Here is a 143,257-nt window from a genome sequence, read left to right on the forward strand (position 1 = left end):
TTATTGGAGCTCCAGAGTTTCACTTTATCAAGAGCACTCTTTTCTTTTCTTTCTTTGTTTCTGTTATTATGAGAAACATACTGCACTGGCAACTAACACTGTGACCCACGTGCAGTAGTGCAAAGGCTAAATGAATACTGAGGACAAAAAAGCAGCGAAGCCTGGAGCTATGAACATGAGAGCGCTTGTCTCCCAGGGAATCTTTCCCAGTAAAGGCAGAGGTGGTTACCCCTCACTGGGGTGGCTGACCTGATTTCAGTCTAATAGTAATGTATCTGTGCCTCGCTCAGCCATGCAGCAGGTTAGAACACTGCTGTGCTCACAGGGACCAATCATTACAGTGTTGTGTTTAGCACTCAATACGACAGTCTGTATTGATCATGTGACAGTGCATACGTGCCTCAGTACTACTGTTGCTACTAGGCCCTTGACCATTAAAAATATATATATATATATATATATATATGTGTGTCTGTATGTATATATTTTTCAGGGTCAAACATATCCAGCCAATATGAGGAGATCCTCACAAGCTTCCCACTGTTTCCAGACCTGTTTGTATCAATTCAGCTCCAGAAGTTTGCAGTGAAAGGATCCGTCGAAGCAGCCCACAATCAGAAGCACCCAAGCCAAAAGGAACCTGCTTTACTCGACCGGTCTCCTGCTTCTGAATCGGATGCACAGGAGAGTAAATAAGGAAAAATGGTTGACTCAAAGCTGCTTTGTACACACCTGGTGACTCCTGACGCATCCAAACAAAGTGTGTTCAGTTCAGTACAGTTACCAGGGAGACACACAGCAGAGCACTATCTGAAAAAGAGGGTAATCTGAGAAGCAAGCTGGTTCAGAATGAGGGTGCAAAAAAAAAACAGGGTGAACATTTCTTCTGTTTTTCAGGCTCCATGCACCATCAAAAGGGAAGACACCAGGCCAGTACTGAGTAACTTTCAGTAACGTGTGCATTGCGGTGATGTACAGAAGAAGATGAGAAGGGAGAGGAGTGCTTCCGAACAGGCTGGACTCCCTCCAGGTGTCTCCCGTGGCAGTTACTTCTGGAGCCAGCTGATTCAGCCGCGTTACCCGGCAGCCCTGGCTTTGATGTGGGAACAACACTCCCAGGTGTGTCGGTTCCCGCATTTTCCACAGGAAATTCTCGCTCAGAATGGGATACCAGAGGGATTTTCACATTTACGAGCTTGTAAGTCAATGGTTTCTTATTCGTTTTAAAATTAAAATAGTTTCTCCTTTCAGTAAATAGCTTTGCAAGTTTCCCATAGTCTATTGAGATTGGATTGACTCTGCAGACAGGCGCTGAAGTGTACAATAAAGAAGTTCCCTTGTTAGTAGCTGATCCTTCACATTAACCATGCCTCACTCCCAGGTCAAGCTGTACCTCTATAAACTAATCCTGAACTCATAAACTTAGTTTTCTGTTTTTGTGTGCTCATTTCCTTCTGTTTGCTGTCACCAACTTGTCGCTAATGAAATTGAATCACGGATCGCTGGCTATTGCTTTTATTTGTATTTTATTTTTTGTTTCCTGGCTCTGCACTTTGTTAAATCCAGATTAAAAAAAATACATAAAACAGACTGTTGATTGTCCAGCACTCAAGGGCAAGCTATAACCAACACAGAGGGCCGAGAGAGGACTGCTTTTTATTCACTTGCACCCAGGCCAGTTGTTAATGAGGCTGGTGGCAGGCTGCTCAGCAAGAGGCCAGGGTTAGCAGGATTGAGAGGAAGGCTACGTGGCTTGTAGAAGAATATATATATATATATATATATATATATACACACCAATCATTTTATCGGGGGCGTCAGGGTCCAGTATATAAACCCTCTACGCAGCCTGCTTTTTCAAAATTTTTTGTATAAAAAGCAGCACACCGTTGTAATTCGTACAGCGGAGGGTAATTGCTTCTCACCAGCTTCAGTCTCCAATTAATTTCATGAGCCTTCCTCTCCTTTCTCAAATGCACAAGCCTTGTGGCTTTTGCTGGTGCATCGCTGCTGCTGCACATGAACACCTCATTGGCTAAAATAAAAATCGCTTCAGCAAGTATATTTAATGTTTAATTTGCTTTGTGTTATTATGCAATGCGTGTGTACATGATAACAGTACGATATTAATGCTTTGTTTTTGATTGTTTTGTATATTGTTGTTTGTGATGTGCAGTATGAAATAAAACGAACAGTAAGTCTAAGTGCCTATGTATATTGCAGCCAAGGCATATGCAGTTAGACAGTAAAAATGGAGAGCCAACTCCAGGACCGTGATATATCCAAATCCGCAGTGTAGCGAAGGGCGCTATAACAAGGGGTGGGTGTATTCTAGTTTAGCTGTTATACAAAGCAGCTTCTCACATTGTAAAGGATTCATTTTCCAAGTTTTAGCCTCCATGCTGCTCCCCCCCCGGGCCCCTTGTATATTCAAGGTAAAAGGTTCTCCAGGTCAAAGTGTTTCTGCCTCAGCACCAGTTTCTCACTCCAATCCTTTCATGAGCTAAAGCACTCAGAGCCATCATTTGTCTTAGAGTTCCTTAAAAACAAAAGAATGAAAAGCTCCTAAAAAGACTAACTACTGCTCTTTTTCCCAGAGCTTCTTATTCCAGCAATCCCTTTATCTGGTTTTCATTACAGGCGTGCTTGGAGAAGGCTTTTGGGAGCCAATCCCTTTCTCAGCCCCTGTGATGTTGCTGCAGTGAGATTAGAAAAGCCCTTTGAAGCTGCTGCTGTTCTCTGTCAGCCCGGTCGCTGCAGGACCTCAGAAAGACCCGCGCCATCTGGCAAACTGACATCAAGACCGAATGAAGTGATTGAAAGAGCCTCTTTCAAAGCAACAATGGCTGCCTGGCAGATTTGTTGATCTGGGCTTTTGTCTTTCATGTGTCACATGCAGCAGTCGCGCTGAACACCGAGGCAATGACTGGAGGGAACACATTGAGAGAATCTGCTTCCGGGAGCTTTGCAGGAGGGCCGCAGACAGGGCTGTAATAGGGAGCAAGAATCAATTCAACCTGTGGGCATCTGTCGAGCAATTAGACAATCATTCCAGCCCTCCTCCAGCGTTCTCAGAGACAGAAACCGCGCGTTTAATGTGTGCGTCTTCGTTTCTCATCTGAAATGAATTTCCTCTTCAATAAAAACACACTGGACAGGAGGCTTGCTTGCATGTTGACAGCTGACACGTTTGAGCTGACAGCGAGCCGTCACGCTCTGATTGACACAAGAGGCTGGTTTCATTCTTTCCAAGAACCCTCCTTCCTCTTCAGACACCTTGCATTGCTTGCGCAAAGTCTAACCATGCATATTTTAATTTAATATATTTGTTTCGCATTTTTTCAAAATGCATGAAACATGGCATTGCTGTTATTGCTGCCTGCGGTTGCTGTGCCCGGTCTTGACTTTCCTTCCCTTTCCTCCTCTGCATGGCATTGTTCATAACAAGTAGCCATGCAGGCATGTGTCTGTAATATCACAGACATGAGCCAGTGACCTCATAGACATGAGCCAGTGATCTCACAGACATGAGCCAGAGGCCTCACAGCAAGGGATGCTGGGATTGCCGGGACCTCCAGCAGCCATCTCCCTTTCTCTCAGGCCCCTCCCAGACTCACCTACACAATGATAGGGGGAGCAGTGAAACTGTTGTTGCATTTTGGTTACCCAAGAAAGCAAATGTAGGCGAGAACAAAGTTTACAACAGAAACTGAGAAATAGTCATACATAGTACAAAGTGATGTAGTTCTAGCCAGGCTCACCTGCATGTGCGGTTATAGAGCTGGTATCCGTAATGGCAGTGGATCACGTTTATAGGACAGAATCTGGAGTGAGGGAGCAGTGGAGTCTCCAGACCCATCCAAGCCTTACCACTGTGCCGAACAGTGGGGTGGTTTACTGATGCTGATTCCACTACAGTCCACTGAGGGATTCATGAAGACCACGCCCATGCTCATTATGCTATCATACTGCATACGAAAGTTTATAAAGGCTCACCATGGTTTGCTTTTTTACAGTTTTTGCATGCTTACTTACTATGCATTTACCATAGTTCACCATGGTTTGCCATGTGTTTTTTAATATGAGTTACCATATCTCTCTGGGCTTGACAACTCTTAGCTATGTGTATCCATGCTTTTGCTATGCTTTATCACACTTTGCTTTTGCTATGGGACGCTTTTATAAAGGTTAAATGATTGTATTGAGGATGAAAGGCTGTTGCATTAACACACTCCAGTGCTTCCTCTGCAGAAGCAACTCAGCTCTCTACAGCTCTGTGCACATGTTGAAGACCCTGAGAATGGGGGGCTGAGCGCAGAGGGAAAGGTCAAGCTGGATCCTGAGAATAGTCTTGCTCCCTCTTTTTTTTATTGTACTGCTCAGTTTGTATATAGTGCAGAAATTAAATGGCTGTAATTGCAGCGGTAATCAATTTGCACGAGCACCAGATGTTTGTTTTATCTGGGGATATCACATTTCCAGAGAATAAATATTAGCAAGTCTGTTCTTTATTAAATGACACTGTGCATGCTTCTCTCTTTCCTCTTCAGAGAGGCTCCCATGATCTGTGACATCTGCATGGCTTCCAAACCCTTTCAGAGAAAATGGACATTCAGAAGAACTTACAGCAGGAGCGGCACGTGCATCGCAATTCCAGGAATTTACAGCAGGAGCGCAGCACGTGCATCGCAATGCCAGGAATTTACAGCAGGAGGGCGGCACGTGCATCGCAATGCCAGGAATTTACAGCTGGAGCGCGGCACGTGCATCGCAATGCCAGGAATTTACAGCTGGAGCGCGACACGTGCATCGCAATGCCAGGAATTTACAACAGGAGCGCGGCACGTGCATCGCAATGCCAGGAATTTACAGCAGGAGCGGGGCACGTGCATCGCAATGCCAGGAATTTACAACAGGAGCGCGGCACGTGCATCGCAATGCCAGGAATTTACAGCAGGAGCGCGGCACGTGCATCGCAATGCCAGGAATTTACGGCAGGAGCGCAGCACGTGCATCCCAATGCCAGGAATTTACAACAGGAGCGCGGCACGTGCATCGCAATGCCAGGAATTTACAGCAGGAGCGCGGCACGTGCATCGCAATGCCAGGAATTTACGGCAGGAGCGCAGCACGTGCATCCCAATGCCAGGAATTTACAGCAGGAGCGCGGCACGTGCATCGCAATGCCAGGAATTTACAGCTGGAGCGCTGCACGTGCATCGCAATGCCAGTTATGGGATGCTAGCCCTGCCAAGGATTTTACGATGGGCAGCTGGGCATGAAAATAGACTTTCAAGGTTATTTACACTGTGGAAAGACAGAGCAAAAACGGACACTTAATTATTACCATGACATGTTTCCCTTTGCTTCACTTCAAGGTGAGGGACAAATCAGTGTTGTTTTAAATTACTTCTATTGACATTTGCCAGTAAATATGATTCCATGCAATTCCTCCACCCCACCCTCTCCCATCAGTAATACCTTGTATAATACAAATACAAATAGAGTATTGCTTAAGGTCCATTTACAAAACCTTTATAAACATGTTACTGAAGCTGTGGTCGATTCTTTACACGGGATAAACAGTGTACCACAATGTTAATGAGGTATAAAGTCATTATAAGCTTTTCAACATTTCAACAATCCGGGTTTATTACTCAAAATTGCTGCAGCCTGGTACTATTATTATGAATTATTATTTGTAGCTCCCATTTATCGCTGTTTATAAATCTGTTATTAGAGGTGCATAGATGTTTATAACAGAGACATTAATTCTTTCATGCTGAGATTAGAATTTCTTATATTTGGAGACCATCCTTATGGTTAGCTGAAGAAGACTGGCTGTAGTGGGGATGGAGCATACATTGCATTTATGTATATTTAAAACATTGTCCTTTGGAATCCACAAGGACATTATCCCCCAGTCAGCAAAAGTAGGGGCTCACAAGAGCACTTCTAAGATGTAATATTACATTCAAATATGCAGTAAAGCTGCCTGGCAAAACATGAACTACTGTACATGAAGAGGTAGGCTTTGGAGACTGGATTTTACACACAATATGCTGCAGAGGGTACTAACGCATTATATGGTATTGCATGTGAGTGAGGGGTGAGGGGTGAGTGACAGGTGAGTGAGTATGGAGGGGGAGGGGGAGGGTCCCCCTCCCACCTCCCCTCTCCCGCCACTCACTCCTACCTTCCTTCCCACTCACTCCCACCTCCCTCTCCCTTTGGACCAATCTCACTCCTACCTCCTCCTGAGTGAGGACTCCCCCCTCCCACCACTCACTGAGTGATGGGGGAGGGTCCAACCCAGGACTCACCCCATCCCTCCCACCGAGGACTCCTACCTTCCCCCTCCCCCAGGGGACTCCCAGCACTCATGGACCCCCCTGAGTAGGGTGGGGGGAGGGTGGTGAGTGAGGGGGGAACTCCCATTCCCACCACTGACTCCCCACTACCCAGGTGAGTCACTCCCACCTCCCCCTCCCCCACTGAGGGTGGCCCTCCAGGGGGTCCTACATACAGTACTTCCCCCCTAGGGGTAAGGGTGGTGAGTGAGGATGGAGGAGGAGGGGTGACTGACTAGGTGGAGGGGGAAAGGGGGTGACTGAGGGGTAACCAAATCACGTTCCCTGAGGAACTCACTCCCCACTGAGGGAACTCACCCTCCTACCTCCCCCTCCCCCACTCCGTCCCACTCCCCCCTCCCCAACACCCACTCCCATTCCCATACTACCCCTCCCCACACTGACTCCAGGGGCCACTCACATAACTCACTCCTACCTCCCCCTCCCCCTACTCACGTCCCACTACCCACCTCCCCCACTGAGTGCTCCCACCAGAGGGAAGGGGTGGTGAGTGAGGGGTGAGTGTATTGAGTGAGGATGGAGGGGGAGGGGGTGAGTGCAGGGTGAGGGTGGAGGGGGTGAGTGAGGGGTAAGGGTATGAGGGAAGGGGTGGTGAGTGAGGGGTGAGTGTATTGAGTGAGGATGGAGGGGGAGGGGGTGAGTGCAGGGTGAGGGTGGAGGGGGTGAGTGAGGGGTAAGGGTATGAGGGAAGGGGTGGTGAGTGAGGGGTGAGTGTATTGAGTGAGGATGGAGGGGGAGGGGGTGAGTGCAGGGTGAGGGTGGAGGGGGTGAGTGAGGGGTAAGGGTATGAGGGAAGGGGTGGTGAGTGAGGGGTGAGTGTATTGAGTGAGGATGGAGGGGGAGGGGGTGAGTGCAGGGTGAGGGTGGAGGGGGTGAGTGAGGGGTAAGGGTATGAGGGAAGGGGTGGTGAGTGAGGGGTGAGTGTATTGAGTGAGGATGGAGGGGGAGGGGGTGAGTGCAGGGTGAGGGTGGCGAGTGAGGATGGAGTGTCGATTCTGTGTAGAACCAGCTTTTATGTTGCCATTCGTTCTCTCAGTCTTTTTGTTGTGGTCAAAGATAATGAATTTCAGCACATCTGCCATTTGTTAGCCCTGTTTGGTGTAACCAATCCAAGTTTAATTTTATATCATACATGAACTTCCAGAGCATACAATGTACCACAGCTGAAATAAAACAGATGGCTTGCCAGGATGCTGTGAGTCCCAAAGAAACCTCATCTGGAAGGAACATGTGTGTATCTTATTTGAGATGGGGGGGCCTGCCTCATAAAACACTGGTGCTTGGATCCACGAAGGCTTTCTCAACTCCCTTTGAAGTTTCCCTTTGGAAAGTTGACACTTTGCTATGCTTTTACTAAAGCAAAGTCAAACCATGGTAAAGCACAGGTTACCTATGATATCTATGGTAAATGCACTGAACTTTATAAACTGTCATTGGAGTTATAATCTGGTATTTTAAAACTCTCTCTAACCTTAAAGAATGTTTACAAATAAAAACAAGATTCATTTTCCAAATCAGCTAATCAGGAACAGCAACCTTTATTATACATTGTTAATGTATTTATTGAGCGTGTTAACCAGGACCAACTTGGAGAGATGAAACATCTCATTGACAAGATTGTCCCAGATAAATAAAGAATCATTATACATGCATATGAAAGGGATTACTTTCATACAAGTTCATACGTGGCAAAGTAAAGGACATCCATGTATTTTACAATAGGCAGTAGATATTGGTTAAGGACTACAAATCAAAGCTGTGTGTACATTTTATCCAATACACCATTATATTCCTTTACCTGTACTAGCATCTCAAAATATTATTGTTAGTATTACTGAAACACTGAGTCTAGTTCAAGGAAGGCCTACTATGCTATGAAGAACACATCTGTCAGTGACTGGTTCATATGTGTTGATTGACAAAGGAAGATCGCCCCTGAAAGGATAGACACAGAAATCCCAACAATGTCATAGTCAGCCGAAGCCAGGCTTGCTTTCACCCTGCTGACAGCCAGGGCAGGCGTATCAATGAGGACTATCAGGAACAGGCTGCCAGACAGCCAGCACAATACAGCTCTGTATGGGCCACATCCCTGACCCTCACCAGCAGCGCCCTCTAGGGGTACCTCAGGGTGCTTCAATCCTTATTGAAACCCACCAGCTAGACTGGAGCCATCCCAGTTAGTTAATCAGGTAAGAACACAGACTGCCATCAGTTGATTAGGTTCAATGTACAAACTTTGTGAATAGGAATGCACAAAATTCAAAAATGTGTCATTTCTTATAATCTAACATTTAGCAAATATATGTAAAATCCTCTGAATTTCATTGAAATCAATGGTTGCTGATCTGCAAAAGAGGAGTGTCAGGTATACTGTATATTACACGCTACATTAAATAGCATCACTTTGAATGAGACAGTTGAGAGGAAGCTTCCCAGTACCAGCCTGATTGATCTGGCTCTTTTAGATCCCTTGCAATCCACTGTCTCCAACGCCCCTGTGCATGCTGGTTCCGATTCTAGGTGCAGAGTGCAGTGAGCACTCGGCTCCTCAGATCTTGGTTGGCATGTGCATGGTGGTTTCTGGTGGCTCCCGAACACTAAAATGAAAGTTCATTTAAAGCACACAGAGGTTGCATAGCAGGAATCACAAAAGAGGCCACGGATTGAAAAGGAAAACTAGAAAAGAAAGAATTTGAATAACCCGTCGTACTAAATCAGAAAGCATGTAGTGTAACATTTTCCACATCTTTCCACTCATTCAGGTTGAAGGGAGCCTTTGCCATTCCTCCTGTGGGGTTTATTGAGCCCCGCTCATGCGCCAGTGCATTGGCAACACAGTGAAGCGCCAGTGACATTAGGCATGTACTTGTATTCACACACAGGGTGGTAAACAAGGGGAGGCAGTGCAGCCGTGCCGCCTGGCTGGGTGATGCATGAGCGCTGCTGCAGACGGATCAGCTGGGAGAGTAGGGGCTCATTCAATATTGCCAGATATTACCCGGACTTTTCAATTAGTTTCCTTTTATCCATCACTGGCCCTGATGAATACAACTCTGTAATCTAATTTCTTTAGCCCAAAGTGCAACAGCGTAGAAACAGCAGCAAAGATACTGCTGACAGCACTGGCCTGCATATCAGTGAAGAGATAGAACAAGTGCAAATCCAGTAAATCTGGTGGGCAAACCAGTTGGGCCGTTTCTTATAGAAGCAGATGGGGGCCAAAGTCCCAAGTCCCATGTGATGTTTTCTACAATCAGGAAACAAAGACAGTGACCAAAGATACATTCATAGAGAAACCATGAAATCCCAGATAAAGAAAAAGAGGTACAAAAACAACTAAGAAATATTATAATGACATGTGATGCTTCATTGCCATTTAGAGTGAAAATAACAGAAGCAGTATAAAATACATAGGCCAGCAGAAGGGCTAAGACTACCATCACAAGAATAAGCTCCCGAGCCCACAGCCTGCGCGCTGTGCCAGTGACAAGCTGCCCTGCACAGAACCCTTCGTCACTGCCAGCTGCAGAGTGAGCTCACCGCACTGGCAGCACCACCTCTCTTCACACATGAGGAGCAGCATTGTCTGGCTCTGCCATGTTCAGGGTATGTCAGATATGAAAAGGTTAGAGCCCCTATTGTCCTTTGTGTGTGTGCGGTGACCCACTCCGGAGAGTTTTCACAGTGAAGATTGTGTTACGGTTCCTCACGGACTGTCAGCCCCTCAATGAGCGACACGTTGGCGCACATGGTCTTAAAACAAATCCTCTTTGAATAAGCCGACACTGTGACACTCACATTTATGTCTGTCAGGACTGAGTGGTTGCTAAACTGCATTTCAATAGGACAACAATACTGTACATCTCAACAGCTACTTGTCTCCTAAAGCCTGTCAAAATAAAGAAGTCAGATTGTTTTAGTGTCGTGTTACAGATAGCGATTTGACAGCAGAAATGACTGCAGACACAGTGAAGTGTAGAATGTGTAGTCTAGACAGGTAGGGTTACCGTATCTCCAGAGTGAAATCCATTGAAGCTGTAGAAACTCTGAAGTGTGTATAATACCAAGTGATTGGGTGTGTTTATTGCAGAGCATAACAAATATATCATATATTAAATCAGCTATAAAAATGGCTGTGTAATTCGAAACACAATTGGGACTAACTTAAAAAAGGATAACTTGGCTGGTTGCACGGGCAGGATAAAAATTTCAAATCGCAACATGGCCCAGGAAGTTCAAAGGAATATTATTTTTATTATTATTACAACATAAAAAATAATCATTAAAAAAAAAAAAAAAAAAAAAACTGAATACAATCGAAAAACCAGGACAAAGAATGAGGCTAAAAATTGTAACAATCCCAGTTTCCTCAGGACATCTAGTAACCCTCCCATACACCCCATAGACATAAAGCATCAGAGTCATAAAGCTTGGGGACTCACGCCTGTCTGTCTGCAGACAATTAAACAGGCGTGACCACTTTATCTCACTACTTCCTGGCAGGCAGGATGGTACTCTTACATTACAGGCAGGGAGATCTGTGTTGGGAATGCTGTGACTGTCTCAATCCACAGTTTCATAGGGACTGTTCAAACCCACAGGGCAACATTTATTTTAACAGCATATAATAAAATCACCCAAAGGGACAGAAGCTTTTTATTCAAGGCAGGTCACTCACTTGCACAGACAACAGACTCTCAATATTAACTGGTTGTCAACGCTATAGCAGTAAACTATTCGTTTCCCTCCTTCGGAGGTCCAGGCTTTCTGTGCCTCAGAGGTGCCAATGCTATACTTGTAGTAACTAATGCAATCTTGATTTAAAACAGGCATAATGAGAACAGAAATAAGTGCATTGCAGTACAGTGCAAACATATGTCTGTGCTGTAATCGGCTGGGAAATTTACCAGCACAGTAACCGTGAATCCAGATGGGTGGTTTGCAGCGTTCACATACTGCCTCTTGCAGGATTGGAACTCTCCAGCAAATACTGTGCAACTTCTGTAGCGTCAAACAGCGCCACCTTGTGGTAAACCATCCAATTCTGTAAGACATTATATCTATATATATATATATAATATATATATATATATATATATATATATATATATATATATATATAATATAAGGCGTATATAGATTGTTCTAGTACGAACAGAGATATATGTGTGACATATACACACTGTATAGTTTAATAAAATAAAAAATAAAAAATAAAAACCCTAATTTAATTGCTACCTAGTAAAAGTGTAACATGTTTCTCCATCAGATTGAACATGTACACACAATTCACACAAAGACAGACATACCCTGCTATTGTAATGGTAAAGTGCAGTAACCCCTGGTAAACGAGAGAATACGTTATTTAGTTGTGCTTAGCTAGAACTGCCGGCTCAAGCGAGCAAACTATACAAAACAATATTTTAAGACAGGGCGGTTTAGTTTTACCAGTCTAAATGATTTAGAATGCACACTGTACATGTTTTCTTCTCGTTCAGTTACATCATTGTCTTCAAGAGAACTGAACTCGAGTCAGGGGACAAAGTGGTTCGTGAAACAGGCCCCCACAGACCTCCAATCTAACAGGGGGCGCTGTGATGAACCGCTCTGCGATAAACTGTAGATCCTGTGCGGATACATAACAAAGAAAAACAGCAGAGACTCGCACGTTTCGGAAATGAAATACAGTTAATTCTCAAACATTTACTGTACACTAAAATTAATAAACATGGGGAAAAAGCATAAAAAGCACAAGTCCGAGAAACACGCGTATGAAGGTAAGAAAGGCAAAATTATTACTGTAGGAGAAAGAAACTTTGAAAAGTCTGAGAGCAGATGAATCGCCGGTATGCTGGATTGACATACACTACTGTACTCTGCTGTCAATAAACAGTAATGTACAGCGTATAATACAGTGCAAGCCTCACGTCGGTGCTCAGATAACTACACAATACAGTATGTTTTGCCCAATTTATTTTAGTAAAACTTGTGTAAGCTATTTTTAGCCTTAAGTCTTGTTTTGCTTACTTGCTCTCCGTTTGTTTGAATGCTTTTAATCGCTAACAATATAAAGCCACCGCGTACACACATCGCTGCTGTATTTTATTAAAAAATGTTTTTTAAAAAAAACCTGATCGCAGTTTCTGTTCCATTTCTGTGCAGAGTACGCGGAGAAGCCTCTGAAGCTGGTCATTAAGGTGGGAGGCGGTGAAGTGACCGAACTGTCCACGATGAGCTCCGGACACGATTCCAGCATGTTCGAGGACAAGTCGGACCACGACAACGACAAGAAGAAGAAGAAGAAGAAAAAGATGTGCGAGAAAGCGAAGCCCCCTCCCGTGCCAGTGGTGCAGGAGAAGAAGAAGAAAAAGGCAATAGAAAATAGCGTTTCATGCAGCACCGCATTGGTTTAACAGCCTGGTCAGATGCAAACGTGTACGACTTGTACCGCATGGGCAGCAAAAGTTGGCCTGTTCAACCCTGTTCTAAATTGTTTAATTGAACCAATTAAACCCCCATCCAGACTCTGAAGTAATACATTTTATATACTTTTACCAGTTAAACCTGGAGTGGAATACCCCCCACCCCCCCCCCCCCCCCCAGCTGTACTAGTTCACAATCATAACACAAGCAGAACATCCTTTTAAGTAATGAAGATGATTAGAGACATGTCTCAAACTCACAAAGAGTATTTGTGGTTTATTTAATGCACTATAGGATCTAAAAGAGATGCAAAGAATGATTCCCCTGTAGTGTGAGTGTGGGCAGATGCAGATTGTATAAAGCTGTTCTGCTGTGAGGCCAGCATGGTGACATATCGGAAACCAGGAGCCCCCTGATACACGGATTAATCCAGAAACGGGTTCCGTTGCAGGGAGTGTTATGCTCTTGGCTTGATTGTCAGTGATCTCTTTGCAGCAGCAGCTCTGTGATCCTAAACAGTTCTTTTTTTATTTTTTTATTAAAGACTGAAAAGAAGAAGAAGGGTCAAGACTCCATGGACACAGACGTGGATGAGAGAAGCCAAACTCCCGTGAGAGCAGAGATGCTGCATGAAAAGCACATGAGCGCATCCCTGGCCAAAGTAGAAGGTGAGCTTTGGGATTTAAGTGTGCTTAGAAGGGGTAACATTTACCTGCACTGATGCACTAAACTAGGGCATCAGGATTGACTAGAATCTTTTCACTTTTAACAGAAAAAGAACAGTCCCCTCTGCAAGAAGCTTTAACACAACTGACCCAGCAGCTTCTGAGGCGAGTGTGAGATTGTACTGCATTGTTGTTTAAGTTCATTGCAAACACCCTATGTTAGTCATTTGAATAAATAAGCAGTGTTTTTAACCGGTCTGGCTGTGTTGTCCTTTTCCTACAGGAAGGACCCGCGTGCCTTTTTCTCATTCCCCGTGACAGATTTTATTGCGCCTGGGTACTCTCAGATCATCAAGCACCCAATGGACTTCAGCACTATAAAGGAGAAAATCAAGGCTGATGAGTACCACTCTCTGGAGGAACTCAGGGTAGAATTGCTGCTTCTTTTACTGTATAGACTATTCAGGCAATCCTCTGGTACACTAGAGAGCACTGAGACACATGCTTTGTGTCTGTAGATATCATATATAATACTGCGAGTAAATTATTATCCAAAGTGTTGATAAAGTTGATACTAATCAACCAAACAAACAAAGGATCTAGATGCAGAGTTCAAGTCAATTCAGGGATTGAAATAAGACTCCTATTGCAAAGCAGTTTTACCCATTCTCAGTTTTAATTCTGGGGTTCATTAGCCACAGTCTGTAGGTAGCAAAGTCAGGTGTGTCTTATTAAACTCATAGTAAAAGCAGAAATGGATCAAACGGCTATGCAGTGGGAGCTTTATTTCCACCCCTGTAATTCCTCTGGAAGTTGAGTGTGCTTCTGTCAGTAAAAATCAGGTTTAAACCAGTACTGGGCACAGGCTTGTTGCATGTGTTCGATTACTTGTCTTTGTGAATGTGCTTCAGTAGTCCGAATTAAATACCGGGGAACAATGGATTAACTGATTTAACTATTTCTGTTTGGTAGGCTGATTTCAAAACCATGTGTGAAAACGCAATGATGTACAACAAGCCACAGACCATTTATTTTAAAGCTGCCAAGAAGCTGCTCCACTTCGGCATGACAATCCTCAGCCAGGTAAAGTTTGGTCTTTGTTAACAGTGCTGCACGTTGAAGTCATTTTAAACCTAGTACACGGTAAGACATGATGAAATACATTGTAAAGGAGTTGATGAGGTCATGTGCTTTTCAGGTGGCATCTCGGCTGTCACGGCCAGGTAGTGGTTTTCTGAACTGTAGTACTGTGCATTATTGTCCCAGCCTCTTCTCTTGAGCTTTGATAGTAAAGTAGCCTGGTTTAGACTGATTGCAGGTTTGCTCTTTCAATGTTATTACTTTGCAATCCCAATGTGGCGGGAGCCTGCTGTCTGCATGTTCCAGCTTGATCAGCAGGCTAGGTGTACAGTCAGGTCTATGAGATGTGCTTTATAATAGCACACTGAGTGGTCTAGGCTTGGCAGATTTCCAGCACACTGCTCTGTACCCTCTTTTGTTAGTATTCATTTATTTAAACCGGTATGTCCAGTCTGCTGTCTGAGATACTGTCCTTTAGTACACCAGTTAACAATTAGATACAACAAAGGCTCTGTAATAATAAGGGTTCATTAATAAACTCAATCATAATTACTTCTTCTATTGTTGTAGTAAACTTGCTGCCCCTATCACTAGAGCGCTCATTCTGTGCCTGTGGGTTAGAGAATCAGATATATAGTACAGTAACAGTTCTTAAATACGTATAAATAAATGCTAGGCTAGTTACACAAATAGATCCACAAAGACATGTAACACAATTCATAATAATAAGTGTGCCTATTTAAATTTAACACTGGTTTGTTTTTAGACAGCTGTATTGTACCGATTTATTTGAAAACCCAAATTGTATTTGTTTATGTATTTAATTGGCTTGAATCGTGAAAGCTTGGGCATATGTTTTGTGATTTTTAGATCTTTTATATTTCAAAATGCTCTCATCCTCTCTGGTTTTATTAATAGGACCGGCTGCAAAGCTTAAAACAGAGCATTCAATTCATGGCAGACCTGGAAAATGCCAACAAGCAGAAAGAGGAGCAGCAGGAGGAGGAGACGGACCGGAAGGAGGACTCTGCGCTCGACCAGTCCAGAGAGCCAGCTGAGCCCATGGACACGGACGAGGTGAAGAAAGCCTCCGCTACAGCAAACAAGGAGATCGGAAGGTAATGCTTCACACGGGAGAGACACAGGGGAGTGTCAGGCAGACTGTTCCACCCGACGATTTCTGTAAACACTAAGGTTATATAAGTAATTAATATCGCATGTGATTGTGTGACACCTTTATATTGCATTTCATTAATCTTTCTCCTTTGACCAGGCAAGACTCCAAAGACTCTGTATCAAAGATCATCAGTGCGGCAGAAAAGGAGCTGGAACGGATCGAGAAAATCATAGAGGAATCAGGAGGAAAATTAACCCGGAGAAACGTTGAGAGTCAGGTATGTGTATTGGACTGCTTACATGTATAACGGACCGTATGACTGCTTATTGAAATAAGCTGTCTGGATCTCCCCTGGCCTGGACACAAACATAAAAAACTCCTGTAAGATCAGGAAGGGATTTCTTGCACTAAGCACGACTTGCCAGGTTTGATAATACTGTTAGTGAACAGAAGCTGCTCTATAGAACTGACTTATTTTTCCCCGTGTTTAGTTGGAATTTGAGAGATGGAAATCTGATGGGACCACAACTCTGGGATTCCTGAACCCAGCAGACCTGTCAATGGGAGGTAAGAGTCAATGAAATTATCTATTCAACCCATCACACATGTGTATCCTAGTGAGAGAAATGAAACAGAAGTAACTCTGACTAATGCAACCGATTGACTGCTCGCAGCATACTGTGAATACTAAACCAAACTGTCAACCTCTCCCTATATTTGTACTTTGACTTCTCTAACCTGTAATTAAACAGTGTGTGTGTGTGTGTGTGTGTGTGTGTGTGTGTGTGTGTGTGTGTGCTGCAGAACCCGGGTACTGTCCGGTGAAGCTGGGAATGATGATGGACAGGTTACAAACAGGTATTAACACTCTGCAAGGATTCAAAGAAGACAAACGCAACAGAGTAACTCCAGGTGAGTCCTGACAAACCAATGGGGTGCCCAATCTCTGCTTAAAAGTGCTTTAATCTAGATGGTGGAGTGGGATGCAGCTCATATTTTACATTGACCTGTAATTTTTTTAAATTGTATTTATTTATTTACTCTTGTCGTTACGAGGGTACTGTGTTGGTTACGGTGGCAGGGTTAATTACAGGCTGTTGAGAGAGTATACGCTGACGATATATATTGAAGTTGTTTTTGTAGGGAGGAGAGGGGGAATTTTCCATCCTGTCTATTAGAGTGGTAGGTGCCTGGAATTAATTGTATATAATTTGGGGCTTCTTCACAGTGTCATACACGAATTATGGGCCTTACAGTTCTTACGCCCCCGTCTACGACTCCAGTGTTGCAAACGTCAGCAAAGCAGACTCAGACCTCATATATTCCTTCTATGGAGACGAATCAAGCTTGGAGGTCCCAGCCAGGTATGTCGCTTAACCGCTGAATACATTCTGGTACGGCAGACCGGAGGAAAGGCTGCTGTCTTAGCAGCAATCAGTGATTGTAGACAGATCATCAGCCAGTTCTGCTTCAAGGATCATCCAGCACCCCCACTGTTCACTGCCCACAGGTTAGAATCATGAAACATTCCAGTCAAGCACCAAAAAGTTTAATTTCATGCAGAGCATGTTAGGGATTTGGTCTCAGCCCTTATGAGCTCCATATTTTATATTTGCTGGGTTATATAAAGGAACTTTATCAATTGGCTGTGCAGTTGCTGGTAAAATCATGTAGTAAGACATGCACGTCGTTATCTGTACAGGTGTCAAATGGATTTTAAAAAGAAGCACATGTTATAGCACACATTTTAAAAACATTTGGCACTACATTAGGTTGAAGGAAATTCTGTTTGCTTTCCTTACCTTCCAGGGAGTCTGTTACTGCTTTGCATCTTGGGTCATTTCACCTCAGCAGTGTCTCTGTAGTCAAAGCATTTTGGGGGAAGCTGGTTGGCTTGATCTTGACCTACCGTAGCATGGGTACCAATATAATACACTATTACAAAGTGGTGCTTGAGTAGCAGCTGGTTATTACAAACGTTCATTTTTTTTTTTGGATCGTTTTATTTCATGTCTCTTTCCTGTTCGTCTGCAGTGTCCATCAGTTTTTGGAAAATTTGGATGAATATACTTACAAGATGGCAGACAACATGCTGGATGCACTGACCAATGGAGAACATTCCAAGAGCCTGAGAGAAATGGGAATGGTAAGAAGTAGAGTAAAAAAAAAAAAAAGCTTTGTCTTTCGTTCAGTGGCACTGGAACAATTTTTAAAGTGGGGATGCTGAAAGCCATTTAACAAAACTGTAACCCCTGTATATGAGGGAAGCCATGCAAACCAGGGGTGCTGCTACACCACCAGCATCCCTAGTTCCAGCACCCTTCTTTCGTTTGGAAATAACAATACCATAGTGCTGGTCAGATTTAAACACACGTTTATTTAAAGCCCTATGACTGGTACGACTCAGTCGGAGAGTAAAACATGTTTGTTTTTATATAAAGTAGGCATGGTATTGAATATTGAGGACAATTCTTTTTTTCTAGTTATTTTCCTTTTAGCAACTAAGGAGTTTTGTTCTTTATGGAATTTAATTGGACTAGATAAATGTTGGATTAAGAAGAGTCAGTGTCCTTTCAGACAGTGCAAGGAAGCGAGGAGCGCACAGACGAGTCTGCTGCGTCTAATGATATTGAGGTAAATCTTCTTTCTTGGTCTGTGTACTGAGCACGAGCTTCGGAAAACATTAGTGAACCAGAGCCTTTATGAACTTCATGGCTGCAGCTGTACAAACAAGTGCGTGTCCTGTCTGTTTGACTTTGCTACATTTATCTTGCAGGGGGGAAAAAAAAAACAGATCCCATCTACCCACCAGCATATATTATTGAACATATGTGTGATGCATGGAGCAAAGCCACGTGCTATGCAGCGCAGCAGTGTTTTGGTGCTGGATAGGGAGAACCCCTGATTTGACACTATACTGTGCCTAAACGTGTGCCATCATGGTCTCATTAGATTGTTGAAGCACATGCCAGCAGCAACGATGGATTTACCTCCCCGAGTGTTACTGCAGGTCTGGAAATGGAGACGCCGTCCTTCGACTCCAAAGGTAAGCAACCCGTTACAATACACTTACAATAATGTAGGTCATTGCAGTAAAATGTATTAAGTGAACTTGTAGCTGTAAGTTAATCAAGTGCAAGTATAGCATACTGGTATGATTTCCACTTAGTTTCATGGTTTGCATCAAGCTGTTTCTCACACTTTGAAAAGCCGTGCTTTAAAGTTCAAACTTGTCTTGCATTGTTCAACTTGGTTGACACCCTCTGGCCTTCAGTTCTGCTGAGCTGCTGTGGAGGTTGCTGTAGTGAGGTAACCCAACTGGGGAGAAGGAAAATGAGGGTCAGATAAATAGCGACACGATTTAATAATAAAAATTAAGTTGCTGTATAAAACTGCCGTTGTGTTGTGAAACCGATCCAAAGAGCTTCCAGCGACAGGTTCTCTTGTCAATGTATTCCAGAGTCGGAGCAGTTCCAGAAGAAGCTGGATGAAACCACCCAGTTACTCCAGGAGCTGCAGGAGGCGCAGAACGAGCGGCTCAGTGCAAAACCGCCGCCCAACATCGTCTGCCTGCTTGCTCCCACCGTCAAAGAGATCCAGCTGGGTGAGTGAGCACTGCAGCAGCACGCTTACTGTTCTTCCAGGTCCTTTTTGGAAACAGATTTGCTTATATGAAAGCTTGTGACTTGTGAACAACTTGTCAGATTGATTTGGAAATGTGTAGCCACCTTAATGGACAGGGGAAGAAAACACAACCACAGATAGTTATAACATAGCATCCCTCATCAATAAACCTACCCACTGGCTATAATAAATCCAGTGTGAGGACGCATTTGCCGTGATTTTAGCCATGTTTGTCAAGTTTGGTCTGAGGTCATAAATAAAACTCTTAAACAATTAGGTGATTTTAAAGAATTATGTATTTAAAAAAAAAAAAAAAAAAAGCACACATTCCAACAAAAGCAGTGGGAGCCAATCTTTATATCTGTTTGCAGCTGAGAAGGTGACTGGAAATCTAAAGCACATGGCCAGCCAAGTGACCCCTGGTGACATCACCAGCGTGTACGGGATCAGGAAGGTCATGGGCGTTGCTGTGCCTGCACGCCTGCTGGAGCAGAGCCTGGTAGACCTGACTGCAGGCGAGTCTGCATCACATGAAAGTGTCAATGATTTTTAAAAGCAAGGTACCAGTTAGAAGCAAGTTCTTGGCATGTTGCAAATCAACAGCGACAAACGTAACGTGTCCTTAATTATTCCAGCTATTGGGGTTCTTTTCTAGGCATTGGAAAATATTCACGCTAGATAGAATTGTTAACAGTTAAATTGCTTTTACTGTCTCGGTTTTTAGTAAAGTGGCAAATCAGTACGTTTATTGGTTCGGCTGTTCAAGCTGTTACTGTTCCAATGGGACTGGTCTTGTAGTATACAGTGTATGTCTTACCTGTTGTATCATTGTTTCAGATGCTTCAGAGTCCGAGAGGAGCCTGACTGCCAACCAAGAAAACGTCCCACCTATAGCAGTGTGAGCCAGCTCCTTGTTTTACTGAAAAGCTTTTTTCAAATTCTAAAACAAAAGCATGTTTTTGTACAGAATGTATTTGCTCAGTATGTGTACATGGTTTTAAACAATAAACCTTTTTTTTTTTTTATAATACCAATTGTGAATCACTGACATGGACTGATTAACTAACATTGCACCCTCTGGAATTAATTAGGGGTGTAATGATTTGTTATGTAATCGATGAAATAGAGCTACTTTCTTTACCTGTATGTAGCATTTATATCGTGATACAAAAATAAACGCACAGCTCAGTGTGGATCGTAAAGCGGTTCTTCAATGAACGTGTGCCTAACCCATTTTTATTTTTACCTAAAATATGAAATGATCATCTGATGTTATTATGTGTCATACTTGTAGCCAATTGAGACCATGTAGCGCATCCTGATACATTAGGGTAACATTCCAACCCAAGGAGGCTGCTGCTGCGGAAGGATGATGCATCACTCTAGCTTAAGATGCTTGGTAAATCCTTTATTTTATACCTTACAAAATGCAAAACCTCTGCAGGATTTCACTGAATTTTAAATGCGCCGCTCTGGGAAACTGAATGTCGACACGGAAACTGTCATGAGAGTGTAAGTAACATTTTAACTACATTCCCTATAGGCAAACCTGTGTTTTTTTATTTCGTTTTTTATAAATAATTCATTGGCATTACACAAATAAAATGGCAGCATGGATTAAATGGCACACAGACTTTGATCTAAAAATGTCACTGTATTTATGTACCAATGTGAACCTAAAATAAATGCCATTGCTTTAAGATTTCCAGTTTCGGGAGCATTATCGGTACTGTTTCATAAGAAAAAGAAGAATTTGTAAAGAACAGCTGCCATTTAAAAAAAAAAACATTTTGTTTAAGGGAATTTTTCCATACACCATTCCCGGATTTTGTATACTTGTATTTTTTCTGTTTCGAGTTTATCGTAAATTATTGGTATGTTGCTTGGTGGCAGCTTTCTGATATAATACTGTATTGTTAACAAATACTTTAAAATTACCAGGTGAATAAAGAGAAGATACTTTGTTTCAGATCAGAAACTATTTTTATATGGATGCATCTAAAATCAGAACATTCCACAGTAATAAGACAAGTGCACATCATTATCAAAGCCTGTTAATGTGGATTTTGAACACAGTGCTTGTTTTCAAAATGGTTTTAAATGGGCCAAAAAAAATATGCTTTACAGTCACAAATAAAAAAAACATACTATTTTTATTTTTATACATAAACTGACCTTTTTTTTTTTATTTTAAATAAAAGTCCAAAAATGTATTTTTTGTTCTTCAAGTAAGTGCAAAACAAGTGTCTGGAAATACATCCAAGCAATGGTATCTACAGAATATTTCAGCATTTAAAAAACTTTGAAGCAGTATCAACTTGAGCTTAAAACCTCAATTTAATGTCATTCAGGCAATGCAATGAATTTGGTCTTGGTGCATGCTGCCATTTCCCAAACATGGCATCATAGTAAACCTTCCCTGTCGTTGAACTGACATCAGAATTCCCAGTGTAATCAAATGCAGTATGACAGCCATTCTTTTAAAACCCATGTGTAACGAACCCCCAGACTTACCATGACCTGACTGTAAATCTGTCGGTCCTCATTACCTCATTCAACACGTCTTGTCTCGCTTGCCAAGAATATAACACTCCCTCCCCCTCCCCCGCTGGATTTTACGACTTGCTATAAAACGTGCCTTGTTGAGTCCGGTTCACAAAATTCCAATGACTTCTCCAACTGCACCATAACACTAGCATAAGGTAATATTAAATATTATTAAGAAAATATTTGTTATATAAAAGAGCCTTTGCCACAAAAAAAAAAAAAGTGGCAGAAAATGTCTCTTATTTTTTTCAAGTTTGGTAGCTACGAGTCTCCCTTGCTCTCCCAGTTCAGTGCAGCCCCTGTGACGTGCTCATGTCTGCACACAACCCAAGTACTGGTCCCTCTTGCAGTCTCAGTTCAGTGCCAGCCCCTGTGACTTGCTCATGTCTGTGCACACAAAGAAAGTCCTCAGCTCTCCTTTGCCTTTCACCTTGATCAGTCCTCTGCACTCACAAGAATAGCCAAGTTTGTGTAACACATTCGACGTTTCCTCTGTGACCTACAAAAACAGAAACAAGGCTGTCTGGACAGGAGCGGGAATGTTTCTTTGGTTCTATTAACCTCTTACTTGAATATTACATAATTATTATGTTGTGACAAAATGTTATGTGGCTAAATGTCACCGGGATAGGGGGGCAAATTTAAGGTCAACAATGATTTAAAGAAAAGTGTCTCCATGGCAAGTGACCAGGAACCCGCAGGACTAGGGATGTGCAGAAGCTGTGAAATAAGAGTCCCATCTTGTCCTCGGACAGTGTTGTGCCACTTAGTTTGCAGGTCACTTAGTGCATTTCTTGTTTGTGCCTGTTCACATGTGCACCAGGGATGGAAATAAGACTCTCATTGCAAAGCAGTTCGATCCGTTCTTGGTTTCCCTAAGAGTTTAGTGAGACACATCTAAAAGCTTGTTACCTGTAGACTGGCTCTAGTCAAGCTTGTATTAAAACCTGGAATGGTTGAAACTTCTATGCATTATGAGTCGTTTCCATCTGTGACACAGAACACCTAGAAGCAAATCTTTAACAGTAAGAGCCTCCCGAGCTCCCAGCTCACCTGGATTTTGCCAAGCTGTCCTGTGCTCTCCATCCTGCTGGACACATTAACTGTGTTCCCCCAGATATCATACTGAGGCTTGCGGGCTCCAATGACTCCAGCGATAACAGGACCGTAATTAATTCCTGATGTAAGGAGAGAAGAGAACTTACTGCTGTATTACTGTACTATACCCTACATCCACTAGACCAGGACTGTTCTGTTTAATGTCTTTATTCATTTATTTTAATTATCAATTTAATTAAATAATGCCTCAAAATGCACAAAAGGTTGATTCTATTGAAATATTTGATAATAAATACATGCAAATCTATTTGAAGTCCATCCCTAACACTTGCTGGATAATGGACTTGTTTGTTCTATGGAGTTGTGGAACAGATTCATATCCATTATGTGTATCAGCAGTGCTTTGATATGCGTGCTTGTGTTTGTTCAATCAGTTCTGAAATCCATTACAGTGAGTGTCAAGGACAGGCACCTATACTTGGATAAGGCCCTCCTATGTGGGAGAAGTAAACACTGTATATTCAATACGACCTCAATGATCTGAACCCCTAATGAACACAATCCTTGTCTCCAGAGGTGCTTGGATAATTGAGTGTCACAGCGTATGAGGATTTGCTATCACAGGGAGAGACGGCTGATGATTTGCAGCAAAGCAGAGTCTCTGCTCACCGACACGCAGTCTGAAGCTGTTGAATGAATGCCTGTTTATTCCGTCCAGTTTCCCCATCAAGGCGATGGCAAACTCCACCATGTTCCCTATCTGTGCGTGCTGCCTCTCGTAATCCTGTAAAACCAATGTGGAAGATGAATACATGGATAAAACACACAGCCAAGTACAGTAGAAGCTAGCTGTAATACCACCTCTCTTTATTTATCTACTTTTGTCCTGTTTTGCTCGGACTGACATCAAAAGACCACTACTGATACACAGATTAAAGAAAACAAAATAATAACAAAAAAAAGCAGAACACATTAAATTAGAGCATCTAGAATTGGTTAAACTGTTGAATGAAGTGATCTCTATTTCATAAATTGAACATATTGTATACAGTCAAAATCCTTTGGTATAACACTAAATTTGTTACAATTCCTGCAGTCGTAAGTCCAGGCCACCCCCTAGACCCTATTTTGCGGGCTCCTTTATGGATTGGCCTTACTAGCGAGGTTCTACTGTACATTATTACATACGACACCACATGAACTGTACACTTGAATTCCGACGTGGTTCTCCAGTGTTATTAATGAGCAGCTGCTCTACCTGGTTGTTCTCGTGTCTTGGGGCCCCGGTGAGTCCTGTCGCTGCCATGTAGGTGCTGCCGATCGTTTTGATTTTCTCAACACCACTGAACTTGGGTTTAGACAAAAGCTGCAGAGCAAAAAAAATAAAAAATCACCACATTTCACCAGCAGTCTTGCAATACCACCGTGTATCAATACGTTTATTGGAAACGTATAAAACACAGCGAATTATATTATTACAAAACATAAAAACAAATATATCCGACGGTGAAACAACTATTTTGCTTAACATTACTTTTAAAAGTGTTGCGTTTAGTACAACGTAGATATTTAAATAATAAAAACCACCATCCGGACTTCATTGAGGTACCTGTGCCAACACCACTTACGCAAACCACCAGCTATCAGAGGATTCCACGAGTAGAGTTTGCATGGCTGATTCTTGTATCACATTGCAGGGCAGCAGTGGAATTACCTCGTCGAAGTCTGCGATGATTTCATTCAGCAGCCTGAGACACTCCAGCCCTTCTTTGTTGATGTCACACTCTGTGTAAAACTCCTTAAAATCTGGCACGGAGGCGAAGAGGACACACACGCAGTCGTAGGACTTGTAATACAAATCCTGGAGGAGCAGAGCACACACACACACACACACACCAGTATCAGCACGGTTACAGAAACACAGGAGATCCAACTGCACACATTAAACAAAGGCCTTCGAGAGGGAAATTCATGAGAAGGACATGGCAATGGCACTACAATAGGCACCCCTTCCAAAGACCCTCCGCTCAAACAACAAGACATGGAAACGACCAGCACAGGTGGAGCATCTGTTTACCTAGCTGCCTCAATAAACAAATAATGCAAATCATAGTTATTTTTATCCATGCTTCAGTAAGTCATTTACACCACCCTTATCTGACTGGGAGTGGGAGACACAAAGCCCTGGTGAGACTCTTGTACAATACAGCTGGCTTTCTGTGGGGTGGAAATGGCAATTCTAACATGCAGATTTTAAATCCCACTGTGATCTCCTCACTCTCATGCCCCAGTATCTACTCCCACGGGTGCCTGCTGTCGTTTACAGGCCAGGAGGTTTATTCATTTATCACTCAATTGGTATTAGCTGATCTAACCCAATGAATCTTCTTTCAAATTCTGCACACTGATCACTTTTGTAACTGTACCCAATTTATACCATTATTCATTTGCAATAACAATAATAATAATAATAATGGAAGGTAGGTAGATGCAAGTGGCTTTGTAAATATATGCTGTACATGGCATTATTGTTATTGCAGATGGCCATGTAATAACATGCTTGGAAGGGTTATGGTTTCAGGCATGGCTGGGTTCTGATATGGAATCTCAATTGAATTCCAGCAGGATTGCAATGCATTGCTGCTGCAGTTCACACAGTGATGATGATCATGCTGTTTTTGCAGGAGCCCTACCTTATACTTTTCAGTAAGTAAACTGTTTTTGAGGGCTCCCACCTCATTCTTTTTATTGTCTCCGATGAAGAGGTTGGCCACGTGGGCCGGCAGCACGTTCTCCAGCAGGAGGCGGTTCAGGTTCTCCATCGTCTCGATCTCCTCCTGCTTCTCACGGTTTTTGTTCTTCCAGAGGAAATCCAGGCGGCAGTAATACTCGTTCTGAGCAACAGAGCAGAGCACAGTTCAATCAATCCATGAATGCAGACTGTGGGAATGCCAATACATGCTTTATATATATATATATATATATATATAAATTACACACACACACACACACACCTTTTATATATATATATATTTTTATTTGAATGAAGACTTGCTTACCTGTCGCATCAGAACCACCATTGTTAAAAAAAACAACATGAGGTAAATGCAGCTCATCATTGCGGGATCCTTCATGAGTCCAGACACATGGAGAGTTTGGTTGGTGGACGGCAGCTGGCTGTAGCTCTGGAACAGCATCACTGCGGGATCCTTCATGAGTCCGGACACATGGAGAGTTTTGTTGGTGTACAGCAGCTGGCTGTAGCTCTGGAACAGCTGCCAGTGTGTGTTCAGGATGATGGTGTAATAGGCAGAGAAGGCGAGCGCCAGGAGGAGGAACTTGAGCTCGAAGCTGACCCGCAGAAACACGCAGCAGGTGATGAGCCCCAGGATGCAGCAGTAGGTGAAATACTGGAGGACAAAGAAGAACCAGACTCTCATTTTCTATACATCGCTGTATTCACCCATCCTCCTAAACCTCTGCCCTGTCCCAGGATCGGCTGCCATCTCTGGGCTCAATGGTAACTATCACTGGCTCTTTAGGGCCCTTACTGGGAGCCCAGTGACCACAGTGTTTGCCAGGTGTGCAGATGGCCATCGAGCCCCTAATGAGCCCCAGCATTCTGGAAAAAAATTATCTTTCTCGACACTAAAGTGTTGCCAACTTAAGCCTACTTAAAAGATTCTAATTGGCCACATTACAATTAGTTCATACATTGCAGCCGTCTCTTCTGTTTACAAGTGCGGTAGGGTGGCCTCTCCAGATTATCAGTGTCATCCTGTGCACTTTGCTGTAACTCCCATGCACACCTGACAGTGAGCTGGAGACAAACAGAGAGAAGCTGATAACAGCATGTGAGTAGAATGATACGTCTCAACATCTAGACAAACTCTTATTAGAAGTGCAGTGTGACTGAATGCCTCTGTCATTGAGATCTCACTTTATTCTACAGAAAGCTTCTCTCAGCAGCTGTACCCAGCCCATGGAGGAGCGTGTGCAGAGCACTGTTCTACCACTAATGCAGCAATATAGCCAACAGCCCATCTATAACTATTAAGGTTAATCACAGATCACAAACAAGTCTAGCTGCTGTACTCACCGGCAGGCAGTACAGGTCCTTTTCTTTGCAAGATCCCAGTGAGTCACTGCTATTTGTGGCATTGAAACTGGTTTTGTCACCAGGTGTTTTAATGAAACACTGCAAAGACAGGAGTGCTATTAGTAAAAATCCTAGGGAATGGGCACTCCCAGGCTGTAGTAAAAGCACAGGCCTGGGAATGACAGGATATTAAAGGATTTATATACCATCAGTCACACTCAATAACCAGCTGTATGGCATATGAACAGCTTTCTTCTCATAAAATCAAAGTGTGTTATTGATAGAAACAGACTCTAATCAACCAGGAAGTCTGGTTAAAAGCACCCACCACCAAGTGGAACTGTTGAAGTGAAAGAAATGGAATAAAAAGCTCTATGAGAATAATTAACAACAAAGACAATCTAATCAATCACTTTACAACTGGACTGAGGTGCTCTGGTCCAGCCTGAGCCTGGACTCCAACAGAAGTGGATTTGCAATGCCAATGTGATATAGCAGCACTCACCAAGTTCAGCACGGCTGTGACCAGTGTAATACCGATAGCAATGACGGTCAGTGGCAGCCGCACGTAGGGCTTCTTACCCACCGCTTTCGAGAGGACGGAGAGCCAGCGAAATGACATGGACCTCTTTGGACAGCAGTGCTGCTGATTAACCAGGACAGAGACAGAGAGAGAGAGAGAGAGAGAGAGAGATCTTGAGCAAACAGACAAGCACTGGTACGTATTGGTTATCAAGCCAGGTGCTAGGAAACAGAAGCATGCTCTCGTTCTGAGCACACAATGTGCAGTACAATAACAATCTGGGGGTAATGTCTGGAACTGATTGAAAACAGAACTGATTGAAAACATTTATTTTTTATAAAGTGTGTCCTAGACACCACATAATCCGTTCAGAACCTGCGCTTTCACTGAATTGGACAGAACTGCATGGTCAAAGTTACTGTATCACAGTGAGAGATATACGCCCAGCTTCTCACCACCAGGTAGCCAGCGAAGCACACAGCCAGAATGAGCAGCAGGATGCAGGCAGACACTCCCAACGAGATGCCCAGTTTAGGGGTCCTGAGCAGGGGAAGACAAAAGGAATCAATCAGAACACACACTCACTAGGATCAATCACCTTTGATCAGAACATCACCTAAATCTGATCAGCTTGTCTGCATAAGTAATGGTCATCACACAATACAACTTAAAAGAAATTCATTGAGGCATTTTGGAGCAATCTGGTTAAAAATCGAGAGAAATAAAAAAAGCACTCCAAGATGGTTTTCTGACAGGCATGTTGCATAGCAGATCTAGATCTCCACTGGTGGTTGTTATACTTCAAGTTTCACATCAGTACAGCAACTTGCTACTGTGCTGCAGTGTCCTTTCAGAAAGTGGCTGCAGGTTGTACCCCACTGTACAGAGAAGAGGAAATGTGATCCGAGAGGGGAGTGTCTCATGAATCGCTCCTGTACCCCACTGTACAGAGGAGTGTCTCATGAATCGAAGAGGAAATGTGATCCGAGAGGGGAGTGTCTCATGAATCGCTCTTGTACCCCACTGTACAGAGAAGAGGAAATGTGATCCGAGAGGGGAGTGTCTCATGAATCGCTCTTGTACCCCACTGTACAGTGAAGAGGAAATGTGATCCGACAGGGGAGTGCCACATGAATCCCTCCTGCCCCAACTAGTGACACTTCAAACTACTGTACCACACTTACACCTCTGCAACAAACATCTGGATCACAAAGATACACAGGAAGATGAACGAGGCACAAGCGATGTAGTATTTGAAGCTGGGAAGATCTGTGGCATGATACTGAAAAGAAAGAGAAAAAAATATGAAGTACAATCATTTCAAAAGGGTGAATTATGCAGTTACAGTTACAGACTCAGAATTGTCATTTATTAGTGTTGATTTCAACACAAGAACAGAACCCCTTTGTGAACTATCAGCAAGACCCGAAGCAGAGCTCAGAACCAGCATTGCGACTGAAGGCTGAACTCGCAGCAGCCATGGGCTCCACAATGCAGGGACACTCAGCCACTCAAGGATGAAGCTTTGACAAGAAACACAAAACAAATCCCACTAATACTCTTGGCAACCCCAACTCCAACCGCCTACCATTAACCCCTCTTAAAAGAATGGCATTCGGAATATTAAGAAGAGGACAGAAAGGGATTAAATACAAACCCAGTGCAATGCAATGTTCCCGTGGGTAGATTAGCAAGCAAGGGGGATTTACTGCAGCAGTTACCGTCTAGTCATCAACACAACACAACTCACACAAACGTGAGGAGTCCAGTGTAACCCCTTTCATTTTCCTTTATTCAAAATGTATTTTGATAGTGCAGTTGTTTTGTTATGTTTAGAAGTAAATGTAAAAGTGTTTTTGATGTACAAATTATTTCAGGCAAACTGGGGAGCTCTGCTCCCTTCGGGGGACCTTTTTTGTTTAGTAGACCTGTTGGGGTTCTTCTGTGCTACTCTCTGATCTTGCTGCACAGTGTGAGCAGTGTCTTAGATTCAATAAATGATCAGTTATAAAATGAGCAAATCAACATGCAAACCAAGCCTGAAGTCATTTTTTTTTTTTTTTTTTTTTTTTACCTTAAAGGTAAGGGTAACCTGGCCACCAGTGACATGGGAAATTCTCTCTTACACTCGCAAACACACCTACAGGCGCACAAGTTAGGACTGGGTCCTTAAAGTTTGAAAATCCCTCCATCGTGTAGAACGGACAGGGCTTCCTAAACAAAGGGGACATACCTGCTTTTCTGTTCCCTTTTCAGTGAAATACAGACATCGGGACAACCCCTCATTCTTCATCCAATGCCTGTGAAAGACAACGGGGTTCAGTGAGGAAACACAGTGGAAATGAAGAGCTAGGAATAGTCTCACACAGAAAAGGGCTACATACTTGTTAGACTGCAGCCCGTCGATCGTAGTCATCATTTTATTGTGCAGGTCCTCGTCAAACTTCTTCTTCTGGGACTTGTTTCTGAGTACAGAGAGAGACGCTTTTATCAGTCTGCCTCGCCTGTCCTCGAGTCAGGGCTGCATTGCTCTCCATGCTGGTTAAATGTAGCGCATGCTGCAGGTCTGTGAGCAAGCTGGTTACAGGGACTTGTGCAGAACGAGAAAACAGGATGAGGAGAGAGCCAGTCACGCACACCCGATTAGGAAGATCCTTCGAGAATTATTCCAGTTGCCAGATCTGGTGCTGGTTTCCCAATATTTGTTCAATCCACACCAGAAAAGGGTGATTTCATTAACTTATTTTTTCTAAAAGCTGCCCAATTCCCATTCGTAGGATATTCCAGTTTTATTTCAGGGTATTTGCATATGTAGGAAGCAGGATGTTGAGCATTAAGCTATTGAGCCATGTTCAAGGTCAGGTGAATTTGTGTCTTGAGGTCATATAAGCCTTTCTATTGAGATGAACATAAGAAAGTTTACAAACGAGAGGAGGCCATTCGGCCCATCTTGCTCGTTTGGTTGTTAGTAGCTTATTGATCCCAAAATCTCATCAAGCAGCTTCTTGAAGGATCCCAGGGTGTCAGCTTCAACAACATTACTGGGGAGTTGATTCCAGACCCTCACAATTCTCTGTGTAAAAAAGTGTCTCCTATTTTCTGTTCTGAATGCCCCTTTTTCTAAACTCCATTTGTGACCCCTGGTCCTTGTTTCTTTTTTCAGGCTGAAAAAGTCCCTTGGGTCGACACTGTCAATACCTTTTAGAATTTTGAATGCTTGAATTAGGTCGCCACGTAGTCTTCTTTGTTCAAGACTGAATAGATTCAATTCTTTTAGCCTGTCTGCATATGACATGCCTTTTAAGCCCGGAATAATTCTGGTCGCTCTTCTTTGCACTCTTTCTAGAGCAGCAATATCTTTTTTATAGCGAGGTGACCAGAACTGAACACAATATTCAAGATGAGGTCTTACTAGTGCATTGTACAGTTTTAACATTACTTCCCTTGATTTAAATTCAACACTTTTCACAATGTATTCGAGCATCTTGTTGGCCTTTTTTTATAGCTTCCCCACATTGTCTAGATGAAGACATTTCTGAGTCAACAAAAACTCCTACGTCTTTTTCATAGATTCCTTCTCCAATTTCAATATCTCCCATATGATATTTATAATGTACATTTTTATTTCCTGCGTGCAGTACCTTACACTTTTCTCTATTAAATGTCATTTGCCATGTATCTGCCCAGTTCTGAATCTTGTCTAGATCATTTTGAATGACCTTTGCTGCTGCAACAGTGTTTGCCACTCCTCCTACTTTTGTGTCGTCTGCAAATTTAACAAGTTTGCTTACTATACCAGAATCTAAATCATTAATGTAGATTAGGAATAGCAGAGGACCTAATACTGATCCCTGTGGTACACCGCTGGTTACCACACTCCATTCTGAGGTTTTTCCTCTAATCAGTACTTTCTGTTTTCTACATGTTAACCACTCCCTAATCCATGTACATGTGTTTCCTTGAATCCCAACTGCGTTCAGTTTGAGAATTAATCTTTTGTGCGGGACTTTGTCAAAAGCTTTCTGGAAATCTAAATAAACCATGTCATATGCTTTGCAATTATCCATTATCGATGTTGCATCCTCAAAAAAATCAAGCAAGTTAGTTAGACACGATCTCCCTTTCCTAAAACCATGTTGACTGTCTCCCAGGACCCTGTTACCATATAGGTAATTTTCCATTTTGGATCTTATTATAGTTTCCATAAGTTTGCATATAATAGAAGTCAGGCTTACTGGTCTGTAGTTACCTGGTTCAGTTTTGTTTCCCTTTTTGTGGATCGGTATTACGTTTGCAATTTTCCAGTCTGTCGGTACCACCCCTGTGTCAAGAGACTGCTGCATGATCTTGGTTAGCGGTTTGTAAATTACTTCTTTCATTTCTTTGAGTACTACTGGGAGGATCTCATCCGGCCCAGGGGATTTGTTTATTTTAAGAGCTCCTAGTCCCTTTAACACTTCTGCCTCAGTTATGCTAAAGTTATTTAAAACTGGATAGGAACTGGATGACATGTGGGGCATGTTGTCAGTATCTTCCTTTGTAAAAACTTGTGAAAAGTAATCATTTAACATATTTGCTATTTTTTTTTCTTCCTCTACGATTTTGCCATTTGTATCTCTTAAACATTTAATCTCCTCTTTGAATGTTCTCTTGCTGTTGTAATATTGGAAAAACATTTTGGAATTGGTTTTAGCTCCCTTAGCAATGTTCATTTCTATTTCTCTCTTGGCCTTTCTAACTTCCTTTTTGACTTGCGTTTGCAGTTCTGTGTACTCTTTCTGCGTACTTTCTTTTTGGTCCTTTTTTAATGCTCTGTAAAGTGCCTTTTTTCGCTGAATATTTTTTTTAATTGATCTATTAAACCATTTTGGCAATTTAGTTTTACATTTAGATTTGTCTACTTTAGGGATATAATTGTTTTGCGCCTCTAGTACTACATTTTTGAAGAACAACCATCCTTCTTCTGTGGGTGTTTTCTCTATTTTACTCCAATCTACTTCTGTTAGTCTCTGTTTCATACCTTCATAGTTTGCTTTTCTAAAATTGTAAACCTTAGCTTTAGTCTTTACTTTTGGGGATTTAAAAAACACTTCAAAATGAGACCATGTTGTGGTCTGAGTTTGCCAGTGGTTCTCTGACCTCTGTTTTAGTTATTCTATCTTCGTTATTTGAAAAGACTAAATCAAGGCATGCCTCCCCTCTAGTGGGTGCCTTCACAAATTGTGTTAGGAAGCAGTCATTTGTCATTTCCACCATTTCTATTTCATCCTTCGCGCTACCCACCGGGTTTTCCCATTTTATTTGGGGGAAGTTGAAATCCCCCATTAGTATGGCTTCTCCTTTGCTACACACATTTCTAATGTCATTGTATAACAGATTATTGTGCTCACCGTCTGAATCTGGCGGTCTATAGCATGCTCCTATTATTATGCCTTTTGAATTTTTGTCTGTTATTCTGACCCATATTGATTCGGTTTTATTTTCTTTGTCCAGGTTTAACACCTGGGCTTCAAGACTGTTTCTTATGTATAGCGCTACCCCTCCTCCTCTTCTGTCCTGCCTGTCTTTCCTATACAGTGTATACCCACAAATATTATATTCGTCCCCATCACTCTCAGATAACCACGTTTCTGTAACACCTATCACATCATAGTTACCTATTAGTGCAGTAGCTTCAAGTTCTAGAATTTTGTTTCTGATACTTCTAGCATTTAGATAAATACATTTAATGGTTGTCTTACCTGAGTTGTTGTTCTTGTTTTGATGCGGTCTCCCTTCTGTTTTTTTGTTGATTTCTCCCCCCCTTTGTGTTCAAGGTCAGGTGAATTTGTGTCTTGAGGTCATATAAGCCTTTCTATTGAGATGTGTTCAAAGTCAGGTGAATTTGTGTCTTGAGGTCATATAAGCCTTTCTACCGAGATGTGTTCAAGGTCAGGTGAATTTGTGTCTTGAGGTCATATAAGCCTTTCTACTGAGACGTGTTCAAGGTCAGGTGAATTTGTGTCTTGAGGTAGCACACCACCCACTTGCTAGATCACGGCTGTAATCTAAATATAAATCTGCTATATAATCGAGGGCCGCGATGTAGCGAGAGACCCATAGAAAAACAAACAGACTAACAAATACTGTCAACCACTCCCTCGTTTTATCAGGGGCATCAGGGTCCAATACAAGTCCTCTACGCAACCTGCTTTTTCTCATTTTACATGTCAAAAAGCAGCACCCCATTCTAATTCATACAGCGGAGGGTAATTGCTTCTCATCAACTTCAGTCTCCAATTAATTTCATGAGTCTTCCTCTCCTTTCTCAAATGCACAAACCGCTGCATTGAAAGAATCCATTCCCAGCATAGGAGGCTTGTTGCTAGGGAGCGGACGTCACTGCCTTGTGGCTTTTGCTAGTGCATTGCTGCCACATGTGAACGCCTTGTCAGCTACAATCAAAACCGATTCAGCAAGCAGATATTTAATTGCTTTGTGTTATTGTGCAATACGTGAGTACATGATAACAGTACGATATTAATGCTTTGTTTTTTATTTTATTGTGCAGTACAAAATAAAACGAGCAGTGATACTAAGTGCCTATGTCTACTGCAGCTAAGGCATACACAGTTAAACAGTAAAAATGGGGAGCCAACTCCAGGACCGCGATATATCCAAATCCGCAGTGTAGCGAGGGGCGGGTGTGTAAGCTTTTCTATTGAGAGGTGTTCAATGTCAGGTGAATTTGTGTCTTGGAGCCCAGCTGGAAACCCAGGACTTCTCTGGGAGGCTTTTAAGTTTATGGATCCATTACAAGTGGTTACATATACAAAGAACAAGCATGCTATCAATTATGCTTTGAAATGATTTAGATTATGATTATAAATGATAAGACTTGGCTAGAACATATAAGAATGTTGCGATATATATTAGAAACCTCAGAACTTTCATGCCCCAAATCAGGAAGCTGCATTGCAGGGCACTGTCACCAGAGAGATGACCACAGAACATCTAGCTTTAACAAAGGAGAAGGCAAGAGAAGCAAAAAAGCTAAATAACATCATTAAATTAGAGACTGAAATGGTTTAAAACAATAAAACCTGGTGCGGTACTATTACTTCATTATTACACGGTTCAAACTCATAATCACTCTTACCAGATCCCTAACCTGCACTGTTACAGCTCTGTCGATATTAGTGTTATACTTCTGATTATTATTCTAATAAATGAATGAACTTTCCACCTTGCACCTGGCGGTCAATGAGGAGTGCAGCCAGTAAAGCCAGACCCAAGGCAGGTGTTGAGAGATATTAACCAGCACAGCAGGGTTAGTGGAGATCTCAATTGAGAGAGGGAAGGAGGAGGCAGGACTCACTTATAGTTTACTAACGAAGAGGCAGAAGGTGGCAGGAGCTCCTGTGTGTTTCCATCCAGGCTGGTAGACAGATGGACAGTGAGAAACATCATACAAAACACAGGAATTGGGGGGGGCATTCAAAAGAAAGGACTAGAGGGAGTTCAAGACTAGCACAGCATTCATAAGACAAAGAAACGCCGTCTTTTCGGAATGACCTCCCGTTTAACGGAAGGATTTTCAGGAACAGGAAAGAGTAAAGAAAACATGCACAACATGAAGAACCATCAGCAGGGATACGATGCTCAGGGATCACCGGTCGGACATGATTAACCCTTTGCGGTCCTCTGTCAGACCTGATCCGGCATTCCAATTTTTCCTTTCCAGTCCGATCATTAAAAAGACGTAAAGAACAGGTCTATAGTCACCTTTTTTCTCCAGAAAAAGCCAAGAAAACCTTTCAATGGCCGAGTGAGACCAATTGGAGCCGAATGAAGCCGGGAAAAAAAGGGCGTATCTGATAGCCCGATGCACCACAGAGATAACAGGGACATAAACAAAGGAGATAGCTGCTTCTGCATCCAGTGCCCAAAGAATATCCAGACATTTGCAGAGCTTTTTGGGATGTTATAGTAATAAAGTAATGACTTGGATTGCATTATTGAGGAGTTTGGTGATAAAACGAGTGATCAGGAGAGGATTTATCAGTATATAAAGAGGTGTGTGAAAAATACAGTCAACAAGGGGTGGGGCTTGGTTGGAGATGCAGTACTGACTGTGCTTTTGTGATTTAGTGCCTTTTAAACCAGTTTAAAAAATATTTTAAACAGCGCGTGTGAAAATAAATTGGACACAACGCACCTGACAAGCGCTGAATAAATGGACTGCAAAGGGTTAATGCATTCTGCAACCAGTCAATAGAAATATCACACCCTGACCCTTCGTGTAGCATTAATTAATTCTGCAACCAGTCAACAGACCGAAATCACACCCTGGAGTTTTTTGTAACAATGTGGAATATTCTGTAAAATTTCTAAATTCCAAAATGTAAAGTTTTATGCTTACCTATCATTTGTCTTGTGGCAGTTTATGGAACGCAAAGGTATGTCCTAGAAAACACACACACACAGCACAATTAGCCAATGATGTTTAATTGATAAGTATATCAATTATATAATATTATATATATATATATATATATATATATATATATATATATATATATATATATATATATAACAATTTCATATTTCCGCCGTGAACAAAGTATTTATTATTAGGCCCCTGCCTCTGGGAGGTACCTTATGGAGCTTGCCGTTGCAGGCCAGGTCTTCGCTGGTCAGGGCTTCCCGGTTCTGGAGGTGAGCGAAGGGCTTGGCTGCCCCCCAGGACTCCAGGTAGCGGGTCATCCGCACGGACGCGCGCATCTTCAGGCCGTCATTCACCCGGGGCTTGGGAAGATGGCCTTTATTCACTGGCTGCTCCTTCGACTGGGTCAGAGCATTGAAAACAAGAGAGAGCTCATGTTAGAAGAACAGACACACAGGGTTATAGAACAATCACAACACACCGGTTTGGTGTGGGATGGGGGACAGAGAGGTGGTCTAGCCAGGAATACTTACAATCAAGATATTCCACATCAAATCACTAACACATTCACACATGAACCTGCCTGCACACTTTCAACAGTAGTGTTAATCCACTTCCACCTTTCCAACATGCCAACACCCTTTCAAACAAAAACCCCAAAACAACAAGCCACAACAGAGAAACAGTGCCGAGCAACTAGCACATTCAGAAACAAGTCACAAACCAGACCGTACAGGAAACGATTTCAATGAACTGCATGACATCCTGCTTGCACAGCTGCTGCCACTGGTATCTGGCTTCATAAAGCAGTTTAAAAGCCAACTGATATCAATAACTATTAGTATTCTAATGACAACCCCAAACCAGAACGGTGCTACAAACATGCGCTTATCAATAGAAGTGGAACAGTGTTTCTTCTGTCGCTTTGAGCAGCGCAGGCAACGCCTGGTGTGCAGAGAAGAGCCCATAGTTACCTGGGGGTCTAAGACCAGGTATGTCTTGACATTCTGCTCTTTCAGGTAGGTGTCTCTCAGGTGCCCATTGCCTTCCTCTACTTCATAAGCTTTGTTCAGGTGTTTCAGCGTGGCGTCGGTGATGTGGACTCGCCTGAGGGGTAAAGCACATCAAACACAAATAGCACGGCGGAGTGGGGCAGAGCACTAGCTAAAGTGGTAAATGTGCACATTAACTTTGCAGCTTTCCCATGCTTTTCCAATTGTTGCACTATGCCCTTACCACAGCTTACTGTGTTTTTATTTCAAATAGCTTTTTCTCTCTGGGCTTTCACTATGCTTACCTATGCTTTCACTACATGCTTTAATACATTTTTACTCTGGTAAACCTGTACAAGAGTCAGTCTCACCCAGGCAAGCCTCCGGCCTCCATGTGGTTGGCCAAGGTGACATCATGTGACCACACGTCGTACTGCCACTTGCGCAGCCCAATGACCCCACAGAGCACGTTCCCAGAGTGAACCCCGACCCTCATGCTGATATCCACTCCGGTGGCCTCTCTCACCCGCCTGGGTGAAACAACAAATGAGACGAGGAGAAAGAGGGTCAAGGGGAATAGATGAATCCCCTACTTCTGTTGCTGCCTGCCCACATGCAACACAAATAGGGAGATTCCATGGATAGAATGACCCTAATCCTGAGTGCAGTAATGTATGCTTTCTGTTTGGAGACCTGAATGCATTCCCAGACGCCTCATAATGCCTAACAGAGAGGTATCTGAGAATACTGGGAGGAGCTGTATCTGACATATCGAACTGAACACTAGGCACCAGAGCATGCCTCTTCCAGATAACATATCTCAGCTGCTCGGCAGCACAGTTGCCTGAATCACTGGTACAGTATGAGAAGCTCCAGGCAGATTGCTCATTATCTGCTCATTGGTGTAAACACAGCTGATAAGAAAACAGACCACCAGCAATCTGTTGACAGCTAACGGTAATCAGTGATCAGGATGTTGCTGCAACGCTCAGCAGTATGGCTTTATGCATGAAATTCAAAAAATGCTTTTTATTTGCATTTCTGACTGCAAATTCAATTTTATACAATATTAGCTCTTTCACTGAATTGCAAACTAAAACATTGTCCCAACCAGGTCCTTAGACTCCTCCAATCAAGGCACCAGACTGCTCCATTCAAGTTACTAGAATTCCAATTCAAGGCACTAGACTGCTCAATTCAAGGCACTAGACTGCTCAATTCAATAATGAAGTATGTGATAGGAACAAGGCTCTACACTGAAATGGATTGAAAGAGCTTCCAGGGAGTCCAGCAGCACTAGTGTGTCAGTGAAGGCGGCACAAAGAACTGGATGACTGGGGAAAGCCAGTCTTGTCAGTCATGGATGTAATCGTGATTCAGATAGCTGTAACTCTGGTGACAAATGTCAAAGTCAATCCTTTATGAGAGTGCTCAATGATCTTGCAACAGCCCCCTGAACCCCAGTGTTAAGGCAGTTCATTCCACTCACTTGATAGCCTCACACATATCCAGTCCCATCTTCACACAGTTCTTTGCATGGTTCGGTAGGGATACAGGCAGCCCCGACACACAGTAGTAACAGTCTCCTAAGATTTTTATTCTCATACATTCATTTTCCTGTAAAAAATAAACAAACAAATAATAAATAAAAACTCTCGATAGGAAAACAGCCTGCCTTTTCTATGAAACGTAGGTTACTTATTAAAAAGACAACAGCATTAGCAAAAAAACTGGAAGAAAGTCAGTAACAGAACTTTCTTCTTAACTAACAAACTTTGTAACTTAAAAATGCTGAATTCTAAAGGTAAAACCAAGTCAATAGAGAATCGTTTCAGCTAGCAGCTTCTACAGTAGAGAAACGTTTCAGCTAGCAGCTTCTACAGTAGAGAATCGTTTCAGCTAGCAGCTTCTACAGTAGAGAATCGTTTCAGCTAGCAGCTTCTACAGTAGAGAATCGTTTCAGCTAGCAGCTTCTACAGTAGAGAATCGTTTCAGCTAGCAGCTTCTACAGTAGAGAATCGTTTCAGCTAGCAGCTTCTACAGTAGAGAATCGTTTCAGCTAGCAGCTTCTAAAGTAGAGAATCGTTTCAGCTAGCAGCTTCTACAGTAGAGAATCGTTTCAGCTAGCAGCTTCTACAGTAGAGAATCATTTCAGCTAGCAGCTTCTACAGTAGAGAATCGTTTCAGCTAGCAGCTTCTACAGTAGAGAAACGTTTCAGCTAGCAGTTTCTACAGTTTACTATTAACTGAAGGGGTCGTTGTCTGTACACAAGCAAAGCGTACCGAGCTCTCAGTCTCCCTTGTGCTGTATACACAACATTTAAATAAAAGCCCAGAACCCCGAAGGTGGCCCCCTTGCCTTTGCAATCTGGTCGAACTTCCCGAAGAGTTCGTTCAGCATGATGACCAGCTCCTTGGGAGAGCAGTCGCTGGCCAGGCGTGTGAATCCCACGATGTCTGCGTACAGGATGCTGCCAAAGACAATGGCATCAGTCATGCCATGCATCCAGTAAACACACTTACTATTTACTGTACTGAAAAACGATTACATCATTTAGTGCCAAGGAATTAAACTGGGCTTCGGAAAATGATTAATTCAGCCACCCCTGAAAATGTGGGAGAGAAAAGCGGTACGTCAAGCAAAAAACCAGACAGAAAAAGAATGTGCAAGAGAGAGCGGTTAACGATGGAGAACGTTACTTAAGATAATCCTGCCTATGGTGATTGCCTCACGTTTTACCATCCAACCAAATAGCTCCACAGTCAATCTGTAGCTCCACTGCTAAGAGGTTAATCACCTGACTTCTGTATCCGTTAGTTGCTAGGCAAAAAAAAAAAAAAAAAAAAATCATATTTCAATAATTTGGAAGACAAAACTACAGTGAATATCTAAAGGCTGTATGGCAGCTAGTCCTCCTAGAAAGCACTGTCTGCTGTGCATCGTCTGGGAAGCACTGGAGAACATCACTGCAAAACAACTGCATAGAAACACGGGCTCCTGCAGCCAACACAGTCCACATTTGAGTGGAGAGGGAGGGTGTTAAACATGGTTTTCAAATTAGAGTCGTCAGAACAAAGAGAGGGACTGTACTGATCCCCTGAGACCAGGAGGGGCTCCTCTAAACCCTGATCTCGGTTTCCTTCACCAAACCAATGTGAAACAATGAAATCACAGCTTTCAAACCAGCGTGAAACAATGAAATCACAGCTTTCAAACCAGCGTGAAATAATGAAATCACAGCTTTCAAACCAGTGTGAAAATGACAAAATCACAGCTTTCCCGTGGCAATCATTACCCTGTGCTTCTAAAACGGAAAACAAAATTCACTTCATTTGGATTAATTCTATTAGATGAAAGCCGGATCTGCTTTCTTTACAAAACACTTTGAGATCGTCACGGAACAATTGTTTTGACATCATTTCCACAAGCAATAAATGCAGTCTGTTGACCTGGCTGCATGCAGCAAACAATTCATTGTGTTAGGTGACGTACGCTTTCACCTTTCATTCATATATTTTTATAGCTATTCCAATGGGAACATACTAGACTTGTCAATGCCCTTCTAGCAGCTCTATACACTGGGAAAGTAAATGATAAATTGAAATGAATACCGATTACATTTCTTCATCATGAAGTATTTCTAGTGATTGGCGAAAAAGTCGTGCACTACCTGACATTCCGGTGCCTCTTGACATACAGGCTGTGGAAGTTGTTGTCCTTCACCTGTCTCTGCTGAGCATCCCTATCCTTGCTCTCCTTCAGTCTCTCTATTATAGCCAGCTTCATTTCCATGGAGATATAGGCTGGCAGTACTGACAGCAGCAAGGTCTCCTGCAAACAGAGATCTCGTTAGAGGATGTGTACGTGTGTTAACACTGCCCAGCTCACATCTCGTTACAGGAGTGTACGTGTGTTAACACTGCCCAGCTCACATCTTGTTACAGGAGTGTACGTGTGTTAACACTGCCCAGCTCACATCTCTCTGTGTCTGTACCAATGACACTCTTTCTACCAGTTTAGCACTGACACTGGGAACAGGTTTGGTAAATCAATTCAGAAATAAATGCATACAACTGTGGGGGTCTACTCCATTCATCTAAATGACGGCTGTTTGGGTATTTAATACAGGGCCTGATGAAAGTCTAACTATTGTGCATTGTACAGAGCAGGGGTCTTCAACCCTGGTCCTGGAGAGCCCCTCTCCAGCAGGTTTTATAGGTGTCTTCACATAATCAGTGGCTAAAGATCTGGAACACCTATTCATCTTGACTAAGCCAATAATTGGTTCAATTAAGTAACTGCGAGATTGGTTGAAACAAAAACCAGCAGCCACAGCAGCTCTCCAGGACCAGGGTTGGAGACCCCTGGTATAGAGCATCTTCAGCCCATGTCTGTCTAAGTAATACGCAAAAACTCCAGGAGAGGGTTTCCATTGGAACAGTTTAAATGGCATCAGTGTTGATTGATTGTCAATTGTGTCTGCTTCCATGTAAGAAACAGCATCAGTGTTGCTTGACTGTCCATTGTGTCTGCTTCCATGTAAGAAACTGCATTAGTATTGATTGACTGTTCATTGTGTCTGCTCCCTACCTGCTGCCTCTTCTCGATCTCCAGCTTCATGCGGATCTCCAGGCAGCTCAGGGTGTCCAGGAAGGTCTGCTCCAAGGCACTCTCCATCATTTTCTTGTGGAATGCTCCCACCACATTGCCACACAAGAAAATGATTACATTTGGCAATATCTGGGAAAAAAAAGAACACCATACACAATGTATTATATATTATATATATATATCTTGTGGTATATTATATTATATATATTATATATTATCCTATATATAATTATATATCCGATATATAATATATATATATATATATTTACGCACTATATGTATGTATAGTACATATCACACACACACATACATACATACACACACTGAGCATCAAAAGAAACTTATCACTTACATTTGGATAAAATTCACTAAATGTGATCGAAAAATGACAAACTGTTTTAGAGCAGGTGCAGTGACTTTTTATTATGCAGATTAACAACTGACATCATGAAGATGCTGAAAAATGATCTGTCGATCTTGGGCAGGTGTTGTAACTCTTGGTCTCCCAGTTTGTGGCCTGTCATTGACAGAGTGTGTCTGGTTATACCATCTCGCCCGGTTTGAAATGGCTGGCTGTGAGCACCCAAGACGACAAGCCACAGTACGCTGCCCAACATGCCGGTTGCACGAAGCTGCCGCTCTCATGACAGACGTGGCAAAAAAAAACGTTTCATCAATGTCAATCATTTATAGACCTTATTTTTTTCCGAAAATAAAACGTGTGAAAATAGTGAGAAGTTTCTTTTGATGTTCGGTGATGCTTAAGTCCTCCCTTACAGCCAATTTAAGGTAACTGTATAAATATATAAAAAATATAAAAAAACAATGAGTCTTGCCTGTGTTGCTTTAGCAACAAGACCCTCATTATCTCAGTTAAACAAACTGATCCCTCACACACATTGAGCCTCTCCTCTTCCTGAACCTGTTAACACCAGAAGAACAGGCTCCCCGGTCCGACCTCTGCAGGGTGAGACTCCCTTTCCTGGAGAGCAGCAAGAAACAAAGCGCCCTGCTCTGCCTTGACCTCAGACACCTCTCTCACAGAAACAAGCACCACATTGCTTCTCTATCCTGCTTTCTAGAAATACTTGCTAACCAGCGCTTTACTTTATTTGATTCATGTTTTTTTTTTTAATTGCAACAAAAACAAACAAGCAAACAAACATAGACAGCTATGTATTGTAATGTGCCGCAGAATATTTCAGCCATCCCGGGATAGAAAACCTGCACACTGGGCGTCACTCTGCTCCCACCCCCAGGCTGCAGGCCTGGCTCACCTGGAACACGAGGCTGGACCGCTGGGACTTGTCAAACACTCCGACAGCGATGCCGATGATGATGAGGTGAGACACGGAGGAGAGGACAGCGAGGACCATGGCTTCCCACATGCCAAATGGCAGCATGGTGTATAGAGTGAAGATTATGAACAGAAAGAACGGCACCTGGAGGATGAGAGGGGGGGGGGGGGGGGGAGAGAGAGAGAGAGAGAGAGAGAGACACACACACTGAGGACAAGCCAGTAAACACACATGCATCTCAGAGCCAGTAAACACACATGCAACTCATGATGTGTACGACCTTCTGTTGAGTTTCAAAATCCCCCCAATTTTGTCTTCTCTTTCAGCTAAATCCACTGCTTGACGAGGACTGCCTGTGCACCTCTAATAGTGAATGAGCCCGTACCTGATCCCATGTATGGATCACCTTCCCATCGAAGATGAACACGTAGCCCATTGCGAGGAGGCAGATCCACACTGCCACCCCCAGGAAGCGCATCCACCTCTGGAACAGGGACTCCGTGCACACCAGGATGAAGACCAACAGGAACAAGGCCAGCGCACTGCACACCGTGCTGAGGAAGAGCGCGTGCTCCGCGGCGGCCTGCACAGGAGAAGCAGTTCAGCAGACGGGATTACACCAGAGAATATCAACCCACATGGAGAACATTCCACACCACGCAGGGAACAACAGCAGTGGGTTCTTGAGAGAGAACAGGCTAGTTACATTTGAACCCAGTATCCACACAGATGAAGAAGCACCCTGGAAGGCACACAGGGCTGTTATCAGCATGGTCTATTAACACATTCCAACAGGTCAGGCTTGCCAGAAGTCAAGCAGGGTGCTACCAAGTGTTGGTGGCCAAGCAGGGTGCTTTTTCCCGCTGTTCCCCCTGGACCAGACCTCCGTCACTGCCTCTCCTGGGTGTTGAAAAGCCCGGAGACATTAAACAAATCTCAAAGCTCAAGGTTAAAGACAAGGCCTACCTTCCCTCAGATTGGACAAATTTATAAATAAAACAAGAGCTCAAAGAGTAGGGGCAGAGAACATGGTGTTGCATTTCACCTGTAATTACATCTTCTCAAATATTAAATACAAAGTTTAAAAACTGCCCGAAAATAAACAGCGTGATCTCCAGTAACAGTGGTGGAAACAAATGTAAGAGCTTCAAAATGGACACTTTTTAAATATCCTATTATAAAACACTACAAGTAATATTCCAGGGACAACACCTTCATGAGGCGACAATAAAGCTACAGCAGTCCTTTACTGTACACAGAGACGGCAGACAGGAAGAGGCCATTTAAACAGCACACCCAGGAAACGGGATTCTGAAGAACTGTGTTGGCAGCACATGTTTGATCAACCTGTTTACAGCAGAGGTTATGAACACTAGCTCTGCAGTACCTTTGCAAGGAAGCTTAAGGACGCTTTCCTTTCATTTACTGAACGTCTCCTTTACTAGGCAAAATAAATAATAGCAAAAAACAAAAACTAATACAAATCATACGATGTCTGCAGTCGTTCCAATACCTGACTGGCGATCGCACTCTGACAACACAAACTCAGAATTACAGAAGATCATGCAAAGAAGCGAGCACACCATGCATCAACTGTGGAATGATCAATATTTCATCTCCTTCATTGGTATGTCAGGTATTGAACTGTGTCAATGTGAGTGTCACAGCAGCAGACCCCCCCCACCCCCACCCCCACCCCCACCCCCACCCCCCACACACATCCTCGCTGACCGAGTAACTACGAGTTTCCTGTTGCATAAGATTCTCAAAGCTCTTTACTCCTAATTAATCTTCATCGGTGAGTAGAACATTCTTATCTCAGGTTCCCATTCTGTTTATGTATTTAGTTATATACAAGGCTGGGTTGTATGTTCAGTGTTAGATACCAGGACTGAAGATATCAGACTTCCTGAGTGACGTCAAGATTTCACAAGGTATTGGTTCTTTAAACAAAGGGGTCAAGAGTTCAGTCATCTCGTTTCACTTTTAATACCGAGACTGCATGCGTCTGTTTGTACCTGTTTGTACACACCATGTGTGTGTGTGTCTGTATGTCTGTGTCTATGCATGTGTGTGTGTGTGTCTGTATGTCTGTGTCTGTGCATGTGTGTGTGTGTCTGTGTCTATGCGTGCGTCTGTCTGTACCTGTCTATGCATGTGTGTGTCTGTGCGTGTGTCTGTCTGTCTGTGTCTGTGTCTGTGCGTGCGTCTATCTGTACCTGTCTGTGCATGTGTGTGTGTGTCAGTATGCGTGTGTCTGTCTGTCTGTCTGTGTATGTGTGTGTGTGTGTACGTGCGTCTGTCTGTGTCTGTGTTCTTTATATATATATATATATATATAAGCAAGTGGCCAGTCACAGAAAAGAAGTAAAGTCTTTGTCAATATCTTTAGTTCAAAACAGATTACTCCTGTAGCATGAAGTCAAGGTTATATGACTTTGAAGCTGCTACAGCTGGTAAAGTATTACTTTTGCCGAATGTTTTTGGTTTGGTAAAATATATATTAACAAAACGTTTTTTTAATTCATTCCGTAGTCAAATGTAATTATTTTCTGTAAATTGGATTTTGCTCTTACTACTGATTTGATTGTCTTCTATAACAGGCTATTATCTGTGTTGTGATACTTTGTTACATGAAACTTTAATGTGATCTTTTGTAACAACTGTAAGTCATCCTGGAGAAGGGAATCTAAGAAATATTATTATTATTATTATTATTATTATTATTATTATTATTATATTATTAGTATGATGATGATTGACATTTGTGAATGTGCTGAAGAATATTTATACTATGAGTCTAGCGAACGTGCAAGTTATCACGGGCATGGCTGTGTGCTTAGCATGAGGTGTGTGACACTGTCCATGAGAGGTGTGTGACAGGTCCATGAGGCTTTACCAAGCCTGCCATCACAGTAATGCAGCTATGCTACCTCTCCACAGTGAATGGTTCTGAGCCTTCAGAGCTATACGGTGCCGGACGGTAGTTCATCCAGAGCTTTAAAACAGTTGATATACAACAGCAATAAAAAAAAAGAAACAAGATGAATGAGATGAAGGAGATGTCGTTTGTCAATGGTTTTGATAACCCTTCTCAGAGGTTTAATGTTAGTTCTAAAGATGACAAACCGGGAAAATGGGATTTGGCAACATGTCGGAACAGCTCAGTGAGACGTTCCCATCAAACAAAAGCACCATGGCTCCAGCAACCCCATTGCAACTACCTGAACAGCTCAGTGAGACATTCCCATCAAACAAAAGCACCATGGCTCCAGCAACCCCACTGCAACTACCTGAACAGCTCAGTGAGACATTCCCATCAAACAAAAGCACCATGGCTCCAGCAACCCCATTGCAACTACCTGAACAGCTCAGCGAGACATTCCCATCAAACAAAAGCACCATGGCTCCAGCAACCCCATTGCAACTACCTGAACAGCACAGTAAGACGTTCCCATCAAACAAAAGCACCATGGCTCCAGCAACCCCACTGCAACTACCTGAACAGCTTCAGGGTTGAATATGGAAACTGGTGTGCTGTGTGGAGTTCAGTTATTCTGCCTGGACCTCTTTTAGGGGTCTACAGCATTTAAAGTTATTCCTATTTTTTTTTTATAGTTTTACTTTAATGCTGCAAGCTAGAATTGTGAACCTTCTGCAGGTTCCATTATGACATCATTATTTCCAGGTCATGTGCTACGAGCAGTGCATCACCCTTTACTGCCTCAAGCCTCATGAGCACAGCTACACTTTGTCTGCTGTGTTAGTAAGGCAACATTGCAGTGACAGGCATGCAGTACATGAAAGCGAATCGGTACTCACCAGCTTATTGGCAAAGAATACGATGAGGAGTCCCAGGCAGGAGACCACAGCGATGCCCAGCAAGAGGACCAGCAGCTGGTGCTTGCTAATGCAGCAGTACTGCCTGTACAGAGAGCCTCGGTCTGTGTCCTGGTGATTTAAAAAGTATTTCCCTTTGGCAGGCATGGTGTACACCTCAGTCCCCAAAGAGCATAGCAGGCTGATTGTGAGAATATTATATATACTGCAGTGTGTGGACGTAAAGAAAGCAAACAGACGAATTCCGTGAAGCAGCTGTGATGCTTGTGTCCTGTCCTGAGACTTACATTGTGATCTCAGATTGTTCTCTCCTCTCCCAGGCACACACTGCTCATTCCTCTTTGTCACCACATGCTGCTCACAATCACCCTTCAGCAGAGTCCTCTGTGCAGAGAAGGGGAGACAGATGATCCTCTGCTGCCGATTTTCAACAAAATAAACAGTTGTTTCTTCTGTCCTTCCCGAGCGACCCCTACTTTACAGCCGTCGTGTGACGTGAGCCCTGGAAAGAGACAAAACAGAGGCAGGGTGAACAAAAGACCTGAATGAACACATTCTACAGGGTCAGTACATCTTGCACGGCTGGGGTTTGTGGACTATTAAGAAACTTGCTTTTGTTGAGGAGTCATAAACCACTCCCTCTGTAGAATGGGGTCTCGGTCTCTCTCTCTCTCTCTCTCTCTCTCTCTCATGTAAACCAGCAGGGCAGGCTGATCTCCGGGCTGTGGTCTGTACTGGGTGTTTAACATTCTAATGTAAACTCTGTGATCTTTCCACAAACAATGCAGATGAGCTTACTGTATATGGAGTCAATTAAAATGAGGCTGCACCAAAAAGCCAAAAAGTTGTGGGACTGTCCTCTTGTCCCCCTGCCAGGAGAACTTATAAATGGCCCACTCTCTGATCTAAACAAGCCTGTATGTTTGCTGTTTAAACTCATTCTGACATTGAAATGGTTTAACAAATGGAACCATTCCATTAATAACTCCACACAAAAAATATATAAAACACCAGAGAACCATGTGGAAATGGTGCACAATGCATACAGTTTGAGTAATCCATGGTGCACAATGCATACAGTTTGAGTAATCCATGGTGCACAATGCATACAGTTTGAGTAATCCATGGTGCCAGTCTGGTTATTAGTAGGTTACACTCTCATATCTCAGGCCACTGTGGTTATTATTATTATTATTATTATTATTATTATTATTATTATTATTAGCCAGATTCAGATAATAAATCACAACTTTAAAACAGCTGGAGCACATCTGCTTCAAATGGTTACATAAAATAAAATAGCACAAATATAAACAAAAACAGAAACACAAAAAACACAGTTCCTTACTTTCTCTTGGGCTCCCTTTCTATTTATTATTTTTGAGCAATCTGTATTTGTTCTAAAAGTACGCAATCTTTGTTAATGTGGAGAAATTAATAGGAAGCCATTGGAGAATAACTAAGTCATAGAATTAAACGGCTTTTAAAAGTTATTTATTAGTTTTGGAAAATAAAAATGTAAGAGCTTTGAAAAGAAAAATAAACAGCAATCAGAAGGGTACTGCAGTGAAATCCTTGATATATCAGAGCTCTAACAGTTCCTGTTTGTAACTCTCTGTTCTTGTTAGTTGTTCTAACACTAGAACAGTATACCAATAGTGCTGCATTTCCCGACTCTGGACAACCTCTTCTGGTAATTCTACTTGGTAGTGCTACCATGGTGACAGCCCCCGTCAAGCTAACAATGAGAGTAAAGTGTGGAGCTGTAGACATTTCTTTTCAGTGCCTGGGGGACACTGGGGCCATGGCAGAAATGTCATTGTGGGGCCCTGTCTCTGGGCCCAAACTCCTCAATATCACATATTTATGGGGTCTGTTTTAATTGTAAATGTCATTACCTTGCTTTCAGTTCAAACACTCGAAACCCCTACCCCAACCTCCAGAGCGCTACCTGAAGGCAATTCAACTCCCTAAAACAGGGCTAGCAGTGCCTGTGGTGGGTCGAGGGACCGAATCATTGGGAACCCCAAACACATGAAAACAGGGGCTGCAGAGGGGACAGATGTCCAGAAGTTCATAAACCCCCTGTACTGACACAGCGAGAGGAGGAATTTGCTGAAGCATTCGTCTGCTCTGACAGTTACACCTCGAAGAACACAAGAGCTCAGGATTTTCACAGAGAGATGTGTGATTGAAGCAGCAGCAGCAACAATAACACCACCATAGCAAACACATGGGGCCATGTGATCTTACAAGCTACCTTGCTGTAGCCAGAACTCTCTATAGGGGCAGGCCCAAAACAGAACCCCCCCCCCCGAAGATAGCGCTTTAGAACAGTTAGCCTCGATGTGAATGACATGTACTGAACAGCATGGCATACTGACATCATGGTATTCTATTGTTTAGAAAGATTGGGTGTGAATCATTCTGTGTAGGGGCACAAAACACAAACACTGAAAGATCTCCAACTCCCTCTGTACAGTTTGTTTTAAAAGGGAAACACACTGTTAAGGATACAGGACTACAGAGAGCGGCTCAAGTTTATGTAGAAGCTCAGTCTAGCCCACTGTCACAGTCCACAGTACAGAGCTGAGTAAACCCTTCCTAGCCGTGGAAGTGTACACTGTAATTATCATCTACACAAATGGAAGGGTTGGGTTTGTTTGGAGGCTGGATGCTGTCACTTGTTGTTCCCTAGCTGGGCTGCCACTGACGCAAGCAACAGAGTCCTCACTCAACATCATTAAACCAGCTGCAGTCAGAAACAGAGTCAAAACCGCACGCTGCATTCCACCAATCACCCCAGGACTGAGACGTTGTTGTAAGTGACTCTGCAGCTGATGCATAGTTCACACATCTTAGTCTTGTATCTTGTAAAGCACTTTGTGATGGTGGTCCACTATGAAAGGCGTGATATAAAAATAAAAAGAGATTTAAAAAGATGATTAAATGAACAGGCATTGCTGGAAGCATCACTCTGTGCACAAAGACTGTGTGGAAGAGTAACACAGAAATCTGTAAATGTCTCTCAGCACAACCCCACAGCAACATCTAGCCATCTCCCAGCACAGCCTAATCTGACCCAAACAGAAACCTCTAGCCATCTCCCAGCACAGCCCCATCTCACCCACAGCAACAGAAACCTCTACCCATCTCCCAGCACAGCCCCACAGCAACAGAAACCTCTAGCCATCTCCCAGCACAGCCCCATCTCACCCACAGAAACAGAAAACTCCAGCCATCTCCCAGCACAGCCCCACAGCAACAGAAACCTCCAGCCATCTCCCAGCACAACCCCACAGCAACAGAAACCTCCAGCCATCTCCCAGCACAGTCCCGTCTGACCCAAACAACAGAAACCTCCAGCCATCTCCCAGCACAGTCCCACAGCAACAGAAACCTCCAGCCATCTCCCAGCACAGTCCCGTCTGACCCAAACAACAGAAACCTCTACCCATCTCCCAGCACAGCCCCACAGCAACAGAAACCTCCAGCCATCTCCTAGCACAGCCCCACAGCAACAGAAACCTCCAGCCATCTCCCAGCACAGCCCCACAGCACCAGAAACCTCCAGCCATCTCCCAGCATAGCCCCATCTCACCCACAGCAACAGAAACCTCTAGCCATCTCCCAGCACAGTCCCAACTCACCCACAGCAACAAAAAACACCACAGCTCTCAAACTATCATGGCCGGCATGACATCATAATAATGGATATTTGTGTATATAAATGGAGCATAAAAGCAATGGATATTTGTGTATATAAATGGAGTATAAAAGCAGGTTTTGGAAAACCCAGAGAACACCAAAACTCTTCCCCATCGCGATATACTGTATAATTATCCTCAGAAATATCATCATTATCCAGCTCTTTCATCCCATACATACTCCTCTAAATGCATACAGCCCCTGTGGTCTCCATTCCTCTTCACAGGACGCTCCGCAGTTTGAATAGAGAGAGTTGTACTTGCTTGCTGCCTTGGTCCACACAGCCACTTCGGTTTGCAGTTTGCCAGTGATCTGGCAGAGCAGTGCAGGATCCCTTGTCCTCCTGGGACGACTTCACTTAATACAGGAGGTTCATTAGCCTGGTGTTTATACATCTATTTATTTAGGAATCTCTGAGAACTGATAGTGTCCAGAGCATCTGTGTTTAAACAGCAGAGACATTAAAACAGTACTTCATGAAAGGCTGCCTTGACAGCAGGGACTGGTTTGCAGGCCAAACACTGTGCTGTAAAGAGATGGGAAATTCCACTTGCAACTGAGCACTGCAGGGCAGAGTCGAAGTAAATCGTATTGATTCATAGCTGGTTGCCACCACACAAACAGGACTGACCCGGTAAAGTTATGCTGTGTTCTGATTTATTCTGCTCAGTTAACGATCTTTAAATCAAGCTTATTCATTTGCACGTCCCAACGCAGATTAATTATAACGTAGCCCAGCACTGGCCATGAAGTTGCTGTATTATTCTTAAGTTGCCATGGCAAACCCTGAAAACACACAAGGGCAGCACCTCCTGTATGAAGTTGCAGAGCCCAGCACTTTACTGGCAGTCTTGATAAGAGGGAACATGGACAGGACGACTGAACTGCTCCCTCAACCCCCAAGAGGGGTATCTGAGGCCCACTGGCAAGGGAGCAAGGAACCCCCTCCCCCCTACACAATAACCATTGCAACTAGCTGTGTTTCTGAAGGGCTATCCGACAGAGATTTCACTCTTTTATAATAAAACTAAAATAGGAGCCACTCGACTAGATTAGCAATCTTTGCTTCGTGTAACAATGTGTGCAGCGTCACGTGATGCTTTATCTGGCTTCAGGAACAGCACGATGACACTCAACCTCTTGCGAACAGGGGCCTCTACTGTGGAAGTGTCGGCAGGGGCTGTGCTGTGATTGGACGAGGCTGCCCCTTAACTACACCTGCAGCACTTGTGGAAATTCTGTATGTAAATTCACACAGAATGAATACCATAATTTTCCCGATTTAAACGAGGAATATCATTAAATAACTGCCTTCTCATCTTCTCCAATATACTTAGAACACCCAATAAAGCACAAGTAGTCGGATGCAAGGAGGGGGAGGAGGGTTGTTTGAATGCTGGTATTTATTGCTTTGTTCTAAATCATTTTTACGTGCAAAATCCTTTAATGTCATCTCCATATCTCTTGTTCCAGCTCCCTTATGGATTGAAAGGACTGCATACAGAACAGAGTTCTCGATTTGAGAAAAACAAAAATCTGAGAATTGATTCTGTAATCAAATCAGTTTATATACATCAGCAAAAAGAAAATGGCTGAGAGGGGATGCTCCGAGGAGCAGAGCTCGCTGCGTCACACACACAGGCACAATGACCAGACATGGCTGAGAGGGGATGCTCCGAGGAGCAGAGCTCGCTGCGTCACACATACAGGCACAATGACCAGACATGGCTGAGAGGGGATGCTCCGAGGAGCAGAGCTCGCTGCGTCACACACACAGGCACAATGACCAGACATGGCTGAGAGGGGATGCTCCGAGGAGCAGAGCTCGCTGCGTCACACATACAGGCACAATGACCAGACATGGCTGAGAGGGGATGCTCCGAGGAGCAGAGCTCGCTGCGTCACACACACAGGCACAATGACCAGACATGGCTGAGAGGGGATGCTCCGAGGAGCAGAGCTCGCTGCGTCACACACACAGGCACAATGACCAGACATGGCTGAGAGGGGATGCTCCGAGGAGCAGAGCTCGCTGCGTCACACACACAGGCACAATGACCAGACATGGCTGAGAGGGGATGCTCCGAGGAGCAGAGCTCGCTGCGTCACACATACAGGCACAATGACCAGACATGGCTGAGAGGGGATGCTCCGAGGAGCAGAGCTCGCTGCGTCACACACACAGGCACAATGACCAGACATGGCTGAGAGGGGATGCTCCGAGGAGCAGAGCTCGCTGCGTCACACACACAGGCACAATGACCAGACATGGCTGAGAGGGGATGCTCCGAGGAGCAGAGCTCGCTGTGTCACACACACAGGCACAATGACCAGACATGGCTGAGAGGGGATGCTCCGAGGAGCAGAGCTCGCTGCGTCACACACACAGGCACAATGACCAGACATGGCTGAGAGGGGATGCTCCGAGGAGCAGAGCTCGCTGCGTCACACACACAGGCACAATGACCAGACATGGCTGAGAGGGGATGCTCCGAGGAGCAGAGCTCGCTGCGTCACACACACAGGCACAATGACCAGACATGGCTGAGAGGGGATGCTCCGAGGAGCAGAGCTCGCTGCGTCACACACACAGGCACAATGACCAGACATGGCTGAGAGGGGATGCTCCGAAGAGCAGAGCTCGCTGCGTCACACATACAGGCACAGTGACCAGACAAGGAGGGAGCAGCATCACCGCAGGCTGAAGTGTCTCGCTGCTCACCCCCGGTGCAGAGAATTAATTTCCTGTGTGGCAGTCACACCCACAGGTTGCTTAATGCAGCTCCACTCTCTGTGCATGTGGTCAAACAGAGGACTCAAAAATAAATAAATAAATAAATAAAAGCAACAGATTCTTCACTAAAGCAAAATGCCACTGAAAATAAAAACATCATGTTTTATCTTAAATATTTTATAAATATTTTTTATACATAAGAGTATTTAAAAGGTTTAAACTTTGCTGTATTGATCTAGCAGGAGAAAGAAAGTTGAGGAGTTTGTAACCGTGTAGCCTGGAAAGAAATAGACCACTGGTGACCATAGTAACCTCTGATAAGTATTGGGAGAAGACAAACCCTCCCAAATTCCTGAGCCTGGAATAGACCTCTGAATAAATAAGAGATAACAAGCATGGATGCACCTGGTTGTCGATTGTTGCAAAAAGGAATAATTTTAAATTAAGGGAGAAGATGTTCTTTGTTCAAGAGACATACAGTCAGTCAGAAAAAAGGGAAGAGCAGGTGTAACATCTTGAACTGCCATGCTGCTTTCAACATCAAGCAAGAATAAGTCTGACAAAAAGATGCGTGCTATCAACAAAGTCAAAAAAAAGGGAGGGTGCATATCACCTCTTTAAAAAAGCAGCTCCAAAAGTCACAGAAAAGGGAGCTTGCTTTTAATAACTGGACTTCAAGCTCTGAATAAGATCTAGAAAACACCCAGTTAATTAATAAACTTAAAGAAGACTCAAAGATTGTTTAAAAGACATTAAAATACAAAAAACTAGACTACCTGGGATTGGTATTAAAGAAGAGGACAACTAACGAGTTAAAGACTCAATTAATGGACTGGACTGACCTGCATCAACTGCGGAACAAACTGAGAATTCTCAAATTAAACTAAAGGATAGAAAGGGTTACAGAAACTATACTTGGGGAATGAAATACATATATTTGCAGAAAAGTTGATAGTGGTGTAACGTAAAAGGGTGTGCGTTATATTTAGTTCTTACAAAAAGAAAAGATGGTTTTAATCTTCCATGACAGTGAATTGCAAGGCAATCTATGAACTTGAATAAGTGACGCTGAATTTTATTTTCCTTAAAGAACAGATGAATGGGTGTTAAAATGTTTGTGCCATGACTAATTAAAAGGATTTTATACACACACACACACACAGACTCACATTCACTCAAACAATTATCCTGCTTGCACATTCATGTTATATTTACTGACTAAATAGAATTAATCTTACAGAATAGACACATTATAGCCAGTTGATGTATTGCTTTCACTTGTAATTGACATTTACACTGAGATTCTGCCTAACCAGTATTTCTTACTGAGATTAATGTGCAGACTTACAAGATTTTGACATTAACCTTTCCTGCTTTTGTACTGTATTTTATTAATAAACTTTAACTAAGATAGAACAGCATTGCAGGTTTTATTGTGCAATCATTTCCTCGCGATCTTGAGCTCGTTTGGGAGAAATGTGTAACTAAGCATGCCAACTGAATGAAACCGCTACACGCACTCATTATCTTCAGTGGGTATCTAAGCACCCATTCCCTCCTACAGTTTCATCATCTGTTCTACAAGATAATCAGACACAGCTTTACTGATTGCAAGACCCAGTCGATCCCACGAAGCAAAGCCCTTTACACACTGCCACCAAGGCAAAACAACAACTGCACACACAATGTTAATCTGCAAGCGCACTTTAATTTCTAAATGTAGTCCTACATCTTCAAGAGACCGACACATACACACACGGGCACACACACAGACAGGCACACAGACGCTGAATTTTGAGCCCCAGTGTGAAACACAGAAAAAAGCTTCTCTCGGTTCGGTGAGCTGTGATCTTCACGACAATGTCTTTGATTACATTGGGCTTTGTGTACTGTGTGACAAACATGCTTCAGGAAGCCAATTAAGAAGTCCTTTTCATAAACTGCTTTTTATTATTATAATCAAAGGGAAATAAATCGAAGCCTGTTTAAACAGGGGAAACCCCCCCCCCCCCCCCCCAAAAAAAACAAACAATCCGCACCTGATTTTGGAAGCTGCTCCTTAACGAGCTTGCAGGCGCATACAGATTTCCTTTCTTCTTATCTGCTGGCCTGGCCTGATCTCCACAGGGAGTTCTGCCGAGTGCTACTAAAAAATGAGAGACAAGACCAACACCCCATCACAGCAGTGACCAGGATTCAGCAGCTTTCCACACAGTCCCCAACTGCTGCTTCACTCTGTGGGGAATCAGTAATGCAGAGCAAAGGGGATTCTTGTTTTCATTGGTCTAATCCATGTATTTAATTCCTTGCTGGTACTGTACAGTCTTCGGTTAAACCACATGTCAATCCAACAACTGGTTTTCATTCGAAACAGAACTCAAATTAGCCAGAGGAGTGTTTTAAAACCTGGTTCAAGACACTTTCTGCCAAGCCTGGGTTCTATGCTAGCTAGGCACATGGGTCACGGTCTAGTCTGGTTAAAGAAAACCACACCCTAAACAAGCAGAAAGAGGATTTTGAGAGAAGCCAGCTCACAAACTCAGAGCATGGGCTGAGCGTTTCAAAGGAAATGCTACTGTGTGCCCCAACTGACAAACCATCAATCAGTTCGCTGCGTTACGCATATGTGCCGTGTCTATTACTGTATCAATTCCACAGCCTGCACAGCACCAGCACTTCAGGTTGTATACGGACAACTTCCAGAAACATCAGGGTGCATCAGGGGAGTGGTTACTTCCTGGTTTCAGCTGAGACATTACTGAACCAGCGAGAGTGAATTCATCATCATGAACACTTGCTGTGCAGGCTAGAGAATGAATCACTCAGGCGCACACAGAAACGACTAACCTTTTCCATTCCACTGTAAGGGCCAAGCCTGGGCTGTGAAACAGCTGCTACTGGAATAACTCGTTTTAACATTACAACATTAATGGTGACCTTAAAGGGAAATATGAAATGTGACTATGTACACCACTGGACTGCACAAAGGGAGTGTCTTCACACTGTGAAGGATATGAAAGGGTACAGCTTTGACCCTGTACATGTGGTAGGAACTTGCACTTGGCACAAGTAGACGTTATTGGAAGCAGCTGCAGATGTAATGCAAGTTCTAAGAAATGTTTTTCGCTGCATTCCTTGCAGGTTTAGCAAGAACTTGTTTATGCAACAGAAAGAATGGTTCCAAGGAGGAGAAACAAGGTTATCGGTGCTTAGCAAGTGCTGAGCCACTGAATTATTATTTAGTCATTTGGCAGATGCTTTTAGCCAAAGTGACTTACAGAGACTAGGGGGTGAACTGTGTATCAACAACTGATAATGACAATGACTCTCTGCTAATCAGCTCAGGGCATGCAGTAGTGTGTTAGCTTAACCTTAGTTTGTAAATTAGTATTCAAAAGGACGGGTATGTGGACATCAATGCACTACTTGGGGAATTCTGATCTAGAGGACGAGAAAGAGTGTCCGGTGTGCAGGTAGACCGGACCCATCTATTGCTGTTACTATAAAATAGGTGACTAATATAACCTGTTTCAGAATATATTGGCTGTAACTGCTTGTTTGTACATTACTATGTACAATGTAATGAGTATTGTTTAATTAACTGCTTAATTCAATATATTTTGAATAATACTTGTCATTGTTCTCACTATTGTTTAACACCTATATACAAAGGATAAAGACATAATTGTTAATACCACAACCCACTCCTGGTACCAACAACCTCCATGTAACCTGTGCTGCTTAACAACTGAATCATTCACAGTACCTGCCAGTCCTGAAACTTACTGGCACTCCCAGCTTTACTGCCCTCATTTAATCCCTCTGTGCTCAGCTCCTCTAGGGTATCTAGCAAAGGGAGGGAGGGATGAATGGGATGAATCAATATCCAAGCCTATTGGACCTGTATGACTGGTATTAATGTTCAGTTCAACTTGAACTTGCAAGTGAAATATGTTTAGTGGTCAGTCTCGCCTGGGCAGTAGAGCAAATCAACATCACAGGCAGAATCCCCAAACTATTCAGCACAGCCAGTGTCCCTGGCGTTAAGACTGCAAGCCCCGAATTGCACCGATTCCTGACATTGCAAGACGTCCCTGCAAGCTAATCACAAGTTTGGCTGCTTTGTGTATTCTAAACCACACAGCATTTACTGTTCTGAAAAGGATCCGAGCGGTCTCAAGGACAAGTCAAAGGAAGATCAGAATATAACAGAAGATTAAAATTCTGCAACAAATCGCAAAGATTGTGGCTTCAGTAAAGCACAACAGAGGTGGTCAAAAGAAGGAGGCTGAGGATGATTCATTTTCAAAATGCAATCAAATCTCTCCACCTTTCTCGAATTTTGGATGCTTCTAGACAGGGTACCTCCCAACCTATGAGCCTGACCCCAGCAGGTGTGTCTCCCAGGTACTTTGAGCTAACAAGAGGAACCCCACTAACTGAGCCTGCAACACTGCAAGCTCATTGAAGATCACACTATAGCAGAGGGGACAACACGCTTTACAAATATAACAAAGATGGAACACACACCTCTTAATTAAAAAACAGTTTAACCTGCAGCCTGCCGGAGAGCATTGGTGACACTAGCTTCGGGGTCCGTTATACTGGAAGCAGTTCTATTCAGTCTTTAAACATGCGATTATTCATGCATTAACAATTTGAGTTTATGATTAAGAAGAAAACACGGAACAGCAAGTGTTTCAAATAATTTTTGGCCAAATAATGCTAACAACAAATACTGCACAACCATTCCCTCGTTTTCAACCATTCCAGTATATAAATACGCATCCTGCTTTTTCTCATTTTTGGATAGAAAGCAGCACACCGTTTTAATTCATACAGCAGAGGGTAATTGCTTTTCATCAACTTCAGTCTCCAATTAATTTCATGAGTCTTCCTCTCCTTTCTCAAATGCACAAACCCGCTGCACTGAAAGAATCCATTCCCAACACAAGAGGCTTGTTGCTAGGGAGCTGACGTCACTGCCTTGTGGCTTTTGCTAGTGCTTTGTTTCCACATGTGAACGCCTTGTCAGCTACAATCAAAACCGCTTCAGCAAGCAGATATTTAATTGCTTTGTGTTATTGTGCAATACGTGAGTACATGATAACAGTACGATATTAATGCTTTGTTTTTTATTGTTTTGTATATTGTTGTTTGTGATGTGCAGTATGAAATAAAACGAACAGTAAGTCTAAGTGCCTATGTATATTGCAGCCAAGGCATATGCAGTTAGACAGTAAAAATGGGGAGCCAACTCCAGGACCGTGATATATCCAAATCCGCAGTGTAGCAAGGGGCGATATAACAACACACACACGCACGGGTGAATGCTATATTTGCATCCTAAGTCATTCGAAAAAAAGGCATAATACCACAGTAGTGACGTCAAAAAATGACAATTCTTCTAGAGGAAAATATACTTGAACTTTGACCAATTCAGCTCCTCGAGACCATCACTTTCAATTCAAAAACAAAATGTCTCGTTTTCAATCACTCGACACACCCACAGTACAGCAATGTTCATTAATGATCAACAAATTTAGAATACGTTCATAATAATAATAATAATAAAGCTGGTACATTCATATCTCAGAGAAACTGGAGAGGAACAGGAAATTAAAGCAAATAAAGCTGAAGCGCAACAGATAACGGACACAGAGCATCTGTACAGTAGTGAAACACTGCATTTAAAAAAAAACAACTGTACTGCTGAACCTCGTCTTCTCTAATATTAGCATCACAAGGCTATCCGTGTATTATAAAAAATAATAGCTGGGCCTCTTCAGTGAGTTACAGGAAAACAATTCCATCTCAGGTTTCTGTGACAGTTTATAAATTACTTGTCCTTTGGTCTCGTAATTTATGACATCACAGAAACCCTAGATGGAATTATTTTCCTGTAACTCGCTGAAGCCCATACCTAAAATATTACCGATTCAGCCGAGTCTAATCAAGGAGCAGCACAAACCCACCCTGTGTCTAACCCTGGCCCGTGCACTTTTAGTTTTAAAAAGCAATGTCACAGCAGTCAGGCCTGAGCTCTGTTTCTGCATTGCGGATTTGGGTTTCATTACTGTTTCAGCTTTCTCGTTCCTCTTCCCTGGTGCTCACAAGTTCTGTTCAATTTCTTTTTTTCTATTTTCAGCAGTCTGTGTTTGCAGTTTAACAGAGTTATTAACCCTGTTGGTCCCGTTCATCAGATACCAATAAGAAACTTTCATGGGACAGCAAGGTTGAATGAGTCGTAGCAGAACCAAAGACAAAGCCTAATGTTTATTACTCTGTACAGAGCACTGTGTGTGTGTGTGTGTGTGTGTGTGTGTTACACCACCTGTCAGACTTTAACCAGCACACTGGAAATAGGATTTCATTCACTTTCTGCATTAACTGACCCCTACAAATGAGCCCGCACATGCATCTTAAAAGGGTGATGAAACACAAGGCAACTTTTAACCCAAGTTAAAGGCAGGGGACATTTTCCATAGGCCTGCTTTAAAACAGTTTCACTTCTGTGGCTGTTCTTTTCAAGCCGATTGGCAGCTTGGACGCTAACCATATCTGATCTTACCTGAGGATGTGGCTTCTGCAGATAAGCCTGACAGCGAGACACTGTTGCACTGCACCACCCCTCTTACGCAAGCACTGTGAATGCAAAGCGCTGTGACATTTACCACAGTTGAGACCCATTTCCCTAGCAACACTCGGAGAGGGGAGCGCTGCACAAGTGTAGTTTTTGAAAATACAGCAACCTGCAGCTGCTTCTTCACACATTACTGCTTAGCCAGGTCTTCAAAGAGCACACAGAGGGGCCAGTGAGGTGTTAACAAAGGAATGATCCTGAAGTGTTACTACCTGCTGGAGCTCAGCTCTCCAATACAGAGGCTTTGAGCAACACCCCCCAAATACAGAAATACTTTCATATTCATCCAGTCGTGAAACTGGAAATAACATCCATAACATATTACACCAGTCACTTAAACAGCAGCTAGCTTCTGACCATCTACAAAGATCTCAGAACAGTAAAAAGAAACCATACAACAACAACTCAGTTTACAAAGACCACGCATTCAAATATTTGTGTGTTCCTGGTGTTAATAGATAAAAGCAATAGTGTATGTGGGCTATGCAAAGCCCTGTTTTCATGGGATACAGCAAATAGGAATTTGTTCGCAATGCATGTCAAATTATTCATGCAACATCTCATTGGCAGCATGCAGCAAGCATCACTGAAGCATCACCACCCTGGGATATGTGTTGAAGTTAACCAGAACACTATTAAAAATACAACTAAATAAAATAACCGCAAAAAGTACAAACATTTTAAAAGCAGAATGAAGAGAAAACTGGATGAGAGAGGCAGCAGTAAAATCGCTGCAGTAGATTTTCCCTGAGGAACCATTTCTAAAGAGAGCCATTTCCAATCTAGAGTGATGCAAAAACCCAACTACCAGCAGTACAACAGACTGTCATTTAGTGAAAACTGACAAATAGCCCTTTTTAGGTATTTTTTTAAAATGCTTAAAATAAACATATTAAATGCTACAGAAAGGTAAAAACGCATGCACCAATCAGCAGCTACACTGACATCTGTGTCACCTAACGGAAGCACCAAAAGTTTTTTTGCTCGTTTGATTAGGCGCTTCAGATGACCACCGTCCCAAAAAAAGGTTTGTTTTTTTTGTGCACCTCGGAGGACGGATCCTGATACGGACTGGAGCTCCTCCTGACTATAGACTGCTGACTGAGTTCTTCCGCTAAGGACACGTGCCGTTCCTGACACTGAGGATGTCCTAAAATGGACACCGTACAATTGAGCCAGGAACCAGGAAAGCAGGGTCTCCCTCACGTGCATTTATTTATTTATTTTGAAAATCACCTGCGTCACACTAAAAAGGAGTCAAATACAGAACAGCCAAGACTTACGCTGAACAAAGAGCACTGTCTCACGCTCCAGATCTAGCGGCAGCAAAGCTGCTCTCACACAGCCTCTCCACACAGAACACCTGCAAACAAGCACTAAAACCAGACGTGTAGGTGTGCTGGTTATCAACAAAAACAACTAAATATCAAAGACAGAGTGGCACTCACGATTCGTTTCCCCTCCCCCCCTTGTGCAAATATTCAGCGACGGCACCTCAGTCCACTCAGTCCACTCCAGCAGGAAGTGCAGAATCCTTGGTGCCGATCCTCTCCAGGTCCGTCATTAATGCGACGCAAGGTCCTTGAATCGCAGCACAACAAAATGTTCTTCTCCACCCCCAACCCCATTCAATGGCTCAGGCTTACCAGCGATTTGGTTCAAGAGGCACACATGCCACAATCTGAAGTGCTGCTGACTTCACAGTGGGAGACAGACTGACAGTTCACAAAGAGATGGCATTTTGGAAATTAACCAACTAAAACGGACTATTAAGCAAAAGCCCATTTAAAAGCGACGTGGCTAAGCACTTAAGCTTTTTCTAATATTTCATCCTCTTCAGCCAGCTGGTAATTATTACTGGCCATGCAACGCTGCAGTATAGACTGATGACACCGTTTCAAATCACAAAATGTGCCTTTTATAAATGCAGAGACAGGCACTAATTTTATTTGTTTTGTGTTACCTTGAAGTGGAAATGTTTAACCCTGGAATGGTATCAGCATCTGATGGCCACTCCCTGTTCTACACGTACCCAATCATGTGACTTTTCCCCAGGATTACTGAATGTGACTATAGGGCAGGGGTGTCCAGTCCAAGTCCTGGAGGGTCATTCCACTCTATCTTTAATTCCAGAATGAACTGCTGCAGGTCTGGATGGGGGTTTAATAGGTTCAATTAAACAATATACAGCAGAACAGGGTTGGAACAAAGCCCAGGGGTGGAAGGGCAAACTTTGGCAACCCCTGATATGGGGCGATAAGGTCAATATTGTCCTTTACATGCAGATTTTACTGGAAATGACAGAAGCCGTCATTGCAGTGCTAAGAATCAAAACGCTGTTGGAAGAGAGGAGTGCTCATCCTGTTTCGATTGTGCAACACCAAGACATAGGGTAGTAAAGGAGCCGCTTCTACCTCATTTCCACTGCATACACACTCCTGCCAGGCATTACTTATAACATTATACTGCAGTAGAAAATTACACCATATGGAGAAATCTCTGTGGTTTCATAGCCAAAGGGACAGAAACCCACTCTAGTGTAGGTGAAACTGGAGAGCCATCATACACTTCTAACAGGCGGACGAAACGTGGTCCAACTGATGGCATTTACACTGTATTAAACCTGGCTTCATTACGGTTCTGATAGACTTTATCACCAGCCTCTTTATTATGACAGTATGTTACTGTACTTTAATGAACGGGACCTTTGATAATGTCTGACCTTTGTGTTTATTCAGCTCCCAGCTGACCACATCTGAAAGTCACAGCTGCTCTCCTCAGCAATTTAATACTAAAACTTTAACTCGGACCTTGTGCTGCTCCCTTTGGAGCAAGCAATAGAACTCTATAGACGTGTAACACCACCATACCTGCAATGCACACAACATGCAATAGAACTCTATAGACGTGTAACACCACCACACATGCAACATACACACACACACACACACACACACACACACACACACACAACATGCAACAGAACTCTATAGACGTTTCACTGTCGTAACTGGAACACACAGAATAATAAAAGCACTGCTTAATCTGAGATGCAGTCAGTGCCACAGAGACTACAGAGTACAGTACAGACTGCTGCACAGCATTACATTCTCATTGCACTGGTACTGTCCTTGTCTTTGGCTAATGGAAGGTCTTTTGTTTGTCTGGTAAACATTTGGATCAGGTGTCACAGCATTGGGATGTCTTACATGCACGGATTACATTTAATATCAAGCACTGGCTACAGATATTATTCAAGTTGTGCTCCTGATTCAACATGAAGGGTGCGTGATTATAGCAACACTAACTCATTTCAGCAACTTGCTATTTAAAAAAAAAAAAAACACAACTTGACATGTCCTGTCAATACACTGCTTTTGCATGCTTTAACTTAAATAATGAAACAATGCCCACTAAACAGTGGTGCCCAGGGGCTGCTGCGATACTTCTCAGCAGCGACTCACTAGGCCTTTATTTTTGTATTTATGGATTCTTATTTTTAGTTATTTCAGCATTTCTCATTTTCACACTGTAAGCTGTCGCCCTGTTCTGCTGCAGGACCCTGATCAGAGAGGCGGTGCTCTTCCTCAGCAGCACACAATCCCTTCCTCTTTCTCAATCATGCAAACTGCGAGGCCTGCCTCAGACACAGCTGGATCTCAATCAGCAATCCCACAACATTCCTCCCTCCCTGACAGAGATACCCATCTGCACTGCTCCCTGATTCTGTGCTAACACATTTCCCAGGTCCCATGCACATAGGAACCTGTAAAGTGCAGTGCAGAACAGTACAGTGTCGTCGCCCCCCGCCCAAACCAGACTACTCCTGACATCACCACTCTGTAAACCTAAACACCACCCCCTCACAAACAAGATCACTTCCCCTTTTCAATAACTGCACAAAAGTGACACGCTCTCAGTGCGGAAGTGCATCGTCATTTAAAAAGCAAGAGCTTACATAAAAAAAAAAAAAAAAAGATAGAACTAACTGATTACAGAGACAAACGGTCACTGCTTGTCTTTACGAGATGTAAATGAATGACTCCTACAAAAAGACTGCTAGTTTTGTAACATTGACAGCTGCACTGCTTCAGGAAAACCTCATTGTCTATAATAGTGGGAAATATACAGTGATGTTCTGGATGCTCATATATTTATTTTATAATGGCAATACATCGCTGTACAAGTGAATGTTGAAAAGGCCTATTATTAGAGCCAGCGATGCACAAACTCCTTCATCACCTTCTGATTTCCTTCCGCAGTGATGGAGTCTGGAGAGCATCACGCATTCCGTCTGGGTTCAAACAACGGCAGAGATCACTGCAGCCGACGAGCACCGTCACTAATCCGAGGCAACGGCAGAGATCACTGCAGCCGACGAGCACCGTCACTAATCCGAGGCAACGGCAGAGATCACTGCGGCCGACGAGCACCGTCACTAATCCGAGGCAACGGCAGAGATCACTGCGGCCGACGAGCACCGTCACTAACCCGAGGCAACGGCAGAGATCACTGCGGCCGACGAGCACCGTCACTAATCCGAGGCAACGGCAGAGATCACTGCGGCCGACGAGCACCGTCACTAATCCGAGGTAACGGCAGAGATCACTGCGGCCGACGAGCACCGTCACTAATCCGAGGCAACGGCAGAGATCACTGCGGCCGACGAGCACCGTCACTAATCCGAGGCAACGGCAGAGATCACTGCGGCCGACGAGCACCGTCACTAATCCGAGGCAACGGCAGAGATCACTGCGGCCGACGAGCACCGTCACTAATCCGAGGCAACGGCAGAGATCACTGCGGCCGACGAGCACCGTCACTAATCCGAGGCAACGGCAGAGATCACTGCGGCCGACGAGCACCGTCACTAATCCGAGGCAACGGCAGAGATCACTGCGGCCGACGAGCACCGTCACTAATCCGAGGCAACGGCAGAGATCACTGCGGCCGACGAGCACCGTCACTAATCCGAGGCAACGGCAGAGATCACTGCGGCCGACGAGCACCGTCACTAATCCGAGGCAACGGCAGAGATCACTGCGGCCGACGAGCACCGTCACTAATCCGAGGCAACGGCAGAGATCACTGCGGCCGACGAGCACCGTCACTAATCCGAGGCAACGGCAGAGATCACTGCGGCCGACGAGCACCGTCACTAATCCGAGGTAACGGCAGAGATCACTGCGGCCGACGAGCACCGTCACTAATCCGAGGTAACGGCAGAGATCACTGCGGCCGACGAGCACCGTCACTAATCCGAGGTAACGGCAGAGATCACTGCGGCCGACGAGCACCGTCACTAATCCGAGGCAACGGCAGAGATCACTGCGGCCGACGAGCACCGTCACTAATCCGAGGCAACGGCAGAGATCACTGCGGCCGACGAGCACCGTCACTAATCCGAGGCAACGGCAGAGATCACTGCGGCCGACGAGCACCGTCACTAATCCGAGGCAACGGCAGAGATCACTGCGGCCGACGAGCACCGTCACTAATCCGAGGCAACAGCATGGATTAATGCTCTGTTTTTATTTCAAAGCTATGGAAAAGATGGGCTTTTTCCCCCCACTGTTGATCAATCTGCGACAAATTACCTCATGAACATGTGCAGCAGCTTGTTTTCTACATTATGAGAGCGCAGACCAGCGTTCTCCGGGGGCAAGCCTAAAACAACACTGGAGAAGACGTTATCCCAAATGTTTGCCTTCTTTTTGAGGTGCGATTTCTTGCAGGAAATGACAACTCCACCGCTTGCCAGCTCAGTCTAATCTCCCCTAGGTTTACCCCTGCCCCCACAAAGATTCACTTTCAACATTTATTATTGAATTACCATGGCTTTCCAATTAACTAATCCACAAAAATAACTGTAGCAGAGACTGGAGGGGTTTTAATGAGTCCTTCAGGGAGGAGAGAGGAAACTTGTTACCTGGGTTCAGTCAAGCCCATCTTAATAATGCCAGCTGCTGCAGGTGAAGGGAGACCAGGCAAGCTGCACATTTAGGGAATTTTAACAGATGAATGTTCCTCTGGTAAGGGCTCAAAGGAAGTAAAAGGGCCAACAGTCTGGCCTGGGTTAAGAACTGAGCATGACTTGCATCAAACATTAACTAGCTTTCTAAACCTTGAAACCGACACAGATAAACCAAAATGAGCTTCAAACCCAGGACAAACAGCAGCACACACCAGAACTGCCAAAACCATGCCTCTCCACCCTGTCCAGCTCTGAGCTGGAACAGCATTCGAAGAGGTCGTTTATAACCTCCTACTGCTGCAATGAACACAGGGGCATGCTTACTGAGCTCTTAAGAGTGAGCAGAAAGCAGGTTCTACTAGAGAGGAAGCTGCTCCAAACCTGACTGCTAATCTTGGGAAATGTACAAAAACAGACAGCAGCCATTGTGATTCTGGGTTAATTGTACAGGAAAGCTGATATTGCACCACTAAAACTAACCACGAAACATACAAACAAAAAGAGTTGGGAAGACAATACATCAAACACTTTCCAAGATGAATGTATTGCAAGCGGAGACGGGATTATTCCAAAATGACGCAGGGTAAGGGGTCTGCGAATCGCTCTTTATTACCTATGAATAATGCAACAGCACAACACCCAGAGCTTTTCACACATTTTCTGGAGTGTTTAGATTCATCCATTTTAGTTGGACTGGAAACATCCCTACAAGAATCAACTAAGTAAATAACTAGACAATCAACCAGGGACTACAAATTAAGAATCAATCTTTTTGTACAAAAGTCACTAAAGGTTTTTTTAGCAGATGGATGCATTATGCAAGAGAGCATTAGTCATGTGGATAATTGCCAATTGCCATAATCAGGTGCAGACTTCTGTATAAATAATATAAAGTTATGCCAGTTCATGACATTAAGACTAGGGGTGGAACAATTCACTGTGTAGTGTGTGTTTAGAAGATCATAACCAACATCAAGAGAATGAAAGGAACAACATCCAGGACTCTATTAACAGTGCTGGCCAGGCAGCAAAAAGAAGGAGGTCATGATTGTTGGGGACTCCATATTGAGAAACTGGACCCCCTTACTACAACAGTGTGCTGCCTTCCAGGAGCCTTTGTCACGCACATCACTGAGAACGTGGACAGGCTCCTAGAACGAACAGGAGAAGACCCGGTAGTAGTCATCCACATCGGTACATTGGAAGAGACAGACCAAAATACCTGCAAAACAAATTCAGAGAGCTAGGAAGGAAATTAAAAGACAAGACAAGGTATTTTCTGGGATACTGCCAGCACCTTGCAAAGGAGCATACAGACAGCTGGAAATACATAATCAAAATGCATGGCTGAATTCATGATGCACACAGGAAGGCTTCACCTATCCTGAAATTGAAATGGTGTAAAATGACAAATGGCTGCTTCTTAAAGCAATTTGTCAAGGCACTGACTAGAGAGGAGACATGCCTTGATTTAGTCTTTTCAAATAATGAAGACAGAATAACTAAAACAGAGGTCAGAGAACCACTGGCAAACTCAGATCACAACATGGTCTCATCTGAAGTGCTTTTTAAAACCCCAAAAGTAATGACTAAATCTAAGGTTTACAATTTTAGAAAGGCAAACTATGAAGGTATGAAACAGAGACTAACACAAGTATATTGGAGTAAAATACAGAAAACATCCACGGAAAAAGGATGGCTGTTTTTTTTTTTTAAATGTAGAAGTGCAAAACAATTGCATCCCAAAAGTAGACACATCTAAATCTAAAACAAAATGGTTTAATAGATCAATTTAAAAAAAATATATATTCAAAGGCATTTTACAGAGCATTTAAAAGGGACTGCAAATGCAAGTCAAAAAGGCAGTTAGAAAGGCCAAGAGAGAGAGAGATAGAAATAAACATTGCAAAGGGGGCTAAAACCAATTCCAAAAATGTTTTTCCAATATTATAACAGCAACAGAATATTTAAAGAGGGGGTAAAATGTCTAAGAGCTACAAATGGCAAAATTATGGATGAGAAAAGAAAACAGCAAATATATTAAATGATTACTTTTTCATAAGTTTTTACAAAGGAGGATACGGACAACATGCCCCACATGTCAACCTGTTCCTATCTAATTTTAAATAACTTTAGCATAACCGAGGCTGAAGTGTTAAAGGGACTAGGAGCTCTTAAACAAATCCCCAAGGCAGGTGAGATCCTCCCAATAGTACTCAAAGAAATTATTTACAAACCACTAACCAAGATCATGCAACAGTCTCTTGACATAGGGGTTGTACCGACTGGAGTATTGCAAACTTAATACCGGTCCACAAAAAGGGAGAGAAAACCGAACCAGGTAACTACAGACCAATAAGCCTGACTTCTATTATACGTAAACTATAATAAGATCTTAAATGGAAAATTACCTATATGGTAACAGTATCCTGGGAGACAGTCAGCATGGTTTTAGGAAAGGGAGATCGTGTCTAACTAACCTGCTTGACTTTTTTGAGGATGCAACATCGATAATGGATCATTGCAAAGCATATGACATGGTTTATTTATATTTCCAGAAAGCTTTTGACAAAGTCCTGCATAAAAGATTAATTCTCAAACTGAACACAGTAGGGATTCAATGAAATGTATGTAAATGGATTAGGGAGTGGTTAACATGTAGAAAACAGAAAGTACTGATTAGATGAGAAACCTCAGAATGGAGCGAGGTAACCAGAGGAGCACCACAGGGATCAGTATTAGGTCGCAATCTACATTAATGACTTAGACTGGTATAGTTAGCAAACTTGTTAAATCTGCAGATGACACAAAAATAGGAGAAGAAGTGGCAAACACTGATGCAGAAGCAAATGTCATTCAAAATTATCTACACATGGCAAATTACATTTACTGGAGAAAGTGTAAGGTACTGCACACAGGAAATAAAAATGTGCTTGCAGGAGGAATCTATGAAAAAGACCTAGGAGTTTATGTTGACTCAGAAATGTCTTCATCTAGACAATGTGGGGAAGCTATAAAAAAGGCCAACTAGATGCTTGGATATATAGTGAAAAGTGAAATATATATATAGTGAAAAGAGAGAGAGAGAGAGAGGGTGATTGAGTGGGTGAGAGCGAGAGGGAGTTTTGGTGGTTGGCACCTGAAAACAGTGCCCATATAAAGTGTACACTGAACTTCAATAACTTCCTGCTTTTAGAAACTATGGGATCAAGTTAAAAGCAAAAGACTTGTTACTTGATGAGAATCGAGCCAGCTTTCAGAGGCAATGTGCTAGGCCAGTGTGTCAACCTCCAGGCGGCCCTCCCTCCCTCCCTCCTTCAACAGGGTTTGACTACTGGGCTGCTAGCCAAGCTGGCTGGAGCAGCTCCCGTCAGTCACTGACAGCCAGACTCTTGGGCTCAGGGTCTGGGCTCGGGGGGGGGGGGCGGGTCACAATGGAAAGGTCTTCCCGGACTCCAGGAAAAGAAGACAGGAGGAGGAAGAGTGGAGTGCCCAGCCCAGCCCAGCACAATGACGGCTGGAGTCTCTCGATTGTTCTCACCCTATCTGTGCCGTCTGTATGGGGCCTGGTGGAGGAAGAGCCTGGAATGTGATATGCCTGAAACACAGCGAGCCAACTTTATTTTTCATTGTTTGGTTTGTTTTTTAGTCCAAAAGGATGAGGTGTGATTCAACTAGATTAAATATCTGGTTAGCAACATCTAAAAACAAAAAAATAAAAAAATGTGAAAATAAACCACCTGGCAAAGCATTTGTGCATGTCAACACATTGTTCTTGCCCTCAATCACCCCTGTTGAGAGTAAATTACAAAACCGCACCCTACTGTGAACTGGAAGTCTTTACAGTAATAAATAGAGAGAAAAAGAAATAATGGAGAGTAAACCGTTTCAAACAAATATTTGAAGAGTAAACCGGTGTTTGAATGTGTTCTGACTGGAAGTGAAACCACAGGCAAGTAACGTAAATAGAAACAGTGAGCATTCACAGCAGAATTCAGAAGCAGTAATATAGGAACATGCTTTACCATCAGTGACATTTCAGACTCACTGAAAATAACCTTCAGAGTACCGGACAGCTGCACAACACCAACCTGCCGGCAGAGTACCGGACAGCTGCGCAACACCAACCTGCCGGCAGAGTACCGGACAGCTGCACAACACCAACCTGCCGGCAGAGTACCGGACAGCTGCACAACACCAACCTGCCGGCAGAGTACCGGACAGCTGCACAACACCAACCTGCCGGCAGAGTACCGGACAGCTGCACAACACTAACCTGCCGGCAGAGTACCGGACAGCTGCGCAACACCAACCTGCCGGCAGAGTACCGGACAGTGCAGCTGTGCCTTGCTTTCGTTTTGAGTTAATGCTACACACAAACACTAACAGACAGAAGCGCAAAAACATTTCAAAGTTCAGATATTTCCACTGTCTTGGCAGGTTGTTGACTGTTGTGGCCATTACCTTGACCTTGAAGAGCACTAACCTAGCCTACATGTACAAACAGTGCCCGAGTCTAGAGCTCTAACCTAGCCTACATGTACAAACAGTGTCCGAGTCTAGAGCTCTAACCTAGCCTACATGTACAAACAGTGCCCGAGTCTAGAGCTCTAACCTAGCCTACATGTACAAACAGTGCCCGAGTCTAGAGCTCTAACCTAGCCTACATGTACAAACAGTGCCCAAGTATGGTGTTGAAGCAAATTCGAAGCATGTGGTTATAAAATCGGCTCCTCTACCATTGAACAAATTATTAAGCAACGCTGGAACGATGAGTGGAAACGTTACAAAATAACACAACTGCTATTTTTCCACACTGTTCCAGGACAGGCTACAGTCCAGTATCTTCCCTAACCCCGCCCTTGTGAACTATCAGCTTCACATATGTTGCGTTTCCGAGGTGGTACCAGAAGCTGTCTGGGCTTGACCACACTGCAGAGCAACACTACCTGCACCAGCTGCTCTGTCTGTTTAAATGTGATCTCTGGAACATCCTGGGGCTGCCAGAGGGGCAATGCCATAATTTCTAAGACTGTTGTAAAACATCATGAGTGAATGCTATTTCCAGTGCCAACAGTTCTGACACTTTCCCTCTCAACTGGGAGAACTCAAGCCCTCCTGGCTCCCAGTCCTCTGCTCCTCCCCCTAATGTGTAAATATGTGTGTATGGTTCTTATCTGATCACATATCATTCTGCAAAACGGGGCTTCAAAGAGACACATTTATGAAGCATTTGTACCAAAACACAAAGTTTGCAGACTTCTCTGTTCTCTCTAAAAGAAGCAATAATAATAATAATAATAATAATAATAATAATAATAATACAGTACTGCAGCAGAGGGACTTTTAGAAATATAAACTAGAAGTGCAGATAGAGTGGTTGAAAAGATTAAAGCGTCACTTTTTTATTGTAACTTGTTTTTAAATTAAAAACAAATAAATAAATAAAACGCATAAATAAAAACGGCTTGGCATTTAGACTGCACTGTGGTACGCCACGGTTCTACCCATGCTCAGAAAAAAACCACATTCATTTAAAACCAGCGGAGAGTCTCCTGGACATCAGGCACTAAAAGGGACCCTTTTCTTGGGTCTTGTTTTCCCCATTCACTCCCAAATAGGCAGCATTTGCTATGCTAGAACCCGTTTAATAATAATAATAATAAATAATAATAATAATAATAATAATAGCATTCTGGAGAGGAAACCCCAAACAAACACACAGACCTCTCCGTGTGCTGGTACCAAAGCGATCAATCATTTACGTTCAAATAAACACGTAGGAATTTTTTTTTTTTTTTTCAAAATAACAAAAGGCTCTACCTAATGGAATTATTTTGTAAACTAGTGTTTAGTATGTAAATTGTTGCCGTTATGTTTTGTGTTTTCTTTGTAATCAGTAGCCTACTCACTGTATTTGCAGAACATTTTAAAATGACATATTAAAACACAGAGTTCAGATAAGAGGGTTTTTAAAATAGAAATATATACAGGACAGATATCTACATGCTTTCCACTAGATAGTAAGTACTCACAAATTACAACGTGTCCGACAGGCCTGGCAAAGCTTTGCACTTAAACGACTAGTTTCAGAAAAAGTAATACCAATACATTGTTGTTTAAAGAAACGGGACGTTTTAAAATGGATACAGGTACACACAGAAACTTATCATATTAACCAGAAGTCATGAGAGCACGGACACGGACACTAGGAACTCAAACAATACGGTAGCTTCTAAAAACGGCATTTATCTATCTGCGTCAATTTCAAAAACTGCAATTAAGCAAAAGAAAAAAAAAACAAAAAAAACAGTAAGTTTTGTGATTACACCGTTTGTTTCAGACTTCCCCTTTTATTAAAAAAAAAAATACACTGACTCTTCGTATTGAGACGAATCACAACCCTGCACGTGTCTCACAAACACCTAAATTTTGATTTTGACAGTTTTCATCTCGTAAAAAAAAAAACCCCAGGGGCACAAACATTGACAGCTGTAATGTGAAACTCAGAGCTCACCTGTGTATCGTCTGTTGAATTCGCAATACAGAGAAGTGCGGTGGAGATTTGGTTTTGCTTGCGATTGAAAATTCCTTCTATCCCGTCTGTGATGCGGATTGGTTCTGTGAACACGGGTCAGCTACAATGTCAGAGAGGGAGAGCCCGTTCCTGATTGAGATGCAGCCCCGGACAGAAGTGTGCGTGTTGCATTTCCCGCTGCGGTGTACTCTGCTTCTTACACTGCAGAAAGTGACATTCATCCAGATGCACTGGGAACGCGGAAATGAGACGAAGCGCAAACAAAAAAACAGAAGTAAAAAAACTAAAACAAACCCCTAACAACGTAAAGCATCTGTCAAGCAAACGCCGGACCCAGAAAAGTCTGGTTAGAAATAAGGCTCCCACTGCATAGCAGTTCGATCCAGTCCATATGCTGCTATGATTGCAGCGATGGAAAGAAGACACACACACCCACACACCCATGCGTAGCAGTTTATATAAGACACACCTGAGCTAGTTACCTAAACATCGCGGCTAATCCAGCTCGTACTTAAACGTGAAAAGGGTGAAACTGCTATGCAATATGAGTCCATCCCTGTTATACAGAACCAAGTCACAAAATCATGTAATCAGACTTATATAAATACACCCCCAGCCCCCATCAAAATCTCTATTTACTGTGATTGCATGTCCCGGGAGAAGTGAAAATAATAGTTTGTTTGTACTGACAGCCACAAGTCAGGGATACAATCTGTGTCCTGCTCGGACTGCTATCATTTTACAATATATACTGAATCCCTACAACTGTATACAGTCCATTTGTTGTGTTTAGTTCCCAAGCTCAATCTCATCTGTATCGCTGTATTTGACATATCAAAATGTACAATATGCAAAATATAAAACATGCAAGCAAGGAGTCATACAGATAAGGAACAGCTGCATTACAAGACTCTTATCACTGGCTGATTCATAATGAGATTTGCATCTCCTTATGCGGGGAGTGATTAAGTATAGCCAGAGCATTAGAACAGTCAAGTGGCAAAGATCTACTTTGTTTTTGTTTCTCAAGCAGATCACCTAGATGAAATAAAATAAATAAATAAAACACAAGTCCATAATAAAGATGAATGAAACATCTTGCCCCTAAGTAGACTCCCTGATTCACTGCATCTCACTTCAGAATTGATGTGAATTGTCACAGCATGTATGAGCGTCTTACACAAGTCCTAAAAGATGATAATTCTCTACCCTCCTTAGTTTCAACAGGCTCTTCCCCCCTCCACTCTTCCCAGTTTAAACAGCCCGGTTCTGCATGCCTGTTTTCATCTGCAGACTCTTCATCTGGATCCCAGCAATGCTCAACCAAATTCACTGGAGACAGTCTATAATCCAGACCACGGTTCTTGATGATTGCACCCCGATGGAACCGAACCCCGACTGCATGCAGAGCTGAATAATCAACACTTAACGTGCTTTATTGAAATTACCACTTCACATCGAGAGACAAATGCACTTTAACGGTGAGATCCACAGGGCTGCAACATTTAAATGAAAGATTTATTGATATATTCACAAAAAGTACAGTTTACAAAAAGATCTTAAACCCTCAAAAAAGTACAGCTAGAGAGTATGCAAGATGATACAGAGGAAAAGAAAAACATGCTCTAAAAATAAACGAAAATAGAACGAACAGTTCAACTGTCCACAACACTTAGAGGTTTGCTATATATATATATATATATATATATATATATATATATATATATATATATATATATATAAGCCAGTCATTTGTTCAAGTTAAGGTTTATACCTAATCACAAGCCATAAGATGAAAAAAACACCAAGAAAAACAATTGTCAATGCCAACTGAAGTCCCAGTATTGAAAACTGCAACAAGTGCAATCACACAATGGAATTCGCACTCAGGTAAAAGGATAACTTGTAGCAGCAAACAATGCTGAAGTAATGAAGGCGGCTCACACTGCAGAGAGAACATCTTAACATTCCAAGCCAAGGAAAGAAAATGGGAAAGATAACAGTACTGCACATGAACCAACACGGATAAACTGGCAGACCCCTTCAATACCAACACTGTGAACAATCATCCCAACACAAAATACCTTCATGAAGCAAAACCAGTGCTGTGGCACCTTACTGCAGTAACAGCAACCAGCATATGAAAGCTGAATAATCATGGCTTTTCAAGAAGTTTGAGAGCCTTTAAAGCTGAATCAACATCACTAATATATATATATATGTATATATATATATATATATATATATATATATATATATATATATTACACACACACACACACACACACACACACAGTCTATAGAAAGTCTACACTCCCTTTCAAAATTTTTACCTTTTGTTGCCTTATAGCCATCCTTCCCCACAACTAGCAAGTGAAAAAAAAAATCTAGAAATTTGTAGAAAATGAATTAAAAATAAAAACTGAAATAGTTTGGTTGGATAAGTGTCCACCCCCACCACCCCCCTTGTAATAGCAATCCTAAATTAGCTCAGGTGTAACTGATTTTGAAGACGATCGGTTAAGTGGCCTCCACCAGTGTTAAATTGTAGTGACTCACATGATTTCAGGATAAATTCACTAGTTCCTGTAGGTTCCCTTTGCTGGGTAGTGCATTTCAAAGCAAAGACTCAACCATGAGCACCAAGGAGCTTTCAAAAGAACTCTGGGACAAAGTTATTGAAAGGCACAGATCATGGGATGGGTAAACAAAAAAATCAAAGGCCTTGAATATCCCTTGGAGCACGGTCACGACGATTAAGAAGTGGAAGGTGTATGGCACTACCAACACCCTGCCTATTTCAGGCTGTCCCTCCAAACTACATGACTCAGCAAGAAGGAGACTACTTGAAGGCTACCAAGAGGCCAATGGCAACTTTGCAACAGCTACAGGCTTTTATGGCCAAGAATGGTCAAAGTGTGCATGTGACAACAATATCCCAAGCACTCCACAAATCTGGTCTGTTTTTTACTCAAGAAAGCCCACCTTGAATCCCATTTGAAGTATGCAAAAAAACACTCAGGAGATTCTGTAGCTATATGGCGAAAGGTTTTGTGGTCTGACGAAACTATAATGCAACTTTTTGGCCTAAATGCAAAGCGTTATGTTTCGCGCAAACCCAACACAGCGCATCACCCAAAGAACACCATCCCTACTGTGAAGCATGGTGGTGGCAGCATCATGTTATGGGGATGTGTCTCATCGGCAGGACTGGGGCAATTGTCAGGATAGAAGGGAAAATGAACGGAGCAAAGTACAGAGAACTCCTTGAGGAAAACCTGCTGCCCTCTGCAAGAAAGCTGAAACTGGGTTGGAAGTTCAATTTCAGCATGACAACGACCCAAAGCACACAGCCAAAGCTACACTGGAGTGGCTAAGGAACAAAAGGATAAATGTGTTTGAGTGGCCCAGTCAGAGCCCTGACCTAAATCCAATCGAAAATTTGTGGCATGACTTGAAGATTGCTGTCCATCAGCGCTCCCCAAGGAACTTTAGAGCTTGAACGGTTTTGTAAAGAAGAATGGTCAAATATTGCCAAATCTAGGTGTGCAAAGTTGGTAGAGACCTATCCCAACAGACTCACAGCTGTAATTGCTGCCAAAGGTGCTTCCACCAAGTACTAACTCAGAGGGGTGGAGACTTATCCAATTATGATCTTTCAGTTTTGTATTTAATATAACTTTTTTCCCCATAACAGTGTGGAGTGGGGTGTAGATAAGTGGTAAAAATCCTCATTTAAATGCATGAAACCCTGAGGCACTGACACAACAAAATGTGAAAAAAGTTCAAGGGGGTGTAGACTTTCTATAGGCACGGTATACAAGAATGTTTCTGCAATTGTACTCTTCTAAATGTATTGCATATTAAAACTACAAATGTATTTACATGATTTGAGGCAAATAAACTGCCTTTTTAATGAAACCCATACAAAATAGCTCACTAAATAACAGCACCACTGTGTTACATTTAACATGTACTGTGCTGACATGTGGTGCTACAGCCTCCCCTAGTGGTTTATTATGGGAATGCACTGAATTCTGCAAGCAGAGAACATATACAGTACTGTATACTAACACTTTTAAAACAGTTCCCTTCTATAAATCATATAAAATCAGTATCAATATACTGGTTAATCAGGGCTGACAGTAACTTCTTAAATAAAATTGGGCACCAAAATATCCCTTTGCATAGCCATTCTCAAGGAGAAATACAAACCAAATATTAAAAAGCAAGAGGACAGCATCTATAATTAACAGAGTTGTACATTTATAAATGTGTTTCTGTGGATTCAATAATTAATAGAACCATATGGGAGGTCTGGACTGCAGTTCTAATCCAAGCTCTGGGACAGGGTTAAAACACAGTGTTCAAAATCACCCGGAAGGCAGAAGGATGCTGTCAGCTTTGCATTTGGTGTTTTAACATATCTATATAAACAACTTTAAACAGCTGCATGTTGTGAGGTACAGGACTGAGATCTGTGAGAACACGTCTTTGGTAACAGAGCCTCACAGCGGGAAGCAGTTTCATACAGTGTGTGCCATTGGTGCCCATTAGACTGATGAGAAAATAGATGTATGAAACACAGGGCAGTTTGCAGTCTGCTGGAGCTGCCCCCTGTCTGATCCTATGAAACACAGGGGAGTTTGCAGTCTGCTAGAAATGGCCCCTGTCTGATCCTATGAAACACAGGGGAGTTTGCAGTCTGCTAGAAATGGCCCCTGTCTGATCCTATGAAACACAGGGCAGTTTGAAGTCTGCTAGAAATGGCCCCTGTCTGATCCTATGAAACACAGGGCAGTTTGCAGTCTTTTAGAAATGGCCCCTGTCTGATCCTATGAAACACAGGGCAGTTTGCAGTCTGCTGGAGCTGCCCCCTGTCTGATCCTATGAAACACAGGGCAGTTTGCAGTCTGCTGGAGCTGCCCCCTGTCTGATCCTATGAAACACAGGGCAGTTTGCAGTCTGCTAGAAATGGCCCCTGTCTGATCCTATGAAACACAGGGCAGTTTGCAGTCTGCTAGAAATGGCCCCTGTCTGATCCTATGAAACACAGGGCAGTTTGAAGTCTGCTAGAAATGGCCCCTGTCTGATCCTATGAAACACAGGGCAGTTTGTCTGAAATGGCCCCTGTCTGATCCTATGAAACACAGGGCAGTTTGCAGTCTGCTGGAGCTGCCCCCTGTCTGATCCTATGAAACACAGGGCAGTTTGCAGTCTGCTGGAGCTGCCCCCTGTCTGATCCTATGAAACACAGGGCAGTTTGCAGTCTGCTAGAAATGGCCCCTGTCTGATCCTATGAAACACAGGGCAGTTTGCAGTCTGCTAGAAATGGCCCCTGTCTGATCCTATGAAACACAGGGCAGTTTGAAGTCTGCTAGAAATGGCCCCTGTCTGATCCTATGAAACACAGGGCAGTTTGAAGTCTGCTAGAAATGGCCCCTGTCTGATCCTATGAAACACAGGGCAGTTTGCAGTCTTTTAGAAATGGCCCCTGTCTGATCCTATGAAACACAGGGCAGTTTGCAGTCTGCTAGAAGCTGGCCCCTGTCTGATCCTATGAAACACAGGGCAGTTTGCAGTCTGCTGGAGCTGCCCCCTGTCTGATCCTATGAAACACAGGGCAGTTTGCAGTCTGCTGGAGCTGCCCCCTGTCTGATCCTATGAAACACAGGGCAGTTTGCAGTCTGCTGGAGCTGCCCCCTGTCTGATCCTATGAAACACAGGGCAGTTTGCAGTCTGCTGGAGCTGCCCCCTGTCTGATCCTATGAAACACAGGGCAGTTTGCAGTCTGCTGAAGCTGCCCCGTCTGATCCTAGTTTGACGTGCGCAACTGAATAGTTGCAAAAAACAAAGTAATAGTGAAAATTACAGCTTAAAAAAAAAAAAAATTAGTATGTCAGGTAAAAAAAGTATTAAACGTTTTCTTTGTTTTTTTACAAATGCAATTCTTTTTTTAATTTTTTTTTTTTTAAATACGATCTGTATATACATAAAACAGTAATTATAATCAAACAAATATTAAAATCTTTCATGCTCAAATTATATTCCCATCTTAAAATGACTACATTTCTTTTTTCCTTTTTTTTTTTTAAGTTTTTTTTTTTTGTTTTTTTTTTACATTTTCTATTCAAGTCTTTCTTTTTCTCTTTAATAGGCTCTTGGGTATCAATCAACGACCAGCGGTTTCCATTCAATCTGCAGCTTCAACAGTGGCTCCACTTCATCTATGAATGTGTCATCAAACAAGCAGTGGCAGCAAAGATCCTTCATTGTTTCTGTGCAAAGCTGGTTTCTTTTGGAGCTACAAAAAAAGTTTTAGTGCTGTATATCCCCCACAGAGAAGCCACAGCAATGCCATGCCGCAGAGAGGGGGCAGGTTGGAAGAGTCTCATGAGGCACAGCTCCTTCCCTATCTGCAGAGCTTCTCTGGCACGCCGTCCTTCCGGAGTTTCCTCCTCTTGCTGTGGCTGCTCGGGGGGTGTGGTTTGCTGCTGAGCGGCGCGGGGGAGTGGCTGGGGCGCTGCTGATCTGGAGAGCCATTACGAGAAGAGCGAAACTGTCTCCTTTCGTGCTAAAGAGAAAATCAAATTGATCAGTAAATAAATCAATACAAAAACATTAGTTGCTTCCCCTATCCGTTACACATCAATTAATTCCTTCACTTATTTTGCAAAACACTACATCTGGTGTTCTGTCGAAACAAAGGCTAAACTGCCTCTTCATACACAAAAGTCTTAAACAGCTGGTATTTATTCCAGTAGTTTTAACCCTGTGTTTTGCTGAAGGGACAGACCTGTGTCTTGTTGCTGGAGGAATGGATCTGTGCCTGGCTGCTGTTGCTGGAGGAATGGCTCTGTGCCTGGTTGCTGTTGCTGGAGGAATGGCTCTGTGCCTGGTTGCTGTTGCTGGAGGAATGGCTCTGTGTTTTCCCGCGGAGCTGTGCAGACCCTGTTGCTGTTTCTTGGTTGGGGTCAGCTTGCCGGTGCTTCAGGGTTTTACATGGAGTCCCATCAGAGTCCTGCGAAGTTACAGATATCAGAGACCTCAGGGATCCGCACTGCGTTTGCACAGAAAACAACAACCAACAGCTCAGGCAAGGACCACCACAGTTACTGCTGACATGCTTCCCACCATGAAAGCATGAAATCTTGCATGTTAAAATATCTAAAACACTATTTTAGGTTTGCAAACAAAAGCACAATACATATTAAAAAAAAATTACTTTTCATGTAAAAATGATTTTGTGTACACCCCTTTTTTCAGGGCAGCAACATACTGGCTGGTTCATAAAGCAATGCAAGAAATAAAGACAATTAAATTAAAGCGAAATAAAACACAACATTGTGCCGGCATTTCCTTCTGCATGCTCTGGAGGTGTATAAAAGAAAGCCAGGTGTTTGAAAGTGGTTCTGTATGCTCTGGAGGTGTATAAAAGGAAGCCAGAGCAGCACTCACTGCATCACTGGAGCTGGATATCGAGGAGGAGGAGTTCGAGGAGTGCTCACTCCGCAGCTGCCCCAGGATCACAGCCTTTTCTTCAAAGACATTGTTGTTGCATTTGTCCAGCTGCTGTGGCTCTACTAACAATGTCACATCATTGCCTGAAACAAAGAGGGGAAGATGAAGGATTTAAAGAAAGGAACATACACAAGACGACCTCCCTTTATTACACACAGTAAATTCCAGTAGCTTTTTAGAGTAAGTGACTAACCCTCCCTTGAGAGTACCGTTAGGAATGCTCATGCATACGAAGGTAGTGATCTTGGTCTAAACGTGGTCATTTAGACGAGTTTCACTGAACTGAGAAGTTACCCTGACTCAGCATGTAGGGACACTTTCACTGCAGAATCATAGTGATGTCATTTCAGACTGACGTTAAACTCTTGCGTGCAAAACCCAAACCTTAGACAAGAGCATGAATATCAAACGAATATCCATAGAAAATGCAATGGTTTTTCAGAGAAATAAAAATGATCTTTTGTAAATGCTTCAAGTCACTGTTGAAGACACTGAACAGAGCTGAATTGGAATCTCTTGATACAGTGAAGACACTGAACACAGTAGAATTGGAATCTCTTGATACAGTGAAGACACTGAACACAGTAGAATTGGAATCTCTTGATACAGTGAAGACACTGAACACAGTAGAATTGGAATCTCTTGATACAGTGAAGACACTGAACACAGTAGAATTGGAATCTCTTGGTACAGTATTTAAAATGTTTTATTGTTTCAGAGGCTGTTTTACCATTGAATGGAGACTCTCTTCTGCTCTGCGATCCCCACTTCTTTGAAATCCAGTCTCTGTAGTCAGACACTTCTTGGGTCACTCGCAGGATGCGTCCCAGAATGCTGTCAATGTGGAAAGTTTAACAATCAATCAGTATACTACCTGAGCAGCAGCAGAGAGCTGAGATAATGCATGAAAAACACACACGCAGCTTGATGCTAAAGGAGAAGGAACAAGGACAAGTAAAGACAGAGTCCAGCAGGTGTCACTGTGGAGTCAGGTAATCCCCACCCCTGCAAGATTGAACGTTAAACTGCTCCTGCAACACAGCAGTGAATTGCAAGTCTGACGAATCCCAGGGTATAACAATGTCTGGAATGGAACCAGTGAAAGCAGACCTCATACCTGGAACAGAACCAGTGAGAGCAGCCCTCATACCTGGCCTCATTCCTTCCCAGCCATGTCTGAAAGCTACACCACTCTGGACAGGTGCCTCTCCGGGACGTCTCATGACAGCGGTCAAAGCATCGCAAGTCAAAATAGATCCAGTAAAAGCGCAAATCAACTGGACTGAGACTGAAAAGCAAGGAGGAGGCTGAAGGGAGACGCTGGTTTGCAAGGCTCTTACCTTTCTGACTCATTGTTAGGATAGTACTTGGCGATTGGGCTAACAGCGTGGCTCAGTACAATGTAGGCATAATCAAAGGCTTGCTTCACTTGCATGGCACCGTAGGAGCTCCTTCCAACATCATTTGCTTTAAAAGCAACACAAAAAGGAAAAATGCATTTAAGAAAACTACAATAAACCATGAATTCGCATGCTGCGTCTGTCTTTCTTATACTATCCCTACATAACACATTTTCACAAATTACAATGAGCCGTTCAAATAAAATCTATCTGTCCCGGTATTCATTTCAATGTTTGTAAATAAAAATTGTAAATGTACCGTTTCCTGGGGTTGATGGAGAAAATGCATTTGATTTGACAAGGAGCCGAGCTGGCCCAGGCTGTACCTGGCTGCAGGGGGTCCTCGATGTACAGCATCGACGGTCTGTACCCATCCACCATGCTCTTCTGCACTTCCTCTTTAGCCACATAGGAGCCACCGTCCTTTATCCGGATGCCCGTCTTCAGGTAGTTGAAATGACGCCCGTAGAGTTCGAAGAATTCTATCAAGAGAACTCCAACGTTGGCATTGGGGCTGCTGGCGTCTTCCCTGTAATGCAACTGGAGCAGCAAGGGATCGGTTTCATTAAAACTACAATTACCATCATCAGCAAGAAACAGCAGTGCAATACCCAGTAACCCTACACTGAATGAAGAGACTGAACATTTGTTTGCTTGGCTTAAAACAGGAGGGCTCTTCAACAAAAACAATATTTGGAACAAAGACAAACCAACTCCCACAGATACAGATAAAAGTCTAATACTGTTCTATTTTTTTTTCATCGCTTTTCCTTTTAAAAACAGATTTTCATTCAGTAACTTTGCACTGAAATCTATTATTCCCTTGACCTATGTCAAGAATGCAATGCATAAATCAATATTTATGGGAACATTACATATATTTCACACACACATTTAATATACACATTTTATATATAAGGCCCCCCACTGTCATCTAGTTACATTTCAATAATTTCATTAACTTCTTTAAATTCTTAAGCAGTTGACTTTCTTCCATGTGCCCTTCAGTGTGCTGCAAACCATTGCTCTGGTGCAGCTTGAACATGCAGCAGACCTGGGATCACTTACCTGAAGGAAGCTGACAACCATTAAGAAGAGGCTATAGGAGCCGATCCCTCCTGTGAATACTTCATTCAGATCTCTCTGCAGCAGGAACTGTTTCAGCACGAGCACCAGGTATGGAAGTACAGGGTATTTCTAGGACAAGGGAAAGCAATGCCCTCAATGAGTATGCATGCACAAGCATGCATATACATGCGTGTATGCATACTGAGTGTTGGTAGATAAACTTACCCCAGACATCAAGCTGGGAGTTAAATGGCATGTGTCCTACATTGTTGATCAATCCTGTTTTTATTACAACACTTAAATCTTTATTACAGCACATCCCTATTTCCAACTTGAATAACAACCATAAATCTCAGTCCTGGTCAGATTTAGAAACAGTTGTTGGATGAAGCTTTACAAACATATGCAGCCCTGCTTTGCAGACATAATCTGCAAACTCGCCACACTGAAACTCCTTCATTCACAGACCAGGATTACACAGAGCAGGTAATCTGCAACCTCGCCGCACTGAAACTCCTTCATTCACAGACACAAACCAGGATTACACAGAGCAGGTAATCTGCAACCTCGCCGCACTGAAACTCCTTCATTCACAGACACAAACCAGGATTACACAGAGCAGGTAATCTGCAACCTCGCCGCACTGAAACTCCTTCATTCACAGACACAAACCAGGATTACACAGAGCAGGTAATCTGCAACCTCGCCGCACTGAAACTCCTTCATTCACAGACACAAACCAGGATTACACAGAGCAGGTAATCTGCAACCTCGCCGCACTGAAACTCCTTCATTCACAGACACAAACCAGGATTACACAGAGCAGGTAATCTGCAACCTCGCCGCACTGAAACTCCTTCATTCACAGACACAAACCAGGATTACACAGAGCAGGTAATCTGCAACCTCGCCACACTGAAACTCCTTCATTCACAGACACAAACCAGGATTACACAGAGCAGGTAATCTGCAACCTCGCCGCACTGAAACTCCTTCATTCACAGACACAAACCAGGATTACACAGAGCAGGTAATCTGCAACCTCGCCGCACTGAAACTCCCGAGTGTTGTCAGTTTACTGATCCACGTCCGTATTGCAAACACAAAGTTCTTTTGTTTTTACACGGGAGAATTAAAATTTGCAAACCAAATATTGTGTTTCAGTGCATTGTATTGTTTGCATTTAGATGCAAAAAGCAGTGTTATTCAGGACTTGGAGAAGTGGAGAGGCAAGTACTTTGGAGAGGTAAAGAATGAGCTAGTAGCAGCAATGACAACATGCTCTGACCTCTTTAAACTCTTTGATGAGCTGAGCTGCTTTCACTCCATTCTGTACGTTGAAGCTGATGTCAACCTTCACCTCAGTGTATGAATCGGTCAGTTTAATGATGGGTACCTAATGCAAGACAAAGTACAAATACATGAATGAACTGTCTTTCCAAATACCTTTGCAAACATTTCATACCAATATAAAATTACTTCACTCCTCTATGAAGTCATGCATGCGTCTCACTCTATGAAACTACTGTCACAAATGTGTTAATAGCTTAAAAAAATGTAAATAAATAAACAAAACAAAATCGGGAACACTTTCCCCCTGGATCTGCATTGATCACATCAATAGCTCCGGGGGACTGAGTGAAAAGCGGAAAAAACGCCATTAGCGGAGATTTTTCACCTCTGTGTGTGCGTGTGCACCATAAACCTACTGCAGTTAGTCCAGAATGTCACTGCCAGGTCCCTTACCAGATGTAAAAAACGTGATCACATTTACCCCCCCCACCCCCCCTGTCTTGCCCAGCTGCAATGAAAAATGTTATCCTGTTTCAACATGCAGCAAGTAATGGTTTTAAAACACGACTATCAACACCTGCTCAAACACACTACAAAAACACTGGCATGACTTCCTTTTACATTAGGGATTAATGGGTCTCCTCCTAGCCACTGACAAGTGAATAAGACCGACGTCAGCGCAATTCGCATCCAACCCTTTCCATTCAGCTCAATGGGCTGGGATGCCATGCCATTACACACGCGTCACCTAATAAAAGAACGCTAAGCTCAAGTGTTTGTAATTTCTGCTCTCGGGAGATCTGGGGCCAGTTTCACAAAGCACTGCCGGCACTGAGCAGGCTGCGAGCCAGCAAGCGATCGTACCTTTAAGATAGAACGCTAACGTCTCTATGATGAAAGGATGCATTCTGTCTATTTTTATGGAAGTGAATTTCACTTAGCAGACTGCTACCTAGACCTGCTTTGTGAACCCAGCCCCCGCGCACACTGCGGTGGGGAGGAGCGTACCGTCGCTTTGTCCAGCACTTTGACCGAGTTCTCATCCGCGATGTTGTGCTTCCGGAGAGCTCTTTCCAGGGTCCACAGGGGAAGGCTGTCCCATTTCCCAAACACAACGAGATCAATATCACTGAGGAGAGAAATAAACAAGCGTGTCTTTAATAGGACATCCTGAGCAGCAGCATCGCAGTGTGGGTTTTCCTTTTGACATGAGGATTAGGTGACCATCACTGTGTCATAATATTCTGTGGGTTTCAGTTTCTCCTTAAGAGCACCCCATTTTACCTGGAGCTCACTGAAAGCGCAATCCAGTGCTTTAGTTAACTTCAGTGTACACACATTCAATTCACTTGGATATTTACTGAACTACTTACATGTTAAACCTAAATGTAAAACATGCCACATGCATCTGATAACAACAAATGTAATTAAAATGAAATAAAAACAGAAGGAAACTCACCTTGTGGGTAAATACAGTCCAGTGCTAAAGCTTCCAAATATATGAACCTGAAATATAAAAGCAGCACATGTTTTATAAATCTATTCATTTACTAACTTACACCGGATAGGAATAGATCGGAATTCAATCAGGGAGAGACGGTACGGACCCCATAGTGGTCATTATTATTAAACCTGACTAATTAATAAACTAATTGGTTCAATTAAGTAACGAAGAGCTTGGTTGAAACGAACACCAGAAAACCCTGCTGTGTGCTGTACCCTGGATAATGAAGCTCTATTGAGACTGGCTATCAAGTTGCACGTGGTGTGCTGTACCCTGGATAATGAAGCTCTATTGAGACTGGCTCTCAAGTTGCACGTGGTGTGCTGTACCCTGGATAATGAAGCTCTATTGAGACTGGCTCTCAAGTTGCACGTGGTGTGCTGTACCCTGGATAATGAAGCTCTATTGAGACTGGCTCTCAAGTTGCACATGGGGCGCTGTACCCTGTGCAGCCTTATTGTATGTCATTATCCAAAACATATTGCAAAGTTTCTGAAATGGTGCAATAACAGGTACAGGTACATACACCAAACCTGCTGCTTTATCTCCTGCAGTAATCACCGCTGTTTCTTCCTCTCTCATTGGAACGATTACTGTATATTAATGTCAGTACTAAAAGACATGTTTACTTCTCTAGATACAGTATCATACTTTGATTCTGCTCGGTGGAGGCTGGCGTGAGTTCTGCTGGCCAGCAACCCCACCCAACGGCTCCTGTTTGTGCCCTTATCAACTGTCTCAATGTCAGGAAGGAAGCTAGCTAAAGATTAACCGCATGTTTTTGTGTAAAAGATAAACTTATGTGGGGGCATGAAATGGGATTGAAAGTGCAAATACTGAAGCATACATAACCAGAATCCAACATTTCAGATACAACAATGAAACAGAGTGCCTGATTTCCTGGGACGCTCTGCAGTAAGTCACGTCCCGTACCTGCTAATCCTGGTTAAACAGAGAGAAACGAACACCTTCACTTACATCAGCGTTAGGCCACAGTTCTCTGATGACGTCTTTTATCCTCTGCACCACCTCCTTGCGCATCCTCTCTTCCTCGGGCCGGGGAGACATGTACTCATAGAAGTCGAATATCTCTTCATGCAACCTGAATCAAAGAGAGAGAGAAAAAACCATTCTGTAAGGAAACTAAACAAGTGCATCTCGGCTACACTGCGCTACCTACTGTAGGAGGCAGTGTGGTCCAGTGGTTAAAATCCAGGGCTTGTAACCAGGTCACCAGTTCATATCCCACCGCTGCCATTGACTCACCCTGAGCAAGACACCTAACCTCCTTGTGCTCCATCCTGCAGATGAGATGTTAAATCAGTGTCCTATTGTAAGTGACTCTGGATATAATGCGCAGTTCACAGCCTGCCTCTGTAAAGCGCTTCGTGATGGTGGCCCACTATGAAAAGCGCTATATAACAATTATTATTATTATCATCATCTACCATGTCCTCAAACAGTCCTCAAGCCAAGACTGAATGCCCCCGTAAACACAAACACTTATTTCAGTGTCACTTTGCAGTTCCTGGTTTAAATATTAATGTAATCTGTGTCCACTGTAGAAATGCAATTAAATAAGATGGGCCATCCCACAGCAGCTATAGGCAACACCTGTCTGTAACCATGTCCTGATGATACCATTTTAAAAGCTAGTAAGGCAAGTAAGTTGACTACACTTTGTATAATAACTGATAGCATACAGTGGCACCTCGTAGCAGACTGATGTGGACAGATTAATGCCCGAACACGACCGAGATACAATGCAAGAGGTGTGTGTGTGGGAGAGAGAGAGAAGGAACAATGCTGATCTTTACTAAAACAGAAAAACCCTCTGGGGGAAATAAAAAAAGAAGATTATTCATTTCAAATCCATGTTGAAGCCAGGGCCGCACCCAGTGTTCTTGACAGAGTCAGGATTAATGCATTGCACAGGCTCCCACATTTAACACGATTAGTCCTGGTTATCTAACAAACCCACCAGAATTCACTGGTTTCAGAGTGCCACGTCTGATTCCCAATGTACTTTTAATTCAAGCTTTTACTCCTGCACCACAATCTCTGCATGGCTCTTATCTCTTCTGAAATTATTTTACAGATTGTGTGTCAGTGTGGAAACCACCATAATAATCTGTTCTGAATTGACCAAGCTGTCCACTGGAACTTTGAATACTGTGAACCATTCACTAACAAAAACACATGCAACCACGTCCACTAACTCTGAATACTGTGAACCATACAGCATCAAAAACACATGCAACCACGTCCACTAACTCTGAATACTGTGTACCATACAGCATCAAAAACACATGCAACCACATCCACTAACTCTGAATACTGTGTACCATACAGCATCAAAAACACATGCATCACCACAACCACGTCCACTAACTCTGAATACTGTGTACCATACAGCATCAAAAACACATGCTACCACGTCCACTAACTCTGAATACTGTGTACCATACAGCATCAAAAACACATGCAACCACGAATCCATACTAACTCTGAATACTGTGTACCATACAGCATCAAAAACACATGCAACCACGTCCACTAACTCTGAATACTGTGTACCATACAGCATCAAAAACACATGCTACCACGTCCACTAACTCTGAATACTGTGCACCAGCATTCACAGTGACTTGTATCCCTTTTATTCTTACAGAATGAAGTCGATGTACGTGGAATGCAGTGAGTCATGTGTACAGTATGTAGCGTAGCATGCTGATTTGCACAGCACTGTGTATGACCTTTTAGCTGTGTAGAATACAGCAATACAGATAAATTGTCTTACTACTGTTATTACATTAGAGTAGTAAGGCTGAGCAGTTTCAAAACACAGCATGGATATCTGAACAAGTTCACAATGGCATGAATCTCTACAATCAGAACAGATTTATTAAGCAGCAAGTTTGCACATTCTGATCCCACACTGCTGGACCGCTGTATCACTGTGACAAACACTGCCCCTCGCTCATCACAGTGAGATTGCTTCTGATCCCACACTGCTGGACCGCTGTATCACTGTGACAAACACTGCCCCTCGCTCATCATGCACAGCCTGCTCTAGCACATGTGCTTGCTTAGTCCCTGGCTGGCCATGCTGAAATGAACTGGACGACACTTATTTAAAATCAATTAAGAAACGAGAGCTGTCCGTCGATGAGCACTCTAGACCAGGGCTGGGTCTTGTTTTATCAGAGCACTGCTTGCAGTTCAAACGTGTTTACCCTACATTACAACGTATTGCAACACATTACTAAGAAAATCTACCCAAGGTCCACAAGTACAAAACAACATTTAATAACACGATCACACCATTAACCAATAACATTTAAGTTCCCATGAGTGCAGCCTTTTGTTTTGAAATTAACCGTCAACAACCTGTGAAATATTAACTTTGCAAGTGATTAAGCACAGCTGTAAGAGTCCCAAGTTCCTACAGTGTGTTTATTTGCTTGTTTTTATCTCTTTACAGGAAAACCCCCACGGCTCCCATTTTTTTCTTCTTGCAGCGATGTCAACTAAATTAAAAACCCAAAATTGTGAGCAGACAGTTACCCCACACGTGTGCATTACTGACCACCTACTGCATGCAAGCTGCAGTGACCCACAAGCAAGTTTAATTTAAAATGAAAACAAGATTCCACAATTTGACCTTCAGTGTGTGTGTGTGCTCCGCTTCATCAGAACAGGCAGTGCTGGCTTTCCACGTTGTTTATTTTCTACAGGTAGCATCACCTTGGTCATACTGACACTTTTTAACCATACTTTTTTTTAATCAGCCATACTGCTGAATATCAAAGGTTCTGTCTGTTTTGAAATGCATTGTGTTATCTCTCCAACCTGCACGCAAGCTGAGGTCCTCTGATTCTGGCCTGCTGGTTAGACCCAAACAAAAGCGCACCACACTCGGGCAGCGCTCTTTTAGCTTCACGGCCCCCGACTCTCTGGAACTCTCTCCCAGCTTCAGTGCACGCAGCTTCCACAGTCGCTCACTTCAAATTAGCTCTCAAGACCCACTTGTTCTCTCTTGCTTTTAATGCTCCCTAACCCTGGTTTCTGTTATTAGCTGCTGTCTACATTGCTATTTCAGGTTATTCACTCCATCTATCTGTATGATTCTGTATGACACATGCATCCACAATGTTTCGAATTCACATCCTAGCCTTGTATGTAATGTACTATGCCCCGTATTTCACTGTATTTAATGTATTATGCTTTGTTCCTCACTATCTTGCAAAGTGCTTTGTGATGGTGGTCCACTATGAAAGGCGCTATATCAAATAAATATTGATAGATTGATTGATTGTGTTAGAAGGTTAATAACATATAGATATATGTTGTTTTGTCTTGACTGTAAGAGGTTGTTCTCGGGGGGGGGGGGGGGGGGGGGGGGGGGGGGTAATATAAAAGTCACTCATGACACTATGAATGTTTCATAATTCGAGGCAAATTTATATATTTATATAAATAAAAAAGCATTACTTTTACAAACAGGTGCTTTCACTAAATCTACCTTGATCGAAACAGGAAGCGTGCGCATTGAAACCAGCCATTACAGTGCGACAGAACGAGGCTGAACGACATCAAAGAAGAAGAAATGAAAGGTTCTGTCAGACAGCAGCAGCACTCAGTCACTAACTGCACTGCTGAAACAAAGGGGGAGAATTCAATCATGGGTGTTCTTATTTACCCTGCTAGTCAAGTGGGGTTTTTTTGGGGGAACAAATTTGTACCAAGCACTGTTACAGATCTATTTCTGTTAATTAGTATTCTGCAATTTTTATTTATTTATTTATTTATTTTAAGTCATAACACTAGCTAGTGCACTTTGTAAAATCTGCAATGCTAACTTTTTTGTTTTGGCTCATGAATTATTATCCAAGACTAAGAATAACGTCCACAGCAAAGCCCTGCATTGTGGTATGCTATTAATATTGTAGACGAATCAGGGATGAAAATAACTGGGTTTCCAGAACACAACACAGCGCCAGCAATGACCCAGCAGCAGCCCAGCCGACGGTATAAAGCAGAGCCGCAGCTTCAGCACAGCGCTTGTCAGCAGGGTTTTACTGATCTACAGGTTTCCACACTCCAGTCCTTGGGGGAAGCCCCAGCTGTCCAGGACTGCATTTCAAATCTTTACACAGCTTTCCGGGGCACACTAAACAGCCCCTGTGGTACAACTTGCCACAGGACATGATATGTAGGCAAAAACCTGGGTTGTTCGGTCGATTCTGGGGACCAAAAGCTAGCAGTGTTCACAGCCAGCCCATAAGGATCATGCTACTAACCTGTCACACAAACAGCAAGGTTATCTAAAGCAGAGGCATCGGATTGAAATCATTAATCTGTGGTTGGCTGTTTGCATGAACATGAAGGGGTTTTGGCGATACCTTTAATAGGATATGGTCAAATATATATGTACAGCTTCTAGCACCCCCTCTCTCCCAAGTAAATTTAAATCAATTGTAAAAAACAGTTTTAGCAGGCTCACTCCTAAAAGAAAGCAGGAATGAAAAGACGACTCCCATGTTCCAATCTCTGCATACATACCTGTATTTTTTACTGTTCGTGATCTAGCAGTACGTACCTATTTAATTGCAAAATACTACGACCCTGTTAGATCAGCACACTCGAAATAATATGCATGTGCACTTAAATCGTGTCGCAGGGATGCTTTTGAAAAGCAGCCGTCTCTCCGCGTGTCAAGATGTGCAGAAGATGCTAAACGAAACGTGGCAAACGTGGACTGGCAAATTAAATGAAGCCCTGGCGATGCCACAGTTAGCCGCTAGTGGGCAATAGAAACAACAGAAAGTAGCGTAGAACAACTTTTTTTTTTTTGTGAAAATTGAGCTGTGTGTCACCGAGGTATAAAAAACATGATGAGGGCTTGCGTGTTATTAATAAAACAAAAATAAACAGTTTAAATGTTTCTTCAAAAAAATAAAAACTACCCCAACACCCCCTTGGCAACCCATAACATTGTAAAATGTGGTTCGCTCTTTCAAACCTGAACTTAGTATTAGAATAAACTCACTCCCCCGGTATTAGAATAAACTAACTCCCCCGCTATTATAATAAACTCACTCGCCCGCTATTATAATAAACTCACTCTCCCGCTATTAGAATAAACTCACTCGCCCGCTATTAGAATAAACTCACTCGCCCGCTATTATAATAAACTCACTCCCCCGCTATTATAATAAACTCACTCTCCCGCTATTATAATAAACTCACTCCCCCGCTATTATAATAAACTCACTCCCCCGCTATTATAATAAACTCACTCCCCCGCTATTATAATAAACTCACTCCCCCGCTATTATAATAAACTCACTCCCCCGCTATTATAATAAACTCACTCCCCCGCTATGATAATAAACTCACTCGCCCGCTATGATAATAAACTCACTCCCCCGCTATGATAATAAACTCACTCCCCCGCTATGATAATAAACTCACTCCAGCACACAGGCACGCCCCCTTCTGGCCAGGAAAACAGAAGTGAGCCTGAACAATATTTCTTGCAATGCCCTTTGAGGTCAAGGCTGTGCGAGGCAGACAGGTCAGCAAACAACTAACCTTTGAACCTTGCCCTACAGTCACACCATTACCATTGCATTAGTCCCCCCCCCCCTTCAATCGCATCTACCTGCCTACACCCCCTTCATATTTCTGTGTGTGTGTTACCGTGTATCGTGTCCCTTTGCAACCCGACCTGGTGTCTTTCTCTTTTACCATCAGACTTAACCCTGTGCGCACACACATTTGAAATATACTAAATTCCTGCAGTTATGTACAGTGCTCAACCCACTCCTGCATTACACAAAAACGTGTTCTGTGAAATGGGATTATTTTTAAGGACGGAGGCCCCGTTCGCTCCCCTCTCCCTCATCCCCGAGGCGCAGTTGAGTAGCTGCCCCCGTGTCCCATGCAGGGGTACGTACCCGAGCACCCCTTCGGAATAGTTCCTCGTTTTCCAGAGGGTCCCGGAGTGGCCCCCGCCACTCCCCTCGGTGCCGGGCCCGCGGTGCAGCAGCCTGGTGTTGAACCCGAACGTGCTCGCCTTGTTGTCCCTTTTCCTCTTGTTTTGGAGGCTCCATGCAGCGCCGCCGCCCCTGTCTGCCGGGTGGTTGTTCTGGTTGTTATTGGTCTCCAAGGGTAAAAAGTCGCCCTGTACCCCGAACTCCCCGCCGGCCCCCAAGCTCGCCATGCCCTCGGCAGTGTGGGTGCTCGTATTGCTGGAGCTGGCTGTTGCCGAGGTACCAGCAGTACTGGTCTTGGTATTGTTCGCGTTGGTGCCGCTCGTACTCGCAGTGTAGTTGTTGTCAAAGTACAGATTCCTTAGCCCTTGCGTAGTTTCCCAAATTTGCATCCACAGGATATTAGCAGGTCCGAGCTGTTCCGGCTGAAACCAGGCGATTCTCGGATCCATCAAACGGCAATCTGCCTCCCGCAGGCTCTTCTCGGTCGGGTTGTATCACAGTGAAGCACAGCAGTATTTGTGTGTGTGTGTGTATAATGTATATGCAAATTTAAAAAAGAAGAAGAAAAAGTAAAAACTTGAGGCGGCTGCCCAAGTTATTTGTCGCTGTTTGGGAAGCCAGAATGAAGACGAGTCAAAAGCAAGCGTGCTTCCGCTGGCTGCCTGTCGCTCTCACTCGGTCTCGTTGGATCCCAGCAGGCAATGGCGGAACACGCCCCGCTCTGCGCAGACTCGCACCGAGTGAAAGGCGTGCGGCTCAAAGTTGTGCTGTTACGCAACAATCAAAGTTTTTGTGTTGTTCCGTAATAATCGGCGATCAGTTATAGTGATAGTGTGTAATGGTGATGAGGACTGTAGATACACTAGTGCACCTTTAATCGTTGGGTTTATCAGTATATACAGACTTTGCAATCATTAAGCCCATCTGTGTACTTGTATGGGTTAGCCCAGCTTCCTTGTAGCTCTTTTCTGGTTTCACTTTCTGGTTCCTTCTAAATCAACGCCCTTTACTGTTTAACTAATGAGCAACAATAAAGAACACAGTTTTAAATCATTTAAACTGTTTGTGTACATCCAAAAAGAACTTAATGTGTACATTCCTCCCAGCATTCCTCATATATATATACACACACACACACTGTAAAGCCAGAAATGTTTGCGACCTGTTTCAATACACAAAGTATGTATTGTTAGTGGAATTTGATATTCATACCTAAAATGTTTGCATTTTTTTCTCATACGTGAAAAACGCATAATACAAGGCTCACAGGCTTATGATATTATCAAGTATTGTTCATCCTTGTTAGACAGCTTTTTGGGTCTTCCAGCCCTGGGTTTGTCAATTACAGATGATGTTTCTCTGTACTTGTTGATTATGCTTCGGATACCAAACCTTGAAAATCGAGTGATGCAAGCGATTTCACTCAACGTTTGTTCTTCTTTGTGCAAGTCAAGGTTGTTATAATAGTAGAAAACACTAGTGGAGGCTTTGAGTAAATTGTTGATGCATCAGAGTAGAAAGATGCAACATGTCTAAAAATTTTGCACAGCAGTGTGTGTGTGTGTGTGTGTGTGTGTGTATATATATATATATATATATATATATATATATATATATATATATATGAGAGAGAGAGAGAGAGAGAGGACAGCCCAGCTTGCAGCTGTTTTCAGGTTTCACTTTTTATTTCTTTCTAAAGCAACACCCTTTACTGTTTAGCTAATGGGAGTGGCTAAAAAACAAAACAACATGCAAACCCTTGAATGAAGTTTAGCCCACAGCAGAGCGCTATGGGATTGAGACCGCAGAGCACGTTTCCCTGCCTGCCTCACATTCCTCTTTATAAACAGCATGCTCTCATTTTAAGACAACAGTGTGAGCGTGAAGTCAGCTTCAGCAACCTGCAACTTTGAAACCTTATCTGAGGATAACATGAAAATGGATAGGTTCCTCAAATGAAGTGTATAGACATTACCTGCAGCCCACTCCACACCTCGCCCTGAGCCAGTTCATTCAAGATGGATCAGTATCCAGCTCTTTATAAACCCTTTGGCTTCTCAATCTCGGACTCTGGGATCCTTTAAATGCAGCAGTTTGCAAACAGCAGTTGATTTTAATAAAAGTAATAACTTGAAAGTGTGATGGTGGTATTACTGGAGTGTAATTCAGCACGAATAGCATTTGAAACACATGATGGTCGTCTTGTTTAAATCGCCTATGGCCGCTCATGCCAGAATCTACACCATCATCCCTTGTTCCCTGGGGTTCGTTTTAATAAGTGTGTGGTGTAGCGTATACGAGCTGTTCATGTGTCTCTATCCACTGCTGCCACACAGTTACAATGGAATAGTTGCTGATGTCTCTGGGACTGTGTGTTTCTATTGTTAAATACACCCTTGGAGAAATATTGGCTAACCACGGCCTTGCCTCAGCCTGCTAACCAGTACGGCTGCAGAGACAATCTTGAGGGTGTTTCTCATTGGAACGATGCTAAAATGTGCAACGCAAAAAAAAGAAAAGAATAAGATCACAAGTCAAGTGTTTGAAAATAACTGGTTTATTCCTGAAAGGATACATTTTAGAAATCAACGTAATATTGCAATCCACCCAAATTATTATATATGTTTCCCTGTTTGAAAGTGTGGTGTAAAACAATTCAATGCAGCGGTTTGCTGCACAGGTATGGTACCGAATAAAAGATAACTATTAGTAAACAAACCAGCAAATAAAAGTGAAAAGAAAAGTGAGTCTGCAGCAACGTTATGGGTTGGGTTTCTTCTCCAGGGTCTCCAGGTAAGAGATAAACCTCCTCAGATTCACTTTCACATTGTGCAGGACACACAGCTGATCAGGGCTGTACTTCTCCCTGCCTTCCTTCCGCATCTACAGAAGAGAGGACAGAGACAGCACCATTTGCCAACAGTTACTAACTCGCTACAGAAGAGAGAGGACAGATACAGCACGATTCCAATAGGGTTACTGACTCGCTACAGAAGAGAGAGGACAGAGACAGCACCATTTACCAACAGGGTTACTGACTCACTACAGAAGCGAGAGGACAGAGACAGCACCATTTACCAACAGGGTTACTGACTCGCTACAGAAGAGAGAGGACAGAGACAGCACCTTTTAACAACAGGGTTACTGACTCGCTACAGAAGAGAGAGGACAGAGGCAGCACCATTTACCAACAGGGTTACCGACTTGCTACAAAATGCATTCTGACAGTACTGTATTAAGCAGAGGGAACACCAAGCCCCTCTTTCAGGAACAGTGGCTTGAAACCTGGTTCCAGGAGACCTAGTTTGAGCCAACTTTGTTATACCAATCCCGTCTCTTCAAACCAAGTTCCAAGCCACAAAGTGTCTTTGTGTTCCCTCAGCTTTACAGGTTGCATTAAATACATCTCTGCAACTCTGGTCAACACTTTACAAGGGCTTTGAACTTTAATCCCAACAGCATATGTTTTGCAAGATGACAGATGCAGCCTTTTCTACTCATAGTGCGCAGTTGTGAAAGAAAAGTTTTTGAGGAAGGACTTAAAAAAAAAAAAAAAAAAAAAAATCAATATCTGCTACACAAGAAACCCCTGGGCTCCATACAAGATACAAACCGCTGCATTTTAAATAGGGCAATGTTGCCCCCTGCCAGTCTCGCTCCTCCTACCTTTGCTTTGAAGACAGGCTGCAGAGTTCTCAGCGCTGGAAGCAGTTTGATGTGGCGGGCCGCTCGCTCAGCCTCCACTCCATCAGCAAACACATCGAAGATGGCGTCCAACGCCTCCCCCGTCCCCACCAGACTGGGGTCCTTCGTCGCCACTTGCAGGAGGAAACTTCCAATCATCTAGAGAATAGAACAAACCACATCGTTCAAAGCATCCCTACAGAGCTTCTAAACAACTAGAGAACAAACCAGATCCATCACAGCATCCCTACAGAGCTTCCAAACAACTAGAGAACAATCCAGATCCATCACAGCATCCCTACAGAGCTTCTAAACAACTAGAGAACAAACCAGATCCATCACAGCATCCCTACAGAGCGTCTAAACAACTAGAGAACAATCCAGATCCATCACAGCATCCCTACAGAGCGTCTAAACAACTAGAGAACAATCCAGATCCATCACAGCATCCCTACAGAGCGTCTAAACAACTAGAGAACAAACCAGATCCATCACAGCATCCCTACAGAGTTTCCAAACAACTAGAGAACAATCCAGATCCATCACAGCATCCCTACAGAGTTTCTAAACAAGTAGAGAACAATCCAGATCCATCACAGCATCCCTACAGAGCTTATAAACAACTATCCAGATCCATCACAGCATCCCTACAGAGCTTCCAAACAACTAGAGAACAAACCAGATCCCTCACAGCATCTCTACAGAGCTTCCAAACATCTAGAGAACAGAATAAACCACATCCTTCACAGCATCCCTACAGAGCTTCCAAACAACTAGAGAACAAACCAGATCCCTCACAGCATCTCTACAGAGCTTCCAAACATCTAGAGAACAGAATAAACCACATCCTTCACAGCATCCCTACAGAGCTTCCAAACAACTAGAGAACAATCCAGATCCATCACAGCATCCCTACAGAGCTATCCAAACATTTTCACGAGTCAGTAAGTGATTAGTACAAAAGAACGTGTTGTTTTATGGTAAGAACAAAATGAACGGTGATCACTCCTTTCCTAGCGATTGGTTGTTCTCAAAACCTCAAATCAGATGTTAAAAAGATCCCAATGACTCCCCACTCTGTGTAAACAGCAGTCTGCTGTGTCCTCTGGTCCTGGATTCTGTCCTGCGCTTGAAGTATTGGCAAAGCATTAACTATGTCAACTCCTTTTAAGATTTGAAAATCAATCAAGTCCCCCCTAATCCTTCCTTGACTCAGCTCCCTCATCCTATGCATGTGTCCCCTTCCTTTGAGCCCTGTTGATTTACCTGCAGCTTGCCTGCAGTGTGGTGCTGCTTGGCCAGCGTGCTGCCAGTAATCCCCAGGATGGCGATGGCGTTGACCCGCACGCTGGTGTGACTGCACTGAGCCGCCGCCTCGCACAGGCCAATCAGCTGCTGGGGGCTCATGCACTGTGGGAGAGAGAGAGACGGGTTAGAGACTGCGTTGCCTTTCTTCAAATCTGTTTGCAAGCTTTTAGGTCATATATAAATATGTACATGCAAAAGAAAAAAAAAAAAAACACAACACTGGCTTGTATATGCAAGCAAGTAGCTGCCTAGCCTCTGAGGTACCCCAACTGATTGAAAAGTTCCCCGCTGTCTGAGTCAGAACTCCCAGTCTCTCAAGGCACGACACCAGGGCGTGTTTCTCAGATAGCAGCTTGTGCTCAGTCTCGCTCCTACCTGAGGTATATTTCTAGAGGCCATTATCTGCAGCAGAGACCTCAGTGCACTGGTGACAGCCTCCAGAAACTCGTCTTCCTTAGGAATCTCTGAACAACAACATTCATAAAAGGGTTAATCCACATCACGGACAAACAATACACAGTGCAGTTCACACAAGAACTGTTCACTTAAATACATTTTAAAAAAAGCACATTTCCAATACAGATTGGTTTTTTTCTTTCACTTTGAACACATTCAAATCACTTATAAAAAAGTCAGTTCTACTAATAAAAACAACTAACGTGAACACGCTTGCGAGGGCGTTGCTCTAACCTAGTCCTGAGAGAGAGGAACAAGGACACTCCTCACCTGGCTGGGAGAAGACGAGCTGGGACAGGTGCTCCGCGAGAGCCTGGAGAGCGACCACGCCCCCCAGCGCCTCTCCCTCCATGACTGACAGCATGTTGTGGAGGCAGAACAGAGCTCTGCACTGGACCCGTTGCATCCTGGGAAACCACAACACAGTCAGGCCTGCGCTTACAGTGCCAGGCACTCCAGGGAGCAGGTAAACATCAGTATCCAGGAGACTGGAGGACAGGCTGACCCCAGACAGCTGTGCAGGATGCTGCACAACCTTCTACACTTTCACAGCGTCCACACACTGCTAACCTCTTTATTTCACTGTCTGACTTGCACAAGGAATTAGTGAAAGCCACCTGTGCAGTTAACTATAGGATTGTATTATCAACATGGACAACAGACAACAACATACAAACGTTAGCAATCCGAATGCTGGCACCCGTTCTGCAGTCTTACTTTTTAACTAAACTCTTCCAGGCTGGACACTTCATACAGGTGTCTAGAGCAGCACTGCTGGGGAATTCCGTCTTCTTCAGAACCTGAAGAATAAAAACCAGGGGAACACGTGTGAGTGCACCTCTAGGAACGCTTCAATGGACTGTTCCTCTCGCTCCAATGGGTCTATGGTATGGTCACATTGTTGAGAAGAGCAGGACGTGTTTGTCATTTGTACAACATGTCTTGTATGTTTGGAAATACAGCTGCCACCTCTTAGATCAGGCGGGTTTGTGTTAGCGTGATACCCACAATAACCCTGGACGGTGCAATTGGTGGAAACTGTACTTAAAGATACATTTAAATTCAATGACAAATGTTATGACTAAAAGTCCTGTTCAGTGTCTTCCATGTTGAAGTGAGTTTCGGCTCTTATTTTAACAGCACTGGATAATGTGGGCTCCCCCTTGTGGTACAGTGTGAAGATAGTGCCACGTTCCAGACATTAACATTGAATAGGTGTGACAGCACAATTACAGTAGGTCACATAGGCCAGGAATAAAGGAAAATATGGACATTTTATAGGCAACAAAAAAGCAGAATTTCAGAGAAGCGAGAGAGAATAAATGCAAAAAGAGAAATAAGAGCAAAAGGATGGCATTGTCAGGTCAAGTGGAAGTATTTGGTAGTATTCGAAGCTGAAAGCAGCAGTATATTTCTGTACTGAAGTGGAATCATTCTCTCCCTGCTGGCCCATACCTTCTCTGGGAGGAGGAAGCTGATGAGTGCGGCGTGGATCTCCGCAGACAGGCACAGCGGAGACAGCACCTGGGCACCGCTGGACTCACACAGAGAGCTCTCCGCACACATGTCACTCTCATCACTGCTGGACAGCTCCTCCCACTCATCATCAGAGGGATCTGAGCAGGAAATCACATCAGCATTGAACATTACAATACATTAACCAGAGCATAGACCAGCGCACGCACACACACAGGGTCTGAGCAGGGAATCACATCAGCACTGAACATTACAATACATTAACCAGAGCATAGACCAGCGCAGCACACACACAGGGTCTGAGCAGGGAATCACATCAGCACTGAACATTACAATACATTAACCAGAGCATAGACCAGCGCACGCACACACACAGGGTCTGAGCAGGGAATCACATCAGCACTGAACATTACAATACATTAACCAGAGCATAGACCAGCGCACGCACACACACAGGGTCTGAGCAGGGAATCACATCAGCACTGAACATTACAATACATTAACCAGAGCATAGACCAGCGCACGCACACACACAGGGTCTGAGCAGGGAATCACATCAGCATTGAACATTACAATACATTAACCACAGCATAGACCAGCGCACGCACACACACAGGGTCTGAGCAGGGAATCACATCAGCACTGAACATTACAATACATTAACCAGAGCATAGACCAGCGCACGCACACACACAGGGTCTGAGCAGGGAATCACATCAGCACTGAACATTACAATACATTAACCACAGCATAGACCAGCGCACGCACACACACAGGGTCTGAGCAGGGAATCACATCAGCATTGAACATTACAATACATTAACCAGAGCATAGACCAGCGCACGCACACACACAGGGTCTGAGCAGGGAATCACATCAGCACTGAACATTACAATACATTAACCAGAGCATAGACCAGCGCACGCACACACACAGGGTCTGAGCAGGGAATCACATCAGCATTGAACATTACAATACATTAACCACAGCATAGACCAGCGCACGCAACATTAGAATTTATCAGATTATATACCAATGCAATCCAAAACTTCTACAGTAGGCTAGGAATGTATAAGTTTGGTGCATAAGGGTCCCCGTTATTTTAATGAGGACCCTGGAGACACTCAATCAAGTCAAGTAGTCAAACAATCCACTTTCACACCACATAATGTAAGAGACCCTTGTAAAGGAGAGGCTTCATCTCAAGGATCAATGCTGGACTGAAAAATGTACACAAAAATATAAATACAAAGTGAACAATAGAAATACCATCAGAACAGCACATGTTGACGATGATCTCCAGGCTGGTCTGCTGTGCCGATAACAAGGCCATGGCTTGCTTCACTTCTTCGTTCTTTGGCTGGAATAAAACACAGGAGGCATGCCAGTCACGTGACTTGTGCTCGTTAGCCAGTTGAGAATCAGAGCTTGTGAACGGAGTGGAGCAGGACCATTTTGCTAGGAGCGTGGAGTGGATAAAGAGCCAGAGAGGAAAGCCTCTGGCTCCCGCTCCAAAAGATGTTTTGCAAAGGAAAGATATGACATAAAAGATATGATCCATAAACGATGCAGATTTTGCGATGCTCTGGCAATATTGTGCAATCTATGAAATCGACCTGTATAATTAAAGTTAACAAAATAATCAATAATATCCAATTTGCTCAGTAAGAGTGTTATTACAACAGGGAAAGCCACTGTGAGCTTGTATATGAACCATGTTAACTGCAAATTCACAAAGCTTACAATTAAAAAAATCTTCAACCACATGGTATGTGCAAAAGGGCCAGTGTATGATAGTATCCCAAGCCGAAATACGACCCCATTGGCGTGGGGTTAAATTCTTTTTTCAGATAGCTGAAATGGCGTTGTGTTCGGCTTGGGTTGTCTTGTGAATGAGCCCCTCGAGGTGCAGAAGATTAACTTTACCCAAAGCGTTTTCATCACTTCATGTAAAAGTGAGATTTAATTATTCTCCAGGGAAAAAAAAACAAAAAAAAAAAACTTTAAAAACCCCACTATTGCTGTAATAAATATTTTGCAGAGTTGTTTTTTTTTTTCCTATGTGTGAACGTGTCAGTTATAGTTATCAACTGAATTTTTCACAGAAATTAATGTTTTAATAATCAGTTTTACTAAAAACATCAGTACTCACTGGAACCGGAGCCCTGCTATCTGTACCGAAGCAGGAACCAAGTAGCTGATTTCAAAGGAACCGGTTCGCACATCTCCACATTTTGGAAGTGATTTACACTAGCAGTGGAGCAGAGAGTGAGTGGAGCTGGGTGCAGAATTAGAAGAGCGGACTGAGGAAATAAAGCCTTGGAGCGAGCTGTTTCAAAAAGGAAGAGAGCGAGGAACTGCGTTTATGAGCGCTCCACTCCGCCCATACGCTCTGTTCAGAATCCACTCTCTCCCACTGTGATCAACAGTGGCAAGGGTTACGTGATGATGATTCCCCTACTTACTGGGAGCAAATCAGAGATGTCGTTGTCAGCGCTGCTGTTGGGTTTGCCCCTTTCCGCGTTGCCCTCCTCCATGCCGTCCCCCTCCCCCGGCCGGTCGCTGCAGGGCTGCACCTCCCTCTCCACCCCCTCTTCTCGTCTCCGGGACTCCTGCTCTTTCAGCTCTAGGATGGCCTGTCCTGCATCCACCTCCAGAGTGTGGGAGAGAATCCTCATCACAGCGCTCAGAGTCCCTGCCTGGCTCGAGGAGGGGAGCGCGCTCTTCAGATTCCAAACGCAACCTGCCAGGCGAGGAAGCAAGCGCAGCAAACAGGCTGGTTTAACGAGTGCTGGAGGGAAGCGCTACACCCACAGAAACCCTGCGTTTCCACTGCCCAGCGCTGCTTGGGTTCACCCTCTCCAGCATCAATCCCCCACTGGGCAGTGTCTCCGGTTCTTCAGAGCTCTTTCACTCCTCCCCTGCTTGCTGAGACCTGATTGCACTATAAACGAGTGGAAGTGCCGTACAACTAGTAAAATGTATTTTAAAATACTAGTGAGCACACCTTTAAAATGAAACCTGACAATGAACTTCTCATACGGTTCATATTTGAAAAGCTGGGATTTTGTTTTACTACACTTGGGCTAAACCATAGCCCTTTTCCTTTATCTTGAAGGGAAGGTGGTTCTTGACCTTGGTCAATGGTACCTGCAGCCAGAGTCCTGAGAAGAAGGTGCTCCATGGTGCTTTGTGAAGACATCATGACCGACTCCAGAACCTGCAGAGATGACGGCGTCAAGCGGCACAGGAGCTCAGGGTTGTCCTCGGTCACTGTCTGCAGACAGTAGGCTGTGGAAAAGAAATTATATTGAACTCTCTGCAAAAAAACGATTCTGAGCAGCAAAGACCTCGCTGTGTTTCCTGGCGAATGCTCCACCCATGAAGAACACTCACCTGCAGAAACTGCCAGCTCCACGTTTTCACAATGTCTCTCGAGACACGACATGACAACGTCCAGCAAGCCTTCCTTACTGAATACCGACACAGCCCTGCTGCTGCTTTCACTGCACAAACAGGACGAAGCACAAACCCGTGTGAGTACAGGGTGCCACTACTCAATTACCATACCCAGTTTGTATTGTCACAAGCTATAGATCAGATACATTTCTTCAAGTTTTGAGGTCCTTATTCTTCTGTTTTCTTTATTACAGGTTTATTTATTACTAGCCAAAAGATCCAACAATCCAATAACGATATAAGATGTTTTTTTAACAAGATACAAAAGCATTTGAATGTAAAGAAGTTGATACCTTCTATATACAGATATACCTAATCCTGTATAACACTGCTGAAGCAATAGATGCATTAAAACCATCCCACACAGAGGCACGTTCACAGTAATTGCTCTTGCCCAAGGCTTTCACTTACCACACGTTCCACAGCAGGTTTATAGCCTCATTGGCTACGTCTTCTGTGTAGTTTTTCTGCTCATCTTTAGACTTTGGCAACGGAACTGAGTTGGAAAGAAATCCAGCACTGCACTGGAAACATACAGAAAGGAATTCAAAGACAGGGAGGGAAATAACACTCCCACCGCAGAGCAGTCTGATCCACTCCTGGTTTTACTAGGACTCTAATGCAATAAGGAGTCTTACTTCCAATTCCCATTGCTGCACAGAGTACAGAAAGAAAAATATGTTTTAAAAATGTATGGTCAGCCCATGAATCAAGAGATACTTTCGTCTATGGGCAAAGAAACACAATGCAGATATATACACAGCCAGACAGCCTCCCCCTTCAACATAGCCAGACAGCCACCCCCTTCAACACAGCCAGACAGCCACCCCCTTCAACACAGCCAGACAGCCACCCCCTTCAACACTGCCAGACACCCTCCCCCTTCAGAGCCAGACAGCCACCCCCTTCAACACAGCCAGACACTAACCTCCTTCAGCAGAGCTACAAGGGGCGTCATGACGTCCTGCTTCACCATGTCCTCACACACCTCGAAGCCGCCACACACACTCAGATTCCTGTCACAGCACATTATCACAAACAGGATGCTTAAAATGAAAGGTTCTGATCATTAAAATAGCACAATGTCATTTCAAAATAACATTACCAACATGCTGCATTGATTCCTGATCAAGAAAAACAGGACTTGATAGCATTTAAAGACAATTACATGCAGAAATGCTGTCTGTAATCATATCATAAGTCAAGCATATGATGATCCATAAATGTATGCAGTTCAGTGCATTTTTTTATTTATCTGTAGCGCTCACCCTAAGAAAAGAAAAATGTGAGCGGGTTAAACTATCTTAAAAGACCCAGTGAAAGTAGAAAGTAGCTGGAGTAGGACTGATGTGTAGATAGGTAAGGCATGCATGGAGAGAGCACTAAACTGCAGCACTGACCTGAGAGCCCCTGCAGCGGTCTCCCGCACAGCAAAGCTCTTGTCCAGCAGCATGGGTCCCAGGCACCGGACCACGTCCCTCTGGAGGAAGGAGGGGATGACCTGGGTCTGCTGGACCAGCCGTGAGATGCTGGCACAGGCAAATTCCCGAATATCCGGACTGGGACTCTGCAACTGAACGAGCAAGCAGGGATTACATTGGGATTGATTAATGTGACACAGACATCTGAATTTCACTGCAATATACTGTATAGCACACCCTGATACAGACATCTGCAATATCTTAAGTTATATACACACTCCTCAGTCTACCTGGCTATATCTACCATGCTATGTGAAGACGTGGGAAGCTGAAACACTGTAGCTAATTATTAAAATAGCGAATTTCCAGTTTATCAATTACTTTTCTTCTTGGATAGTTCGAAGGTAGACCATACAGGCATCTGACATTTCTTTAGAATTTACAGTACAATATTGAGGTTATACAGGCATCTGACATTTCTTTACATTACAGCCTTACCCTGTGAGCAAATATTGTGTAAGCAAGTGGTGTAAACAACTCAGCATTTTTACTCAGGTTCAGATGTCCGTACAGTGCCTTAGAGTGACGTCACTATTCCACTATCTGGCTAATGTGACGTCGTACGTAATAATGATGTCATCACTAGCCTTGGTGTGTTTTCCATAGCGTGCCAATTCATCGGACCCAGACAGGGTAAGCTGAAAGCCACCGCTGCTATTTATTCGGGTGCCATTTCTTTGTACATGGAAAAATTAAAAACAATAGTTTCAAGCAACAACAAAGCTTTTTATAGTATTATTGTGCGATACACTATTTATCAATATTTGACCGCTCTCTCGACGCCTTTACAATTTTAATTGACAGCACTTACTTTTTCTAGTAAATCGCCGGCTGGGGAGAAACCTTCCCCTTCCTCTGTCTCCGCCTCTCCTGCATTATTAACATGTTTGCTGTTCGGGGAGAACTGGGGTCTTTTAAACTTCCTCGACTTGCTTTTCCCCATTGTTTTAACTCGTTACTAGTGTATTCCTGAAGCGCCACAGTCTGTGGATCACCATGTGGGTTTCACTGAGAAAACGCGTCCATGATCTTTTTAATTGAAGAGCGCAGGCGCCGCTTTGTCACGTCACACACAGGGCTGGCTGGGCTGCAGCATGCCGTGCTTGTTACTTGGTAGGCAGACCATAGGAGTCTTGTTTTAGCTGCAACGAACTAAACACTTTCTTTTTAAATACGGTAGACTAGTTAATAATCGTTCCCATAATACTATAGTTGGTTGACAAAACATAGGGCTTCATTCACATTCCTGCTGTTTGTCAGTTTGTATTCTGCTACAGATCATCTAGTGCATGTTCTTTCCAAAATTAACTAGAATGTATGTTAAAATAATGAGATCGACAGATTTGATTTTTTTTTTTTTCTGTACACTTAATTTCAGATTACAAAAAAAAACCCAAAACATAAAAAGCAAAACAGGCATCCTTCAGACAGAAGACACGGGTTAGTTACTACACGTAAGAATCGGTAATAAAACGAAGGCTGGATCACACATGGCAACCCGTTAACACTGCTGGTTACCAATGACCATGTTTTTTTGTACAGTACTTCATATCAGCAGCACACTTATTAATATGAATGAGCAGCTTACAGTACAAGCAAATGAAAGTGGTTTTAGGGTCTGGAACCATGTGCCGTAAACAAATAGTTTAGTTTTTATCTTCAGGCAAGTAAAGGAAGGTGTTCAGTAGAAAAGATACACATTGACAATGCTCTAGAACCATGCGATAGAAAGAGAAAGCCCATCTCGAGGTGCCATCTCAGTGGCAGACACATCTCCAAATGCAATCAAATAAAAGGTTATTTGTTTTGCATGAATATGATACAACAAACATACAAATTAAAAATATACAGTACTTCTCTAATAGAACTTTTGTACCTATATAATTATGTATACCTATTTTTCTAGTTGTATTAAATAGGTTTGAACATCAGTAGACATATATATATATATACACATATACATATATATACACATATACATATATATACACATACACACACAGTATTTATTTATATTATATATATATATATATATATATATATATATAGATATATATATATAATATATATATATATATATATATATACACATATATTTATTTATACATATACACACACTATATTTATTTATACATATATACACACACACACATTATATGTATTTATATATACATATACACACACACACACAGTAAAAGCAACTCACATGCACGGTTTGAGATGTCAGTGTTCAAAATCAGCAGCTGGATTTACACCACCTCCACTGTCAATTGTAAATCGATCAGCTTCGCCGTAGAGCTGCACAAACCGATTACTTGATTATTGTTCCTCAGCTCTCCATCAGGAGGTGTCATTGGGCTCCTTTCCTATCCCGGGTGAAACAAGTGAAGAAACAGCTGCTTGGATTTGAGATGATCGCTGCTTTTCTCAGACTCTGGAGAACAACGATCCACACAAACCCAAGCAGCTGCTTCTTCACTCGTTTCACTTGGAATGGGAAATTAGCCTGATCACCAGCAATGACCCTCAGCACCCGATTTTTGCAGAGGTGTCAATCCCACCCGATAACAATATACAAGACTGGCTGGTACAGTCCAAAAAAAACATAAGGAAACAACGAGCAAAAGTATCCATATCTACTGTATTTAATAAAATGTTAAAACAAAATATATACAATATTAATAGTAGCCAACAGTTAAACCGTTTCAGTGTATATATTCCTTATTTGTGAGGTGGTTGCTTAACACAGCGGATACAAATACAATACATACAATACAAAATAAATTACACATTTTTTTGCAATAGATTTGAAAAAAAAAAGTTTCAATTTCAGCAAGCTAATTGTTTGTCTTACAAAGAACATGCATCATCATTTCAAGGATCATAGTCCTTTTAACAATGATCCACAAATGGAAATGCATTGGCTGTGATCCCCTTGTGATAGGATGAAAGTTCATTCTTATAAAGGCAACGCACACTGGGCTGTAAAAGGTACACAAGCAGCAGCACAGGGAAACCCCCTTTTAAAAGGAGATCCTACAGCTCTGTAATCCTTTCGACAAAATATTGGAGCCCATCGTGTGATTGAATTAACTGTTTCACGTGAAGGACGCTTGCATTTTGTGGGAGTGATGTCACTTCATAATGTCATGTTACTGCTCAACAAAAGTGCCTTCTGTATATGCCTCAGAATCAGCAGGCCACCATGCAAGCTACAATTCATCTCACTACAAAACACACACCCTGGCTCAATGCTTCAGCAAAACGACTGCAAAGTGAAACTGAATTAAAACTGTCAAGTGTCTGAACCATGTCAAAGAAGCATGGCAGGACACACTAGTTTAGTACCAATATTGAGTAGTACTGACTGGGATTATCAAGAATAACTATGACACGATAGCAAAGAGCCCTGACTAAACTATACATCATGGCCTTGAGATTTCCCTTCGGACTCTGGGTTAAAAAAAATAAAAGCATGCACACCTGCACGAACACGCACACGTACATGAACACGCACACGCACACGGTCTCTTCTCCCACTCGTGACATTGGCATGACCATCACCACCTGTGGCCTCAGCACACACACGGTCTCCTCTTTACACTGGCATGGTCATCCCCACCTGTGGAGCCAGGACTCGAGTGACAAAGAGGGGAGCACAGTTACAACAGAAGCGACCAAGCTGGGGCTTCCTTGGCCTCACTCGTATGCATAAGCTAATTTACATAAGCAAAAATTTGAAAGTGCTGCAGCAACACTGAATTACATGAGAGAGGAGATGCAACACTCCACATGGATCTTTGTTTGTTTTTATAGAACAGTAACTGTACAAATGCTTTTACTTGATTTTATATATAATTGATTTATATATATTATATATATATATATATATATATATATATATATATATATATATATATATATATATATATAGATAGAGAGATAGATAGAGAGAGAGATTGTTGTCACTTCTGCACTTCTTACTCACTTTGGTAATCAATTCAGAAGCTTCTGTGTAGTGTGCGCTAATTTAAAAAAGTTTAACAGATTTATCTTCTTGCAGCAAGCGTTGTTGAATGACGTGTGCTATTGGACATGAGGCCTGGGCTTCAAGATGAGTTTTCCAGTCTGTGAAACAAGAGGCGAGAAACTGTTTAATAAACACAGAACGCTCCAATCTAAAATAAACAGCGTCAGCGTGGAATATGGAGATACATCGTATCAAATACAAAAGACACTGACATTTTTGCAGTTCCAACCAATTTCACTATTCCACCTTCTACCCGAGTATATTCAGTATGTATAGTATACTGGGTAGAAATCTATTTTCTCTGATCACTCAAAATCCACTTACATCATCACATGACATATTGTACTCTGCTAGTACCGTCCGACACCGGGCTGCTATTCTGTGAGCATTGGTTAAGGGACAAAACAAGGGTTCCTGCTTCCAGACTCAAAAACTTAAAAAGATGTTTTTCACCAATTGTGCAAGTCTTTCTGCTGGGGAGGAGCGGGTCTCCCACCTCAACACTCCTTGAATCCCGCAGCTGCCCCGCCCGCGTACGTTTCCTCATAAGCACACCCCTATTTAAATACTGTCACTAAAAGCAGTTTTAGCACTTCTAGTAAGAAAGGATACATTGATGGTGCCACGACTCGCTTGTGTATTCCAGCGAAGAACAAGCCTATCAGAGTTATGCAGCTAATCGTGAAAAACGGATGATTCCATAGAGATGTGAAGAAGGATACCTGTGAAGGAAATCACACACTATTTTCAAAATGACATTTCACAAAATACAAATCAGACCTGTTGTGAAGGCCACCACCAGAGGCCCTGCTTGTCATGAGCACTCTGAAATAATAATAATAATAATAATAATTATTAATATTATTATAATAAAGCTTACCTTCTGTGTCTCAGGATCTATTAACCAGTTCCAAGCTCCAGTAGCCGTGCAAACAGAAACCACTATAAGAATCACTATCAAAACAAATTAAATAAAATGCTTTCATTAGATTTAGTGACCATGTAAATTCTTTACACAGTGATAAAATAGATCATTCCTCATAGTCAGTAACAGCAATGGGGGGGGGGGGGGGGGGGGGGGGGGGGGGGGGGGGGACACACACCATCAACAGAACTGAGAAACTGTCGCAGAATAGCCCAGTTAAGAAAGACGTTTCATACTCACTCCGCCAGCGACCTGTGGCAGGCTGTAAACAGGAAACGTATTCTGTGAGTCTTCTTTCAAAGGCTTTGAGATCTAAAGGAGAGGAGTTAAAGAGGGCATGAGCAGCCAGCCTACAGGACACAAGCAGCTCTGTGTTTCTGCCATTCTGTTTGCACCTGCCCAAAACCTCCAGAGACCTGTATCCCTGCAGGAGGCGGTCACTGGATTGTGTTTCCAGCCTCAGAGACCTGTATCCCTGCAGGAGGCGGTCACTGGATTGTGTTTCCAGCCTCAGAGGCCTGTATCCCTGCAGGAGGCGGTCACTGGATTGTGTTTCCAGCCTCAGAGACCTGTATCCCTGCAGGAGGCGGTCACTGGATTGTGTTTCCAGCCTCAGAGACCTGTATTCCTGCAGGAGGCGGTCACTGGATTGTGTTTCCAGCCTCAGAGACCTGTATCCCTGCATCATATTAACTCTTTGTTGCTATACACACACACACACACACACACACACACACACACACACACACACAAAATTGTCTTTGAAATTAAAAACATTATTTGCAAAATAAAACGTTATACAATTTTACATTTACGCACGAGTCTTGCTTTTCTGTTCAGTGCAACAAATATAAAGCTGTTTTAGAAAATTCAATTCGCTTTTCTCATGATTCTGACTTGCAGCTGCCACACTCGGGTTCTGTACCTGCAGTGACAGCCAAGTTTCCATCACATACACACGCCCCCTTTCTTTGCAAGAACCCAATTCTAACAGTAAAAGGACCCATTCTAACAGTAAAAGCACCCATTGTAACAGTAAAAGGACCCATTCTAACAGTAAAAGCACCGATTGTAACAGTAAAAGCACCGATTGTAACAGTAAAAGCACCCATTGTAACAGTAAAAGGACCCATTGTAACAGTAAAAGCACCGATTCTAACAGTAAAAGGACCCATTGTAACAGTAAAAGGACCCATTGTAACAGTAAAAGAACCCATTGTAACAGTAAAAGAACCCATTGTAACAGTAAAAGCACCGATTCTAACAGTAAAAGGACCCATTGTAACAGTAAAAGGACCCATTGTAACAGTAAAAGCACCGATTCTAACAGTAAAAGGACCCATTGTAACAGTAAAAGAACCCATTGTAACAGTAAAAGAACCCATTGTAACAGTAAAAGGACCCATTGTAACAGTAAAAGAACCCATTCTAACAGTAAAAGCACCCATTGTAACAGTAAAAGGACCCATTGTAACAGTAAAAGCACCCATTGTAACAGTAAAAGGACCCATTGTAACAGTAAAAGGACCCATTGTAACAGTAAAAGCACCGATTGTAACAGTAAAAGCACCCATTGTAACAGTAAAAGAACCCATTGTAACAGTAAAAGGACCCATTGTAACAGTAAAAGAACCCATTGTAACAGTAAAAGCACCCATTGTAACAGTAAAAGAACCCATTGTAACAGTAAAAGCACCCATTGTAACAGTAAAAGGACCCATTGTAACAGTAAAAGGACCCATTGTAACAGTAAAAGGACCCATTGTAACAGTAAAAGAACCCATTGTAACAGTAAAAGAACCCATTGTAACAGTAAAAGAACCCATTGTAACAGTAAAAGGACCCATTGTAACAGTAAAAGGACCCATTGTAACAGTAAAAGAACCCATTCTAACAGTAAAAGCACCCATTGTAACAGTAAAAGCACCCATTGTAACAGTAAAAGCACCCATTGTAACAGTAAAAGGACCCATTGTAACAGTAAAAGCACCGATTGTAACAGTAAAAGCACCCATTGTAACAGTAAAAGCACCCATTGTAACAGTAAAAGCACCCATTGTAACAGTAAAAGCACCCATTGTAACAGTAAAAGCACCCATTGTAACAGTAAAAGCACCCATTGTAACAGTAAAAGCACCCATTGTAACAGTAAAAGCACCCATTGTAACAGTAAAAGCACCCATTGTAACAGTAAAAGGACCCATTGTAACAGTAAAAGGACCCATTGTAACAGTAAAAGCACCCATTGTAACAGTAAAAGGACCCATTGTAACAGTAAAAGCACCGATTGTAACAGTAAAAGAACCCATTGTAACAGTAAAAGCACCCATTGTAACAGTAAAAGCACCCATTGTAACAGTAAATGGACCCATTGTAACAGTAAATGTAAATTCCTTGCCATGCTGTGTACCTTCGGCCTGCTCCAGTGAATTCATAGCTCAGCCTCTCCAGCAATTCTGCAACTTGTTACTGGTGTTAAACCCTGACCCAGGCGCTCACCTGCAAACCCCACGCTGACTGGCTGGCTGGTCGGCCGGCCCTTCCCGCAGTCTTCTCCTGCTATGTAATCTTTAATGTGATTGGTGCAGCGGTTAAACTGCAGCTCCTAAAAGCGAGATCACGTCACAGACAGCGGAGCCAGAACCTGGAGCGCCCCCTGTCGGTATTCCGGGTCCATTGGAATCCCTGTTTTAAATGTACAATACAATATCAAACTTGTTGTTGTTGTTTTTTATTTTTAAATACACCAAGAGCCAGTAATGCTGCTTAGAAAACAAACAAAAACAAATGTACATCATTTTACTGTAACATTCTGTAAAAGTCAATTTAATGTTGACCACACTCCTAAATTAATATAACTGCTGTAATTAATTAAGCTGTGTTGTTGGAGGTTTACCTATTCAAGTAGACATTTGCTAATGAACCAGTAAATAGCTGTTACAGATGCGGATCACCACTTTATCGACAGCAGCAAAGATATTCAGTGAAATAGATAGTCGCTGACGGGATTGCTGAATCCTGGTGTTCCACGAGGGGGCGCTGTGGCGGGTACGCGCTGGTTCTCTCTCCTGCTCTGTGTTAATGAAGTATTGTACGCGTCCACTGAGCAGGAAACGCGGGCCCGGCTGTTGCAGAGCGTCTTTTTCAGCAATATTTCTGACCGGGTTTGTTTGGTAAGTGTCGCCGCATCGTTATCTCTCAGTCCACTCGTTTAAAGAGCTTGGCTGAATGCAGGTCTGTGGGGTTGTTTGAAACGTGTGTAAATGCGCGTAGAGGAGGGCGAGGCCTCAGACTCCATTATTTGTGTGTCCTTCTACTGATTGGTGGTTTTTATTTAAAATAAAGAGGTAGTCAAAAATAAAAGTTTTTTTTATTTTTTATGTTTCCTTGTGCACTTTAACACAGTTTAGTTTACACCGGGCGTCTGTATATTGTGTGATTAATAGCACTTGTAGTATGTTCTCATGTGTGTTGTTGACTGCATGTATGGTAATAAATAAATAATGATCAATATAAAGAGTAGATAATAACATTAGACTTGGTCCGTCAGATTCATTATACACCAGCATCAAAGCACCTGATGGCATCACCGGACTCGGGCTCCTTCAAACCGTGTGGATTTCACATCCTACAGCTGTAACGTTTTATAAGTAACGTGGAATCTGCAACTGTTTAACAATTAAAAAGGTCTAATTAAGCCAGTGATCAGTTCAGTGAAGGGTCTAGTTAAGTAATTGAGAGCTGAGTTGGAATGAAAGCCAGCAGACACGGTGGGTCCCCAGGACCGGGGCTGAGAAACACTGGTATAGACAGTACAAGAAAAAGCAATCAAGATGAACTGTTCAAGTAGGGCGCCGGACTTTCGAAAATGACAAAAACATTTGGGTAACAGATCAGCTCAGAATGATTGCAGACATCCGGTAAAGGGACAGATCTGATAAACAAAGCAGTGAATACACATCAAACACAAACAACACGTACACGTTTTCAGTTGGGAAGTTCCATAATAGACTACGGTGACACACTCTGTCAAGGTTAGTTTAAATGGTTTTATTGCGATTACAAACGTTGGATGAATCTTTGTTTTTTACCAAATGTGTTTTATCTTCAGGTTTTAAGATGTCTAACTGGGTGAAGGTTACTCGAGGTCAGGGCCACAAGCCGGCTGCAAGTGCAGGGTAAAGCAACAGTACTGATACTTTATATTGTTATTCATTTCATATCTGTTCACTTGCATATTCCCAATGAGTGTTCGTTCTCCCCCCTCTTTCTTCAGGAACCGCCATGGTCCTGGGAAGATTCCATTCCTATTGAAGTAAGTTAACGATTGGAGTTAAAGTGCCTTTCACGTCAGCATGGTTTGATTTTCATAGCTATTTCAGTGATGCGGCTCTGCAGTAGATACACAGTAGGATTTTGTAGTTTTTACTCTCTATAGAATTATTACATTATTATTCATATTGGAATATGGACATTTATTGTATTTGTTTTTTTTGCAGTAGCATCAAGCCCTACAAACCCTACAGAATGAGCCCATATCCAGTGCGAGATGAAAGGAAGGATGCTTACAATGACGACACACGCAAGTGAGAGCCGATCACGTTTGTGTAACGTTTGGGAGTAGGGGTCAGCTGAGCAGCATGTGTATTCTGCAGACTGTCAGTCTTTCACAAGCTGATGACTGCGTTTGCAAAGTCAATTTAATGATCATCCAGAAGTAGACGTTCTGTGCAAAGTAATCATTGTCACGAGAGGGAGAGGAGAGTTGCTTGACTTGCTTTTCACATGCTGTGACGTCAGTGGCAGGTTTATATGGTTCTATAGTTAACTATACATGTAAAATGTATGATGTGGGCTCATGTGTCTCTCTTGATTAAACAGTTTTGAAGAGTTACTGGACCAACAGTATGACTGTTCATCTAGGACTGAGGACTACTATGAAAGATACCAGTGCTCCCAGAATGGTAAGGATCTAGGAACTGACTGGTGGATTTCTTAGTTTGTTTTGCAGATAAACATGTTTGATCCCAGAGGTGAAAATGAATGGGGACATTTTTAGATTGTATCGTGTTTTATGATGACCTTATTGTGACAATCGGATTTTACTGTTTCTGTGTGCAGCACCCAGCAAGAATTACACTCAGGCTGACAGGCGCAGCTCATTCTATCAGCAATTCTACAAACAGATTCAGGACGAGTATGACAAACAGAGGCCAGCGGACTGTGTCATTTTGTCTGTGACGAAGCAACAAACGTAAGGATTAAATTGAACTGTCCTCCGGGTTAGTGCTCAGTATCAGTGATTCAAGTATTGTTAGACAACAAAATTGCTTCCCCTGCTTCTCTAATTCGGTACAGTTACTACAGAAAACTGTAAACTAATATAAAACCAGTCAGTCTCTTATTTATACCTCCAAAACACAAACTGTTACTGCTACTGTTTTGCAGTGTTTCTGTCTGAATTGTTTGGTTTATAGATAATATGGTTTAGTAGCTGGTCACAATGCTGCAGGGCAATCTGGCCAGTGGTGATTGAATACCAACGATTTCTACAGCATTTTCTGCTGGTTTAATGTATCCCTTAATTTATTAGCTACTTTATTTGCTGTGTAAATAGTTTACAGTGACATTTTTTTCTTGCAAACTTGAATGTTATTTTTTTATTTCTCATTATTAACCCTTCTTTTCCAGGGGAAGTTCAGTATGTTTCCGATGGATTGACTGTTTTTGAACAACAGCGACCATTAATAGAATGAATATGCTGTTCTGTGTTTAAACTCTAATCATCAAACTTCACACTGCATTTACATTGGCCATACACTAATCAAATAAAACCACTCTAACCACGAAATGTTTTACGGTTTCCAAAGCGTGCATAACAAACTGGGTCAGATAAACCCATCTAGATTCCTGCATTGGAATTTAATTCTGCCTTCACGTTAATCAAATGTCTGTTTTTAAAAAAACGAAACTGGGATTTGACAGACAACTAAATATTTACTACTTGATTCTAGTTCAGCTTAGACCCTTACCACTCAAAATGCAGTTCAGTACCTCAAAGGAAAAAACAAAGGAAATCTGTTGTTTAGAAGAGCTTTCAGATGAATTGTGTTCTCTGCACAGACGTGAGAGAGATTCTTTGGCTCAACTTGGTAACCATATTGTCTGTGTCTCTTGCAGAGCTGCATATTATCTTGAGATTTTTAAACACACACTTTTTTTTTTAAATGTACATTTTAAGAAACGACAAAAACAAGAGTGAAAACTGAGTCCGTCTACAAAAATTTGATCCTTTTTTCACAATATAAAATAAAAAGCATAAACGAATCAAAGTAAATATATACATATATATCTTAAGCTGAACTTTTCATACATTAACAGTTCATACGTGTTTACATAATTACACTGTTTAAAATATTTAGCAACAGTCAACCTCATGTGTGTCTAACAGCACCTGGTTATAAACCAACACATTGCATTCAGATCCGCTGTCATGAATCATTAGTGGCATGACTGGCAATGCAATGCACACTGCCTAAAGAGTGACTGTTTCAATTCTGTGCAAAATAACCCACTCTTTCTTTTCTTTAAGGGATTATGCAAAATCGATAGGCCACCGTTTGCAGAAGCGAGGCCTTGTGGTGGAAATGATATACCTGCACTCGGAATCAGGTCTCACCCGCGCCCTTCAGGATGTCCGAAATGACGGTTCCCCCTTTTGTATTCTCGTCGAGCACTCAAATGTAGCGCTTTCCTCTTGCACCGTAATCATATTTTACGAGTCTCTCAAAAGTAAGTTAACAGCTTCCTAACAAAAAAAAAAAAAGCAAACAAATAGTATTCAAATTCCATACACACAGTTACCTCTGCCCTAAAACCCTTCATTAAATGCAACTGGGTAAAAGTATAGGTTAAGAACATTTGGCATTTTAGTGCCATGCTTTATGTAAAAGCTAGGAAATAATAAAGGTACACAGTTGACCTGAAGATAAAATCATTATTCTTCTGTCTGCCCTAGGTTAGTACAGCTAGGTTTAACAAATCGACTTCAACTCTCAAAGTAGTGTCTTGTTTTAAATAAAAGCCCACGATTCACAAATCCTTTATATAAAAGTAGATGATCACACGTCTGGTATTAATAAGTGCATATTTAGCAGTGATTCGCCCAATGTATCCATGTCCAAGTGATGCAGTCTTTTCAGTTGCCAGTTGTTTGCCACATTCATTTTGTAAGTTGCCCTGCCTTAAAAACATAACACATGCATTAATACTCTCCTTTTACAAGTGGTAGTTAATGGGAAGACATTTCCTTCCATTAATAATTTCTACATTTTGTTACATTCAGTTGCCCCCCCCCCCCCCTTAGTTTTCACACGTAAGAAATGACATATCTGGTGATCAATCAGAGATGCATAAAGACTGTAATACACACATTCAAATGACCTTTCAATTCACAATGCAATATCTGGAGAGCATAAAAATAATGCTTAATGCTGAAGTACTTTACATGCTATTTCTGTCATCGATAAAATATTCAATAAGATGGATACTGTCCTTCCGACTGGGAGTTTAGGGTATAATGCCGTTCCACTTCACAATCGGTACGTGTGGCAACAATGTCTTATAAGCAACAAAATAACCAGCAGCAACTGACAGTATTTATGATTTGTTCTAGAATCTTAATACCACTGTTTTATATTCTAACCATTTTGACCAGATTACTGTGTTAGGAGACATTCATTTGCCTTTACATCCCAGAGTCTGTTATTTTATCATACGTGTTTGTTCCTGCGTGCACTGTGTGGGACAAAGTTATTTATTTTAAATCAAACATGCCGACTCCTCACACCTTCTGAGTAAGTTGAATCTTTATAGTGCAGGTTTGTCTTGGCTTGAGAAAAAAAAAGTACATGAATAATGTTAGATGGCATGCAAAAAACAAAATAAAATATGTCCAGATTTTCAGCTTGTGGGTTAATTAAACTACCTAACCAAATAACTTCTTGGCCATTACTGTCAAAACTTTTCACCGCACACATGTAAGTTTGTCTCTGTTGGGTCCATAAATTAAAATTAATATCGCTGTTTTTCCCCCACATACATCGCCAAAAAAAGCAAATTTAAGGAGCAGCTCCAGAGCTCTGAGCTGGGTCTAGGCGCTGGCCTGCACACTGGATTTCTGTATCTAAGAGCTCTCTCCCTTTGGCAGTTCATCGCAACATGCCCTCGGAGCGCGCCATGGACTTTGTGGCTGCGGAGCACGGGTGCGTGCAGGCTGAGCGCTCGGAGAAGGAGCGTGAGGAAATCTCCGTGAAGGCAGCGGATCTAGCGGACGACTATCTGGAGCGTGAGAACTGCGACAAGCACAGCCTTCCCCTGAGCACTCGCCACCTCCTCTTCCTGATGAGCGAAGGGAAGCACTTGTACCTGGAAGAGCTGAACACCATCGAGGAGTACGTGAGGACGAGGAAAGAGGAACTCGAAGGTGGGTTTAATAAATACAAATAAATACATGGGATTATTTGTTCAGTAGAGTCCTGTGCACTGCTTTCTAGAGCACAGACAAAGGGGAGCTCCACCCAATTTGTGAGACTTTAAGCCTGTGTTTTGAGATTATAATTCATACTTAAGGTAAACTTGTTTTAGGTTTTTTTTTTTTTTTTTTTTTTTTTTGTGGCAGCTAAACTCTTGCGATGCAGTATGTGCTTGCTAGCAGGCTTGATGGGCTGATCAGGTATTTGCTGTAGTGGGTTTCTTTGCTGTAGTGAGAGATTAAATGAGTTCCCTCTCTCGATTGCTCACTACAGCTGTGCCAACAGAAAGTGATAATGGATTCAACCCTGGAATGAGGAAACCAGCTCTCGGCAGCCTGAGCAAACCACCTCCCCTTCTCCCGACGCCCGGTAGACCACCGCTCCTGGAGCACCCCTCCCATTCCCAGGCAAAGCCAGTCCTTCTGGGGGACCGAGCACTGGGACCCTTGCTCCCAACCCCAGGTCAGCAGCAAAGCAGCTCGTTTTTGTAGTTTTTGATATTAAATATTCTCAATTAGTTTCCGAAGTATGCAATATTATACATCTCTATTGTATTGAATAAGCTTGTTTTTTGTTGTCTTATAAACACACAACTCTAAATTATGCCATTAAATGTGTAGCAGATTAATTTCCTGTGCATCTATCTCATCAATGTTGTGGGGTTTGTTTTTTCCCCCTCTTTCTTTTGCACTAGGTTCATACCCCAAATCCAAGCCCCCACCCCTGCTGTCTATGCACTCGCGACCCACCCACGGCCACGGCCCCTTAGCACCCTCAAAGCGTCTCTTACTGGGCGATAAACCCGGCCTTCTGCCTACCCCAGGTGAGTATTCATCTGCAGAAATGAGCAGCAAAAGCACTTGGAGTGATCTACAACTAACCAGTGGGAGATAAGATCTCTTTATTGTATTGATGTGTAATTGATTTGAGACCGTCGCTGTCGACACGCAAGCAATGTCAAATCTGCATCACAGCTGTCAATGGAATGCTTTCACCAAACTCACGGTTGAAGCTTGCTGTGATGTAATCCACTATTACAATTCCCACCACTGCTGCATGAGTAGCTGTATGTTCTTCCCAGTACTGATGGACAGGGCTTGCTGTGCTGCCGCTCTTCAGCAGTGTCCCGTCTCACTGGTCCAATAACACCACATTGCATTTGCACTTGTATAAGATGCGTGTGCGCACTCTAACTGTGTTTGTTTTCCTTTTTCAGGTGGTCCATCCAGACCCAATCCGCAGCGCCGTAACCAATAGTAGAAGCACATACACCTGGAAATTGCCAAAATCATCACTGCTGCAGTGGAAGCAAAGTGTTACAAAAGTGTCACAATTGCGCAGTACTTGTACATTCCAGGCTCGATGGAATCGTTGCAATCCTTTTGTTACAGTGGAGGCCCCTTTTTAGTCTTCTTTAATAGTGTTGACAGTGTTTGTTCATTAGAAGTGTAACTGGTTTTTATTTTTTGTATTGCTATTTACTTTGTCCTGGATTTCTTTTTTTTAATTTTTTTTTAATCACACTTGTGTAAAAACACTATTTTCCTCCTGCCTTTGGTTTAGTAAAACAAGCCTGTTTTCACAGAGCATACAAAAAATGTGTATTCTGGGATCTGCCCTTTTCTACAACAAAAAGGCAGAGAATCCAAGTTGAAATGGCAGCTCGCTGAATATTCTGTAGGACAAGTTGTAAAATGGATCTTCGTGAAGCATGTATTGAAGTTGGGGCTTCAAGTTCACAGAACCAGATTTCATGGAGAAGTCTGGGTGAAAATGCATTTTTGTTGAGGTTTTTTAACGGTGCGGTTCACTGGTTGTCTTTGATTGGTGAGGTGCTTGTGGGTCTTTCAGACCTCCTAACTAGTTCCATCTGATTATATAAAGCACTCCTCCATGCATAAAAATAACAAAAGGGGGGGAGACCTAATTTTTAGGTGTTGGTTCTATAAAAAGCCATGTGTCTTAACACCCATAGTCTTCCCCCAGACCTAATTTTCAATGCATAGGTTTAATGTATAGTTTGCAAAGTTAACTAGTTCTGTGTGGCCAGAAGGGGGTGTAGTTTTTCAAAATTTCAGTGACAACCACCACCTTTTCAAGTAACACTATTCATTGTAAATTCAAATTTCAATGGAAGGAAACAAATACTAGAGAGGATTGAGAAGATAACAAATGAAATATCTCTATAATAATCTGTAATTTAACACTTCTGTAACCCCAGATTTCACAAAGGTGCCAGGAACTCAAACATATTCTCATATAAATTGTATGAATTTTCCTGCAGTTTAAAGTTTTTAATTGCTTTTTGCTGTTCTTATACAACAGACTGGTGAATGTATTCCCCATCACAGTAACACACATTTACACACGACTTACAAAGACACCGTACTGCACTTGGTACACTTCAGTCTGGGCATCTCTTATAAATAATGATTAATACAGAACACCTATATGTTTTGTTATAAGAGGTGTTTATGGACAAGGGGTTATTCCAAAAGGAGGAGAATCCTGTCTCCTGTGATCCTGGTGGAGCAGTGTCCAACTCAGAAAACAGCACAGGGATTCAAATTTTCAAACAAAAATAGAAAACGCCACTAAAGCATTTGTTAATGAAAACAAAAATTCATATGTGGTTTACATTTGTAAATTAAACTTTCTCTTTCTGGGAAAATCCCTAATTCCTACCTTAATCCTGTGCTAATTTCAGCCTTTCCTAACATATCCTCTGCAACGAAAGAGTTTTACTTGAATTAATTTGCATCTGACCAGAGATTAGCACTAATAATTGCTCCCAGGCTCGAGAATGTCAGGGTCTTCTGAATGTTAAGGGCAAGAAAAGATTTGTCTCCCCATTATATCTGTGACAAGCCCTACCTAAGTATGTCACACTTTATAACACGTCACTCAGTAATTCAGATGCAGTTACTTGTGAACCAACATGTCTGACTGAATTCAGACTGAATGAATTTGAAAGAAGACATCAATGCGGTTCATGAAACGGTCCACGCTTGCTTACATTGGTAACACTTCTAAATAAGTGACTGCTAATGCATAATGATGCATTGGTGTTCGGTTTAGGGTTTAAAATAAGACATGTTTAAAAAAACCACTAAAGGAATTTTGTAACTAGAGGTCAACATTGTCAACTCCTTTAAGTATTTAAAAAACCTCTCCCCTAAACCTTCTGGTATGCAACAATACAGCTTCTGATACGCGAACCAACGTAATATTGGTATGCAATAATACAGCTTCAAGTATGCAGTAATACAGCTTCTGGTATGCAGTAATACAGCTGTATTATTGACCCTTAAAGCATTTATTGTCATTACTGATTCAAACTGGAGCAAAAAGCTTAATACATCAGTCAGCTTTATTTAAATAGATGTTACGCCTGACATTTACAAGAAAAAAAAGCTTTTGAAAGTGCTGTGCATGTATTTAATGTTAAAAGTTTCACTGAGGTAAGCTGCCCAATTACACAAAGTGTTCCATTAGCTCCTAGGTGACAAGCGCATTGTGGTTTGTACAGTGGTATACCTTACTGATGCTGGATCTCCTAGAATTGATCTGCAGCTGTGGAGAACTCATCAGGATACTGTGTAGTAAGGGCTGCTTCTGCTTGTGCTGCATTTATTCAACAACCCTTTTAAAAAACTGAAAACTGAAACACAAAATGTAAAGGCATGTCTAAAGGCCTTGTCTATCATTTCAATGCATTCATCAGAAGTGGCCTTAATGTACAATCCATGTTGAATATTCCAATGGTTTTTTTTTCTGTTGATACTCCTTTGAATAATGTACAATCCATGTTGAATATTCCAATGGTTTTCTGTTGATACTCCTTTGAATAATGTACAATCCATGTTGAATATTCCAATGGTTTTCTGTTGATACTTCTTTGAATAATGTACAATCCATGTTGAATATTCCAATGGTTTTATGTTGATACTCCTTTGAATAATGGCTGTGAAATAACACTGAAGAGAAGTTCCATAGGCGGCACACTGGCTTAGCTGATGAAGACTTTATGTATTTTTAGTGTCAATATAGTACAAATATCAGACTATTCAAACAATGGGTGCAATCTGTGGCAAAAACAACAATATTCGTATTTGTTCATATAACATATTTTTTTTATAAATTGCTGGATTAAAAAGATATCATGCAAACAAAAGCAATGCATGAATGGCATCTAACATAAATAAATGAGCCACATTCTACTGTGCACAACAGTGCTTCTTTCCTTTCATAGGCAATAGATGGGTTTCCAGGCTTATTTCCCTCAGAGAGATTTTTTGTATTGTAAAGTATATTACGAATTATACTTTTGTTTCCCAGCTAATTCAAAACTAGAGAATATTTAAATATCCATGTAATTGTAAAGAATATTGGAGCCTTGTTCATTCCAACACTGTGTTTTCTCTTTCTATACAAGTAGCTTTAAAATAAGGGTCAGGGAATTCACAATTAGTTCCAATTGAATGGGAGCTCTTTACCATGGTCCAGTCTGCCTACCCTGCTTAGAACAGGACTCCGTGAAGGGCTGGGCTTACCACAAACGAGAAAACCAAAGCTCAATAATAAGAAGCATTTTCAACAAAAAGGAAAACTAGAATTTAACGATTTTTTTTATTTTTTATTAATGATTTTGGAATAAGTATGGAGGAGATCATGTCGCTTCCCTGCTTCCCTTCTGTGTTCTCTGTGGGATGTTTTATTCTGGGACAGATAGCTGGGAATGGAGTAATCTGAGTCTTTGTGAGATTGACAGTGGCTGAAGGAATAGGTCTCGCTCACACTGCCCCATCAAGAGAGCTGGAGAGGATTAAAACATACCAACAATGGGTGTGTGTTATATTAACCAGCAGGAAATATCCAACTATGATTATACAGCCTCTACTTGGACCTCCAAAAGGCCTTTGACAAAGTGCAGATGACAGAAAGCTATGATTGTGTAGCCAACACGTATGCAGCAGCTAAAGGGATTCTAGACTGCGTACACTTAAAAATACCATGCTGATCCCTTCATTACAAAAACGACATTGAGCTTTAGAGAGGCTGTTGGAGTTTGAGAGGAGACAGAAAGGCTGAGTTAGAGTTTGAGCGGATGCAGACTGAGTTGGAAGTTTGGAGAGGAGACAGAAAGGCTGAGTTAGAGTTTGAGCGGATGCAGACATACTCAATTGGAAGTTTGGCGGGAGACAGACTGAGTTAGAGTTTGAGTGGAGACTGAGTTGGAAGGTTGAGTGAAGGCAAATAGACTGAGCTGGAGTTTGAGTCGAGACAGACTGAGTTGGAAGTTTGAGTGGAGACAGATTGAGTTGGAAGTTTGAGTGGAGACAGATTGAGTTGGAGTTTGAGTATCTTTTATTGCAGACAGACTGAGGGCAGTGAAAGAATCATTGGGATGCTTTAAGAACTGAGAAGATTGAGTTCTGGGATCAGCCACTCAGATCCAGAGTATTGATGGGCTGATTGGCCTCCTCTCATTTTCAGCATTCCTTTTTCTGTGGAGCAGGCCATATAATACAGAATATTACAGCACTGCTTGTAACACCTTTCAGCAATCATACATACTGTCATTCATTTCATCGTTAATATACTTTTACCCCAACAAACAACCTGCAGAGTTAATAAAATACACACACCACAATGTGTGTGTGTATGTCTGCGTGTGAGTGTCTGCGTGAGTGTGTGCGTATCTGTCTGTATGTGTCTAAGAAGCAAGAGTATTTCTGTAGATGTGCACATTTCTGAAACCTTGGTGCCACTGCTTCACTTTCTTCCCCTGATGATGGGTGCAAAAATTATTAATTAGTAAACATGCAGAAAGTTTGTTTTTCTAGCGCTATTCAACATTCACCAAACGCAGGGCTGATTTGAAAGCTTCAAACACAATGGGTTTTAATTAGGTTAAGTTTGTCTGCTACAGATAACATTTCTCTTTCTGTTGAGAATAAAACAAATTGCTGGCACTAATGCTCATTTAATGTACCTCCTTCTATTATGAATGGTAGAAATTATAACAAGTGCCCTGCAGGGAGCTAATGGTATGGGAGTTGGCGTATTGTCAGCGCTCATCACAAGTCATTTCACTGGAGCGCCGGTATGCCTTTTAAATGCAATTGCCATATCCTTTCAGACATTCACATTGTGCAAAACCACTACCTCCGTTTCACAGACTAGGCCCCAGAAGAAAAGCTTCTCTTGAATTAGTCTGATTATTTTAAACATGGGTACTTGATTCACTGGTGAATTGAATTTAGAGAAAGCAGAGCCATTTGCAGATGAGACCTGTGCTTTTTACATACAAAACACAGAAAGCGAAATTCACACAACTAGGCTGGAAGCAGGCTTGCTATCTGTTCACCATTCCTCACACAGACTGGCTTTTATAGAGACTGTTAATGTCCCTGAACTCCATGGTGTGTGTTTGTGTGCTTGTTTAGATTGAGAATGGAAGATATTAGTTCAGCAACAGCGCATATCAAAGGTGAGGTTGAGACCATTCTATATGTTGAAAAGTTGTAATTGGATGGTTTGTGCAATATGTCATACAATAGCTCAAACTCCTGAGCAATGGGAGTCTTACTGGGTCAGACTGGAATGCTATGGGAGTCTTATTAAGCTTGAAATGGGAGTCAAATTGTGCACATATTATAGCTAGAATGACTCCTACTGCTCTGCAATGGGAGTTGTTTCTATTCCTGCTATTACCACCAGCTGCACTGGGCCCAGGTCATCATTTTAATAAACTGAATCCATTCACAGATCCATTGTTTAGGAGCAAAGAGAAGCAGACATGTGGCCTCATCCTGTTCAGCAGTACAGTATTTAATTCACAGTTCTGTCTAATTACTGTATATAAAAATAGCCTATCTAGGACAAAACCAATGAGATGTAACATTGCCTTTAGAGGGGGGACCTGGTGGTATTGGCAGCAGCTCAATAGAACGGATGTGCTGAAGGCTACATAAATATAATACGAGTACAAGCGAGGTGCCTGTTTGAGACAATGAACAGCTTGGCATGAAGGTGCCCTGCATGAAAATAAACAGAATATATCAGAGTAATCACGACCAGGCTGTTCTAGAACTCCCGCTGTCCCTCTTCTTCTCCAGAACAGATCAGAATATCTCAGAGTAATCACGACCAGGCTGTTCTAGAACTCCCGCTGTCCTTCTTCTTCTCCAGAACAGATCAGAATATCTCAGAGTAATCACGACCAGGCTGTTCTAGAACTCCCGCTGTCCTTCCTCTTCTCCAGAGCAGATCAGAATATCTCAGAGTAATCACGACCAGGCTGTTCTAGAACTCCTGCTGTCCTTCTCCAGAACAGATCAGAATATCTCAGAGTAATCACGACCAGGGTGTTCTAGAACTCCCGCTGTCCTTCCTCTTCTCCAGTGCAGATCAGAATATCTCAGAGTAATCACGACCAGGCTGTTCTAGAACTCCCGCTGTCCTTCCTCTTCTCCAGAACAGATCAGAATATCTCAGAGTAATCACAACCAGGCTGTTCTAGAACTCCCGCTGTCCTTCCTCTTCTCCAGTGCAGATCAGAATATCTCAGAGTAATCACGACCAGGCTGTTCTAGAACTCCCGCTGTCCTTCCTCTTCTCCAGAGCAGATCAGAATATCTCAGAGTAATCACGACCAGGCTGTTCTAGAACTCCCGCTGTCCTTCCTCTTCTCCAGAGCAGATCAGAATATCTCAGAGTAATCACGACCAGGCTGTTCTAGAACTCCCGCTGTCCTTCCTCTTCTCCAGAGCAGATCAGAATATCTTAGAGTAATCACGACCAGGCTGTTCTAGAACTCCCGCTGTCCTTCCTCTTCTCCAGAGCAGATCAGAATATCTCAGAGTAATCACGACCAGGCTGTTCTAGAACTCCCGCTGTCCTTCCTCTTCTCCAGAGCAGATCAGAATATCTCAGAGTAATCACGACCAGGATGTTCTAGAACTCCCGCTGTCCTTCTTCTTCTCCAGAACAGATCAGAATATCTCAGAGTAATCACGACCAGGCTGGTCTAGAACTCCCGCTGTCCCTCTTCTTCTCCAGAACAGATCAGAATATCTCAGAGTAATCACGACCAGGCTGTTCTAGAACTCCTGCTGTCCTCCTTCTTCTCCAGAGCAGATCAGAATATCTCAGAGTAATCACGACCAGGCTGTTCTAGAACTCCCGCTGTCCTTCCTCTTCTCCAGAGCAGATCAGAATATCTCAGAGTAATCACGACCAGGGTGTTCTAGAGCTCCTGCTGTCCTTCTTCTCCAGAACAGATCAGAATATCTCAGAGTAATCACGACCAGGCTGTTCTAGAACTCCAGCTGTCCCTCTTCTTCTCCAGAACAGATCAGAATATCTCAGAGTAATCACGACCAGGCTGTTCTAGAACTCCCGCTGTCCTTCCTCTTCTCCAGAGCAGATCAGAATATCTCAGAGTAATCACGACCAGGCTGTTCTAGAACTCCCGCTGTCCTTCCTCTTCTCCAGAGCAGATCAGAATATCTCAGAGTAATCACGACCAGGGTGTTCTAGAACTCCCGCTGTCCCTCTTCTTCTCCAGAACAGATCAGAATATCTCAGAGTAATCACGACCAGGCTGTTCTAGAACTCCAGCTGTCCTCTTGCCTTGCTCTCCACAGAGACAGAGCACATTTGTAAAGACATGCAGGCGAAGTCAGTCTAAATAAGAGCAGCAGAGGTGCCGGACTCCCCTGTGGGGGTCATTTTAAAATGTGCTCTGGTTCTCTGCAGGGGAGCAAACTGAAATTGCATTCCCAGTCAACTGCTTAACCATCAGCTCTGTGCTGGAAACTAGCAGCTACAGTGTTCAGTGCATTTGTGTCACACTGAAGTATCTAGTTGCACACTTTGCACACACACAGTGACCACCAAACAAACTTCAGCATGAGCCCAAGTGCCAACTTTGCACCATTCTAAAGGAAAAAATAAACTCTTAGTACATTGCTTGCATATTAATGTATAGCAGATTTACAATTTACACCAGCACCACGGCACAGTATCACAATGAAATTAACCATGTTGCATAGGGAGTAATGAAGAGACATTTCAAGTCAAGAAGATAGACCTGAAATGTCTCTATACTGTGTGGAGCTCAACGAACAAGAAGCATTGAGGTGACCTGGGCAGCTGGGTGCACTTGCTGACCAAATACTACAAATATTTACATGAAGGGACATTGAATGAGTACAAAGCAAGGTTTTAAAATCGGGTTCCTTCCCTCTTATTTTCACTAGTAATATTAACCCCATGTTTCTGATAGGGTGCAAAACCTGGATTTCAGGTCTCTAAAGAATCATTATGCCGTCTCTACGACCTTGCATTTCTACACCAAACCCAGAGGACTAAATGCCCCCCACAATTATTTAAAAACAAACTGGTTCCTGTGAAGTGTTGAACCCCTTTGAAAATGTTTTTCATGAGCAGGACAGTGTATTGCATGCATCTAATAACACGTATAACATGGCATTGCCAAGTCGGTGTGTCTAAAAAATGACCAAAGAACTATAATAACAAGAGAAGACCACCGCACACAACCACGTACTTGCTGGCCTGCCCGCGTCCCTTAAAAAATAACGGAATTAATATTATTAAAAGGAGGACAGCACCAGGATACATGACCGCGGTTATCTCCACACTGTGGGCTTACAACAGTGTTGCTTTCAAACTTCCGTTTGATTTGCGCACAGAAACATCTATTGCGCACAGAAAGGAACACAATGAACAGCGGGCTTACTTTTGGCGACAGATAAACAAAGTAACCCCGGGGACACGCTTTTAAAAACAAACCTAAACAAAGACGGGGCATGTTTATGAAGAAGAAAAAAAAAACATGACCTAATACAACGTTGAATATTAAAACAAAGCAGTGCTGCTTAACAAGCGGCGGGACAGGAAAGCAAAGGAAGGAAAAATAATACAGAGAATCCAGTCCGTCCTTTTTGTGTGCACGGCGATGCTGTTCAGAGCTCCGCGTTTTGGCCCTGATCGGAGCTGAAGTTGAGCTGTAGTTTCCATGGCTGTCCATGGCTCGGTGCTGTTGGCTCTCTCTGCGTCTGCTCAACCCAGGCTGTGCGGAGCTCCCTGCGGGATCACAGCGCTCCCCCGCCGGGACTCCACTCTCACATCCTCCTGCTGGGACTCGGCTACATTTCCAGCCAAGCCTGGCTTTATTATGTGTGTCTGCACTGCAGCCCAGCCAGCAGTTAGAGCAGGAGGCGGAGGGAAGACGAGAGCCAGGACAAAGAAAAAGGGAGAGAGAGGCTAGCAATCGCAAACATTTCCAAAAACAATCATATTAAATGCAAGGCAAGACATGCTGGGCAAAATAGCAGTACCAGTGGAACCTTGTGAGATATAGCGCACGGGGGAGGTAGCCCAATGCAACCAGAACCAGCGCAAAAATAACGATACTGTTCCGAGAACTGCACCACGAGAGAACCACAGGCACGCTTCTAGCAAGGAAAGAAACAAGATCAAGCTTGCGGAAACAGAATGCATCGTTGTTTAATTAAGGTAATGTGATTATTGAACCGTATTGGCATCTGTTTCTGTGGACGATCAGGTGTGAGATATTGCCGTAATTTGGCACCCGCAAGTGGGCTGTGCAACTCGGGCTTGCTCGCCGAGACGGTGCACCAGTCGTGTACGCTCGCACAAACAATAGACCCGGCTTGTCACGGGCTCAGACATCTCTTAAGTTATCTTGTGAAATCTACAGGTTGATCTACTACAGCTGTGCGAAGAAGTTGAGGGGGGAACAGCTGAGGAAAAGACTTCCCGTTTTGTTTTTTTTCATGAGCAAGGTTTTGTGAAGTGCTACAGGACTTATAGCTCCAGACTTAAGTTGTCGCATTGCAACAGGCGAAGAAGTAAAAGAAAAAAATTGATGTGCATGACTTAATCGCAAAGGACAAACCGTTGAGAACTGAAAAGGACACAACGTGGAAATGTCCCGACGAAAGCAGGCCAAGCCGCGCTCCGTTAAAGGTAAGCGGACACCCCTCTCTCATTTCTTGAACGTGTTTCAACAGCAAGCATGAGCTCCAGCATGACCAATCAGATTTTGTGCAGAAGCTCGGCGGGTATTGTGAAATCCGAAGCAGTGTGATGTATTGTTTGCCCGCGCGTGTGTAACTATATATAACGTATATATAACGTGGTTTTTTATCTACACCTAGGAAATTAATCAGTGTAGCTAATTTCTAGATATAGCAGATACATAGTTGTCAATTAACAAAGAAAAAAGTTTAAATATATGATTTCAAGTTTGGCCATGCATGTCAATATTATTATTATTATTATTGTTGTTTATTATTGTTGTTGTTGTTGTTGTTTATGTGGAGGACAGCTGATACTTTTGGTTCATGTAAACTATTATTTCGAGCTCACAAATAATAAACCACGTTTGCATTGGGAGCCAATTCATTATTCCAGATTGCGTTTACAAATAGACGCGCATCCCTACACTCATCCACTGTGCCTGTCTCGATCTGGTTTTGATCAATCAATTAGTCTTACCCAGCCAGGGCTGCTAACATTTCTACTGACGTTGTGTTGTTGGGATGGGACCAATTACAGACTCCATCTGGTACTTTAAATAATAATACGAGTGTATATGTAGATATCCTCTCAGTGTTCATTGCCCTGGGGCTCGTATGGTGTTTAGTGTAAGTAATCAGGGCTCATATTAAAAGCTCATGTATGTACTTTAAGCGCCGTCCTGCCCGCACAGTTTATCACCGAGTGTTATATTTTCCCGAGCCATCCAGGCAGTGGCACTGGAACGATTTTTAAAAGGGGGGGTGCTGAAAGCCATTGAATAAAACTATAACCCATGTATATGATGGAAGCCACGCAAAGCCAGGGGGTGCTAGCGCACCCCCAGCACCCCTAGTTCCAGCGCCCTTGCATCGAGGCACAACGAAGGGCATGGCCTGTCGGCTCTTCGTGTTCCGCGTTTTATTGGGTGGGGACGCCTCCTCCAACACGGACTGTCGGCGCTTCGTGTTCCGCGTTTTATTGGGTAGGGACGCCTCCTCCAACACGGACTGTCGGCGCTTCGTGTTCCGCGTTTTATTGGGTAGGGACGCCTCCTCCAACACGGACTGTCGGCGCTTCGTGTTCTGCGTTTTATTGGGTGGGGACGCCTCCTCCAACACGGACTGTCGGCGCTTCGTGTTCCGCGTTTTATTGGGCTGGGGCGCCTCCTCCAACAGGGACTGTCGGCGCTTCGTGTTCCGCGTTTTATTGGGCTGGGGCGCCTCCTCCAACAGGGACTGTCGGCGCTTCGTGTTCCGCGTTTTATTGGGTGGGGACGCCTCCTCCAACACGGACTGTCGGCGCTTCGTGTTCCGCGTTTTATTGGGCTGGGGCGCCTCCTCCAACAGGGACTGTCGGCGCTTCGTGTTCCGCGTTTTATTGGGCTGGGGCGCCTCCTCCAACAGGGACTGTCGGCGCTTCGTGTTCCGCATTTTATTGGGTAGGGACGCCTCCTCCAACACGGACTGTCGGCGCTTCGTGTTCCGCGTTTTATTGGGTTGGGGCGCCTCCTCCAACAGGGACTGTCGGCGCTTCGTGTTCCGCGTCTGGAACCTCTTTGACATAAAACACCAGTCACGTGGTGTTTTATGTCAAAGTTTAGGTTTTAATCGAGAACATTTTACAAAAAGAATCACTTTTATACATTAAATACACACGTGTGTACTTTATGAATGCTATTTCATAAACACGACTTTTTTATCCCTCACTTTAGCTTTGATAGAATAACAAAGACATGACATACCGAAATCCGATAGTAAATATTGATGCCAGCCTTTAAACTCTGTATACCATCTGGCTAGACGTCGGGACAGCTGCATTGCAAAAACAAAGGGATGCGATTTAATAACTTACGCACAACATCACGACAACATGATATATCGTGTGTGTATATATAGATAGATATGCTTTTGTTTTTTCGCTTTTTGAAAACTTCTCTTGCTCGTAAAATACGAATGCGTGCATTTCACAGTCTAGTCTACAGCCCATTAAAATGAGGAACTACAAAACTAATCTCAATTATCAACCCTCAAGGCCAGCTTGTAAAGCCCAGCGTGAGCGGCTGACGGTCCCGCTTGGTTTACAGTATAGTTAAAAATAAGCCTTGAATTGGGTTCATTTACTCGGTCTCCCGATGAACCCAGCAGTACAGAACACTTTGTTTTCTGCGGGCATTTGAACCGAAAGCACAAGGCTGTTAACTATAAATCCTCGGTCTGTGATTACTACGGTATTATACACAGTGTCAGCCTCTCTCGCTAATGCGCTTTCTTGTGTTACCGACCCATGAGTTTATCTTGCATAAAATATCCAAGATTATATGGAATTATTATTATTATTATTATTATTATTATTATTATTATTATTATTATTATTATTATTATTATTATTATTATATAAAAAACAATTAATCATATTATATTTCCTCGAAAAAATAATGAATTGTTGGATAATTTACCGAATATGGTGATATTTTAGTTTCGGGGGTTATGGCATATTAAACAGCATATGCTATTTGTATTATTACTCGGTGATAAAATAAATAAAACGTGGCGTATTAAATGCAGGAGCACTAGCCCTCTTTTTTCGAATCGTCTCTCTGTAGATGTTGTTCACGTAGCAGTCCGGGTAAGTTGTGTCTTTTAGAAGTCTTTGCTTAATGCAGTAGTGAAATGGTTGGCGTACACGATGCATTATCTATGCTGCCATTCCATCCAGGCTGAGCGAGGATGAGCCGCTGCCACATGCCGCTTCCATGAGCAGAACTGCGGCCTCTTGGGTTAGCTTTACCCTTGCACGACACGAGCAGCCATTGTGGGTAATCCGCCCTATGAAGTCATCCCGGGTTCCCTGCACAGCCCCGCGCTCTGGAGCGGTCAGTGCAGCCAGTCGTGCCGGCAACTGAACTGTGCCATTCCGCACAAGAAAGCGCCCTAGAGCACAGTGTGCGCTTAGTGTAGCGGCGTACAAATAAACAAAGGCAAACATACATGTTGAGAAATAGAATAATGCATGTATTATTAAAACGCAATACACTGTCTGTAGGCCTGCAGTAATGATATTAAATGGAGATGTATTTTGTATGAATCGCAGTCAGATCCCCAGTTGAATCTGTTTTTACTATACACACATATAATACAGTTTACCTTTTAAACTTTAGATTTTATGCATTTCAAAAACACTTTGCTACATACAGTGAAAAGAAGGAATGCAGGGGGATTACGCAGTGGAGAGCTGCTGTAAGTAAGGGTGTGTTTTTTGTAAGGTTATACACCAGCTGCAGTGAAATTAAACACCAGGGAAGCTTGGATGATTAAAAACTCCTAAAAAAAGAAAGCTTACCATGGGTCATTCTAGAATAGTTGGTATTGGTCATTCTAGAATGGGTGTTTCTGAACATTCTCTAAGGTAGTTACTTGATCAGTGGAAATTCAGCAATTCTATTAGAACACCAGATAGTTGTCTTGCCTTTGAAATTGCATGCTCTTCATGGTATTTGGTTTGTTATAATTACAAGCCCTCTTTCTTTCACTTCAGTTATTATTCCATCACATTATTACATCATACGCTCTACCATCAAGAAGAGTGTCTTCTCTTCCAGTGCTCCCCAACACCCAGCAATTGCTTGCAGTGCCCCCTATTGGGAGGAGAATGTAGTGGTCCTCTCCCTGGTGGCCATGTCTGCCATTGTGTGTTTCTTATCAGCAGCCTGTGTGGTAGGATCTGTGTTAATAAGAGAGTCTGCTTGCGTGCTGTGCCACTGTACCAGCTTAGCAATGGGGTTTATCAGCCCCTCTGACTGTTTTTGTTGTTTTGTCAATTGAGCGGCCTTATGAATAAGTTGTAGCTTTGAAGCTATAACGTTTCTTCTGATTCTGTTTTTAATTGTGGTGTTTAACTGCTGTGTTGTCACTCTTGAGGACATCGTTGTCCTTCTTTTAGGGGTTCTGGATGTTGCGGTTTCAAGGTTGTTTTTTTTTTGTGTCAACCTTGTTCTACATAAACACTTGGTAAAAATAAAATATATATTTTCTCCTTATTATACTCGCAACTGTTAATCCCTTTTATAAAGTGTGTGCTTTTCCTTTTACCTGCGCAGAGTGGAGGGGAGAGTGCTGGAGCCCTGAATCAGATTCCTGCTGGAGATGCTGTGAGGGAGGAAACTAAGCAATATATAAAGTGGTCCAATTCAGACAAGTCTAATAAAAACACACAGGATGGAAATAACTCTTCTGTTGCATAGCAGTGTGATCCATTCCAGGTTTTGCTACCAGCTTGATTAGCCACAGTGTGTCTAGGTAACAAGCTCAGGTGTGTCTTAGTAAAATCGGCCCTCCTCCCCCTTCATTAAAAATCTCCAAATATTATTTGCTTTAACTGTATGTTTCGTGTCAGGTATCCCTCCTGCATGACGGTCCTGACCCCCTCACCTCCGCCCCTGAGCTGTGCCGTATTCTCGTTTGTAACCTCGGGTAGTGCGTTCTGAAAAAAGAAAGTGATTTCTGAGGTTAATCTTTCTATCTGAGTAAGCTCAGGAACGCAGTCGTGAAATACAGCCCTTAGTATTCTGATACGAGTACACTTGTAGGAATGGACTCGTACTACCTTCTCTATTTATATAGTAGCAACTATTGAAGTGTAATAGGATCACCTTCAAAATTAGCATTATGATGATTATATAATTACACACACACAGTGGTCTATATTAAAAACATCTCTATTGCACCCTGCAGCACTCTTCAAATATAACCTGTTGGATCGAAAGGGTTAACTACCTCCTAAAATTATTTTAATGTTTGTTTTTTTTTTTCCTTTGGGGAATTATTTTGCATTATCTCTCTGAGATACAGTGAGTTCATCAACCTATACCAGCACAGCGGTGGTCGAGGGATTTGCAAAAAAAAAAACAAGCCTTTTATTTCTTGTTTCCTGTACTGGTCGGTCTCCTTTAATCAATGCTTTATAGCTTCATCAAACAGAAAGAATCAACACTGAGATGGAGGTCTGGAAAAGGGCATACGAAATAAAGGGGCTGCAGCACAGTTCTATCTGAGGAAAAGTTCTTTAAAAATGTAGACCTTTTGTGAGCTTAGCTGGAGTTTTCAATAAGTAGACCTGTGATGGAGCTGACAACTATCCCTGGTCAACAAGGAAGGTACTGAGAAACCAGGTAGATAGTCTATTGTAGGCATGAATGGGTTAAGTAAAGTTATTTGTTTATAAAGTTTGTTTTTTTCTGTCATTTTCTGTGTGATCCTTTATGGGACTGTTTTCAGCGACAGGGTACCCAACGAATCTAGGCTTCAAATTGTTGTTTTAAAGTAAATGCTGAGAGAAATTGGTTTGTAATAGCGCTAGTGCTCTCTCGGTGAAGGCTGTGCTGTGTTGTTGTTGACCTGGACTTTCGTTAACGCGCTGGCCTTCGACTCGGGATGCACACGGCAGAGCCTTCATTGACAGGCACTCTCACTTACGTGAAACTCACTAAACGGCTACTATAGTACATGCACCTTGTGGTTGTCTTTTGCTAGTTCAACATTAGCAGTTTGTTTCACTTTACCAAAACACACATTGTTCAGACTGTGTGAATGTGATCCTGTACGTTGTTTAAATTGCAGATAATATTCACCAGCCATTCCTCGGTGGAGTACCGTAGTGTTTTGTTGCCCTACTGTCTAATCAAGTCTGTATGAAGTGAATAAGACTGACGGGTACTTCCGTCTGAAGGTCCTGCTGCTGCTGTACAGGGAGTGCTTGTTAAAGCCTGTATTCGGGGTTTACTCTGCTTTCTCTCCACAGGCGGCTCTGTGTCTCTGTAGGTCACAGGGATTGTTTTTCAGGTGACAGGAAGACGTGTTTGTTCTGTGTAACCTCACAGCCTGTGATCGTGCTGGAAAGCAGAGTACAAGTCTTGTGTTATCATGCGATTGAACCCTGTTCTCTGCGTTATTGGAATGGAAGGCGGCCTGGCGTCTTGTAGAGATGGGATGGAACTGGCTCTGTTGTTTTTCTTTAGGTTCGTTTTGTTTATTGGATATGAATCTAGAGATTAAGGGACTGCAAATTCAGTTTATACAGAGGCATTCAGATGTGTTTTTTTAATCCTATTGGGACTTGGTAACATGAAAATGATTTTGTTGCACTTTTCTTCCAATCCATGAGGAGAGTAGCAAAAAGCAGAAAGAATTTAAACAAACACAAAAATCTCCATTGCACCCTGAGCTTTCCTCCGGAAATACATTCCGAAGAGAACAAAGAAGTGCAGGATTCTGAGCCAAAGTAGCGCGCTTTTGTGTTAGTGTGTGTGTGTGTGGGTGGGGGGATGCATGTGTGTGTGTGTGGGGTGGGGGGATGAATGCGCTGTGTGTGTGTGTGTGTGTGGTGGGGGGGGGGGGGGGGGGGTGCGAGCATGTGTCTGCGACACACAGACGTGCACGTGCGCACACACAATGTAATGGGGGGGGGGGGGGGGCACGTGTGTGGGTGTGTGTGCACTGTGTGTGTGTGTGGGGGGGGGTGCGCGCGTGTGTGTGTGTGCACTGCGTGTGTGTGTGAGGGGGGCACGTGTGTGTGCACTGCGTGTGTGTGTCTGTGTGCACTGTGCGTGTGTGTGGGGGGCACGTGTGTGGGTGTGTGTGCACTGCGTGTGTGTGTGGGGGGGGGTGCGAGCGTGTGTGTGTGTGTGTGTGTGTGGTGGGGGGGGGCACGTGTGTGGGTGTGTGTGTGTTAGTCACTTTTTGTTTTGCTGCCACTAATGGCTTCATTCTCGTGTCCCAGCATTGATGTGAATACTGTCCTGTCTGTCGTCCTCAGCGTGCGCTAAAATAAACTGCAAAATCACAAGTGGTGAAAAAGCAAACAGTCAAAATACTTGTAGTGCAGACCCCAGGATTGATGTCCAGAAGTTACAGCAGGTGTGAAACTGCTGTCTGAATGACCTGCAGATGTGCCCCTGACCACTTCCTTTAGGACAAGGGGAAACATCTGGACAACGTTGCTGTCGTGTTGGGGCTCCAGCTAGAATGGTTCATAAACTGAATATGGGAGTAACAAAGATGCATTTCATTTATTGGTCAAACATTGAAAGTTTACTGTACTCTGCACACAAGTCACTTAGATGGCCCTCCAAGTCTCTGACCATGCCTGGAATGTGTAACCCAGCAACATACTGCTGTGTCATACACTTCTTCTTTTTTTTTTTTATTTAACCTGTTTTTTCATAAATTGATCCCTGTTTGGGATCTAAAGTACAGATGTGCACCTCTTTTAAATGTTGTTGTGTGTAAAAGTGACTACAGAAAGTGTCGGCATCTTCTGACAAAACTAGGACTAAGCACTTTCTGAAAGGACCAGTCTCGATGACGAAGACAGTGGTGTTTTGAAATCTGCTATTTCTTAATTTTTGTATTCAGCAGCACAAGCATTTCCAGCATTGGGAATGTACACAGTACATCAAAGCTGCTGCTGCTGCTGCTTCAGTTTTAACTGTAAAAGATCATTAATCACGGCAGCAGAAGCGCTTGTTTGATCGTGTTGAACGCAGGGCAGAGTTAGGTGGCTTTGAGGTTTCTACTTTTCTAATGTGGCTTCAATCAAATCTACAAACAGCAACGAATCTGGCTCTGCGTTGGATTTTAAATGCATCTCTTCACTGCCCCAATCTTTGAGAGCTCTCAAAAAAGGCTATTTGTCCATGTCTAATTGAGAATTTTACAGGTTTTGCATAATTAATTAGAGGCTGTAAATCTTTAAATTAACTGTTCTGATGTTGTTGCCTGTTTTACGGTCGTTTTTAATTCGTGACGTGTCTGAAATCTTTCACTGGTGATGGTTTTTACTGTGTGCTTAATAATAGTGAGCACAGTGGATGCCCCTCCCTGCATTGCATTGTGCTTGTCATGAGCCGCAACATTGAATTCCTGCTGTCTGCCTTTCTCAGTTGAATGAAATTTAACATCTGTAGAAGTATTTATTCTTCACAAAAAAACGTGGCGTGTCTCATTCCTTTATAAATTCGGAAAAAGAGCCAGGGAGTGGGCTCCTGAATCCTGGAGCAATCCTGTCTTGGAGTTCACGCCCCGCTGATGATGTGTTCACTTACTGGGGAAGAATGGGAGAGTGCACCATGTCTCGGACAGGGGAAGACTGGGAGGGTGTGCCGTGTCTCGGGGAATGAGAAGGCTGGGTGAATGGCAGCCCTGGACTGCATGAGGAAACTGCCTGCCTGCCTCCACGCCTGCCTGTCTCCACGCATGTGCCAGGATCAGCAGGCTGTGCCAGGCAGCAACACCGTTTATGCTGCGATCCAGAGCCTGATTGGACACAGTGACCCATTTCTGAGATAAGAAATCCTTCGCTGGCAGCAGACTGTGCCAGGGCTCCACAGTGCACGGGCATACTGTGTGCTGCTTGGTTTTTATCTGTATTTTTATACCCCTCCATGTTGAAGCAGGTAGTGTTGCTGGTGGGGGCAGGGGCGAGTTGATGTCGATTCATGACATAGAGTTTTGCTTGTGGATGGACGGTAACATGATAGCTAGGGGGGGGCTGGTTTGAAAAACTGCTGTGGCACCCTGCTGTCATCAACACCATAGTGTTTGACAAAACTAAGGATGTGTCTTTCACGCACACGCACACACAACTGCTCTTAGAACTGTGGAGAAAAAATTGTCACCTTCTGGTTTATGGTTTTATTTTCTATTAATAATTAACGAGAGAAGTGTGCCTTCAAATGTGTTGTGTCCTTGTTTTGTTTAAGCATTATCCACCAGTTACAGACCCAGCCAGTGCATGCAGAGTTTCGGAGCACCAGATCGGATCAGAGAATAGTGCAGCAAGTTGAGCCATTCAGGTTTTGATTTACCTGTAGAAGCTGACATGACTCCTCATGCAACGGGAGCTTTAAATGAGACATACCCTGCAAGCACTGGATATTCATCAGCTCCTCTCGAAGAGGCTAACCCTTTTTGATTGTGTAGAAGAACGTTGTTATTTTAAGGAGAGTTGTAGGTGTTTCGGGGTGTGATGCAGGCAGGTGTATGGAGTTGTTGAATGGAGTGATGTCATGCCTGAGGGGGCTTTATCTTTTGAGGCACGTACAGTAAGCTCCTGGTAGCCGGAAAACCAAAAGTTGTCACATCCTGAGTGTCTTGGCAACATTGGTCCTGTGAGGTGGTGAGCGATTCAACAAGGGAGTCGCTCTGGCATGAATCATTGAAATACTGTCGCTATTAAAGGCCCTCAAGTAATACCTGGTAAGTGTGGCTTTTATCGTTGCCACAGTTCTTAACAAGGTATCATTCCCACTCATGGATCATGTTAATTAGCAGTTAATTAACTATAAATAGCCTGGCTAAACGGCAGTCGGGAGTTTAGTTCGAAACAACAGACAAGCAAACCAAGTGCGAGAAGGAGAGCGGGTCTGGCGAGGGGAAGAGGGAATGAGCTTGCCCCAGGTTTGGCTGCCGGAGCGGGGCTGAAACATCTCGTCTCCCGGAGAAAGCTGCAGCTCCTCTCGCAGCAAGAAAGTAAATACATTAAAATAACCACGTAATAGGCCTTAATATTTATTTCATTATAAAACAAATGCTGAGTAAGATGACTGTGTTTATAAAGTGCCAGTGCAGCTTTTCTTCAGTTCAGATACTGCATCAAAAGAGACAGAAACGGAAGTTAGACTGAGAAGTTGCTGACAGTTTGAACAACACCGGTACTGCATTTACTGTGGAAATATTGCATGACTCACTAGTATAGGGAATTGGAGGACATGCTGTAGGAGCGTTATATCCGAGGCATGTTCTAACCAAGACCGAGGAAGCACTGTATTCGGTCTATCAATTTAAATATAGGATGTTCTTAAAGCCATTTATCATAGTGACCAGGGGCAAGTTGACATTTAACACAAAGGGAGCAAGTTGACAGTAAAGAGAGCAATAAATGTCAAAGGAAAGGAGAGGAGTGAATGTAAGTTGGCGCAGGTTTGAATGCAGATCGCACAGAACTGAAAATCATGCTCTCCTGAAGCTGGACAGGGTCGGCACACCGTCTCTTCCTCAACCCCTAAGATTAATGATGGACCCCCCCAGTCCAGCTCTGGCTTGAGGTATGGATACTGAATTAGAAGTGCTCCAAAGCACCCTGAAAGAAAGTGATCCCTCCGGTCTAGGGCAGTTATGGGCAAAGAATTCGAACAACGATTCTCCAATCCGGTCATGCAATACCACTAAGGTGTGCTTGTCTCTTTGGATCAAGGCCTACATTATTACTTTTCAGGCCACACTGGTTTACAGCCGAGGTGACTTAAACCTATCTTGCTTTGGCGATTTGCTCAGGGTCTGATAAATATGAAGAAACAGAAAAAAACAGTTTTCTGTTTATCGTATGAAAGACCCAGACTGTTGAGAAAGTACCCCAGGGCAGTGGAAAGTACCCCCAGCCCCGCTCCTGAAATGTGAGGCATCCTGTCTCTCGTCTGCTCACCTCATTACTGATCCTGTCCTCCTCACAGCAGCAGGAGAACTTCAATAGGCATGGATTAAATATATAAAAAATATGTGCTTATAAGAGTAAAGTCCAGTTTGAGCAGGTAGTGGGTACGATGAGTGGATGAGAATGATTTAAAATAAGAGCAATTACAAAAAACGTGAGTATGGATACCTAGAGTAAAGTCAAATACAAGATCCAGGAAGTGGTTATAATTAAGAGCAGTAGTTGAATGCAGCAAGGTATGGAGCAGTTCAGTGCAATTACAAGCTGATGCAAGTACTGGTACAACTGAGTGCCATATAGCCCAGTATAGTGGAGAGCTGTGACGTTTACAGTTAGGGTTCTTGAGGAGGCAGTGGAAGGTGGTCAGGGGCTGAGCAGTCCTGATATCCATGGGTATTATGAGTGGCATTCTGTACTTTGCAGCTGTCTGCGGTGTGTCGCAGCTGATGAAGGTGAAATCCCTCGTTTGTCTGCTCCCTGGTGAGTGATCTGCAATCAGCAGGTCGGGCCACGCTGTGTGTCCGGTGCACTCCCTGCTCTGAGATTCCTCTGCCTTGCTCTTCCATGACACGATTTAAGTTGTGCGGTGATGAACATAAATTGGGTAGACAACATGCCATACATGGGTAGCAGCGGTCATGAAACGGATACTATTCTGCACAGCTGTGCTGCTGCTGCTTCGGTTCCACTGCCAGCATGTTCCAGGTTCCACTGCCAACAGTGCTGTTAACTGGAGATTGGCTCGATTCAGGATGACTTGAGCAGTTAAAAGACCTTCATTACAGAGGAACGCTGTAGCTGGATGGGGAGGAAAGAGCTGGCATTGGTTGTAGCTGCACGGTGTCCCAATAATACAGAGACAGTGGAGGATAAACACCCTTCCCTAAATCTCATCAACACTCTGTTTGAATATTGCATATGCAATCTACATGTCTTAAACTCAAGAGAACTGCTGGATTGACAGGAAGAGCAAACTTCTTTAGAATTCACACTGTATGTTCCAGTATGTTTTTATATAGAAATGTATCTCTAAACATGCACACATTCTGCTTCAGTGAAGCATGCTTCTGCAAGTTTTAAAAAGCTTCGCACGGAACAGGGAGTGTTGAAAAGCACAATGGAGACTACCGAGGGGTCGATGGCTTTGGGCGACATCGTACCTTGCCAACGGGACTTGGTGTGAACCGTGGGCTAGCAGTGACCTCCGCAGCACTCTCTCTGTCTCTGAGGTTTGTGTAGGCTAGCCCCTGAGCATGCCTGCCTCCTCACAGAGAGACCTGGTGCACTGGGTGTCTAGTTCTGTCTCCTGCAGGATCTCCCTGTGGGGTCGGCTACACAAATACTCCGTAGTCAAGTTTTCTTTAATGCTGCTTTGCATTTTAATGCCGCTAGTCTCTGGAATATTGAAGCTCCAACTCCCTCAGGCTATCCATCTTTTTCTATGTAATCTGTCTGTCGGTTTGTATGGCATATCTTTGACAGATTCACTCATGAATTTTGAAAAAAATAATAAAAATATGTGGTCATCAAAAACCCATCCATCACATTCAGTGGGCTTCAAATGATAGATAGATATACTGTGTGTGTGTATGTGTGTGTATATATATATATATATATATATATATATATATATATATATATATATATATATATATATATATAATGCTCATGTTTAGACAAATGCATCTGAAACAAAAACCCCTCTTCATGCAAGTAAAGGTTCCGAGCTTCAGTGCGCAGATCGTTAATGCGGCTCTGTAAATGCACTGCGGTTTCTTCTTTACATTGATGCAGTACAGCACCCGTCTGAGCCCAGGGTGAGCCGATGCTAATGAATGAACCCTGGCCTCCATGCGGATCAGACCCCAGCACAGGCTTTTCAGTAGAATAGCTGATGAGCAAACCCGGGGAGTCGTCCTCCTGACTTTAATAGAGAGGATGCTGACACGCACAGTATAGCGGGATATCTAATGGCTTCCAGTGGGATACCAAGTTTTATCCCGTAAGTGGGGAGGGCTTAATCACACAACATGCCCAAGGCGTAGGAGGGAGGCGTGCCTTCCAGAGCTCTCGAAGTTGGGATTAATGTACTATCCCAACGAAAGCCATTAGATATTTTGTTTGTACCACACAAAACTGCCGGAGTGGGTTTGGACCTGAGCTGTAATCTGTCTTGTGGGATGAGTCTCTGAAACCATGCTGGCCAAGAAAGCCCCAGTGTGCAGGAATGGCTTTGATTCAACCTGCAGTGGGTGCATTCTGTGTTCCCACTCTGTGTCACGGGTACCTGTTTGATTGTGACAGAAGACCTTGTGCTCCTCGAATCACCGTGGGATTTATTTTCAACCAAAAGCATTAACTCACTATTTTTAATATTTTTTGTGGTTGATTTTTTTTGTTTTAAAAATACATACCGGTACCAAAGAGAGCAATAACCCACACTGACTTGAACACATCAGCAAGAAGTTCCCTTGTCTCTCAACATTGGAAACCACAAGTTGCCTTCTTTTCAATAATTAAGAACATGATGATCTGTACTTCATCTCCCTGTATAAACAAAGCCATTTCATAAAAACACAGCCTGTTCGTTACACCAGCAGAACATGCTCCTGGGAACTTGTACTTGTTGATTCATTGCACCTCCTGCTTGTTCTGGAAGCCATTCCATTCTTCCTGGTGTTCTATTTTATTAAAGAGAGCCTCTTTACAGAGTCGAGTGTGTCTTGCTGTGAAGAGGCAGGGTTGGCATCTCTGGGGGCACGTGGGCTGACAAACAACGCTAGCTTTTGTTTGCTTCCTGTAAAAGCCGGCAGCCTTTAATAAATGAAATCTTCTTTAAGAATCACAATTATAAATGTGTGTTCTAATGTCCCTGATGGTTTGGGATTTGTGAGGGAATTGTTTTTCATCATCGTGCGCGGATTCTGTGCAAGTTGTTTGATATCCGCCCGTGCTCTGTTCAAAGCGGTGTACCACAGGGATCAGTGTTAGGTCCTCTGCTATTCCTAATCTACATTAATGATTTAGATTCTGGTATAGTAAGCAAACTTGTTAAATTTGCAGACGACACAAAAGTAGGAGGAGTGGCAAACACTGTTGCAGCAGCAAAGGTCATTCAAAATGATCTAGACAAGATTCAGAACTGGGCAGATACATGGCAAATGACATTTAATAGAGAAAAGTGTAAGGTACTGCACGCAGGAAATAAAAATGTACATTATAAATATCATATGGGAGATATTGAAATTGGAGAAGGAATCTATGAAAAAGACCTAGGAGTTTTTGTTGACTCAGAAATGTCTTCATCTAGGCATTGTGGGGAAGCTATAAAAAAGGCTAACAAGATACTCGGATACATTGTGAAAAGTGTTGAATTTAAATCAAGGGAAGTAATGTTAAAACTGTACAATGCACTTGTAAGACCTCATCTTGAATATTGTGTGCAGTTCTGGTCACCTCGCTATAAAAAAGATATTGCTGCTCTAGAAAGAGTGCAAAGAAGAGCGACCAGAATTATTCCGGGCTTAAAAGGCATGTCATATGCAGACAGGCTAAAAGAATTGAATCTGTTCAGTCTTGAACAAAGAAGACTACGTGGCGACCTAATTCAAGCATTCAAAATTCTAAAAGGTATTGACAGTGTCGACGCAAGGGACTTTTTCAGCCTGAAAAAAGAAACAAGGACCAGGGGTCACAAATGGAGTTTAGAAAAAGGGGCACTCAGAACAGAAAATAGGAGACACTTTTTACACAGAGAATTGTGAGGGTCTGGAATCAACTCCCCAGTAATGTTGTTGAAGCTGACACCCTGGGATCCTTCAAGAAGCTGCTTGATGAGATTTTGGGATCAATAAGCTACTAACAACCAAACGAGCAAGATGGGCCGAATGGCCTCCTCTCGTTTGTAAACTTTCTTATGTTCTTATGTTCTTATGTTCTTAAAGTGCCATCTCGCAGACTGCACTGCCTTCAGCAACGTTTGCAACATTAGCACACAGTAATGGAACAGCTTAACACTGCTTAAGAGGGTCAAGAAATGCAAATAGCACCACATATTTCTAGCCGCGAGAGCAGCAATTAGCATTTAGAATTTCAGTGCGAAAATAAATTGTGTCAAGGATGTGTATGTCCCCAGGGAGATCAGTTTCTAGTTTAAGGTGTGGGTCTGCACTGCACTGCGCGTGTACTTTTGAAAGCCTGACCGGGCCCAGAATGTGTTGAGGTGGACTGCTCTGCAGCATAGCCCGCCAGTACAAGATGATTGACAGGAAGATGGAATCCTGC

The 143,257-nt window shown here is 42.9% G+C and overlaps 7 protein-coding genes across 24 annotated transcripts in view; 3 read left to right on the plus strand and 4 right to left on the minus strand.

The window, feature by feature from the left end:
- The first annotated feature begins 11,992 nt into the window (after positions 1-11,992).
- Positions 11,993-21,440, plus strand: LOC121325518 (bromodomain-containing protein 7-like). Of its 4 annotated transcripts, none has more exons than XM_041268071.1 (17): positions 11,993-12,151; positions 12,537-12,745; positions 13,342-13,465; positions 13,570-13,627; positions 13,746-13,890; positions 14,435-14,545; positions 15,461-15,660; positions 15,816-15,936; positions 16,151-16,226; positions 16,464-16,571; positions 16,888-17,023; positions 17,694-17,805; positions 18,237-18,293; positions 18,612-18,705; positions 19,120-19,263; positions 19,655-19,843; positions 20,121-21,440. In XM_041268071.1, the coding sequence occupies exons 1-16, from the start codon at positions 12,103-12,105 to the stop codon at positions 19,834-19,836; spliced, it is 1,926 nt and encodes a 641-aa protein (XP_041124005.1). In that variant the 5' UTR covers positions 11,993-12,102; the 3' UTR covers positions 19,837-19,843; positions 20,121-21,440. The 4 variants fall into 4 exon arrangements, with proteins under 4 accessions (XP_041124005.1, XP_041124004.1, XP_041124006.1 ...); XM_041268070.1 differs by having other exon boundaries at positions 19,655-19,798; XM_041268072.1 differs by lacking the exon at positions 18,237-18,293 and having other exon boundaries at positions 19,655-19,798.
- LOC121325516 (adenylate cyclase type 2-like) lies at positions 21,434-72,556 on the minus strand. 7 transcript variants are annotated; one of them, XM_041268064.1, is made up of 26 exons: positions 72,255-72,541; positions 46,661-47,180; positions 43,224-43,421; positions 42,818-42,982; positions 41,520-41,669; positions 40,600-40,760; positions 39,288-39,399; positions 38,418-38,545; positions 37,300-37,458; positions 36,911-37,043; positions 36,149-36,337; positions 35,913-35,956; positions 34,869-34,928; positions 29,896-29,976; positions 29,745-29,811; positions 28,696-28,793; positions 27,967-28,051; positions 27,494-27,631; positions 26,989-27,087; positions 25,949-26,299; positions 25,583-25,783; positions 24,604-24,750; positions 24,148-24,255; positions 23,559-23,673; positions 22,884-23,008; positions 21,434-22,329 (listed from the first exon to the last, which is right to left on the minus strand). In XM_041268064.1, the coding sequence occupies exons 2-26, from the start codon at positions 46,823-46,825 to the stop codon at positions 22,183-22,185; spliced, it is 3,426 nt and encodes a 1,141-aa protein (XP_041123998.1). In that variant the 5' UTR covers positions 46,826-47,180; positions 72,255-72,541; the 3' UTR covers positions 21,434-22,182. The 7 variants fall into 7 exon arrangements, with proteins under 7 accessions (XP_041123998.1, XP_041123996.1, XP_041123999.1 ...); XM_041268062.1 differs by having other exon boundaries at positions 27,494-27,634; XM_041268065.1 differs by having other exon boundaries at positions 25,625-25,783; positions 27,494-27,634; positions 72,255-72,540.
- A 5,918-nt stretch (positions 72,557-78,474) lies between these two features.
- Positions 78,475-92,772, minus strand: tent4b (terminal nucleotidyltransferase 4B). 2 transcript variants are annotated; one of them, XM_041269163.1, is made up of 12 exons: positions 92,024-92,772; positions 86,040-86,163; positions 85,017-85,063; positions 84,566-84,686; positions 83,553-83,660; positions 82,265-82,393; positions 81,523-81,736; positions 81,137-81,263; positions 80,527-80,630; positions 79,734-79,879; positions 79,072-79,296; positions 78,475-78,849 (listed from the first exon to the last, which is right to left on the minus strand). In XM_041269163.1, exons 1-12 carry the CDS (start codon positions 92,509-92,511, stop codon positions 78,688-78,690), a joined length of 1,995 nt encoding a protein of 664 aa, XP_041125097.1. In that variant the 5' UTR covers positions 92,512-92,772; the 3' UTR covers positions 78,475-78,687. The 2 variants fall into 2 exon arrangements, with proteins under 2 accessions (XP_041125097.1, XP_041125096.1); XM_041269162.1 differs by having other exon boundaries at positions 79,072-79,335.
- Positions 92,773-94,603: 1,831 nt separating this feature from the next.
- LOC121325898 (HEAT repeat-containing protein 3-like) lies at positions 94,604-108,000 on the minus strand. Of its 2 annotated transcripts, none has more exons than XM_041268972.1 (15): positions 107,915-108,000; positions 103,846-104,018; positions 103,374-103,461; positions 102,857-102,969; positions 102,383-102,492; positions 102,137-102,277; positions 101,452-101,729; positions 100,256-100,346; positions 98,966-99,126; positions 98,228-98,310; positions 97,781-97,917; positions 97,430-97,518; positions 97,013-97,156; positions 95,729-95,905; positions 94,604-94,945 (listed from the first exon to the last, which is right to left on the minus strand). In XM_041268972.1, the coding sequence occupies exons 2-15, from the start codon at positions 103,896-103,898 to the stop codon at positions 94,823-94,825; spliced, it is 1,788 nt and encodes a 595-aa protein (XP_041124906.1). In that variant the 5' UTR covers positions 103,899-104,018; positions 107,915-108,000; the 3' UTR covers positions 94,604-94,822. The 2 variants fall into 2 exon arrangements, with proteins under 2 accessions (XP_041124906.1, XP_041124905.1); XM_041268971.1 differs by lacking the exon at positions 107,915-108,000 and adding an exon at positions 104,738-104,985.
- LOC121325900 (nuclear envelope phosphatase-regulatory subunit 1) lies at positions 107,962-111,380 on the minus strand. 2 transcript variants are annotated; one of them, XM_041268974.1, is made up of 6 exons: positions 111,292-111,380; positions 109,122-109,193; positions 108,837-108,910; positions 108,569-108,678; positions 108,281-108,335; positions 107,962-108,054 (listed from the first exon to the last, which is right to left on the minus strand). In XM_041268974.1, the coding sequence occupies exons 1-6, from the start codon at positions 111,314-111,316 to the stop codon at positions 108,013-108,015; spliced, it is 378 nt and encodes a 125-aa protein (XP_041124908.1). In that variant the 5' UTR covers positions 111,317-111,380; the 3' UTR covers positions 107,962-108,012. The 2 variants fall into 2 exon arrangements, with proteins under 2 accessions (XP_041124908.1, XP_041124907.1); XM_041268973.1 differs by having other exon boundaries at positions 111,280-111,331.
- A 562-nt stretch (positions 111,381-111,942) lies between these two features.
- On the plus strand, positions 111,943-121,642 carry LOC121325756 (nuclear receptor coactivator 5-like). Of its 3 annotated transcripts, none has more exons than XM_041268699.1 (11): positions 111,943-112,054; positions 112,993-113,059; positions 113,158-113,196; positions 113,384-113,467; positions 113,763-113,845; positions 114,003-114,135; positions 115,474-115,673; positions 117,091-117,366; positions 117,689-117,877; positions 118,110-118,238; positions 118,632-121,642. In XM_041268699.1, the coding sequence occupies exons 2-11, from the start codon at positions 113,001-113,003 to the stop codon at positions 118,670-118,672; spliced, it is 1,233 nt and encodes a 410-aa protein (XP_041124633.1). In that variant the 5' UTR covers positions 111,943-112,054; positions 112,993-113,000; the 3' UTR covers positions 118,673-121,642. The 3 variants fall into 3 exon arrangements, with proteins under 3 accessions (XP_041124633.1, XP_041124634.1, XP_041124632.1); XM_041268700.1 differs by having other exon boundaries at positions 111,944-112,054; positions 113,381-113,467; positions 117,701-117,877; XM_041268698.1 differs by having other exon boundaries at positions 111,945-112,054; positions 113,381-113,467.
- A 5,433-nt stretch (positions 121,643-127,075) lies between these two features.
- LOC121325480 (zinc finger protein 423-like) overlaps positions 127,076-143,257 on the plus strand; it is a 104,261-nt gene continuing 88,079 nt past the window's right edge. For 2 of the 4 annotated variants that reach the window (XM_041267987.1, XM_041267988.1), the window contains exon 1: positions 127,078-128,434. In XM_041267987.1, the coding sequence (XP_041123921.1) occupies positions 128,395-128,434 (40 nt within the window). In that variant the 5' untranslated portion in view covers positions 127,078-128,394. Of the gene's footprint in view, positions 128,435-143,257 lie in introns of all 4 variants that reach the window. The other 2 variants (XR_005951343.1, XM_041267989.1) reach the window with 2 other exon arrangements.

This window comes from Polyodon spathula, chromosome 13, assembly GCF_017654505.1.
Source record: "Polyodon spathula isolate WHYD16114869_AA chromosome 13, ASM1765450v1, whole genome shotgun sequence".
NCBI lineage: Eukaryota > Metazoa > Chordata > Actinopteri > Acipenseriformes > Polyodontidae > Polyodon > Polyodon spathula.

What these genes read in the sequence shown, in the direction of transcription:
- LOC121325518 (XM_041268070.1), top strand. Translation starts at nt 12,103, where the DNA reads ATGGGGAAAAAGCATAAAAAGCACAAGTCCGAGAAACACGCGTATGAA. An exon ending in GCATGACAATCCTCAGCCAG is followed by an intron (nt 14,546 to 15,460) that starts GTAAAGTTTGGT and finishes TTTTATTAATAG; the next exon opens with GACCGGCTGCAAAGCTTAAA. An exon ending in GCCTGAGAGAAATGGGAATG is followed by an intron (nt 17,806 to 18,236) that starts GTAAGAAGTAGA and finishes GTGTCCTTTCAG; the next exon opens with ACAGTGCAAGGAAGCGAGGA.
- LOC121325898 (XM_041268971.1), bottom strand. Translation starts at nt 104,869, where the DNA reads ATGGGGAAAAGCAAGTCGAGGAAGTTTAAAAGACCCCAGTTCTCCCCG. An exon ending in CCGGCGATTTACTAGAAAAA is followed by an intron (nt 104,019 to 104,737) that starts GTAAGTGCTGTC and finishes TTGCTCGTTCAG; the next exon opens with TTGCAGAGTCCCAGTCCGGA. An exon ending in CAACATGTGCTGTTCTGATG is followed by an intron (nt 99,127 to 100,255) that starts GTATTTCTATTG and finishes TTTCCTGCTCAG; the next exon opens with ATCCCTCTGATGATGAGTGG.
- tent4b (XM_041269162.1), bottom strand. Translation starts at nt 92,511, where the DNA reads ATGGATCCGAGAATCGCCTGGTTTCAGCCGGAACAGCTCGGACCTGCT. An exon ending in TGGTTGTCAGCTTCCTTCAG is followed by an intron (nt 81,737 to 82,264) that starts GTAAGTGATCCC and finishes TTGCTGCTCCAG; the next exon opens with TTGCATTACAGGGAAGACGC. An exon ending in CCTAACAATGAGTCAGAAAG is followed by an intron (nt 80,631 to 81,136) that starts GTAAGAGCCTTG and finishes CCACATTGACAG; the next exon opens with CATTCTGGGACGCATCCTGC.
- LOC121325900 (XM_041268973.1), bottom strand. Translation starts at nt 111,316, where the DNA reads ATGAATTCACTGGAGCAGGCCGAAGGTACACAGCATG. An exon ending in TGCCACAGGTCGCTGGCGGA is followed by an intron (nt 108,911 to 109,121) that starts GTGAGTATGAAA and finishes TTGTTTTGATAG; the next exon opens with TGATTCTTATAGTGGTTTCT. An exon ending in CGAGTCGTGGCACCATCAAT is followed by an intron (nt 108,336 to 108,568) that starts GTATCCTTTCTT and finishes CAATGCTCACAG; the next exon opens with AATAGCAGCCCGGTGTCGGA.
- LOC121325756 (XM_041268698.1), top strand. Translation starts at nt 113,001, where the DNA reads ATGTCTAACTGGGTGAAGGTTACTCGAGGTCAGGGCCACAAGCCGGCT. An exon ending in TACAATGACGACACACGCAA is followed by an intron (nt 113,468 to 113,762) that starts GTGAGAGCCGAT and finishes TTGATTAAACAG; the next exon opens with TTTTGAAGAGTTACTGGACC. An exon ending in ATACCAGTGCTCCCAGAATG is followed by an intron (nt 113,846 to 114,002) that starts GTAAGGATCTAG and finishes TTCTGTGTGCAG; the next exon opens with CACCCAGCAAGAATTACACT.
- LOC121325516 (XM_041268062.1), bottom strand. Translation starts at nt 46,825, where the DNA reads ATGCCTGCCAAAGGGAAATACTTTTTAAATCACCAGGACACAGACCGA. An exon ending in GAGGCCGGAGGCTTGCCTGG is followed by an intron (nt 37,044 to 37,299) that starts GTGAGACTGACT and finishes TTTACCCCTCAG; the next exon opens with GCGAGTCCACATCACCGACG. An exon ending in AGGACCTGTACTGCCTGCCG is followed by an intron (nt 26,300 to 26,988) that starts GTGAGTACAGCA and finishes TTTGTCCTCCAG; the next exon opens with TATTTCACCTACTGCTGCAT.